Source organism: Procambarus clarkii, chromosome 11, assembly GCF_040958095.1.
Source record: "Procambarus clarkii isolate CNS0578487 chromosome 11, FALCON_Pclarkii_2.0, whole genome shotgun sequence".
NCBI classification, from domain to species: Eukaryota; Metazoa; Arthropoda; class Malacostraca; order Decapoda; family Cambaridae; genus Procambarus; species Procambarus clarkii.
The window spans coordinates 31,279,125-31,423,303 of record NC_091160.1 but is presented as its reverse complement, the minus strand read 5'-3'; the positions used below and the strand labels follow the sequence as shown (position 1 = coordinate 31,423,303).

General features: G+C 41.6%; 6 protein-coding genes and 1 non-coding gene across 13 annotated transcripts in view; 2 read left to right on the top strand and 5 right to left on the bottom strand.

Moving 5' to 3' along the window:
* The window catches only part of LOC123758375 (uncharacterized), a 30,786-nt gene extending 23,331 nt beyond the window's left edge, over positions 1 to 7,455 (bottom strand). Inside the window, exon 1 of the mRNA XM_045742700.2 lies at positions 7,302 to 7,455. Within this exon, the coding sequence (XP_045598656.2) occupies positions 7,302 to 7,312 (11 nt within the window). The 5' untranslated portion in view covers positions 7,313 to 7,455. The remainder of the gene's footprint in view (positions 1 to 7,301) is intronic.
* A 3,970-nt stretch (positions 7,456 to 11,425) lies between these two features.
* Positions 11,426 to 44,115, bottom strand: LOC123749504 (beta-1,4-glucuronyltransferase 1). The gene is made up of 6 exons (XM_069322484.1): positions 40,327 to 44,115; positions 34,586 to 34,741; positions 30,713 to 31,432; positions 14,422 to 14,619; positions 14,126 to 14,242; positions 11,426 to 13,818 (listed from the first exon to the last, which is right to left on the bottom strand). Exons 1-6 carry the CDS (start codon positions 40,372 to 40,374, stop codon positions 13,612 to 13,614), a joined length of 1,446 nt encoding a protein of 481 aa, XP_069178585.1. The 5' UTR covers positions 40,375 to 44,115; the 3' UTR covers positions 11,426 to 13,611.
* On the bottom strand, positions 18,650 to 23,453 carry LOC138363411 (uncharacterized). The gene is made up of 3 exons (XM_069322483.1): positions 19,353 to 23,453; positions 19,100 to 19,226; positions 18,650 to 18,720 (listed from the first exon to the last, which is right to left on the bottom strand). The coding sequence occupies exon 1, from the start codon at positions 22,814 to 22,816 to the stop codon at positions 19,403 to 19,405; it is 3,414 nt and encodes a 1,137-aa protein (XP_069178584.1). The 5' UTR covers positions 22,817 to 23,453; the 3' UTR covers positions 18,650 to 18,720; positions 19,100 to 19,226; positions 19,353 to 19,402.
* Positions 44,116 to 48,569: 4,454 nt separating the features above from the next.
* On the bottom strand, positions 48,570 to 74,664 carry LOC123758501 (serine-rich adhesin for platelets). Of its 5 annotated transcripts, none has more exons than XM_069322480.1 (7): positions 74,540 to 74,664; positions 71,435 to 72,084; positions 66,864 to 67,163; positions 61,747 to 62,139; positions 52,578 to 54,575; positions 51,662 to 51,746; positions 48,570 to 50,731 (listed from the first exon to the last, which is right to left on the bottom strand). In XM_069322480.1, the coding sequence occupies exons 2-7, from the start codon at positions 71,835 to 71,837 to the stop codon at positions 49,987 to 49,989; spliced, it is 3,924 nt and encodes a 1,307-aa protein (XP_069178581.1). In that variant the 5' UTR covers positions 71,838 to 72,084; positions 74,540 to 74,664; the 3' UTR covers positions 48,570 to 49,986. The 5 variants fall into 5 exon arrangements, 4 of the variants coding, with proteins under 4 accessions (XP_069178581.1, XP_069178582.1, XP_069178583.1 ...); XM_069322481.1 differs by lacking the exon at positions 74,540 to 74,664 and adding an exon at positions 74,373 to 74,425; XM_069322482.1 differs by lacking the exon at positions 74,540 to 74,664 and adding an exon at positions 74,290 to 74,372.
* Positions 74,665 to 75,031: 367 nt separating this feature from the next.
* On the top strand, positions 75,032 to 75,194 carry LOC123758563 (U1 spliceosomal RNA). Its single transcript, XR_006772905.2, has one exon. It is a non-coding gene; the product is annotated as a U1 spliceosomal RNA (small nuclear RNA).
* Positions 75,195 to 82,494: 7,300 nt separating this feature from the next.
* Positions 82,495 to 96,308, bottom strand: LOC138349489 (uncharacterized). 3 transcript variants are annotated; one of them, XM_069322457.1, is made up of 5 exons: positions 96,219 to 96,308; positions 95,805 to 95,937; positions 90,962 to 91,414; positions 87,446 to 87,634; positions 82,501 to 85,066 (listed from the first exon to the last, which is right to left on the bottom strand). In XM_069322457.1, exons 3-5 carry the CDS (start codon positions 91,307 to 91,309, stop codon positions 83,618 to 83,620), a joined length of 1,986 nt encoding a protein of 661 aa, XP_069178558.1. In that variant the 5' UTR covers positions 91,310 to 91,414; positions 95,805 to 95,937; positions 96,219 to 96,308; the 3' UTR covers positions 82,501 to 83,617. The 3 variants fall into 3 exon arrangements, with proteins under 3 accessions (XP_069178559.1, XP_069178560.1, XP_069178558.1); XM_069322458.1 differs by lacking the exon at positions 90,962 to 91,414 and having other exon boundaries at positions 82,495 to 85,066; XM_069322459.1 differs by lacking the exons at positions 95,805 to 95,937; positions 96,219 to 96,308 and having other exon boundaries at positions 82,500 to 85,066; positions 90,962 to 91,396.
* Positions 96,309 to 96,458: 150 nt separating this feature from the next.
* On the top strand, positions 96,459 to 143,816 carry sotv (exostosin glycosyltransferase sotv). The gene is made up of 14 exons (XM_069322456.1): positions 96,459 to 96,592; positions 98,874 to 98,972; positions 99,501 to 99,691; positions 103,623 to 103,838; positions 105,358 to 105,561; positions 107,815 to 108,010; positions 112,195 to 112,317; positions 112,771 to 112,884; positions 113,147 to 113,380; positions 116,590 to 116,671; positions 124,855 to 125,021; positions 129,009 to 129,113; positions 131,524 to 131,691; positions 135,658 to 143,816. Exons 1-14 carry the CDS (start codon positions 96,590 to 96,592, stop codon positions 135,874 to 135,876), a joined length of 2,121 nt encoding a protein of 706 aa, XP_069178557.1. The 5' UTR covers positions 96,459 to 96,589; the 3' UTR covers positions 135,877 to 143,816.
* Positions 143,817 to 144,179: the final 363 nt, after the last annotated feature.

Sequence of the window (144,179 nt, the reverse complement as noted above, 5' to 3'; positions counted from 1 at the left end):
ATCACCCTAAATTGAATATCAATTCACATTGGCATAGATGGTAATGAAAAGGCAGACTCACTAGCAAAAACTGCCACTGCTCTGTTGTACAGGTTCAAATACCTCCAAGTTTCTCACAGATAAAGGAGCAAATCAAGAAGAAACTATTCTCAACTATCAAAAGTCGCCACAGAGCCAAAGTAGCAGAAGGAAGATCCACTGCGATATGGTACGAAGAAGCCACTGGTTACTCCTCTTTCAAGCCTGGTAAAAAGTTATCCAGAGACATTGCAGTAGCCATACACAGACTCAGACTTGGTTACAAGTGCTGCTGGGAGGTAATGAACCCAATAGTTAAAGAGTGTCATATCTGTGAAACTGAAGCAGAGGCGCCACTATTGCACTACTCACTGGAATGTGAAGCTACTGAAGCCCTGCGCATCAAACTCAACATTAATCCAACGACAGCAGCTGCAGTAGATGCACATTCCACCGCGACTACAATGATTAGAAAAGCCGTTGAGGAATGGGACTCATTAGTAAGCATTCTGCATCTACATCCGCCACCAAGATAATGTTAATAAGACAAGATTAAAACTAGTGCACTAAAACAGAAGAGATAAATAAGCAGGGAAAAGGAGAAATCCCCTCCTCCACTTTAAACTTAGACCCAAATATCACAGGAAATAGGTTATGTATAACCAAACTCAATTACGGGCTCACCATAGCCCGTGCTACATGGACACTTCGTGCTGAGTAGCTAAATCTGAAAACAGATCACGTCTAGTACACGGATTGAGCGACTGGGCAAGCACGACAAACCGAGCTACTGGGTAGCTATCTAGCCACGGAGTACAAGCACAATGGGGGTCGAGTGATGGTGAGAGTGTTCTGCAGTCCTTAAATAACCCATTAATTTATGTCTGAAGTAGCTTGTAATATTAAATGGAATGTAATTTTTGCCAATGATAAATGTTGTATAAAATTTGTGTGGATCCCGTCCCATGTTGGAGTTGGTAAACATGACATTGATTGGCCAATGAGACTTGCAGGAAAAAAAGCCCGATTTTGGCTTTGGGACTGTCTAATGCAATTATTAGAAACATACAAATTAAAGAAATTACTTCAAATTTAGAAGAAAAATGCCCAGAGACCTGAAAGCTGCAGTATTAATAGCTATAACTTTTGTAACAGGTATTTGTATGGTCAGCACAATAACCGGACCACAGTGTGAGGTTGTGTTAGCTCGAGCTCCGATTGTAGTAACATTATTACAGCAATAATGGAAGGATTAGTGAAGGAACTGATGAATCTAGTTGGAGCTCTGAGGACAGAGTTGGATTCGCTATGGGAGGAGGTACGACAGCTGAAACATCAGGAAGAAATAAAGGAGGCGACCAGTATTAAAAAGACCGTCTTGGCAAGTTGTAAAGGGCAGGGGTCTTAAGAAGACTTTGGCAAAACCGACAACTAATAGCCTAAGGACTTCTAACGCATTTGATGTGTTAGAGGACGTGTGCTGTGGTGAACCTGTAGTTCAACGAGGAGGCAAAGGCAAAGCAACGAGGAGCATTGAAGCGCAGGTTCCACAAAGTGCTCAAAAGGAAAAGGGAGGAACGAAGCAAAGTTTGGTTGTGGGAGATTCCCAGGTGAGGTATTTAGACGGAACGTTTTGTGCCAGAGACAGGGGGAACAGGTTAAGGGTTTGCTATCCGGGAGCTGGAATTGGTGATATTGTTGGAAACATGAATATGACGGGAAATGGGAACAAACCCATTATTTGTATTAGTGCAGGGGGTAATGATATTGAGCGTGTTAGCAGTGAGGAACTAATTCAGAGATTCAAGACAGCCATAGAATTAGTTAGGAGCAAGGGAGGAATCCCGATCATATGTGGCATTCTTCCAAGAAAGGGACTGGGAAATGAATGGATGTCGAGGGCACTTGGGGTCAATTGCCGGCTGGAAAGAAATTGCAAGTCTAATGCAATATCTTTCATAGACAACTGGGAACACTTCTATGGAAGAAGTGAAATGTATGCTCGGGATGGGGTGCATCTATCGAGGGCTTGGGTGGTGGATGTTGCGAACTCGTTGGAACCAGTGGTTAGAGGCGTTTGTTTGGCTTTAAACTGTTAGTAGATAGTGGTATAGGAATTGATTTGGAGGAAGGAGGTAATAAAAGTATGCATTTGTGGGAGAAAGGAATTGGCAAAATGATCAGGGAAAGAAGGGCCTCAAAATAACAATTCACTTAGGGTGTATTACACTAACAATAGAAGTCTAAGAAATAAAATAAACCAATTAAATGCTCTTGTTTGCACAGAAAAATATAGATATTATTGTGCTTACCGAAACGTGGATGAATGTAGAAAAGAGAACTATTTGCAGAATATCAAAAATGGATTTAAACCATTTCACACATTAGACGAGGAGGGGGAGTAGCCATATACGTTAGGGACAATTAGAAATGTAGTCTCAAAGAGGGAATCAAATCTGAGCCCCACACAAACTATTTGGATAGAATTAAACGAAAAAGCAAATAATATAATAGGAGTTATATATAGGCCACCAAATTTAGACAATGGAAGCAAAGCATCTATGGGATGAAATATCTAGATCTAAAAGTTTTTGTCATGGGTGACTAATTTTAGTGGAATAAACTGGTTGAACAAAACGGGGAATAATGAAGCAGATTTTCTATAATTGACGATTGCTTTCTTTCGCAACACAATTAAGGAAACAACGCGGGAAAATAATATTTTAGATTTAGTGTTAACTAACAGGGGAACACAAATTAAGGACATCGAAATAGGGAGTGAGCTAGGGAACAGTGATCATAAAGAAATCAGATTTAGCATAGAATGGAATAGATCTGAAGGAGAAAATTTTGTTAAAGTACCCGATTTCGAAAAGCTAATTTCAATAGCCTAAGAAATTTTTTGAGTCAAATATATTGGAAAATCTTGGGTATGGAGTGTGGGCCGGTCTTGGAGCTAGACGTGAACCCAGCGATAGGTGACGTAAAAGGGGTTTTCGATGTGGGTTCAAAATATAACTCTGGTGTGTGTTACCGAGGAAGTCTTGGTTGTAGGGTTGATATAAAGCCATGGCTTGGTTATTTACTTTAATACTTAAACTGATACATGACTTGATACGCCAGGAATGGACCTCTTTAAGCACGGGGAGCCAGCTGACGCTTGGCTGCAGAGCCAGTACGATGGATCCATAAATGCACAGGAGAAAAAGAGGAATTCAGGTAAGATGTCAATCAAGTTGCTTTTAAAGTTTAGTGTGTGTGATGTTTGTCTATATATAATGGGCCCTATGCACCCTCTTCACAAAGTCGGTGGATGTATGTGTTGGAGACCCGTGGCGTGGGATTCGGCTTGCGTAGTAGTTCTGGGGTCCCTTGGTTTGCAGTTAAATCAGGATACAGGTGGATAATAGTCTAATTCACCCCCCTGTGTTACAAGAGATTGGGCAGAAACCTTGCAATTGAATGTAAAACCAGGTAAAAAATCATTAAGTGCACATGATAATGTACCGATTAAGGTCTAATGGCAAGGTGTCGGCAAAAGTAGGTTATAATGGAAAAGAAATTGCCCAAGATTTTTTTGAAGTGGATTCACAATTCTAGCCTATGTGGTAAGGATCATGGAAAAAGTGGGAATTTTCTTGGCAAGACCCTTCAGGTGGGGGCAACTAGTGATACCCATCCTAATAATGAAGGGGTAGCAGCACCAGCAAGAGACAGGGAGGCACAGCAAGGGGCAACAGAGTGTAATGGAGATACAGTTAACCCTATGGACTCTATAGGTAGTAATTCAGAAGAATGTTTCCCAGAATTAACAGGTAGGGACTCTAGAAAATCAGGAAGAGTCATACGACCGCCCGATAAACTCTACCCCTACAGGTTAAGTCTAATTAAAAGGGGGAGGAATTTTGGGATTGAGTACTACAGATGTTGGAGGTAGCATGTTTGGAGCAGCTGCTCGTTTATGATCTTGTAAATAGTAATTCATGTACCTGATAGTTTTTTTGTTGTTGGTCGAGGAAAAAAACCATGTGGACAAAGATTGTTTCTCTTCAGCCTTCAACCATAAGTTCTTACATTCATGTACAGACACTAGCACGCATTGCATTTCGGGCAAGTCCTTAATTCTATGTTCCACGGAATACGACTGCCAAATCTTTCAACAAACAGGTACCCATTTTACTGTTGGGTAAACAGAGGCTACAGGCAAGGTTTGACACTTAGTAAATCTTCCCCGGCCAGAATACTGTATCAAAGCAGTACCAAATATTGTAGAAAATTCTCCGGCCTTCAATATCCGAGGCCATGCTCACCAGATACTACTACACCAATGGCCAGCACCCCATCTATAGACCCCGTCAAGCCTAGAGAAACGACTCCAATACCGGCAAGCACCTGCTCCCCTCCCCCCCCCCCCACCGATCGTGAGACCTGCAGGTCAACCAGCGCCAGGACGTGACCCAGGAAGGTCAACACCGGCCCCAGACCATTCTGGAACAATGGAAACTACAGATAATGAAACCACAACCTTGGAAGACAACTTCGTTACCGCCTACCTAGTCAACAAACCCTAGAATGAAGATCTCGCGTACCCTATGGATCACATTTGCCTGTCAGGGGGAGTGGACAGCGCTTCAGGTTAGTCCTGAGGTTCCGGGTTCGATCCCCAGTGGAGGCGGAGACAAATGGGCAAAAAGCTTTTCACCCTGAAGCCCCTGTTACCTAGCAGTAAATAGGTACCCGAGAGAGAGCTGCTATTGGCTGCTTCCTTGGCGTGTGTAACAAAAAAAGAGGCCTGGCCGAGGACTAGGCCGCGGGGCCGCTAAGCCCAGAAATCATGATAACCTCAAGATATACCCACGAAGGATAAGACATCTCATCCGACATCCAGAAGGAAGTATTACCATAAACGTCGACGCAGAATCATTTAAACAAGGGGTACATGCGTGAACTGCAGACCTCAGATTCTTACTCCACAACCCAAGTCACCCAGCCTTGCCAATGACATGTGATAGCCTATGTCATGTTCATAGCAAATGGCACCATCCGTTTGTAGGCGCTGCGTTTCATACGCCACTTGGGTAAACAGAGCGTACAGGACACCCGCCAAGCTTGGACTCTGCTTGTCATGTATCATTATAAATATTGAAGTCTGTGATTGATGAAGATTAAGCCACCCAAAAGATGGCACGGACATGAATAGCCCGTAAGTGGTGGCCCTTTTGAGCCATTACCAGTATCAATAGCCGATACTGGAGATCTGTGGAGGCGAGACTGCACCCTCCGGAGAGGTCGTGACCTCTGGGTTTGAAGTCGGTAACGAAGCAATGGATTTATATGAAACCTACAACCAAGACTTCCCAAACAACAAAACCACAGCCCACACTATAACCGAGAAACACGGAGACGGCAGCAAGACTAACCAGCGTCGACTACATCGACCTACAAGTTGTGGCGGCCTGCTAGCAACTACCTACTCAGTCCACCAAGCAACCCAAGCAAAAAGTCCAAGTTGTATCAAGACCTACTCCAGCAGTCTGCCAAAACCAGAACCAACTGAAGGCAGCCGCCTTCACCGTCCCCTCTTTATAGGGATGGTGACCTAATTTTGCCACTTTGTAATTATATATATATACAGCTAGTGAAACTGAATTGACAGACACTGAATATGCCCTTAAAGAAGCACAGAAGGAACTGGATAATCCATTTGAGGAATATAGCTCTGGTACTGATGAAGAGTTTTGTATTCTTGATGGACCTGGCACAGGAATAAAGTCTCCATCTGGTGAACCTCAGGTGCGTATCTTGACTCAGGATCCTGTTGTCATTTTTTGGGGGGGGGATATATACAAGAGTTGTTACATTCTTGTACAGCCACTAGTACGCGTAGCGTTTCGGGCAGGTCCCTGGAATACGATCCCCTGCCGCGAAGAATCTTTCATCCAAGTACACATTTTACTGTTGAGTTAAACAGAGGCTACAGTTAAGGAATTGCGCCCAGTAAATCCTCCCCGGCCAGGATACGAACCCATGACATAGCGCTCGCGGAACGCCAGGCGAGTGTCTTACCACTACACCACGGAGACTTTATTGACAACCACTTCACTGTTCCTCTTGGCAAAGTTGATCAACTGAGGGCTCCTAAACACTTTCCTGCTGCATCAATGAAGTATACTCTTCAAGAGTTAACAGTCGTGTGGCACATGCACTTGTGACACTTTTTTAATTAATTAAATAATTAAATAATTACACACACACAGTCCTAACATTATTTTAGTCACTAGCACGCATAGCGTTACGGGCAGGTCATTAATCCTAATATTCCCCGGATTACGACCCGCCAAATCTTTTAACAAGCAGGTAACCATTTTACGGTTTGGTAAACAGAAGCTACGGTTAAGGATTGGCAGCCAGTAAATCTTCGCCAGCCAGGATACGAACCCAGGCCAAAGCGCTCGCGAAACCCCAGGAGTGTTACCACTCGCCAATTGGTGAAAGCCATATCCGCCTTCGTAAAACCGACGTGGCTATTCTTCAGCTATACACACTTCCCCGTTCACCCAAAGGGTATCTATCTCTCATTCAGGTTCCCTCCGGACCTCACCCCCTAACAACGTACACACTACTAACTTACCGTTTACTTGAATAATGAAATTTCTCCACCTTAACTGCTTGGGTCTTTACCGCTTTACTGCATCTGACGTTATTGATAACTTGCTACCAAGTACCTTATACTTGCCGCTCTAGTACAGTTAACTCAATCGAATCTTTATCCAGGTGATCCGGACCCCTTCAGGAACAGTAAGTGGTTTATACTTTTTGAAGAAGCTTTTGTAATATGTTCCGAGACATAGTCCATGCTCACGACTTTTGAAGAAATCTAGGCAAAATATTCCCCCCCCCCCCTCTCCCTGGCAAAACCTCCCTGGGCCCCTTGACCAATAGAAATTTTATTTTACAAATTTCTCAAAAAAGTATACATTGTAAATCGTGAACCCAAGATGAATCGATATTTCATGAACTTCGTACATGTTAAACTTTTGTTTTTAATTATACTTTACGTTACTGCAGTTTGAAAGTTTCATCCTCACAACGACTGCACACGCTTATTAACCCTTTACTTAAGGCCCGCTCGATCCCAGAGAGTACGGCCAAAACCGTCAGTCTTGAACATTAAAGAACTTACTCTAGCAGCAAGTTCCACGAAGACGGGATCTAACATGGAGAGGAAACTCCAATAACCATTAGAGTATGATCATTCACACTGTTAAAACCACTAAACTAACCTGCTGCTCATCGTGTGTCGGGTATCACCTCCTCGCTTCCCTGACACACTCGTAACTGCGTCCGTCCCCTGTAGTGCGAGACTGAACACTTAGAGCCAGCCGCTTCCCTCCCTGACTGTATACACACTTGTCCACCAATCACCAGCCATCAAATTATTCCGCCAACCAATAGCAACTTGCCATATCTACCGCCAGCGAATCAGATTTCAGCTCATACCCAGTCCAAATTACAGACGTCGTCTTCCAGCAATAACAAATACTCAATAGCGTAGGACTGTTGTTTCAGCAGTTATCATTTTCCATTAAAAAAAAATACTTTTTACTCACGAAAGTATTTTAAAAATCTCATGTCACTATGCATGTATTTGCAATTGTAAATGAACATAATACATACACTATGTATGTATTTTAAAACTACAAATGAGCATCATACATTAGTAGGCTCAGCAACGAGTGTCGGTGTTGCTATAGTAACTTTGTTTTGTTTAGAATAATATACGAAAGTTTTGTTCTTCAATAATTATGTATACCCCAGACTCATCTCGTGGACTGTATTGTACCCCATACCCATCCTGTGCATATTATTGGACCCCTCTCCCATACCCACTCTGTGGATAGCATTGGACCCCATACCCACTCTGTGGATAGCATTGGACCCCATACCCACTCTGTAGACAGCATTGGACCCCATACCCACTCTGTAGACAGCATTGGACCCCATACCCACTCTTTGGATAGCATTAAACCCCATACCCACTCTGTAAACAGCACTGGACCCCATACCCACTCTGTGGATAGCATTGGACCCCATACCCACTCTGTGGATAGCATTGGACCCCATATCCACTCTGTGAATAGCATTGGACCCCATATCCATTCTGTGGATAGCATTGGACCCCATATCCACTCTGTGGATAGCATTGGACCCCATACCCACTCTGTGGATAGCATTGGACCCCATACCCATTCTGTGGATAGCATTGGACCCCATATCCACTCTGTGAATAGCACTGGACCCCATACCCACTCTGCGGATAGCATTGGACCCCATACCCACTCTGTGGACAGCATTGTACCCCATACCCACTCTGTGGATAGCATTGGACCCCATACCCACTCTGTAGACAGCATTGGACCCCCATACCCACTCTGTAGACAGCATTGGACCTCCATACCCACTCTGTAGACAGCATTGGACCCCATACCCACTCTGTGGACAGCATTGTACCCCCATACCCACTCTGTAGACAGCATTGGACCCCATACCCATTCTGTGGATAGCATTGGACCCCATATCCACTCTGTGGATAGCATTGGACCCCATATCCACTCTGTGAATAGCATTGGACCTCATACCCACTCTGTGGACAGCATTGTACCCCATACCCACTCTGTGGACAGCATTGGACCCCATACCCATTCTGTGGATAGCACTGGACCCCATATCCACTCTGTGAATAGCATTGGACCTCATACCCACTCTGTGGACAGCATTGTACCCCATACCCACTCTGTAGACAGCATTGGACCCCATACCCACTCTGTAGACAGCATTGAACCCCATACCCACTCTGTAGACAGCATTGAACCCCATACCCACTCTGTGGACAGCATTGTACCCCATACCCACTCTGTGGATAGCATTGGACCCCATACCCACTCTGTGGACAGCATTGTACCCCATACCCACTCTGTGGATAGCATTGGACCCCATACCCACTCTGTGGACAGCATTGTACCCCATACCCACTCTGTGGACAGAATTGGACCCCCATAGGCGGTAGTGGAACGGTTACTGCCACACTTACTATCTACAGTTAGCAAATTGTGAATATTGGGCAAAAATTCCAACTAGTGGATCATTGTGAATGAAATATTTGCACAGTTGCCGTAAATTTGTTTTAAATCTGTTTCTAAATTCACGTATTTTTTCGCATTCCATGACATAGTGACGGAGAGTGTGGGAATATTTTGCGTGATTTGATAAAATGCTATGCCCAAGATTACCCACCCTCCGAGTGCCGGCGGGGAAGTGGTTCAAATAGCTTCGGCTATCACTTCCTTATGTCCGGTCGTGATGGTCAAGCGGATTAAGGCGTCCTGTAGATACCAGTTGCGTTGTTCCTGGCAGTATGTGGCAGTATGAGTTCGAGTCACTTCTGGGGTGTGAGTTTTCAGTCATATATATATATATATATATATATATATATATATATATATATATATATATATATATATATATATATATATATATATGTCATACCTAGTAGCCAGAGCGCACTTGTCAGCCTATTATGCAAGGCCCGATTTGCCTAATAAGCCAAGTTTTCATGAATTAATATATTTTCTCTAATTTTTTTTCTTATGAAATGATAAAGCTACCCATTTCATTATGTATGAGGTCAATTTTTTTTTATTGGAGTTAAAATTAACGTAGATATATGACCGAACCTAACCAACCCTACCTAACCTAATCTAGCCTATCTTTATAGGTTAGGTTAGGTAGCCGAAAAAGTTAGGTTAGGTTAGGTTAGGTTAGGTAGGTTAGGTCGTCGAAAAACAATTAGTTCATGAAAACTTGGCTTATTAGGCAAATCGAGCCTTGCATAGTAGGCTGAGAAGTGCGTTCTGGCTACTAGGTACGACATATATATATATATATATATATATATATATATATATATATATATATATATATATATATATATATATATATATATATATATTAAAGACGACAACGTTCTTTAAACTAAACAATTGACATTTGTGGTGAGCTGCACAGTTGGTTTCGTTCTCGATTCACAATCGGGGATCCCGGATTCGATTCCCGGGCGGGACGGAAATGGTTGGGGACGTTTCCTTTTACCTAATGCCGCCGTTCACCTAGCACTAAATAACAGCTACTTCACGTTCTGATAGTTACTCCACGTTCTGATAGTTACTTCACGTTCTGATAGTTACTTCACGTTCTGATAGTTACTTCACGTTCTGATAGTTACTTCACGTTCTGATAGTTACTTCACGTTCTGATAGTTACTTCTCGTTCTGATAGTTACTTCACGTTCTGATAGTTACTTCACGTTCTGATAGTTACTTCACGTTCTGATAGTTACTTCACGTTCTGATAGTTACTTCTCGTTCTGATAGTTACTTCACGTTCTGATAGTTACTTCACGTTCTGATAGTTACTTCACGTTCTGATAGTTACTCCACGTTCTGATAGTTACTTCACGTTCTGATAGTTACTTCACGTTCTGATAGTTACTTCACGTTCTGATAGTTACTTCACGTTCTGATAGTTACTCCACGTTCTGATAGTTACTCCACGTTCTGATAGTTACTTCACGTTCTGATAGTTACTTCACGTTCTGATAGTAACTTCACGTTCTGATAGTTACTTCACGTTCTGATAGTTACTTCACGTTCTGATAGTTACTTCACGTTCTGATAGTTACTTCACGTTCTGATAGTTACTTCACGTTCTGATAGTTACTCCACGTTCTGATAGTTACTTCACGTTCTGATAGTTACTTCACGTTCTGATAGTTACTTCACGTTCTGATAGTAACTTCACGTTCTGATAGTTACTTCATGTTCTGATAGTAACTTCACGTTCTGATAGTTACTTCATGTTCTGATAGTAACTTCACGTTCTGATAGTTACTTCACGTTCAGATAGTAACTTCACGTTCTGATGTAATATACCTTTACCTTACCTTACTCTTTCTACTCTGTCGCTTCACTCAACACCCCAGCTTAACACTGTTACAGTTCAGTATGACCCATCACTGAACTGCCACGAATATAAGCTGAATATTATATGAGAACACAACAAGAATAGGGGTCATTAATTTATAACTACTAATTAAAATCATCAAACACTGCCACCACCTTCCCGAACCATAAATGATTGTGTCTAAATTATTGTTACCCCAGGAAGGGAGGGACTCAATAATCATGGAACTCAAGGGGCAAATAATCTTGTAAAAATGCTTGAGGAATCAAAAAAAAAAGGAAAACTTTACTGATTGAGGATCCAAAAAGCTTCCAATACCACTTGAGAATATTCCCTATTAAATGACTTACACAACATCAAACAAAGGGGAATAGATAACTAAACACAATTGCATTAAAACACTTTATTATTTTAAAACACGTAAATTGAAATCAAATTGAAATGTCCTACTTTACTAACACATCCAACTAGGCCAAATGGAAATTCGAGATGCATTTACTGTTGTACCAAAACTCAGACAGACATTACCTTAATCCTGCAACCTCGGCCACGATGTTGATTGGCTGCCTCCAGATCAGGAGACCTGTTCTCCAGTACACCCCCAACACACACTGACTCTAATATTTTCTAAAACTCTTACCAGTGGAACAGGCTCCACCCACTTAGTTCCTAGGCCCAATTAACTCCCGCTATCAAAGCTCAACCAATGACCACAGAGTGTCACTCTTAGGCCAGCCAAAACATCTGACTTAGCCCCGCCCCTAGGCTCCTTGGACATAGGCCTGTCCTGAAAGTTATGTTTTACTCCCATAGAATCATGAACCGATCCCACGCTACACAGGAAACCACAGTCGTATATGGCTTTCAGCTCCCTCACTCGAAACTTGAGAATTACGGTAATTCATCACTGATCTTAAAACTGTCAAATGGTTAGTGGCGAAGGCAGGAGGAGAGGGGGAACGGATTGGAAAAGGGGGTTGGAAAGGACTGGGAGACAAATGGTTTGGAGGGATTGGAGACATAGGGATTGGGGAACAAGTGACTTGACCACCTGCCTATAGGGTAATTTGACTCTGGTTATGATGGAAAACGGCCAACAGGGAGGGGGAGACTGACCAGAGGATCGGACTGATACATGGGAGGGATAAAAAAGGGAGGGGAGGCAAGCGAGGGAAGGGGGAAGGAGCTACGGTCTGCACATACCATTACACTGATAGTTACTTCACGTTCTGATAGTTACTTCACGTTCTATAATCTACCCCACGTTCTGATATCCCCGACCTGGATCGCTGACGCTGCCACAATCTGTGGTGGATGGCAGCGTCAGCGATCGAGGTCGGGGACCTCGCACCTCCCAGCATCACCCAGGATGGTGCTAGGAGATGCTTCCTCATGTCCCCCTTCTTCCCCTATCTCGCCAATTATCTTCCCATCTAATGGAATGAAATGATCATGTCTAGTACACAGAGATTGAACAACTGGGCAAGCACGACACAGACCGAGCTATTGGGCATTTAGTTATTTTGGTGGAGTTATTTTCTATAACTCTAAAAGTGCTCTGCAGTCCTTAAATAACCCATCACAATGTATGTCGGAAGTAGCTTGTAATATTAAATGGAATGTAATTTTTGCCAATGATAATAACTCTTGTATAAAACTTGTGTGGATCCCATCCCATGTTGGAGTTGGAAAACATGACTTTGTAGATCGATTGGCCAATGAGGCTTGCAGGAAAGAAAACATTGATTATGACTTTGGATTATCTAATGCAATTATTAGAAACATACAAATTAAAGAAATAATTCAGATTTAGAAGAACTAAGAAATGCCCAGAGACCTGAAACCTGCAGTATTAAAAGTTATGACAAGTTTTGTAATGATAAGTATTTGTATGGTCAGCACAGTAACCGGACCAGCCAATGTGATGTAGTCATTGCGTGAATTCGCCTTGGTTATAGGCACATCTGGCAGGTTAGTGAGGCTGAGCCACTACCAGAATACTCAGATTGTAAACTCTGTGATAAACCTAAACCACTCACTAGAACACTATATTGTTGAATGTAAAACCGTAAAAGACTTTAGACCTCCTGGCCTATTGTACCACCAACTGTGTAACTATTTCATTGACTCAGGTGTTCTGGACGACATCCTAACAATTTATCCAAAATTTGCTTGTCCATTTTAAAGAATGAAGAACAATTTTGATCTATAATACTTCCAAGCTGCATCACTTATGAACCCATCCCTGCCCTTGTGTGGCAGTGCACAATAGAAAGTTGTTTTCACATATCCATACATTAAAACATTGATTGTAATCATGATATATATGTGCTTCAGCCTACAGTTTAGACCTATTGTCTTGTGTATGACCCTCTGTCCTGCGTGACAGTGAATACCAGCATTATCCTCACTTTAATAAGACTTAATCGAAATCCTCAAATTAGGCAAAATTGTAATTGAATTTGTCAATAAAGATGTTAATAATAATAATACCCATCTAATGCTTCCCCTCTACTAACGCTTAAGCCTCCAAATTTACGCCTCTCTCAAGCTCCTCCCACCACTCCTGAGGTTTCAAGTCTTCACGTCCTTGGGCTGGGTGGGAGGGTGTTTCCTGGGAACGGCGACGATCCTGGGAGGTGGGAGGCGGAAGCGTGGTCTGCGGGCTATGAGGGCTGGGATCTGTTGTCGGAGGGGCGGACTCTTGAGGGCTGGAGGAGGGGCGAGGCCGAGACGCGCGTGGACCTCCCTCTTGAACATCTGGTAGCGCACTTTGTTGATCTGACAGGTCACGGGGAGAGAGGCATTAGGCCAGCCACAGGCATAATTATTGATCTCATTATCAGGGTCCACTCTATATACAGATATTTATTCACTATTATTACGATAATTCTAATAATTATTCTCAAACACCGACACTGACGTAAGGCACCGACACTAACATAAGATACTGACACTAACATAACTAAGACACTGACTCTAACATGACACACTAACGTAAGACACTGACATCAGACACTGTCACTGACACCAGACAGGGGGAGGGAGGAGCATGCGAGGAACCAACAAAGCAGCCACCGCAGCATACCTCAATCTGAGCGAAGCGTGTGGGGGTGTAGGAGGCGGTGGTCTGGAAGCCTCGGTGGGTGAGGAAGGCCTGGTCCAGCACCTGGAACTTGTAGCCCCGGCAGTGTAGCTCATACACCTGGAACACCCGGCACACAACATCACAGGTCAGCTACAAACAAATGCACCAAGGACCCCCCCTTATATCGCTTACATCTAGGATGTGTCAACCCAGGGTAGACACTACTGTGATCATACCCAATGCTCGCAGTTTATGTCCACAATAGCAAGTGTGCCAAGATGCTGACGAAGGATTACCTGACTGTTCCTGGTAAAGCCGTAGCCGATGAAGCGTTCGTCGAAGGGCGGCGCGGTGTAGGGAAGGACCAGGATGGGCTCCCAGAACTCCTCGTAGGTGGTGATGTTGTAGAGGACTGTGTAGTGGGGCGCTGTGCTCCTGGCAGGCTCCACCTCCCAGTTCTCCAGATGGGAGTTACCTTGGTTTCTGGCGTAGACCTGTAGGTCATCAAATACAATTGATATCGCTAAATTTCAAGGTTGTAGGTTCCGACCCTAGGGCTACTTGTCATTACAAGCATGAAAACTTCCCAATCAATTGTTGTTATTGTTATAAACAGCCTCCTGGTGCTTTGGAGCCCAATAACTATCTAATAAATGTAAACAAAGCCGCCAAAGATTGAGAAAGATGTATAGGTTCGTAAGGGCTTGCGTAACTGCTTCGTGAATCTGGCCCCAGGACCTTTGCGTGTGTCAACTAAACCAGGTCAATTAAAACGTCCGAAACATGTGAAACTTTTAATTGTGCAACTAAATATTATTATAAGCATCTTTATTAATTATTATGATTGATATAATGACCAATAACAAGGTAAAACACGTAGAGGGAAGGACGATGATGTTACTGACAGCAGTCGAGGAGCCTCAGGGGTCCCCATGCTACCACTCACAGCTCAGTGTAACACAAGTACGTAGTTAAATGACTCGCATTTTACCTGTCTACCTTTATTACTAGCGCAAAATAGATAAATTTAAAACCAAATAATAAAGCAATTTAAGTCACTGTGATTAGGAAACATGATTTGAAGTTTAGGTTACAGGTCGAGTACAAGACGCTGGCCTTACTATAAATGATACATTATATGTGTATTAGTGACTGTGATAATGTACTAACTTAATACTTTATCCATATTAATATAATTGTAGCTATCCACTGTACTAATATGTGCTACTGCCTTTAGTATTATCCTGTGTTTCTATTTTCTAACCAATCCATTATGTACAATAAAGTGTGAATAAAATCTACTGTTGAATTATTATAGTAAAACACTGGACAAAGAAGACCACAGACAAGGAAAGGAAACAAACAATTATAGTTGTAGGAGTACAGGAACCAGAGGGATCCAATCGGGAGGAGTGGAGAAGGAGGGACCGAGCAACCATGACAGAGATCTTGGAGGGACTGGATATGGAGGAGGCAAATGGCAACATAGAGAAGGTTTTCAGGCTGAGCGTCAACAAGAAGGAAAGGAAACGATTGATAAAGGTAGTGCTCACGAACGAGGCAACAAAGGAGAAAATATTATCCAGGAAGAGCAGACTTGTGAGGTTAGGGGGATACGAGGACGTCTTTCTGCAAAGGTACATGACAAGGGAGGAGAGAAGGAAGGCTGCAGAGGCAAGGAGGAGACGCAGAGAAAGGGATGGAGATATGGGAGCCACAGGACTCAGCTCAGTGCCTCCAGGAACCTCAGATGGGAGTGGCAATCCCCCCACCAGCAGGCCAGCATCCCCAGGGAGGATTGTAACAGAAGCTTCCCACCAACCAACCCCTCAGCCATCCCCCACCAATCACCTGCACCTCCCAAGACAGTAAAGTCCCCCTTCAGACCATGCCACGCATGTTCCCTGACCCCAGACCCTCCCCCCATGCCCTTTTTCTTCCCCAGCCCCTACCCCAGACCCCTCACTGTTCCTGCACCCCATGCCTTTCCCTGTTTCTCCAGCCTGTGCCCTTCCCAGTTTTCAAACCCCAAGCTCTACTCCCTACCCCACCCCCCTCCCACCTGGCCCCCCTCCCCTCCCCAACCCCTGACCTCCCTGTCAACCCACCCCCAGTCTACCCTGCATACCCCAACCCATGACCTCCCACCACATGCCCCTCCAGTTCCCCCATCCCATGCCCCCATTAACCCCCAACCCCGGACTCCCCTCAGCCGCATCTCGTCAGAGCCCCCCTGTTCCAGATCCTCCCAAATCTCTCACACCCCAGACCCCCCAGGTCCTCCTTCCTAGACTCGCCCATCCCAGACATCCCTTGTCTGGGAACTCCAGTGGAATCAACAGAAACTGAGAATGGACAGAAGAGTCAGCTTCAAGGTCATGTACACGAACATAGTGTACATGACCTTGTACATGACATGTACATGATTTCAAAAAAGGCCAGTGGACTTAGGGAAAGAACACAAGAAGTAAACCCAGATGTAATTGGACTCACAGAAACCAAACTCTCAGGAATCATAACGAATGCGGTGTTTCCCTAGGACTACACTGTAATAAGGAAAGAGAGGGAAGGAAGGGGAGGAGGCAGAGTGGCTCTACTAATGAAAAAGGAATGGAGTTTCGAGGAGATGGTTGTTCCGGGCTGCGAAGGGTTCAGAGATTTCGTAACAGGTACCATGACGATGGGAGGACCAAGAGTAGTAGTAGCAATGATATATAACCCATCACCAAATGAAAGAAGACCCAGGCAAGAGTATGACAGAAACAACATGGCAGTTAACATTTTCATTGAGAGCAGCCGCTGCTGCCTGTAGAAACCGATCCCATCTGCTCATCATGGGGGAATTTAATCATGGAAGGATAGACTGAGAAAACAGGGAACCACATGGAGGTGAGGAAACATGGAGAGCGAAACTGCTAGAGGTGACGACTAGAAACTTTTTAAGTCAGCATGTCAAGGGTCCCACGAGAATGAGAGGCAATGATGAACCAGCAAGACTCGACCTAGTATTCACTCCGAACGATTCAGATATAAGGGAAATCGGTCTTGAAGCCCCCGTGGGTATGAGTGATCACAGTGTACTGTTGTTTGAATATCTGGTCGAAGAAGGGTTAATGTACTCAAGGAAGGGACCAGAAAACAAGAGGGTGGCATTCCAGAAGGGAAACTATGAGGAGATGAGAAAATTCCTAACTGAAATAGCTTGGGAAACAGAGCTCAGAGGAAAGACGGTTCAAGACATGATGGACTACATCACGCAGAAGTGTAAGGAGACAGCAGACAAGCTCGTCCCAGTCCAAAATGAAAAAAAAATGAAATGGAGATGAGAAACCCATGGTTTAATCAGAGTTGCAAACTAGCAAAGCAGCTAAGTAAAAGGGCATGGAGAAACTATAGAACAACAGAACACTAGAGAGCAGAGAAAGATACAGAGCGCCAGGAATGAATACATCAGGGTGAGAAGAGAGGAAGAGAGGCAATATAAAAATGACATAGCGAGTAAGGCAAAGACTCAACCCAAACTGCTGCATAGCTACATCAGGAGGAAAACAACAGTGAAGGAACAGGTAATGAAACTGAGGATAGGGGCAGAAAGATTCACTACAAACAACAAGGAAGTGTGCGAGGAACTCAATAACAAATTCCAGGAAGTCTTCACCTCAGAGCAAGGAGAAGTCCCAGAGATATGGGAGGGAACATAAGAACATAAGAACAAAGGCAACTGCAGAAGGCCTATTGGCCCATACGAGGCAGCTCCTATTTATAACCACCCAATCCCACTCATATACTTGTCCAACCCGCGCTTGAAACAATCGAGGGACCCCACCTCCAGCACATTACGCGGTAATTGGTTCCACAAATCAACAACCCTGCTACTGAACCAGTATTTACCCAAGTCTTTCCTAAATCTAAACTTATCCAATTTATACCCATTGTTTCGTGTTCTGTGCACGAAACATCAACCCAGACTTTAGAGGAACACCAACCCAGACACCACTAGAGGAGTTTGTGATTACCAGTGGGGAGGTGAGGAAGCATCTGCTAGATTTGGACGTGACAAAGGCAATAGTCCCGGATGGAATCTCACCATGGATTCTAAAGGAAGGAGCAGAAGCTCTGTGCCTACTACTCTCCATGGTGTACAACAAGTTACTGGTAACAGGTGAACTGTCAAAAATTTGGAAGACGGCCAATGTACTCCCAATATACAAGAAGGGTGATAGGCAGGAGGCACTGAACTACAGGCCAGTGTCCCTTACTTGCATTCCATGCAAGATGATGGAAAAGATTGTGCGAAAAAAGCTAGTGGAACATCTGGAGCAAAAGAACTTTGTAACAACATCAACATGGGTTCAGAGATGGCAAATCATGCCTAACAGGATTAATTGAGTTCTATGACCAGGCAACAAAAATCAGGCAAGAGAGAGAGGGCTGGGCAGACTGCATATTTCTGGACTGCCAGAAAGCTTTTGACACAGTACCACCTAAGGGGCTATTTGACCAGGATATAAGAAAATTGTCGTAGGGTATTCAAAATTTATTATCCTGATACATGTGAAAGGTGCTGCAACTGGGCCAAGTTTCATCATCTCAGCCTAAATAAAGAAGGAGAAAAAAAAGAAAAGAAAATTTTAGACAATTTTCCAACAATGTTCAATTGCTTTCACAGCCCACAATTGTAAACCGAAATTATTTCTATGACACTCAGCTATGACCTTACTATATAATAAAGATTTGCACCAAGGATTTTTATCCCAGATGTATTTAGTGCAATAATACAGATTTTTAAAGTTTCCCAAAAACGTATGCAACAAAATGAAGTTTATCATTATTTATAAAATCAATAAATCTACGTAGATAAGAAAAACTACATGTGTTTTTAGAGGCATAAACTCTACATATAATGTGCAAGTTTCATGTAAATTGAATAATAAATAAAGGCTGTGAAGTCAGATATAATTGTAAAACACTTACCTGCAGAAACAAAGGTCAAAGTTGAGCCACCTGTGGGTGAGGTTGATGTTGACCAATATCATTCAAAATTTGCACCCTTGTAGAAAGGCATGGGTTCAATATGGTGTGCAAGTTCCATGAAGATCGCCTGATTAATAAAAGAAAAAAAAATATTATTAAAAAAAAAAAAAAAAAAAATTAATATTTGTCACCAGTTTTATATGTACAAATATTTATGAAGTAATATCACAATATAACACTAAAACATACTAACCAATATAATTGGTCAGAAATATGGGTCCTGCAGGTGGCACTGCATTGGCACTAGTAAGCCCCTGCCCCATAACCTGGGTCAGCTCCCTCAGGGGCCTTTCGTGGCTTGGTGGTGCGTTTCGTTGGTATCTGCATCTCCTTGTTCTTCCTATGAAAGTAACAGTCTCGTATGTCACTCTGTGGTAGACCAATGAGGCTGGTCAGAGATCCCGTCACATATCCTACGTTGTAGTTGACAGCTGTCATTGCCATGGCGAAGTCGACCATTACACGACCGACAAACTTGTCTTTGGGGGCGAGTTTCCAAACTCGGTGGTGTAGAGACTCGTTTGGATTCTGAGTCTTCCCCTTCAGACACTTCGTCATGTTGTCCTCTGATACAAGATTGTAGTATATCTTCAGGACTTCAGTCATGTGGATACTGGGAAGCTGGAAATGTACCCTCATCGTCTTGTGTGATCTTGGGGTCGTTTCATTTGCAATGTCTTGCTGGTAAAAACACCAAGACTCTTTTCCTTTAGGGCAGTGCATGTGCATTGGCTTCTCATCAGTCGACGTAGCATGAAACAGTCCGGACAGACAGGCATCCCTCATTCGTTTCCAGTCTGTGTTGACGTTATCCCGGATAGCTTTGGTGAAGTAACTTGCCAACTTTTGAATGGTGACATCAGTTAATTCACCTTTTCCTTCCACCAGTAACATTCGTCTGGTCTTTTTCACATTCCCTTTTGTCTCTTTCAATTCCACAACTGTTTTCTGAAAGTTCCGGAGATGTGTTGCAAGTCTCTTGCTGAAGTGATTTATACACTCAGCCTTTTCCACGGTTACATTTCGATATGGACCATCACCATTATTCATTGCACAAATTTTATTGAAGGCTGAAGAATCCCCATCACTGACCAAGGTCGTATACCTAAATTTGAGGTCTTCAGATCGACCCCACATCAATACTGCGGCATCAGCCTCCATATTTTTGGCAGTGCCGTTATAGTTCCTATCACAATCAGGCACATGTTCACGCATCTTATTGTCAAACTCCGTCTGTGTTACTTTTCCTTGTTGTTTTCTATTCAGTAACATCTGGCACTTTTTGCAGTTTTTGCAGAAACAATTGTAGTCCACAACGAGCCCTGTGAATATCTCCACAACAAAGGCACACCCAATTTGTGAATGATGGCCCCTTGTGTGCCACGATCCATCAAACGATACATCAATGTCCAGGATCCCACCAACGGGGTGCCTATCAAATTGTTCTCTGTAATGATTGAAGATGATATGACGAGTGTTTTCTTGCAAGTGCACCCATTTCTCAATGGCAGCATTTTTTATCATTTTCTGGACCCTATTATATGTCTTATAGGATACACATTTCATGTTTGCTATGGAACACATACCCCTGTAATATGTATATCCGTGTCCATTTAGCATGTTGGTGTACACTAAGGATATCAGATTTTCATTATTTCCAGACAATGCTTCATCGTCTGTAAAATGACAACGATTACAGGTTCTTTTCACTGTTACATCATGTTGCAAAATCGTAATTGTGTGACAAACTTTACCCTTTGAACAGGATTGGCATATGCAATGTTTATCAAGGTATTGTTTCAGTTTCTTATCCGTGACCATTAGCGCAGACTCGCTTGGATTTTTCCTATGTGTCACTTCACTGTCGGTTTCCTTGTCACTTCCAATTGTTTCTTCTCTAGATAAACCGATTCGTTTCTTGGCACTGCTCTGGATACGTTTACGCTTTCTGGAAATGTTTGGAGTTGCCAGATCAGCACGTGAGGTGCTGGGACGTGCAACAGCACCTGAGGTGCTGGGCCCTGCAACATCAAGAGCGAGAACGTCTGGAGTAGCAGGTCCAACATCACGAGTAGCAGGTCCAACATCACGAGTAGCAGGTCCAACATCTGGAGTAGCAGGTCCAACATCACGAGTAGCAGGTCCAACATCACGAGTAGCAGGTCCAACATCACGAGTAGCAGGTCCAACATCAGGAGTAGCAGGTCCAACATCAGGAGTAGCAGGTCCAACATCACGAGTAGCAGGTCCAACATCACGAGTAGCAGGTCCAACATCACGAGTAGCAGGTCCAACATCACGAGTAGCAGGTCCAACATCAGGAGTAGCAGGTCCAACATCAGGAGTAGCAGGTCCAACATCAGGAGTAGCAGGTCCAACATCAGGAGTAGCAGGTCCAACATCACGAGTAGCAGGTCCAACATCTGGAGTAGCAGGTCCAACATCTGGAGTAGCAGGTCCAACATCACTAGTAGCAGGTCCAACATCTGGAGTAGCAGGTCCAACATCACGAGTAGCAGGTCCAACATCTGGAGTAGCAGGTCCAACATCACGAGTAGCAGGTCCAACATCACGAGTAGCAGGTCCAACATCACGAGTAGCAGGTCCAACATCAGGAGTAGCAGGTCCAACATCACGAGTAGCAGGTCCAACATCTGGAGTAGCAGGTCCAACATCACGAGTAGCAGGTCCAACATCACGAGTAGCAGGTCCAACATCACGAGTAGCAGGTCCAACATCACGAGTAGCAGGTCCAACATCACGAGTAGCAGGTCCAACATCACGAGTAGCAGGTCCAACATCTGGAGTAGCAGGTCCAACATCTGGAGTAGCAGGTCCAACATCACGAGTAGCAGGTCCAACATCACGAGTAGCAGGTCCAACATCTGGAGTAGCAGGTCCAACATCACAAGTAGCAGGTCCAACATCAGGAGTAGCAGGTCCAACATCAGGAGTAGCAGGTCCAACATCACGAGTAGCAGGTCCAACATCACGAGTAGCAGGTCCAACATCACGAGTAGCAGGTCCAACATCACGAGTAGCAGGTCCAACATCACGAGTAGCAGGTCCAACATCACGAGTAGCAGGTCCAACATCACGAGTAGCAGGTCCAACATCACGAGTAGCAGGTCCAACATCACGAGTAGCAGGTCCAACATCACGAGTAGCAGGTCCAACATCACGAGTAGCAGGTCCAACATCTGGAGTAGCAGGTCCATCATCACGAGTAGCAGGTCCAACATCACGAGTAGCAGGTCCAACATCACGAGTAGCAGGTCCAACATCACGAGTAGCAGGTCCAACATCACGAGTAGCAGGTCCAACATCACGAGTAGCAGGTCCAACATCATGAGTAGCAGGTCCAACATCACGAGTAGCAGGTCCAACATCTGGAGTAGCAGGTCCAACATCACGAGTAGCAGGTCCAACATCACGAGTAGCAGGTCCAACATCACGAGTAGCAGGTCCAACATCACGAGTAGCAGGTCCAAGGGTTGCGGGCTGCGACAGGCCCCTCACACTCGCGGCTGAGAGGCCACCACGATCCTCACTCGTCAAAATGCGTGATCTACGCATTGCAGCCAGCTCTAACCTTCTACGGGCAGCTCGCATGCATTTAGCTTTCAATGTCTTCTTCTTGTTCGTTAGGTAAGTCATATTGCAGTCCAAATAGCACAAATAGCGAGCGTTCTGAGAGATATTGTGAGAGCGCGTCAACGATAGATCCACTAGCTGAGGGACACACAGAGTGACTGACTGCTAAGCTACAGCCCACCCTCTGCCTCACACGAGACTGTTGCCATTGAGTGAGTTTATATTCGTTTTATGCATAACATGTTATTTTCAACGCTATTACGAAATATTAGACTTCTACAACGTAAAACACAATACTCCGCGGCGCACCCAGGCCGCGAGGACCGGATTTGGCAAAGTTGCCGCGGGAAATTTGACTCTAATTACGTTATTTTCAAGATAACATGCACCCCAGTATTGCCAGAACGTTGTAGTATTTTTCGTAATTTTTCGTAAATATTCCATTTTACTTCGGATTTTCGGATCCCATGGCCCCTAAGAGACTAGTGCACAAACTGGAGATACAGGCAGGAGTGAAAGGGAAGGTACTCCACTGGATAAGGGAGTACTTAAGCAACAGGACACAGCGAGTCACAGTCATCAAACCAATCAGCATCGTTGCAAGAGTAGCATCGTCTCGCTCGCAGTGTGACTTAGGCGGCCCTCTGCTTGAGCGCTACGCACCCCACTCTACCAACGTCTGATTCCTTAGAGTGCGTGTGAGTGGATGGATCGATCAGCTCGCCAGCCATAAAGCAAGCCAGCATCGTCTCGCTGTCACCACAGCAGCTGTTATCTCCAGCCTCGACGAGCACTTCGGTGCAGCCAAAAACCAGTTCCAGCCAGCAGTATTGGAGCAGAACCAGGCGCTTCCCAGCCAGCATCTAGTCCTAAGCAGTGACATCTTCCTCGTGGCATCTTCTGTGTGTTGTCCAATGTGCTTGTGTCCAGGTCGGACTGCATTTAGGTGAACAGCCCCACTTCGAGCCAGAACAGGCCCAGGTGACAAGACGGAAGTTCACCTTTTGCAGTTGCGTCATGGCATAGGTGCATTCTTTTTCTCCTCTCCTAAAATTCTTCCGTTTCTGACACTGCCGAGCCAGTTGTGGAATCTCGTGATCGTGCGAGCCCACCATAACTGGGGGTTGCAACCTTCCGGAACACGGTGTTTGTTCGTGGTGAGACCCTTAGGCCAGGTCTTAGACCTGGCCTACACACTGACCCCCACTGAGCTTATGGAATCACAGTGATTGGCACAAGACACGGGACTGTCAGTAGATAGTGAGTCACAATGGCTCACTGTCTACGGATGACCTACACTGGGAATACACCCATAGACACTATTGACTGCATCACTACCTTCTACAATGCCACTGGCACACCAGCTACTAACCATATCAAACACGCCAACACAAACACCATCAAATTTCTCATTGCCTCAGAAGACGACCTTTTTGCCTGTTTCAAGGAACCTACTTTCAGTAAACTCACACAAGCTTCACTGACTCCTGTTCTCACTATTGAACAAAAAACTAAATGCTCTGTCCTTGTAAGAAATGTCGACAGCTCTGTCCTTTCAGCACCTAATACTATCAATCTCTTTCAAGACATCTCACACAGGAATGCTATTACTGTAATGGAGATATACCCAGTGCCCAATACAAAACACCTCAAGATCCAATGTTCCTCCCCTACAGAAGCTCAAAAACTCTTGCACCATGGAATTAAAATCCTCAACACCAGCACTCCTCCCTATCTCATTAGTCCAGTTGACTATCTTCCTTTACTACAATGTTTCAAGTGTTATAAGTATAATCACGAAACAAGAAAATGTAAAAGCCCACAAATTTGCTCCAAATGCTCTGCTGAAGGTCATTTCTATACTCAGTGCTCTGCCCCTATCCTAAAATGCACCAATTGCCAAGGTGCTCACTCAGCAGTTGACAAATCTTGCCCTTTGAGAAAGCAAACCCTAAAATCTCTTCGCAATAACCAACCTCGCACTCAAGCACACCCTCATTCCTCTTCTTCAACCTCCCATAACCTATCTCATCACCAAACAGCATCAGCCACCTCAATGTCCTATGCCAGTGTCCTTAATGCTTCACCTCACCAGCAACATCATCATAATACTGCACAACACACTCAGTCCTCTCCACCTCTCTTCCCTCACCCACCACCTCCACCTTATTCTCCTCTTCAGAACCTTTCATATGAACGAGTCACTGCCTGTGTACAAGCTGCTTACTTGAAGGCCAAGGACGATGGCCGTGACTTTGCTGACTATCTTCCTATTTTTCTCACTCATAACGGCCTTCCCAGTATCTCTGTTCCTCCTACTCAGCTATTGCGCTCTGCTCCATTCTCGCCTAAAGTCCTCACTCCACAAAACACCAAGACTTCAGCTGAGGAAAATACTACAGTTTCCCCACAATGTTCTCCCAACCCACTCCTGACTGCTACAGAAAACGGTGCCACTGACCAAACAGCACATCCTGGACTATCCCAAACTGAACCATCCATGTCAAAAGCACCTTCACCCTCTTCTCCCAACATTGTCCCCTCCACTTCTAATCTGACTTCAAACACTACAACCTCTGATACCTCTCACCCGGTTCCTGCCAACAAGCCTTCTGCCTTCCTCCATCCCCCAACAACTCCAGCGATTTCTTCTGTAACTCATCTCATCTCGTCCCGAGCCCGCTCAGCAACCCGTTGTCTTACTCCCACCTCCCGCTGTCAATTTCCCACAATTCCTACCACCCTCCTCCAAGATGCACCCTCCTCAGTAACTGCCCAAGTCATTGAATCACGCAAACCTCATGCTCCTGTACATGCACAAAACCCCACCAGCACCCCATCAAAACCTAAAAATTCATAAAGATCATCCAATGTAATGTGCGGGCATATTTCTCCATTAGACACATGGTGTCAGATTTTATTGAGATCGAGAGACCTGATGTGCTATTATTAAATAGCACATACATTACGAACTCATATAAAATCAAACATTATCGCTACTCCTCTTACCAGTCACCAGATGAAGCACATGAAGGAGTTGCAATACTCATCCGTTCTTCATACAAACACGAACTCCTACACACTCATTGGCTTCACAAACATTTCCTAGCCATTAAAGTTCATACACAAGTGGGGTCTCTCATCATCTGCACAACCTACACCCGTCCTAACACCGACATTCCCATGCAAGATTTCATAACTCTCTTCAACAACTCTCACTTGCCTGTTTTTCTGCTTGCAGACCTCAATGCACAACACCCTACATTCCACCACAATACCACAAATCAGTATGGCAGACAGCTTCACCAAATATACACCCAAAAACATCTATTCTTTCTTGGCCCTGATTTCCCCACTTGTTTCACACATACAGGTTCTGGCCGGCCTGATCTCATATTCACCAACAGACACGGCAGCAACTTGCAACACTTCATTTCACCAGGGCCCATTACGGGCTCTGATCATATTCCCTTAATTCTCACAGTCTCCACAAATCCTATTCTCATCCCCAGCACTCCTCAATTCTCATACCATAGGGCAAACTGGGACATGTTCAAACAACACATTGATGACACTGATCTCACTTATGAATACAATGACAAACATCACACTGACATCGACACACAAGCACGCAACATACAAGACACCATCATTCATGCAGCAAACATCTCCATTCCTAAAACAGCACACAAACCACATTTCACTTTAACCCCCTCCATTCGCTCCAAACGCCTCTTAGCTTGCTATCACACTAGATTCTTACAAAACATACATCGTCATGGACAAATACTATGGGACCTAACAGCATTAAAAAACCATATCCTTAACAGCCTAGATGAAGATCACACAAAACATTGGAAACACCTTATAGAACAAGCAGAACAATACAGAAAACTGACACCTCAAGAATTCTGGAAACGAATCAAACGATTACAAGGATCAACTCACACACCGTTTAAATACCTTCTACATAATAACAACAAAATCACTGATCCTGAAGCAGTTCTCAACATTTTTAAACACCACTGGGAACAAATCTTTCACCCTCATCCTCCTGAACCATTTGCACGCCCCAACATTGAAATAGTCGAAGACTGGATACACCAAAATAGACAAGCAACTACACCAGACGACCTCATCCACCTTGAAAATCTCAATTCAAACACTGAACTACAGACTCCCCTAACTCTAGCTGATGTCAAGACAGCTCTCATGGGCACTCGTCGTAGAGCCCCTGGTGCGTCTGGCATTGGACATATCCTTCTTAGACAACTCCCTGCTTCTATCATTACTGCTATCACTAACCTATTCAACGCCTCCCTTGCCTCTGGATACTTTCCACTCAACTTTAAGTCTGCCACAGCCGTTCTTATTCCAAAACCTGGGAAACCCCACACTGACCCAAAGAACTATAGACCCATCAGCCTTCTAGAGACACTTGGCAAAGTCTTTGAAAGGCTGATCAACCAGAGACTTAGAACCCACCTTGAACACAATGACTTACTCACTAACAAACAGTTTGGATTTCGGCCTCACCGGTCCACTCACGACGCCTTAAACATCATGACTAACTACCTCAGTATCAATCAGCACCAAAGACTTAAGACTGCACTCATCACTAAGGACGTTGAGAAGGCCTTTGACACTGTTTGGCATGACGGCTTAAAATTCAAACTATGCAACAACTTTAATCTTCCTCTTATCACCACCAAACTTCTTTCGAACTACTTAGACAATAGGACAATGAGAATTAAGTTCCTCCAACAACACTCTGACTACTTCAACTTACACGCCGGTGTTCCCCAAGGTTCTGTTCTTGCCCCAACACTCTACATCCTATACATAAACGACATTCCTGACCCTGTTCATCACACTTCATTAACCATATGTTATGCTGATGATGTCTCTCACCTTGTCACCAGCAACACCATTGATACACTAACAAACAGAGCACAAACAGAACTTGATGTTGTCACTGAGTGGGAGTACAAATGGCGTATAAAAACCAACTCCAGCAAATCTAAAATCACCTACTTTTTCTGTAAAAGAACTATTCGCCCAATTCCTCTCAAACTCTATTCATACACTCAAAATCCTACTTATATCTCTGTATCTCCCTCCTCCACAGTCCTGGGACTCACATTTGATCGACAACTACTCTTTCACACACACATAACACAGAAACATGCAATAGCTCTTCAAGCCATGAAGAAACTATACAGACTTAGATTTGCAAAACCTGACACAAAAATGCACCTTTACAAAGCACTTATTAGACCTCTCCTAACATACGCTCCACTAGCTCTTTCTCTATCTACACGTACTAACAAAATAAAACTTCAAAGAATACAGAATAGAGCACTAAGATGGGTACTCAACACCCGATGGCAAGAGTTAAATACCAGTCAAAGTCTCCATGAAAGTACTAACATTCCTGCCCTAAATACCTACTGGAAAACTCTATCAGACAAACAAATTGATAGACTACTCACTCATCATGAACAACACATTGATTTTCTCCTACACACTCTCAGACTACCACGAAACAATCATGACCTCTTCTCTACCATCCATGATCCTCTTCCTAACTCTGTATTTTGTTAAACTTTAGCTCTCAACACCCAGCATCCACTATCATTACATATTCAGCTCTCAACAACCAGCACAAACCATCCGTAAAAAAGTTCAGCCCTGACGCTCTTGAGCCAATCACTGTGATGTTGTGAGTTTGTGATGTCCCGATGTTGTCACTGAAAACACCCGACTGAGTCCCTGCCTCGAAAGCCGCAACCTAACGACACGCAGCTGGGTTTAGCCCTGGCACTTTTTCTCTTACAAATCTTCTTCCTCTCACCCCCCCTTATCTTCTTCTGTCCCCACTTCCAAGCTCGCCCCTATGGGCATCTTCTCCTGTATTATTCTGATTATTCGAGTCACAGTGAGGGGTGAGGTCTCGGAGTGGCGGGGAGTCACCAGTGGAGTCCCACAGGGATCAGTCCTTGGACCTATACTGTTTCTGATATACGTAAATGATCTCCCAGAAGGAATTGACTCGTTCCTCTCGATGTTTGCTGATGACGCAAAAATTATGAGGAGGATCAGGACAGAGGAGGATAGTATGAGGCTACAAGATGACCTAGACAAACTGAAGGAATGGTCCGACAAATGGCTACTAAAATTCAACCCAAGTAAATGTAAGGTAATGAAACTAGGAGGAGAAACTAGAAGACCAGTCACTGGATACCGAATGGGAGATGAAGTCCTTCACGAAATGGACAGAGAGAAAGATCTGGGAGTTGATATCACGCCAAACCTGTTTACTGAAGCCCACATCAAAAGAATAACATCAGCGGCCTATGCGAGGCTGGCTAACATCAGAACTGCTTTCAGAAACCTGTGTAAGGACTCCTTCAGAACCTTGCATACCACATATGTAAGGCCAATTCTGGAGTATGCAGCCCCAGCATGGAGCCCGTATCTAGTCAAGCACAAGACGAAGCTGGAAAAAGTTCAGAGGTATGCCACTAGGCTAGTCCCAGAACTAAGAGGCATGAGTTATGAGAACAGACTACGTGAACTGCACCTCACGTCGCTGGAAGGCAGAAGAGCTAGGGGAGACATGATCACCACATGAAAAATTCTCAGGAGAATTGACAAGGTGGACAAAGATGGATTATTTAACACGGGTGGCACACGCACAAGGGGACACAGGTGGAAGATGAGTACCCAAATGAGCCACAGAAACATCAGAAGGAACTTTTTCAGTGTCAGAGTAGTTAGTAAATGTAATGCATTAGGCAGTGATGTGGTGGAGGCTGACTCCATACACAGTTTCAAATGTAGATATGACAGAGCCCAGTAGGCTCAGGAATCTATGCATCAGTTGATTGACGGCTGAGAGGCGGGACCAAAGAGCCAGAGCTCAACCCCCGCAAGCACAATTAGGTGAGTACAAGTTCACAGGTGGGAGGGGGACCCCAGGCCACTCCTTCCTCCCGTCCACACCCACAGTGGTCTAACCCCCCCCCCTACGTCTTATACTAGATATAATAGTCCCTGTGGCATAGTGGGAAGACACTCGCCTAGCGTTTCGAGAGCACTTTGTCCTGGGTTCGAATCCTGGCCGGGGAGGATTTACTGGGTGTCAGTTGCCCGAAACGCTATGCGTACTAGTGGCTTTAGGTATTGTATGTACTACCTTTATCTATCAATCAATCAGAATGTTTGTAACTCTGCATCTATGTATGTACTTTTCCTAAATAAATTATTATTATTATTATTATTATTATTATTATTATTATTATTAATCCTTAATTGTAGCCTCTTTTTACCGAACAGTGAAATATGTACCTGGTTGTTTTTTTGGCGGGTACCGGTACGTCGGTCGTATTCCGGGGAACATAGGATTAGAACATAGGACTTGCCCGAAGCGCTACGCGTGCTAGTGGCTGTACAAGAATGTAAGAACTCTTCTATATATAAATAAATAAAATAAATTGATACGGTACCCGGCTGTGCCTGAGTCTCTCTCCCAATCTCCCCCTTTCACCTCCCCCCCACCCCCGCCTCTACACCTTCCCCCTCTCTCTTCCCTCATTAGCCCTTCTCCACTACCTTGATCCCTCCTCCTCTCATTCAACACCTCTCTTCATCCCTCTCTCTCTCTCTCTCTCTCTGTCTCTCTCTGTCTCTCTCTGTCTCTCTCTGTCTCTCTCTGTCTCTCTCTCTGTCTCTCTCTGTCTCTCTCTCTCTCTCTCTCTCTCTCTCTCTCTCTCTCTCTCTCTCTCTCTCTCTCTCTCTCTCTCTCTCTCTCTCTCAAAAGGTAATATTACTATCAGGTGAAAATTAAGCTGCTGAAAGAACAAATAACTCCATTGAATCCCAAATCCCAAATTCCAGACCTAGTGACACTCATACCACCCAAGAACCGTCTAGGAAAGTTGGAGGAGGGTAGCCCACCTTGATATGGAAGCGTTGAGCCAAGCCCTTCAGCAGGAGTCTGAGGAGCTCAGTCTTATCGTCTGGAGGGTAAGTGACGGAGGTGTCCAGCTCGTACACAGGGACCACGTAGGCGCACTTCCAGCACGGTGCTCCGTCCATCCCGCCGGGGAGGAAGCCGGTGAGGTTCTCTGACATGAAGGGCGGCGTCAACATGTCAACGTCGATGGTGAGGGAATACTCGCAGGAACACGTCCTTCTGGCAAGGTTCCTCATTAGGTTCTGCGGGTAGCGGCGTTCCTTCTGCTCTCCCTCGTCCCTCAGACGCATCAGTAGGATGTTCGACTCCTGAGGATAGTCGCAGCTAAGATGAATCAACTCAGGATTAGGGGATGGACGGGGCGGCCGCGTCCTCGGATGCACTAAGTGGAAGGACACCTTTTCTTGTACGTTGGGAAAACAGCGTCTCAGGTAGGACACCATGGCGGCCGCCACGGCATACTCAGAACCCGGGACGAAGATAGACACGGACATGGGTCCCGACCAGGCCTCGGCTTGCCACGCCACCCAGAAGAGCCGCTCCACGGAGGTTTGAGTGGCGAGACAGACGCGAGACTCTGCAGTGACCGTGTCCCACTCCTGCGCCGGCCAGACAAAGGCGTGGGTGGTGTAGTTCCCTGTGGCGTCCAGCACTCCGAACCCCGCAGGCAGCACCCCGCCGGCACCCAGCGGCGACGTCGACTGTGCCACAGAGAAACTGTTGTAAACATGGCTGCCAGCGTAAAATATACCACTTATTCTTTCTCTTACTATCACACTTTACAATAATAGCAAGATATTCTGTCATTGGCTATTATTATAATTAAATATAAAATCTAGAATATCGAATATCTATTGAAGTATGATTAAGACCTCATATGTTTTTTCTGTAATCCTTTTGCGCTTCTGCTGCCGCTAGCTATAACAATCAAATGAATCATTACAGCTGAGGATCTTATATTACACTCTTCCCTGCATTGTACCTTGTACGGAAGGTGTGTAGAGGGAATGTGATTAGTGATGAAAAAAAAATCCTCGCGGGCACAACCATCCAACTTCCTCGAACGCCAAACACCACCAGCCATCTTGACGACGACAAGTTACCACAACACAAGCAACGTTATTACAGTCACCTCGTCTGTGTGGGTCTCGAACCCCTTATGTTTGTTGTTGTGATCTTCAGCCACTTCCTTCACAGACAAGCAACACCTCACTCCACACAGACAAGCAACATCTCACTCCCCACAGACAAGCAACACCTCACTCCCCACAGACAAGCAACACCTCACTCCCCACAGGCAAGCAACACCTCACTTCCCACAGACAAGCAACACCTCACTCCACACAGACAAGCAACATCTCACTCCCCACAGACAAGCAACACCTCACTCCCCACAGACAAGCAACACCTCACTCCCCACAGACAAGCAACACCTCACTCCCCACAGGCAAGCAACACCTCACTTCCCACAGACAAGCAACACCTCACTCCCCACAGACAAGCAACACCTCACTCCCCACAGACAAGCAACACCTCACTCCCCACAGACAAGCAACACCTCACTCCCCACAGACAAGCAACACCTCACTCCCCACAGACAAGCAACACCTCACTTCCCACAGACAAGCAACACCTCACTTCCCACAGACAAGCAACACCTCACTCCCCACAGACAAGCAACACCTCACTTCCCACAGACAAGCAACACCTCACTTCCCACAGACAAGCAACACCTCACTTCCCACAGACAAGCAACACCTCACTCCCCACAGACAAGCAACACCTCACTCCCCACAGACAAGCAACACCTCACTTCCCACAGACAAGCAACACCTCACTTCCCACAGACAAGCAACACCTCACTCCCCACAGACAAGCAACACCTCACTCCCCACAGGCAAGCATCGTCAACAGAAGGAGGAAGAAAGCATTAATATCCCATCGTTTCGCTTGCCCTTAACGCTACACGTATTAGTGGCTTAAGCTCCTAATGTCACCTCTAGTAAGCAGTTTCCAACCCTCGATGGGCTAAGGCAAACAAGCAAAGATTCAGAAGAAATTGACTGGTTAAAACATAAAATTATGGAATTGGAAGCTAAAATGCAAACATTAGTGATGAATCTGCCCGGTGATAGTGAAGTGAATCATGCTAGCGATAGTGATCAAGTAAATTCTCCCAGCACCAGTAGTGATGCGAGTGGTAATGTTGCAGCTGCTGAGGCTACTTCACCTGTCTCTACGGAACGTGAGTGTCAAATCCCCATGGGGAATGGTGTTAGAGTAGTCATTGATCCCTCACTGGCACCCCAACTAGATCGTCAAGACACCCTTGATTTGCTTAAAGATAAAGACTTTAGGAAAACACCAACTCCTACTCAGGTTAAACGCCTCCTAAACAAAAGTACTCAGGACACACGGAACAAAATTACTTATGTTCTCCAAGTGTTTTACGAACTTAAATGTTACCTTAATTCCCTTGACACTTCCCATCAGTGTAAAACAAATGTATAACACTGACATTTTGAGATGTATAACATTAGAAGCTATTGACAGTCATCTTCAAATTCTCAAACCGACTGAATCCTATGCCTTTACTGATGGCTCTGTGCAGTTAGGCACTGGTAGAACAGGTTGTGCATGTGCAGTGTATAAAGGGAATGAAATGATCATGACTAGTACACAGAGATTGAACAACTGGGCAAGCACGACACAGACCGAGCTATTGGGTATTTATCTAGCCACTGAATACCTTAAGCTCAATGGTGGTGGAGTTATTTTCTGTGACTCTAAAAGTGCTCTGCAGTCCTTAAATAACCCATCACAATGTATGTCGGAAGTAGCTTGTAATATTAAATGGAATGTAATTTTTGCCAATGATAATAATTCTTGTATAAAATTTGTGTGGATCCCATCCCATGTTGGAGTTGAAAAACATGACTTTGTAGATCAATTGGCCAATGAGGCTTGCAGGAAAGAAAACATTGATTATGACTTTGGACTATCTAATGCAGTTATTAGAAACATACAAATTAAAGAAATTAATTCAGATTTAGAAGAACTAAGAAATGCACAGAGACCTGAAAGCTGCAGTATTAAAAGTTATGACAAGTTCTGTAATAATAGGTATTTGTATGGTCAGCACAGTAATCGGACCAGGCAATGTGATGTAGTAATTGCGCGAATTCGCCTTGGCTATAGACACATCTGGCAGGTTAGTGAGGCTGAGCCACTACCAGAATATTCAGATTGTAAACTCTGTGATAAACCTTTAATGCATTCACTAGAACACTATATTGATGAATGTGAAACCGTAAAAGACTTTAGACCTCCTGGCCTATTGTACCACCAACTGTGTAACTATTTTATTGACTCAGGTGTTCTGGACGACATCCTAACAATTTACCCAAAATTTGCTTGTCCATTTTAAAGAATGAAGAACAATTTTTATTTATATTCTAAGCTGTATCACTTATGAACCCATCCCTGCCCTTGTGTGGCAGTGCACAATAGAAAGTTGTTTTCACATATCCATACATTAAAACATTGATTGTAACCATGATATATATGTGCTTCAGCCTACAGTTTAGACTTATTGTCTTGTGTATGACCCTCTGTCCTGCGTGACAGTGAATACTAGCATTAACCTCAATTTAATAAGACTATCAAAATCCTCAGATTAGGCAAAATTGTAATTAATTTTGTCAATAAAGATGTTAATAATAAATAATAAGTGGCTTTAGGCATTATACATACTAGCTCTATCTATAAATCCAACAGTATATTTGTAACTCTGCATCTATGTATGTGTTTCTCCTGAATAAAATATTATTATTATTATTATTATTATTACATACCAGAGAGACGTTGGTGTGGTCAGTAGAGAGAGTGAGCCAGTAATGGTTCCTGAGGGAGCCTCTGGTGAAGACTGCCAGGTTCATCAGGATCCCCAAGCCAACATTCACCACCACGATCAACAGGTTGACAGCCAGAAACACCCGTCGGCCACCCATCTGCCAACACAAACAACCCACTTGAACAGCAACGTTTAATTAAATTAATAGATCTACGCATATATACAGAGTCCCGTAACATAATACATTACAGTATTAATAATAACAAATATATATATATATATATATATATATATATATATATATATATATATATATATATATATATATATATATATATATATATATATAGAGAGAGAGAGAGAGAGAGAGAGAGAGAGAGAGAGAGAGAGAGAGAGAGAGAGAGACAGAGAGAGACAGAGACAGAGAGAGAGAGAGAGACAGAGAGAGAGAGAGACAGAGAGAGAGAGACAGAGAGAGAGAGAGACAGAGAGAGAGAGAGAGAGAGAGAGAGAGAGAGAGAGAGAGAGAGAGAGAGAGAGAGAGAGAGAGAGAGAGAGAGAGAGAGAGAGAGAGAGAGACAGAGAGAGAGAGAGAGAGAGAGAGAGAGAGAGAGAGAGAGAGAGAGAGAGAGAGAGAGACAGACAGAGAGAGAGAGAGACAGAGAGAGAGAGAGAGAGAGAGAGAGAGAGAGAGAGAGAGAGAGAGAGAGAGAGAGAGAGAGAGAGAGAGAGAGAGAGAGAGAGAGAGACAGAGAGAGAGAGAGAGAGAGAGAGAGAGAGAGAGAGAGAGAGAGAGAGACAGAGAGAGAGAGAGAGAGAGAGAGAGAGACAGAGAGAGAGAGAGAGAGAGACAGAGAGAGAGAGAGAGAGAGAGAGAGAGAGAGAGAGAGAGAGAGAGAGAGAGAGAGAGAGAGAGAGAGAGAGAGAGAGAGAGAGAGAGAGAGAGAGAGAGACAGAGAGAGAGAGAGACAGAGAGAGAGACAGAGACAGAGACAGAGACAGAGACAGAGAGAGAGAGAGACAGAGAGAGACAGAGAGAGAGAGAGAGAGACAGAGAGAGAGAGAGAGACAGAGACAGAGACAGAGAGAGAGAGACAGAGACAGAGACAGAGAGAGAGAGAGACAGAGAGAGAGAGAGACAGAGAGAGAGAGAGAGAGAGAGAGAGAGAGAGAGAGAGAGAGAGAGAGAGAGAGAGAGAGAGAGAGAGAGAGAGAGAGAGAGAGAGAGAGAGAGAGACAGAGAGAGAGACAGAGAATATGCATGTCTCATTGAATATGACAGCATATTCGGTATTTACTATTTTCTGATTTAGGGCTTCTATCCCTCTTACTAATGCTCTTGCATCAGGGTTCAGCTGGAAGAGGAAGTCACCAAAAGTCATGTCAAATTCAAATTCAAATGTTTATTCAGGTAAAGTACATACATACAAGGTGTGATACAAACATTGATGGATTTATAGATAGAGCTAGTACATACAATGCCTAAAGCCACTATTACGCAAAGCGTTTCGGGCATGAGAAACACTAAGACTAAAACTTAATACTAATTGAGATTAAAGTATATATTGTGTAGCGATAACATAAAATTAAAAAAGGGGGGAACATGGCAGAAAAATGGCAAATATACAATTTGGTCGACAAACAGCATTGTTTAAAATAGCAGACATGGGTTGACATTTAGGGGAAGGTAGGTTACAGGGAGTTAATTAGGTAGTACTTAGTTTTCATCTTAAACTGGTTGAGAGAGGTACAGTCTTTAACATGATTGGGAAGGTCATTCCACATTCTGGGTCCCTTGATTTGTAGAGCATTTCTAGTTTGATTAAGTCGTACTCTTGGAATATCAAATAGGTATTTGTTTCTGGTGTGGTGCTCATGGGATCTGTTACAACCTTCTAGGAAACTTTTAAGGTCAGGATTGACATTACAGTTCAGCGTTTTATATATATAAACTACACATGAGAGGACGTGCAGTGACTTAATATCTAACATATTCAGAGATTTGAGTAAGGGTACCGAGTGATGTCTGGGTCCAGAGTTGGATATTGTCCTAATAGCAGCTTTGTGTTGAGTAATTAGAGGACGTAAATGATTATGGGTAGTAGAACCCCAAGCACAAATACCATAGTTGAGATAAGGATAAATGAGAGAGTAATAGAGCGTCACCAGACCAGGGCGGGGTACATAATATATGATCTTAGAAAGAATGCCAACAGTTTTTGAATTTTTTTTTTATATATTTAGAATGTGTCCCTGGAAATTCAGCTTGTGGTCAACGAGAACGCCAAGGAATTTGCCATCTACTTTGTTGCAAATTTGGGTATTGTTTATCCTGAGATTTATTTGATTTGAGGATTTATTGCCAAACAGAATATAAAAAGTTTTGTCAATATTGAGGGTGAGTTTGTTGGCAGTTAGCCAGTGGTGGACCAATGAAGGTCGTGTCGTCAGCAAATAGAATTGGTTTGAGATGTTGGGAGGCATCTGGAAGGTCATTAATGGAGATGAGAAAGAGGAGAGGGCCAAGTATGCTGCCCTGAGGAACACCAATGTGATGGGTAGGGTGGGAGAAATTGAATTATTCACAGAAACATACTGGAGCCTGTCAGTAAGGTAAGGCTTAAGGTATTGCAGAGAGTGACCTCTGACTCCATAATGCTGTAATTTAAGAAGAAGGATTTGGTGGTTGACAGTGTCAAAAGCCTTATGCAGGTCCACAAACAACCCAATAGGGAACTCATTTTTATCAAGAGCTGCATGTATTAAGTTAATCATACTAATAAGTGCATCGTTAATGCTTTTTGGGGGTCTGAAGCCATATTGACAAGAGCTAAGTATATTGAGTTTGGCTAGATAAGAATAAAGATGCTTGTAGATTAGTTTTTCAAATATTTTTGACAAGTTTGACAGAATTGATATAGGTCTGAAGTTGTTGACATCAATGGGATACCACATTTGTGGACAGGGGTTACTCTCGCTTTTTTTTTTTTAGAATATCTGGAAAGGTTTAGAGTTCAAGTGACTTGTTAAAGAACAATGCAATGGCAGGAGCTAAAAATCTGGAGGCATTTTTGTAAATAAGAGTTGGTATCTCCTCAAGGGCACTAGACTTGGTTTTAAGGGAAAGGATTATGTCAGGAACATCAGTGGAATTAGTAGGCATTAGGTACAGAGACCTAATACAGCGTATAACCTATCTTACAGACCTATCTTACAGAGTATAGTTACCTGTAAGATAGTCCTGAATATTAGTACTGGAAGATGGAATATCATTTGCAAGGGATGACCCAATGGAAGAGAAGAACCTATTGAACTCAAGAGCAGAATCAGAGGCTGTAAGCTGACCATTGTTATTTGACAGGCGTATTGGTTTGTTATTTAAAATCTTCTTTGATCCCAATATTTGTGAAATTTTGCTCCATGTTTTCTTAATGTTGCCCTTTGTGTAGGTAAATTTATCTTCGTAGTATTTAATTTTGGCTCTCCTAATTATTTTAGATAGCAATGATGAGTAATTCTTTGAAAATTCTTTGGAGACGATTCCTAACCTATACTTCTTCTCAAGGTCATGTTTTTTATTAATGGATTTAAGTATCCCCTTAAAGAGAGAGAGAGAGAGAGAGAGAGAGAGAGAGAGAGAGAGAGAGAGAGAGAGAGAGAGAGAGAGAGAGAGAGAGAGAGAGAGAGAGAGAGAGAGAGAGAGGGAGGGAGGGCGAGAGAGAGGGAGGGAGGGCGAGAGAGAGAGGGAAGGTGGGGTGGGGGAGGAGGGAGATTTTAGGTCACTCAATCTATGGAAGCTAGTTGACGTGTTGTCAGAAGCTGACGTGTTCACACGTGTTCACAGGTTCACTAGGTGCAGACGTATTCACAGGTGTTGTGATGCATCTGTGCTGGCTAGGGTTCGAATCCCCTTGTGGGGGGTTGTTGTCTAAAGGTGGTTTAACTTCAAACTTGTGTGTTTAAGTAAGTTAGTGCATATATATATATATATATAGAGAGAGAGAGAGAGAGAGAGAGAGAGAGAGAGAGAGAGAGAGAGAGAGAGAGAGAGAGAGAGAGAGAGAGAGAGAGAGAGAGAGAGAGAGAGAGAGAGAGAGAGAGAGAGAGAGAGAGAGAGAGAGAGAGAGAGAGAGAGAGAGAGAGAGAGAGAGAGAAAAAAAAAAGAGAGAATATAAGTGAAATAAAGTTACAACCTATCGAACAATACTTGAATAATATTTTAATAATTAAAAAGAAAGTTGAGTATCACAAATACCAGATAATGAAGCCAGAGTAGAATTGTTAACATTTGTTAAGTTGTATTTAGAACAAGTCGAGGAAGGCCCAAACCCGTGAACGAGACAAGACTGGCGGTACAAGTATTTACCCAGCCATAGTGGACCTGTGGCAGCATTCCTCCGGCATGCTGCACCTGTTGCCTGCTTCTCAAGTCCTTTGTTTTAAAGCCTTTAGATGTCGTTCAATGGACTCTAATTCAGTCTCATTTTGTTTTGTTATTAACATACCATTCTTTTTTTTTATTAACAAGCCTAGGTATACACGTAACAATGTGCTGCTATCCAGGGGCCTGATTCACGAAGCAGTTACCCAAGCACTTACGAACCTGTACATCTTTTCTCAATCTTTGACGGCTTTGTTTACAATTATTAAACGGTTAATGAGCTTCGAAGCACAAGGAGGTTGTTTATAACAATAACAACAGTTGATTGGCAAGTTTTCATGCTTGAAAACTGTTCAATAAATGTAACCAAAGCCGTCAAAGATTGAGGAAAGATGTACACGTTCGTAAGTACTTGCGTAACTGCTTCGTGAATCCGGGAATTGGTCTATATGAAAGATTATACATAGTGTAGATCAAAAACTAGTAGATAAATTCATCTAATATTCCCATCTCACAGGATGGTTAGTCATACATGGAAACAGGAGAGAACATGTAATGCTAGGCTGCTGTATTATCCTCCACCAGCGCACTAGGCTGCTGTATTATCCTCCACCAGCGCACTCTGGCTACAGCGCTACACTCAATATTCCAGAGTGTATGAAGTCATTACAGAGCTCAAAATACCTCATACCATTTGGTCTGAAATCATTGATAAGAGGGCAATCACAGATATAGTGTTGGATAGTATGTCCCAGCTCTTGTTCACATAGTTTTCAATTGGAATGTTTACCACTGAGAGATTCATTACCTGCCATACATATATATATTCATTGTCCCTCTAGACTAACTTTATGACCAGGTAAATAAAGCCATTCTTACTGAGTAATTAATCTGGCAATCTGGTGGTTGAGTGCCTCACTCTGCAGCTGCCTCGTTCACCTCCATAGTACACTTCAGTATATGCAGTATAACAGGGAAATCAGAATAAACTGTATTAATGCTGGTTAGCTTTGTAAATGTCTATCTCCACATTCTGAAAATGTTAGCGAAGATGCTCTTAGTTTACACTTTCACTAGAAACCTCAGCACCACTCCTAATGAACCCTAGGTTTAGTTAAACAAAAAAATAGCTAGGATGCCACAAATACTGTTGCATGGATGAGAACGACGAGTGTGGCGACACTGTGTGTTGGTAACCCAGCAAGGTCTCGGGCTCCCAGCTCTACCTCAATGTTTATACACTAACCGGTTAACTTGAATAAAAGCCCGAACATTTTATTAATGCTGCTGGTAAAGAACGGAAGGAAAAACAACGTATGGAGGATTAGTGTCATTATCAAAGTTTGAGAACACTTGCTTACCTTGCTAGAGCAGAACCGGGAGGAGGTGATTGCAGACAACGTCCTCATTTGATCTTTCTTTAATATTTTCACTTTTACGGTTGGCTCTCTTGTCTATGTCCCCTCACTGGCGTATACCCAGGCCAACGACACCCACAACATGGTGTTCCAACACCCAGGTACACCCCTACACTGTGTAGCAGGTGCAGGAGTAGAGAGCGAGGGCTGGCCCACACACTGAGTCTCCGGGGTTATTGTGGCCACCGGGGGGTGCAGACCTGGCAGCGGTGTGTGTGCTGCTTGGCACCTCTGTCTGTCTGGGGGAGTGGCTCCTCTCTGTACCTTTATATACCTGTGTGGGGAGTGGCTCCTGCCCACACCACTAGTGTGGGGAGTGGCTCCTGCCCACACCACTAGTAAAGTAAAGTAAGTTTTATTCAGGAAAGTACATACATAATTGATTTACAAACATAATGTTGGATTTAAAGATAGAGGTAGTACATACAATACCTAAAGCCACTAGTACGCATAGCGTTTCGGGCATGGAGAGGTGGGGGAAAACACTTAGACTAAAACTTAATAGTAATTGAGTTTAAAATATACAATGCGTTGAAAAAAATTAAAAATAAAAGATAAAAAAGGGGGAACATGGTAGAAAATAGCCAATATTCAAGTTGGTCAACAAACAGCATTGTTTAAAAAAATAGTAAGACATGGGTTGATATTTAGGGGTAAGGTAGGTTACATGGAGTTAATTAGGTAGTACTTAGTTTTCATCTTAAACTGGTTGAGAGAGGTACAGTCTTTAACATGATTGGGAAGGTCATTCCACATTCTGGGTCCCTTGATTTGAAGAGCATTTCTAGTTTGATTAAGTCGTACTCTTGGGATATCAAATAGGTATTTGTTTCTGGTGTGGTGCCCATGTGTTCTGTTACAACCTTCTAAGAAGCTTTTAAGGTCAGGATTGACATTACAATTCAGAGTTTTAAATATATAGAGTACACATGAGAGAATGTGCAGTGACTTAATATCTAACATATTCAGAGATTTTAAAGGGTACCGAGTGCTGTCTGGGGGCCAGAGTTAGATATTGTTCTAATAGAAGCTTTGTGTTGAGTAATTAGAGGACGTAAATGATTTTGGGTAGTAGAACCCCAAGCACAAATACCATAGTTGAGATAAGGATAGATGAGAGAGTAATAGAGCGTCACCAGGGCAGGGCGAGGTACATAATATCTGATCTTAGAAAGAATGCCAACAGTTTTAGAAACTATTTTTGCTATATTTAGAATATGTCTCTGGAAATTCAGCTTGTTATCGATGAGGACACTAAGGAATTTACCATCAACTTTACCTCTGATTTGTATATTGTTTATTCTTAGATTCCGTTGAAGGCGAGGCGAATCATCACCTCGACAGCAAAGAATAAGATCGTCAACATAAAGAGCAGAGAAGATGCCAGAAGGAAGGGAGGAAAGAAGACCATTGAGGGCAAAAAAAAAAAAAAAAATGGAGTAGTGCACAGAACACTACCTTGGGGTACACCTTCGTATTGCCGAAAAGAGGCAGAGAGAATGGCACCAAGCCTGACTCTAAAGGAACGATGAAAGAGAAAGCTTTGAAAGAAGAGAGGGAGATTACCACGAAGGTCAAAATAACGAAGTTGGGACAAAATATGGTATCTCCAAGTTGTATCATAAGCCTTTTCCAGGTCAAAAAGGACGGCAACAACCGAGGTCTTCGCAGCAAAAGCAGTACGAATATAGACTTCCAAGTTCACCAGGACATCAGTCGTGCTGCGGCACTTGCAAAAACAAAATTGAGAAGGAGAGAGGTGGTGATGGTGTTCCAAGAACGACATCAGACGAACATTTATCATACGCTCGAAGAGTTTGCAGACAACTCGTGAGGGCAATAGGGCGCAAGTCCTTAAGGGATGTCCCGAGAAACCCTGGTTTCCGAATAGGGAGTACAACGGCATCGAGCAAGTCCTCAAGGACTGACGACGACTCCCAGACCTGGTTATACAGACTCAGTAAATACTGAGAGGTGCAAGGAGGGAGATGGCGAAGCATCTCATAATGAATGTCATCCGAGCCCGCTGCCGGAGATCCGCAGAGGGCCAGAGCAGACTGAAGTTCAGAGAAAAGGGATCGTTATAGGGAAGGTGGAGATGAGTGTGGAAATCTAAGGGATGAGATTCAAGAATGGGCTTACAAAGAAGGAAGGATTGAGGAAGATGAGAACCAGAGCTAACAGCAGAAAAGTGGGAACCCAGTTCGGTCGCGACCTTCACTGGGTCCGCCACAAGAGTACCACAGAGGTGGAGAACCAGCGAGACATCTGGAACAAACTAACACGCAATCTGGCGGATCTTCCAGACCTACGGCAGAGGAGTATCGGATGTAATGGTGGAAACATAAGATTTCTAACTCTCACGTTTAACTGTACGGATGGTCCTATGGGCCACCGCACTTGCCTTCCGAAACAAAATAAAAGAGAATCAGGCTTCTGCTGGCATCTGTGTTTCTTCCAGACCGCGCGCTTACAGCAGACAGCCCGAGCACAGTCTGCATTCCACCAGGGAACGCACTTCTGCATGCCCCGGGAAGTAGAATGAAGAATAGAGCGGAGGGCAGTGTTGAAGACTGTGTCATGAAAAAGGAGGAAGGAGTGAGGAAGAGGTAGAGAGAGAGAGAGTAGCACGGAGGGTGAATAGGTTCCAGTCTGCCTTGGCAAACTGCCACCTAGGGAAGGAGAGGGGAGGGTGAAAAGAGAAAAAGAAACAAGGATTAGGAAATAGTCACTGTTGTGGAGGTAATCAAATACCTGGCACGTGAAATTTAAGTAAAGAGACGACGAGCAGATAGAAAGATCCAGACCGGAAAGGGTGCGAGTCCGAGAGTCCCCATGAGTGTTCCCACTAGAATTCAGAATAGACATGGATGAAGAGAGGATGAACAGTTTAAGAAGGCAGCCTCGGGTGTTTGTCAGAACATCACCCCAGAGGGTATGTCGATAGTTGAAATCACCCAACAGGAGCACCGGCTCTGGCAAAGAGTCCAGATGCTTAAGATTTGGAAGGGAAAGATGGAGGGAGAAATCGTCAGGTGTAGTGGGAAGGAGATCAAAGTATTTAGCCCACGAAGAAGGACCAAACAAGACGTTGTAAGTATTAGTACGGGAAGGGATCGTGAGAGTACGGCCATGGCGGGGACGGCATTGAGAACCCCCAGAGAGAGAGGGGGTTAAAAGGCACAGTAGTCACAATGAGAGACTGAGCCGTGCTAGGGGACGAGGTGGTCACCGCTGGGGGCTTGGGGCTCGGCCCAACCGCAGAAGAGGGAGGGGAGCCGAGAGAAGTAGTCAGGAGGGTCAGAGGAGCTAGGTCTGGCCCCAATGTAGCGGGGGCTACAGAGCCAGGTCTTCCAACACAGTTCTACTCGGGGGCTTGGTCGCCCACCCCACAAGCCCGATAAAAGCGTCCCCCTCGCTCACGACGTTGGGTACCACAGTTCTACGGGTGAGAGAGTATGCTTCCCCAAACACCTAGGCGTCAAAACAATAGTAGTCCGAAAGAATAATCAAGACTAGCAAAAGGACGGCGAGAAATGACAATTAGAAAGGAAAAGAGGGGGAGAGAAAAATGAAACACAAGGAAAAGGAAAAGATATCTGGCAAAATTAAAGACAGCAGCAGGGGCATAAGACTTCAAAAGGACTGAGGACTGACCCATGAAGCATCACACTCCGACAACTGCCCATCAAACGAAAACGGGCCCCCTCACGACGAAAACGGGCCAGAAACAGAGGGGGGTATACATTATCTAGTTCTCCATCTATCTGGAGTGGGATGGGCTTGGGCACCAGGACAATAGAAGGTAATGTAGGCACGTAGTTAGGACAACAAGGGAATTACTGCTAGAGCTGAATTGTCCTGGACGCGACGAAGAGTTGGAAATGCAAGCTGTAAGTCCTCTACTGCTGCCGCATGCTGTGAACCACGTCCACTTGTAGTGGAACTCTGCCTGCAACCTCGTCACAGCTATGATTTTCACCGCGATCATCTCTGCATTTTCATCTACTACAGCTTGCTGCACTGCGAGCATTACTTACTCATCTGACAGCTTCATCAGCAACTACATCATGTGGGATCTACAGCCTATCCTGCAGACTCTCCGTCGCTGCCAGGGCACTACTTGTTCTACAGGGACTCCCACGATAGCTGCTCTTTCGTCAGATTCACCTACACGTTCACTGCATTCTGATACTCTGCCGACTCAAGCACCTTGCGCAGGACTTGCAGCTTGCGTTTCCGATTCTTCGTCGCCTCCAGGACAATTCAACTCTAGCAGTGATTCCCTCGTTGTCCTAACTACGTGCCTACATTACCTTCTATTGTCCTGGTGCCCGAGCCCATCCGCTCCGGATCTAAATGCTCCAGCAGTAACATCAGGACGCAACAATCATGCACATTCTTCTCTCCTGCTACACAGAGCTTGTCCACACACTGCCTGCATCTTTTGGTACCGGACTACATGTTCCACACCGACCCAGGGAACAGTAGCTGTTACATATCCTTAGTTATGGAATATTCCCAATATTTAATAATAAATTATTGTATTTAATTTCTTCATATATATGTGTGTGTATGCTTTTTTGTAAGTGTAGTAGAACATGGCAGCACAGTTTGGAGCAAGGAGCGGGCTTCTTGTTGTTATAGATTCAGCTACTCGGAACAAGTTCCAAGTAGCACGGGCTATGGTGAGCCCGTAACTTACCTGGCACAAGGAGCGGGGCAAGTAGCACGGGCTATGGTGAGCCCGTTCGGCTTTTGGTAGCAATTTTAACCAGAATAGGGGTTTGTTTTGAGGCGCTTACCTTTCTGGGTGCCTGATCCGGTCGATGGCAGACATAGAATGCTTCCAACCACATGGGGGTTTCTATAGGCCATTGCTCTCCTTGCCTCTCTGAGGGGGCCCTGTTCTGGCCGTGGTCCCCGGTAGGCCTAAGAACTCCATACACATGACTGATGCCAAAGTCTGACATTAGCATATCAGCCTGGGAAGCTCCGGGAGCCGACGGGGCTCCCCCAGAAAAAGAATAGTTACCCCCTTACTCTAGCAGAGTTCAAGTTCAAGTATGTTTATTGATACAAGAAAAAAATACATCTCAAAGGGATAGAGTAGCTTAGGCTAGTTCTACCCCCTAAACTCTAGTAGACATTACTTGAGAAACCTTTGAAGTTGTTGAAGAACCGTGTGTCTTATGCGGGTACGGGCCAATTACTGACAGCAGGAAATTTCTGTTAATTTTACCAAGATCAGTGAATAACGGTGCATATTACAATAAGAATTTTGGTTTGAAAAGTTTGTTTTGAAAATATTTAGGTGTGTAGCCGGTGGTATACTGTTCTTAATAGCAAAATAACCCCCCAAGACGATCCCAGGCATGAAATAATACAATAGTAGTATCCATCGGAGAGTTCTGTAATTCAAGAGAATCGCAGACATGAAATAATACAATAGTATTCACTGGAGAGTTCTGTAATCCAAGAGGATCCCAGATATGAAATAATACAATAGTAGTAGAGAACAGCTCCCCTTGTATCTGGTATAATCTACGACAGAACAACTGACCACTATCCTACCTTTCTCATAGCGAACATGGACATAACACCACCAAAAAGCAAGAAACTTTCATTTAGGCTACACAGTGAATCAGCTTTAGACAATCTTACAGAGGCACTTCACAATATTAACTGGGATTCTGAATTCAATAATACCCATGATATAAATTCATTAGCTAACCTCTTCCTCTCCAAAACTCTAAGCCTCTACAACCTTCATTGTCCCCTTCTTACAAAGCAAGTAACTGACAAAAGATTAAACAATCCATGGCTCACAAGTGGCATTCTCAACTCAATCAACAAGAAACATGAATATGAAAAGAAAGTTAGGATTGGCCTAGTTTCAAAGGAAGTAGCTAAAAGGTACTCATCAATGCTTACCAGTATCATAAGAAAGGCAAAATTTGCATATTATGTGAATAGATTCAATGAAGCAAAAGGCAACATGAAAAACACTTGGAAAACTATCTCTAGTATCCTAGGAACTAAACAACACTCACATAACCAAATAAAACTCTACAAGGATGGGGATATACCGTCAACTGATTTAGAAATGGCAAATGAATTTAATAGTTTCTTTTCATCGGTTGGTGCTAATCTTGCCAGTAAAATCCCACAGACTCAGACACATATTAACACATATCTCTCAGGCAGCTATCCAAACTCTCTTCTCCTTTCACCAATCAGCCCGGCAGATGTTGTGTCCATCATACACTCTCTAAAAACCAAGGCAGGGAACACCAGTGAAATTCCGTCCATTGTGTACAAGAGAGCCTCCCATGCCCTTGCCCCACCCATAGCACTACTGTTCAACAAATCTATAGAGTGTCACACCTTCCCTGATATCCTCAAAAAAGCAAGAGTAACGCCAGTCCATAAAGGAGGCAATCCGGCGGACATAAACAATTATAGACCAATATCAAATCTACCCATTCTATCAAAAATATTTGAAAAAATTATTTACAAACAGCTCTATTCCTACCTCGTAAAATTCGACATACTCAGCCCCTGCCAGTTTGGCTTCCGGTCCCAAAAGAGTACCAATGATGCAATCATTAGTCTCCTTGACATTATCTACTCAGCCCTTGACAAAAATGAGTTTCCGATTGGACTCTTCATTGACCTAAGAAAAGCCTTTGATACTGTTAATCACAACTACCTCTTACTTAAACTCCAGCATTATGGAATCCGAAGCCTTGCCCTTGACTACATCCGATCCTATCTTAGTGACAGACACCAATATGTAACCATCAATGATACAACTTCTTCCACTCTACCAATTACCGTTGGAGTGCCACAGGGCAGCATCTTAGGACCTCTTCTATTTCTTATATATATAAACGATCTGCCTAATGTCTCTAATATTCTCAAACCTATATTGTTTGCTGACGATACTACCCTTATCTACTCAAACCTCAACCCACATACACTAAATAATGTTGTGAATAATGAATTAAAAAAAGTCCACTTATGGATGTCAACGAACAAACTAACATTAAACATCGAAAAGACTTACTACATCTTATTTGGAAGCAAATCATCAAATGCAATTCAGCTACAGATAGACAACATTAACATCAGTAATAAAAATGATGGCAAGTTTCTTGGCCTATTCCTAGACAAGAGACTCAACTTCAGCACCCACATTCAACACATAACTAAGAAAGTCTCTAAGACAGTTGGTATACTCTCCAAAATCAGATATTATGTTCCTAACTCTGCTCTCCTCTCACTATATTATGCACTAATCTACCCCTATCTTAATTATGGTATCTGTGCATGGGGGTCTACCACTGCAAACCACCTTAAGCCCATCATCACACAGCAAAAATCTGCTATCAGAATAATAACTAACTCTGCTTTCAGACAACACTCAGCTCCCTTGTTTAAATCTCTAAACTTGCTAAATATTAACTCCCTCCACACATTCTCTTGTGTCAACTACATTTACAAAACCCTGTTCTTAAATGCAAACCATGCTCTGAAACTCTCCCTGGACAGATGTAATAGGACCCATTATCACCACACCAGAAATAAATATCTCTTTGATATCCCCAGGGTCAAACTTAATCTGTGTAAACACTCTATGCAAATTAAGGGACCTAGTCTATGGAACTCACTCCCTAGTGAATTGAAAAACTGTAAAACTTTTGCCTTATTTAAAAGCAAAACCAAAAAGTACCTAACTTCATCTATTTAGTTTCCTACACTGAGCTTTAAATTTGCTCTGTACCTAGTGGTACCCAATCTCCTAATTTTTATGTAATATCAAACCTTATCATTGTGTTCATTGCTGTCTTCTTTTATGTGCTAGCCATATGCTGTATTGTGACTACCAATTTTTGTCAACTACCATTCAAGCTGTCATTGCAATCAATCTTATATTGTTTCTGCTGTATTGTGCCTACCAATTTGTTGTCAACTACCATTTTAAGCTGTCATTGCAATCAATCATAGCTACCTATGTGCTTTAATATACTGTACCTATAATTTTCTCTCATCTTTTTTTTTTTTTTCATTCCATGTAATCTGTTATCATTTTTTTGTCTATAAATTTTGCAAGTATTTACCTCCTTAAAATTTTCTTAGATTAAGGACCTGCCCGAAACGCTGCGCGTGCTAGTGGCTTTACAAGACTGTAATTACCATAATTGTATCCTCACATTCCTTATGTACATTCTTGTATATGCATAAATAAATAAATAAATAAATAAATAGTATCCACTGGAGAGTTCTGTAATCCAAGAGGATCCCAGACATGAAATAATACAATAGTAGTATCCACTAGAGAGTTCTGTAATCCAAGAGGATCCCAGACATGAAATAATACAAAAGTAGCAACTACTGGACAGGTGTGTAACCCAAGAGGATCCCAGGCATGAAATAATAAACACGTAGTAGCAACTACTGGACAGTTGTGTAACCTAAGAGGCCTGATATAATAGAGAAGTGGTATCCACTGGACAGGTGAGTAACCCAACAGGATCCCAGGCATGAAATAACACACCGTACCAAATGGATATGTTAAATAAAAGTACAAACAAAATGAGAAATTCTGGAAAACTCATCTAATAAAGGTTAATTCCTTTGCATGAAATGAGACTAGTACACCTTCCATGAAGACTCGATTCTCGGAGGAGAATTTAGTGAATCAGGCATACAAGAACACTGATAATATGCCTGGTGGAGAGAAAATGGCAAAGGCATCCTATATGAAGGCACACCACAGATGTCACATGAGGGCCACATGACTATTCGAAAAGGGAAATTCAGAGGGGTTCAATATGAAGGGAAGAATGTCTTTTTTAAATATCTAGTAGTTAGCTAAGAGTACAGTACATACAAGGACCAGGATTAGGTTTTTCTCATGACCACTGCCTAGTAACCAACACAGCAATCTCATGAGATGTCTGACAATAAGTCTGCATTTGCCTTGTGCACTAAGATGACCTTAATTACATGAACCAATTTACTACGAAATGTGAAGATAACCAAGATGGTTTACATATCAAGAAGAATGTTTAACATGGGGCCTGATTATGAAAATGTATAGGAAAACACCATTCAAAGATGAGAAGCATGTCTGGTAAGAATGCAGAGTAATATGTAACTAACATTCAAGATGGAAAACATAGTGCAAATGTAAGAATGTAGAAAATGCATAGTTAAAGAATGAGAAACATTGCATAAAGTAAGAACGTAGAGAAAACATAATTCATGAATGAGATACATTGTATGAAATAATGATTGTAGAGAAAAACAAACATTCATGAATGAGACACATTCTAAAGGTATGGCCCACCTTTGAATCATGCTTTTGTCCACATGCTTATCAACAAGTCATGTTCTGTCACTGATGACAAGAATATTTTAAAACTGTTTTGAGTAGAAACTAATACCTGTACAAGAAAAAATGTGCCAACTTTTCGAAGACCACAAAACCTGTGTTTGATGAGCAAGATGTAAGAAAGATTTTATAAGAAGAGTGACGAGTGTGTTTGATGAGTAAAGTGTGGAAAAGTTGTCACAGCAAGAACCTGACGAGTGTGCCTACGGAGAAACTTCTGGTAAATTAATTTCATGTGGACAATAGGCTTTAATTATTAGATATATCAGAGAAGGAGGAAGAGTTTTGCAAGCTTCCCAAGAACTGTCGTAGTGGTACAATTCATTCGCTAATGGTTCCACACTCTCCATAGCCTCTACCATCTTCTCTAAAACATATGTAGAAGCAAACATTTTTTTCTTCAAGTTAACCAGGTCAGCAATTCTCCTCGGTGCACTTTCTTTATTACAGAATGTGTTCACAGCCTCAGCAAGTTCCAGAATTTCCTCCCAGTTATTTGCACTGTGTCCAACAGTTCTTTTTCTTATACAAGGCACTAACAAGTTCTGGTATATGGTCAGCTTGCAAGCAATAGTTTTTATATAGAGATATTTTTCATTAAATTTCATTTTGTCTTCCAGGTCGAGAAATTTCCTAAAGGACAAATAAATAGACTTAAGCTTCAATAAGGTTTTCACCTCATCAGTTTCCCAGTCAGAATGTTTTACTAAATCAGCTGCAAGGAAAATCATGTCATTAAATGCTTTTTCTATCTCTTTCAGGTGTGTTTGCAAATACATATGAAGGTCATATTGAGCATCATCAACTGCCTGTCTTTGAAGAACTTCACTGTTAGCAGCTCCATTGATGGCACACAGGTGCTGGTCTACAGTGAAGGCATCAGGCAACGTAACCTCTTCCCTGATAAGGCACTCGAAAAGTTCATTTTGGTAGAAGTTGTACAAGGATCTGAAATGGCAAATGCAGAGGTTTAGGAGAGCTAGGGGGGGGGGGATGAAATAGAGGAGGGAGGACAAGAGTATGTGAATGAGGGAGTGTAGGTGGTTGGGGGGGGGGGGTCAGTGAGGGGAATGGTAGGTGTGGGGGGGGGGGGGATGGAGTATGGGGAGGGAAGGTGGTTGTGGAGGGAGGAGGAACTATCAGGAGAAAGTGCCAAGCCATTACGACTACAGTATATAGCACTCGGAAGGGATCATCCCTTTCTTCTGAAATTATTTACTTCATCAGTCAGTGATCTAGTGACATACAAACTATGTTATGAAACTTGGTATTCTCACGCCACTTGGCATTGCATTATGCCACTTGGCATAATGCATTGTGCCAAGTGGCAAAATGCCACATCATTGGCATTATTTCCCATCATTAAGCATTAAGCCAAGCCATTTTATATTGCCTAATGCTATTGTGTTGCTTTACACAATAGCATTAGGCTATTGTGTCTGTTTTGTAAAACTGTCTGTTTTGTGCAGGTTTCGTACGTCCTCATAACACTGCAAATAAATGGGCATAAAATTCAGATATATATACATGCTTACTGCTAATTTACCTCTCCTTGGACACAGTCCTTGTGATGTGGTCACAGATGTGTGCTAGTAACCCTCCAGACACAGTCCTTGTGATGTGGTTGAAGATGTGCTCTGTTAAGATGAGCTTACACTGCCCCATAACGTGCAAATAATCGTATACAGTACTAGAAAATCAACCTTCTTATTCCACTCTGCCAGACAAAATATTTTCCTCATAAGCAAAGGCCTAACATTCATCAGACTAATCATACACTCAACAGCTTGAAGCAAGAATGATCCTATCATGAGTAGCTAGTAACTGTGTAAGCAAGCTTAAATGAATAAATTTAAGAAAGAACACATCACAACTTACTCTTGCTCCTCTTCTGTTTGTGTCAGAACTTCCGTCTCCTGAGAGTAGACGTGCTTTTTATCGGCATCTCTTGGTTCTGGCAACTCTAGTGTGAAAGAAAATTACTGAATAACATTAGTTCTGCTGTTATAGAAAAGTAATAGATAATATAAACTCTGGAGTGTATGGGTAATACTTGAAAATATTAGCTCTGGATTTAAATTAAAACACTGAATAATACAAGTTCTGGAATGCAGCGAAAACACTGGATAATAAAATGCCTATAAAGTTGTCCTTAGCTAATGCCCATATAAATCCGGTGGTTCACCTGGGGGACCCATTTATATTTTCTCCCTCTGCATTAATGCGTAACAGCTTCGCCCTTTTATATTTCACTCAAGGGTGTAGTGCGGCTTCTTTCAGGTTAGCTGATACTCGCCCTTGTTTTATTGGAGTATGTTTAGTGTACACTGTGTTGAGTTCATGTTCTAGGGTTCTTATACAGTACTGAATATACTATGTAAGAACAATAGTATATGGTAGAATATGCTGTAGTGATAGTGATTATATGAGGCAGAATATACTGTAATAATAGTGGTGGTAGTTGTATTAAGAAGAATATACTAGAGTAATATTGGTGGTGGTTGTATGAGTTAGAATATACCATAGTACTTAACTGTAATGTTTATTTGTACCTCATATATGTTCCATGAGTTGAATGGTACGTCTTGAGAGACTAGGAGAGGTGTTGTTGATTCATACTTGATATTTACATTGATATAATATATAATACTGTACATGACTAATAAATCATACACACATACAAAACATACATTTTCAAGTCATAAAAATTCCTGCAATCCTGCAAGAAATTAACATAAAAATATACTGTACTTACTAAGTACAGTACTTAGTAAGTCAGGAAATAGATACTTACTGCAGGTGTCGAGTGCTTCAGGGACCTCGAAATGGTGGTGGTCATCAAACTTGAGCTGCTTTGGCATACTAGATTTGGCACTTTTGTTAGACTTGATGGCATCTATTGCAGAAGGGTGGGCCTCCCTGACACACGTTTTGACATATTGTGGTCCAACAAAGCGGAATATCTTTGAATTCCTTTCTTTAACAAAGATAACCTTTTCAAAATCTTCTGGTGTTGAAGAGAGGAACATCTTCAGGTTATTTAGTTGACGTCTGTGGGTGTACTTTACATATTTCCCAATAAAATTGTCCTTATCTGAATTCCTTTGTCTAATAAAGATCGCCCTTTGAAATTTAGTTGAGGCAGAGCTTGACTTCGTAAGCTTCGGTTTAGTTTTGTGGGAATTATCGACAACTTGAGCCCTACTGGCATTGTTGGATGTTGTATGGCAGGCCTTATTGCCAATTGGTAATTTATCAATGTGTGCTTTACTGACAATATCAGAACTTTCTATATGGGCTTTATAAGCAAAGCGAACTTTTTTGGTAAAGTATATCTTATTGGCATTCTTTGATGTGGTATGATGGGCTTTATTGGTATTCTTTGATGCGGTATGGCGGGCCTGATTGGTATTCTTTGATGCGGTATGGTGGGCCTGATTGGTATTCTTTGATGCGGTATGGTGGGCCTTATTTTTATTCTTTGATGCGGTATGGTGGGCCTGATTGGTATTCTTTGATGCGGTATGGTGGGCCTGATTGGTATTCTTTGATGCGGTATGGTGGGCCTGATTGGTATTCTTTGATGCGGTATGGTGGGCCTCATTGGTATTCTTTGATGCAGTATGGTGGGCCTCATTGGTATTCTTTGATGCGGTATGGTGGGCCTCATTGGTATTCTTTGATGCAGTATGGTGGGCCTTATTGGTATTCTCTGATGCAGTATGGTGGGCCTCATTGGCATTCCTTGATGTGGTATGGTGGGCCTTATTGGCATTCCTTGATGTGGTACGGTGGGCTTTATTGGTATTCTTTGATATGGTGTGGTGGGATTTTTTGGTATTCCTTGATGTGGTATAATGGGGCTCATTGGCATTCCTTGATGTGGCATAATGGGCATCATTGGCATTCTTTGTAGTATAATGGGCCTCATTGGCATTCTCTGATGTGGTGTGGTGGGCCTTATTGGCATGCCTTGGTGTGGTGTGGTGGGCCTTATTGGCATGCCTTGGTGTGGTGTGGTGGGCCTTATTGGCATGCCTTGGTGTGGTGTGGTGGGCCTTATTGGCATGCCTTGGTGTGGTGTGGTGGGCCTTATTGGCATGCCTTGGTGTGGTGTGGTGGGCCTTATTGGCATGCCTTGGTGTGGTGTGGTGGGCCTTATTGGCATGCCTTGGTGTGGTGTGGTGGGCCTTATTGGCATGCCTTGGTGTGGAATGGTAGGTTTTCTTGGTAATCTTTGAATTATCGATTTTGGCATAACTAACCAACTTAATGTTATTGGTATTCACTGATGTAGTTTGAGCATTATCAAACATTTTTGACTTATCACTGATGGTTTTACTGACAACAAATTTATCTATGGGGGCATTATTGGCATTATTTGATGAAGTAAGGTCAACAATGCTGACAATATTTGATAAATTTATTTGACTCTCTTTGACAAGGTGGATTTTATTTACTTTCTTTGACATGGTATGGCGGCCTTTATTGGCATTCTTTGATTTGTAAATGAGGGTCTTGTTGACTGTCTTATTGAAAATGTTTTTTGTTGTGAGGTGGTCTCTACTGGCAAATTTTGATGAAGCAGGATGGGCACCATTGACATTATTATATGTAGTTAAGTGGGCCTTCTTGACATTCTTTGGTACAGCTAATCCAGTCATCGTGGAATTATTTAGCACAATGCTGTTAACCTTCTTCCTCTTATAAACACCAGAGAAGTGACTTTTCTTCACAGCAACTCCAGGTTTACGAGGACCTTGTAATTGGGGGCCATGCTCGTGGTACCTTCCTGTTTTTTAAAGATAAATGCAATAATTTAAAATGATAACATGTCATAAAAATGTACTGAGTGCAATTAAATGTCCTCTTTTTTTTGTGGGGGAGGGGGCTTGATCTCAGTAGCACTAGTAGCTTATGCACTAGACATTACTGATCAGACTTAGACAGCAGCAGGTATCCTAAAAAACCAGCATTGAATGTAAGTAAGTAATTATCAAAAGGAGGCACCAAACCGGGAAGGCTAAGTAGCACCATCAAATGTGCAGAATAATCAGAGGGCGCTAAATATCACCAAGGATGCCAAAACGGGAACAGAAACGCATAAGGCGAACGATATCAAAAGTATCCAATTCACCAAGAATTCTATCGAGGGACAAGTGATCGCGAGGGATGGTTGGAAAGCAAGACACACGCTCGTCCTGGAAGTCAGGACATTCAATAAGAATATGCATGACCGTAAGAGGGACAATACAATTTGGAAAATAAGGAACAGGGCGGCGCTTCATTAAGTGACTGTAAGTTAAGCGCGTATGGTCAATATGCAACCTTGCCAGAGCCGTTTCCCACCTGCGGTTACGATGGTAGGAGGAAGGCCAGGAGGACACGCGACTCTTAAGAGAACGCAGTTTGTTACCAGTAACAGAAAACCAACAATCCTGCCAACGGATAAGGATGGAGGAATGAATAACTGGGTAAAAGTCGGAATAAGGAATACCTTTACAGGAAATGGGACAAGAGCGTACAGCTTCCCTGGTGGCAGCGTCCGCACGCTCATTTAAAGACACACCAATATGGCTGGGAACCCAGCAAAAGTCAACTGACTTAAATTTACTGGAAATAAGAAACAGCCAATGCTGAATCTCGACGACCACTGGATGGCCCGGATTAAATGACCTGAGAGCCATGAGGGCACTACGAAAGTCAACGACAACCACGAAGGAAGATTGACAATGAGAAAGCAGGAGACGAAGGGTATAGAGAATAGCATAAAGTTCAGCTGTGAAGATGCTAGTCTCTGAAGGTAGGCGACACATATAAGTGTGCTCAGGAAAAATAACAGAGTAGCCTACACTGTCCGCAGACTTAGACCCATTGGTGAAGATGGAAATGGAGCGGGAGTGCGAAGAAAAGTGCTCAAGGAAAAGGCGTTTCAGAATCGTAGGAGGGGTAAAAGCTTTAGTGATGCGAATTAAGGATATACAAAACTTCAGAAGAGGGGGGGACTCTCCACAGGGGGAAGGAAGGAACAACATGAGGAGTAACATTATAAATACAAACTGAAAGAGAAACGCGTAAACGAGATAACTGGACAAAAAGGGATGTGGTGAAGAGGAACAGGAACCACAAGAAGGGTAAAAGTTAAAGCATGACAGGCGAGAGGAAGGATGTTGCAAGGACGGCGCATGATAAAGACAATAGCGATCACGGCGATCCTGGAGAGTTAGGAAGCCAGTGTCAACATACAAGCTAAGGGCAGGAGTCGAACGTCGGAGTTGAAAAAGGCACCAGAGTTGAGGCGCAACCCAGTATGGTGCAAAGCATCAAGACGGCAAAGAGTAGAAGGAGAAGCAGATGAGTAAACAGGGCAACCATAATCGAGTTTAAACAAGATGAGAGAGGAATGTAAAGCGAGGAGAGTGCACCTATCCGCTCCCCAAGAAGTATGGGACAAAACTTTAAGGAGGGTAAGGGTATTAGAGCATTCAACTCGGAGGTAAGAGATATGGGGTGACCAAGACAAATGAGTGTCAAAGATTAACCCCAAAAGCTTAGTGGAATCCCTGTACTCAAGGGGATGGCCATAAAGCGGCAAGAGGGACGAAGACCGACATGCTTCCGAGTAAAAGTCATAGCACATGTCTTAGACGTAGAGAACCTGAAGCCATGATCGGTGGCCCAAGATGACACGGCATCAATCACAAGTTGAAGCTATCGTTGAAGGAAAGGCGAATCATCACCCCTGACAGCAAAGGGTAAGAGTGTCGACATAGCGAGCGGAGAAGACGCCAGAAGGAGGAGAGGAAAGAAGACCATTGAGGGCAACCAGAAAAAGAGTAGTGCTCAGAACACTACCTTGAGGCACACCTTCATATTGCTGAAAAGAGGCAGAGATAGTGGCACCAAGCCTGACTCGAAAGGAACGATGAGAGAAGCTTTGGAGAAAGAGAGGGAGACAACCACGAAGGCCAAAAAGAATGAAGTTGGGACAGAAAATTATATCGCCAGATGGTGTCGTAAGCCTTTTCCAGGTCAAAAAGGACGGCAACAACGGAGGCCCTCGCAGTAAAAGCAGTACGAATATAGACCTCCAAATTCACCAGTACATCAGTTGTGCTGCGGCACTTGCGAAAACCAAATTGAGAAGGGTAGAGGTGGTGATGGTGTTCTAAGAACCACATGAGACGAACGTTAACCATATGTTCAAAAAGTTTGCAGACACAACTCATGATGGCAATAGGGCAGAAGTCCTTAGGGGATTTCCCAAGAGACCCTGGTTTCCGGACAGGGAGGACAACGGCATCTAGCAAGTTCTCAGGGACTGACGACGACTCCCAGACCCGATTATACGGACTCAGTAAATACCGCGACGTGCACGGAGGGAGATGACAAAGCATCTCATAATGAATGCCATCGGGGCCTGCCGCCATGCAACCGCAGAGGGCCAAGGCAGACTGAAGTTCAGAGAGAAGGGATCATCATAGGGAAGTCGGAGATGGGTGTAAAAATTCAAGGGACGAGATTCAAGAACAGGTTTACGAAGAAGGAAAGATTGAGGAAGATGAGAACCAGAGCTAACAGATGAAAAGTGGGAACCCAGTTCGGTTACGACCTGCAACGGGTCCGTCACAAGAGTATGATGGAGGTGAAGGACCAGCGAGACATCGGGAACGAACTTACCCGCTATCTAGCGGGTACACTTCCAGATCTGCAGCAGAGGAGTTTCCTCTGGGGAAAAAAGTAAGGGGATAAAGGGAACATCAGAGTGAATCAAGAGAGCAGAAGAGTTAGGAGCCCCAGCAACAGCGGAGGGGAGGGGGGGCTGGTGAGAAAGGAATAGCCATGAAAACAACCAGGACGAGCACCAAGCATCGGCTCCTGGAGACAGACACAGGAGCAAAAACAGTGAAATCAGAAGTTGGAGTGCAAGGAAATTGGAGTAATAAACACGAATGTTCCACTGAAGAATAGACATCGACAAGAAGAGAAAGGGCAGCAACAGAGAATAACAAAGAAACAAAGGTGAAAAGGGAACACAGCACGATAAAGAAGTGCAGGATTAGGATCAGGGTCAGCGAAGTCAGGATTAGGGGTCATGGGTAAACCGAGTCAAGATGGAGGGAAGGGAGCGGGAGGACAGACGGAGGGTCCGGAGAAGGAGGAAGAGGAGGAGGAGGAGGGGGGGGGGGAAACCGAGGGTCAAGGACATCAGCAGGAGGGACAGAAACCAGGGAGTGCACCTCAGCAAGGGCAGCAACCGAGAATGAAGTGGGGGCCAAAGAAACCTCCATAGCAGGAACAGGGGGCGCAACCACCGAAACGGGAGGGGATAGAGTGAAAGAGTCAGAGGTAGGGGGTGAGGAAGAAAGCAAAGCCTTCTTACCCGCCAGGGAGGAGGAAGGAGAGGAGCCAGGCTTTCGCTTCTGACTCAAAGAGACAGGCGTCCCAGCAACAATGTACTGGGCAACAGATTCAAGTGTCTCAACAGGAGAAGCAGAACAAGAGCAATTATGATGGCCACTGGGAAAGCGATGGACATCAGCCCGCACTGACAGGCGACGTGGAGAGTTAAGAGACAGAGGAAAAGGATGGGAAGGAGGATCGGAGGGAGACGAGGAAGAAGACACAGGAGACATGACAGACTGGGTAGAAAGAAGGGGAACCCCAGACAGAGAGGCATGAGGGGGACCCTTTGGGACAGAACTCAAAGGAACAGAAGAGGAGGCTGTGGGCGTGTCTGGGTCTAAAGCCTGGAAACGGTTGTGAGACTGAGGAAGGCGGGAAGGACGAGGAGAGGAAGAGTGCAACACGTGAGCATAAGAGACGTTAGCGTAAGGTGGGAGACATCGAACTTGGTGCCTCGCCTCAGGAAAAGACAAACGTTCCCGGTACTTCAAGTTTAGGACGGCTGCCTCAAGCTTGTAATGTATACACGCGTGGGAGAAGGTAGGGTGGGTCTTACCACAATTGAGGCAGCGAGCCTGGGAAGAAGTGAACTCCGACTTAGAGTGACCTTCGTCCCCACACACAGGACAGAGAGAGACAGTACCGGAGCAGCAGAGGGCTCCATGCCCAAACCTCCAGCACTTATTACAGAGCCAAGGAGAGGGAATGTACTCCTGGACGGAGCACCTGGCACCTGCAAGAATGACAGATGGCGGAAGGGTCCTACCATCAAAGGTAATCTTCACAACCCGAAGGGGATTGACAGCGACGACCACGAGGGGAAAGAGTAAACGTGTCTACCTGGAGAACAGAATGGCCCTGGCCTTCGATGATATGCCGAATATCTTCGTGGCAGTCCTGTAGATTCCGAACACCGGTTGCAACATTGGGTGGGAGGAGAATTGTGCCAACACTGGTATTCAACCTAGTGTTCTTGGAGAACCGAACAGGGATCTTGCTAAGGCAAGATAAGGCGGCCAAGCGGGAGACTGCATCCTGAGAAGGAGCAGCAACGACACATATACCGAGATGGGTAGGGTTGAAGGTAACAGAGGCATCTACTGAATCAACAAGGTGCCTATGGAGGGAGAAATCATCAGGAGGCATAGAATCAAGAAGGAGGAGATGAAAGTATTTGGCCCACAAAGCAGGACCAGACATGGCTTGATACGCATCAGTACGGGAAGGAATCGAGCGAGTGCGGCTGTGGCGTGGACGCTGTTGAGAACCCCCCAGAGAGAGAAGGGTTAAAAGGCGCAGCAGTTACAACTAGAGACTGAGCCATGCTAGGGGGCAAGGTGGTCACCACTGGGGGCTTGGGGCTCGACCCAACCACAGAGGAGGGAGGGGAGCCGAGGGGAGTAGTCAGGAAGGTCAAAGGAGGAGCAAGGTTGGGGCCCAATACAGCGGGGTCTACAGAGCCCAGTCTTCCAACACAGGCCGACTCGGGGGCTTGGTCGCCCACCCCATGAGCCTGAGAAAGTATAAGAGGAACATTAATTGACATGCAAACGAGGAAAGACTCATTCACGAATGTGCCCCCACACCCACCACGGAACCACAATTAGAGGCAGGACACCCAACAAGACATATATTGCCGATCTAGCCAGGGGCCCCCTAGGGGTGCGTCGTGAGTATACGCCCCACAGACGCCACCTTAAGAACCGTCAGTTCGTTGAGATTGGGTTCAGTGACGAAAGGAGGATTGACAATACTGTACAAGGGTCCCCTCGCTCGAGACGTTGGGTACTATAGTTCTATGGGTGCAAGAGTATGCCTCCTCAAACACCCGGGTGTCAAAACAAAAGAAGGCCAAAAGAATGATCAACACAGGCACAAGGTCAACAGGAAATGATGATTAGAAAGAAGCAGAGGAGGGGGGGGGGGTTCTTCTTGAGGTTATCTTAAGATGATTTCAGGGCTTTAGTGTCCTCGCGGCCCGGTCCTCGACCAGGCCTCCACCCCCAGGAAGCAGCCCGTGACAGCTGACTAACACCCAGGTACCTATTTTACTGCTAGGTAACAGGGGCATAGGATGAAAGAAACTCTGCCCATTGTTTCTCGCCGGCGCCTGGGATCGAACCCAGGACCACAGGATCACAAGTCCAGCGTGCTGTCCGCTCGGCCGACCGACTCCTATCCTCCTATTTTTCTCCTCCCCCCCCCAGGGGAAGGGGGGGGGGAGAAAAATGAAACAAAAGGAGAAGTTGTCCAGCGAAATTAGTGAGGGCAGCAGCAGGAGTATAAAGCCACAAAAGGACAGAGGACTGTCCCATGGAGAAATCACACTCCGGCAGTCGCCCACCAAGCCCCCTCACGGCAACAACGAGCCGGAGAGGGAGCATTCAATGTAATGAAATGCCATTTTCTGGGTGAGACCTGGAGGTTCCCTGGAGCTATCCAGGCTGATATGTATATTATTAGACTTTGGCATCAGTCAGTGTAGATGGAGTTCTAGGCCTACCGGAGACCATGAGCTAGAACCTGGCCGTGCAGGTTTTGCTGTGCAGCTAGTTTTACTAGCTGCACAGTACCCTGCACTCCAACCAGTGCAAAAACTACCACTTACCCCAAGGTAAACAAGGAAGGAAACTCCCCCAACACACACGGGGCAGTTAATCACCAAGCAGCAAAAGACCAACAGAGGTAGACCCCAAGGTGACTTGTGGAAGATAACCCCAAGGCCCAAGGGCAGTACTTACAGGCCACTCAGGAAAGAGAACCCTAAACACATGCAGCCTGAGTACCTGTGAATATTACTCCCAGCTAACACGCCACCGTAAGAGCAGTACTGGACACAAGGCAGCACAACACAAGAGAGGATCTGGAGCCACACGACCAAGCCACAATCAAATCAGCCAAGAACTGGTGGGTGGATCGCTGGCACGGTAGGTCTGGGGCTCCCCCTGCCCCCTCCCAGGGAGGGGGGGGAGCTGCACGGACATGCAGCACGGTACGTGTGACATCATGCTTGTTTTCAATTGGGAGTTCTGTCCAGTCGTTAGTCTGTTTTAGTCATTTTAACCAGAATAGGGGTTTGTTTTGAGGCGCTTACCTTTCTGGGTGCCTGGCCCGGTCGATGGCAGACATAGAATGCTCCAAATCCCATGTGCAATTCTATAGGCCATTGCTCCTCGTGCCTCTCTGAGGGGGCCAGGTTCTGGCTCGTGATCCCTGGTCCCTAGAACTCCGTCCACACTGACTGATGCCAAAGTCTAATAATATACATATCAGCCTGGATAGCTCCAGGAAGCTGAAAGGGCTCCCCTCAGAAAAACCATTCATGCCAATTTTTTCTTTTACAAAGTTCGTTTGCAAACAGAGTGGTAGACACAAATGAAATGTGAGGGTGTTGGGTGCCATCCTCATAGGAAGCTTTAAACATACATATGACATTATATGGAAGATATAGCTTAAGCTTATATAGCCACAAGCCACAAGCTTAGCTCTTACCCTGTAACTACACCTATCTAACTACTCATATCAGTACCCAAAATTTTCAATCAAGAGTAACTTACTGGGAGCTTTAGGATTCTTTAAGTTGCAGACACAATAATCTAATTGTTTTCCTGAAATGGCATCAACTATCTTGGTAGGGACAAAGTTGTCATAGCGATGCTCTATAATTTCTTCTGTAGAACTAGAACTATCTTTGTTTACAGGAAGGTAAACTACATTGGGCAACATGCAATTGCAAATGGAATGCTGACGATGCTTAACATTGCAATCCGAGGAACTGTTTGAGGAACTAGAACTCATACAGTTACTCTCTGTTGAGGAATATACTTGGTTAATCATCCTGGTGCTCCATGATGGATGACTCTCTGATGGATGAACCTCAGCCTTATCATCTTTAGTACGAGTGTGATGCTTCGTAGGCTTGTTAGTCTTTTTAGCATTGTGTGAAGAATCTGAAAATCAGATTATATTTAATATACCATAGAAGTCATTCATGTGTATCTCCCTCATAAAGGAGGGGACCCAACTCATGAGCTTTGATGCACAACACACTAAGTCCAATTAGCAGTCTAGTCATTGCTCTAGTCTGGGGTCTTCAACTGGAGAATTAATTCGTACTAGAAAATATATATAGGTTGACAGGATCTGACAGTATTTTTATAATAATTATTCCACAATTATACACAAAAATTTAATTTTATAATTATGGAATATTAACATTAATAGTAGAAGTATTAATTACTATTAATAGTAGAAGCAGGAAGGGAAGTATTGGGTCACGTGAATAGAAATGTCCAAATCTAGGCTGTGCCTTTGAAACTTTCCTTGCTGTCTTGTCACCCTTGACAGATCACGATGCTTGAGGAGAGCAAAGATTAATCATACAACTAAAGCGAACTGCCCACTACAACACACACACACACAGGAAACATCTACAAACACAAGATTCCTCCTGGGCTACTACACATTCCAAAATTAGAAAAATACACTACCGCCACACAACTACCTCCAGCCATTGACAGGGGGGATGGCCCTGACAACCAGATTCAGGGGAAGGAGAAAACAAGGTTAAGCCTGTCTCACTCTTAAGACTCTGGAAAGACAGGGGCCAACAAGCAGATATTGGGAGCTTCTGAGGTACCATCCAGGAACGAGCATTTCATTACATTCATTGCTGTATTTCTGGCAGCTACTTTGGTTTCTCCCCCTAGCTTCCTCCCCTCAGTGCAATAAAGAGTTATGGTATAAAACTTCAATATAAAACAATAACCTAAATAGGATCTTACCAAAAAAAGTAGAAGCAGACAATTCAGGGTGTAGTAGGCAAAGACATTAGACCCAAGTGAAATGTCCAAATGTGACAGTGCCACCAAGTGTGAATCAGGTCTGGTTTTATTTATTTTCATTTATTTATGTACAGTACTGTATATATACAAGAGTTCTTACATTCTTGTACAGCCACTAGTACGCATAGCATTTCGGGCAAGTCCTTAATCCTATGTTTCTGGAATATGACCCCGCGAAAAATCGCTTAACAACTAAGTACCCATTTTACTGTTGAGTTAAACAGAGGCTACAGTTAAGGATTTGCACCCAGTAAATCCTCCCCAGCCAGGATACGAACCCTGGACAAAGCAGGTATGTAAGTGCTGGCAAAATCCTGTTAGATCTCTAAAAAACCCAGGTCCTAACACTGGCAATGAGACTCAAAATTAACCAAGAATACTTCCATACATGCTTCCATAGGTCAAGGATGTGTGTAAACAAGCTCAAGGCTGACCGAGCTTAACCACTAGTTAATATTCTAAGAGAGTTGAGCTGCAGTGGAAGGAGGCATAATGCTGCTTTGAGAGAGAGAGATGAAGGCACACCCATAATGTCCTGGAGGTAACAATATTGTGAGGGATGGGAGAATGGTGGGGGGTTAGGAAGTGTGAAGAAGGGAGGGTGGCAGAGGGTTTGGTGAAGAGAAGGTGGTGAGGTCTTGATGGTAAAAGGGAGGCAATTCTTGGTGGTGTGAGGGAGAGTGATATAGGCCCAGTAGTTTAACCCTTAGACCGTGCATATTACTACAAATTTAGGGAGCATAACATCGAAAAATATTCAAATTATGTAAAAATAACTTAAAAACGTTAAACAAATCTCCAAAGCTTCAGAGTCTTGAAACTCTCATAAATATATTTTCAGAAATTGATTTTAGACGAATTTTTGAAAAATAAGAACAGCGCATAATAACTGTAACTGAAGGATTATGCAGTAATAAAGAGATGCAAGCACCTGTCCTATGCTCAAAGAAGAAGAATAGTAGTAAGAAGTGTCTACAAAGTGGATATTTAGTTGGTGCCTTTATATCATTGCCAAGTAATACATATTAACACAAAACATAATACTGTATATAACTATGTTAATATGATCTATTTTGTTATATATCATATAAATACATTGTCCAATGTTAATATATATTAATTTCATCAATGTCCCAAAAATATATTTGGCAGGGGGGGGGGGGATTTTTTTTTTTTAAGATTTTACTTATTTTTTCTCCTTCGTTTATTATCTGATTTTATTTTAACCTTTACATCCTGGAGAATGCACATGTTTTCATAACTATGTGAAGATAGAATGAAATTGGTCAACAAATAAGTCAGTCACATCTAGAAAAACTTGGGACTTTTTTAATTTTTTTTGCTGATTTTTTTCTCTGATTTCAAACTCTATTTTTTTTGTCTCTTTAGGTTGTTTTGATGATTAAGGACCATATTAGGGCTTTTTCACTTATATGAAGGATACCATAAATATATCCCCTAAATCATTATATTTATTATAATTATCCCTATATTTTGTGTTTTTTGGGCATTATTTTTCCTAGACTTCATTTCAACACATATTGACCTACAACTTCCACATATTCGAGTACGAATGCCAAACAATATTTATTAAAATATACAATTAAATTAACAAATTAAAACTACCTTTATTCATTGTTGATAACTTCAACTTCAATTATCTCTGAAACTTCTACTCAATTCTACTCAAATCTCTGAATATCTCTGAATATGTTAGACATTAAGTCACTGCACATTCTCTCATGTGTATTATACATATATAAAACGCTAAACTATAATGCCAATCCTGATCTCAAAAGTTTCATAGAAGGTTGTAACAGAACACATGAGCACCACACCAGAAATAAATACAGTTTTGATATTCCTAGAGTACGACTTAATCAAACCAGAAATGCTCTACAAATCAAGGGGCCCAGAATGTGGAATGACCTTCCCAACCATGTTAAAGACAGTACCTCTCTCAACCAGTTTAAGTTAAAAACGAAGCTATACCTAATAAATTCCCTGTAACCTACCTTACCCCTCTATTGTCAACCCATGTATGTTTTTTTTTTTTTTTTTTTTTTTTTTTTCAAATCAACGCTGTTTGAATGTAATTTTCTGTAATAATTTGTAATTGTATTTGTGCTGCTTTTTCAACAATGTTCCCCCCTCTTTTACCTCTATTTTTATTTGTACTCAACGCATTTTTTTCTTTTTACCCATTAGTTTTAAGCTTTAGTCATTAGTGTTTTTTCCTGCCCGAAACGCTTTGCGTAATAGTGGCTTTAGGCATTGTATGTACTAGCTTTATCTATAAAGCCAACAAACTTTGTAAAATCTCTTTATGTATGTACCTTTACCTAAATAAAAATTATTATTATTATTATTATTATTACTTGAGTTTCAACTTTGAGTGGCTTCTAAAATTCCAGTTATTAACCGATTCTCACTATTTTGACATATTGTGTGCTCTGCTGTCTGTTCTACAATCCCATCAGAATGGATTTTTCATAAACTTTATACATTTGAGTTATAATTTTTTTGTCTAAATTTGCCACATATTTCATGTCCTATTGACGATTTTTTTACAGTAAACAATACTAAAAACCTATATTCTAATTTACTGAAAATGAAGATCATATGCTATTCTGAGAGAATAACAACAGTAAAATTCTGAGAGAATAATAACATTAATGATAGTTATAATAAATAATAATAATAATAATAATTTATTTAGGAAAAGTACATACATAGTTGCAGAGTCACAGTACAAACATTCAATTTGATTTAAAGAAAGAGGTAGTACATACAATACCTAAAGCCACTAGTACGCATAGCGTTTCAGGCAATGCTTGAGTTTCGGGCAGTTCACATTTTTTATTCTGAATTGAAAATCTGAAGATTTCAATATTCAATTTTAAAATTAATTTTGATTCTCTAGTTTTTCAAGTTACACTGTGATCATTTAGACAAAGTTGGAGCATTTGTCTAGTTGATTATGCAAAAAAAATTGGAAAGTGTTTGTGCAAGTTTTAAAAACTTATCTTAAATTATTTTTTGTCAAATCATATATGTATGTATTGTGCAGTCTATGGGTTAAGGGCGAGTGGGTGGTAGGGTTTAGTGGTATGAGGGTGAAAGGGTGGCAGGAGCTCTGTAATGTTAGGGTTAGGAGGTGGCGGCAGCTTGGTGGTGTTGGTGGTGTGACGGAGAGTACCTTCCACCACCATGCAATCATTGGCTTCAGTTTTGAAATCCATAAGAACGTGACAAAGAAGCAGTATGGCAGTTAAATTAATGATATAAATAGTCAGGCAAGCAGTAGATCATACAAGTGGTCTGACAAGCCAGTCACCAATATTCTGTCAAGTCACTCATAAATAGCCTATGAGGTCAGCCATCAGTAGGAAAGTCAAGCAAGCAAGGAGTCACATCCAGTCAACAGACGCAGTCAATGAAACAGACACAGTCAAGGTTAGGGTTGTTTGCCCATAGCAATGATCATCTGATTTGTTAACCTCAGGATTTATTTACCTCGAAGCAGCAGACTGTTTTGTTCTGCCTAACCTTTCTGGCGGGTTTTCTCGGTATCTCTGATCCTAAAAGCCTCAGGTCGGCTATACCAACATGAAAGCTACAGGGAGCTACTGAGGAAGTCTCTCAGAAAAATACATGAAAGTAACTACGGTAATAATAATAAATATTTTTAGATGAAATACTGTACTACAGAAGAATCAAATCAAATGTATATGCAAGTTAAAAATTTACAACAACAACAACAAAACACTAGTCTTGAAAAATGACTATACAAAATCAAACAAAATGCAGTAATGACAAGCATGAAAAACCTGTAGTGTAAGAGTTAGTGCTCATGGTGGTGTCCTTGGTGTCCTTAGAGGGGTGGCTCTTAGAAACAGCAGTAGTACTGTGTGAAGTATTACTCTTATCCTTGGCTGCTCTATCTGATGTGCCCTGGGAGCACTTTGTGGACTCATCCCGTACAGAAGAATCATCCTCACTGATAATCATTTCATATAAAAGCTTTGTCCATTTAATGAAATAATCCTCATCGATGTCGACGTTCTGTGTACCAGGACTCCCCTGTTCGTGATGCCTTGGTACTTTGCTGCTGTACTGGGAACACTTGTCTGTAATGGCAGCATACATTAGTGCTCATTGTAATGACTGGTATGTAATGCCAAACTTTTGTTTTATTAAGATCAATGCCTTGTTTTACTTTTTAAATGTCAGTTTTATTTTATATATGACCAAAATCATGTGTTTTTTGGTTAATTGGCTGAATTCCTGGAGACAATAAAAAGATGTGTGGAGTCCACTGGGATTCATTCTTTTACTGAAGTGTTATAGATACATTATTGCATATGTGTTAATGTAAAATAATTCAAAGAAATACAATAAATATAAAGGCATTTGATTACATCCCCCTTACATCATAAGCCTAACAAAAATAAATTAACAAGGCGAGTATGAGATGTCAACAAGCTGACTGATTGATTGTCATTATGATTTATTACTCTACATACTGCACCTTCAAAAATTCAGACTACTAAGTAGATAGTGGCCTTCAGGTAAACAACAGGTCTCTTTATGTAAAGGAATCAAATCCACTTACAGAAGTTCCACTCTGAAATTCAGATTTCTAAAAACAACCCAGGTTCCAGAAAGGTTCCATACAACTTCTTCCACTCTACCAATTACCGTTGGAGTGCCACAGGGCAGCATCTTAGGACCTCTTCTATTTCTTATATATATAAACGATCTGCCTAATGTCTCTAATATTCTCAAACCTATATTGTTTGCTGACGATACTACCCTTATCTACTCAAACCTCAACCCACATACACTAAATAATGTTGTGAATAATGAATTAAAAAAAGTCCACTTATGGATGTCAACGAACAAACTAACATTAAACATCGAAAAGACTTACTACATCTTATTTGGAAACAAATCATCAAATGCAATTCAGCTACAGATAGACAACATTAACATCAGTAATAAAAATGATGGCAAGTTTCTTGGCCTATTCCTAGACAAGAGACTCAACTTCAGCACCCACATTCAACACATAACTAAGAAAGTCTCTAAGACAGTTGGTATACTCTCCAAAATCAGATATTATGTTCCTAACTCTGCTCTCCTCTCACTATATTATGCACTAATCTACCCCTATCTTAATTATGGTATCTGTGCATGGGGGTCTACCACTGCAAACCACCTTAAGCCCATCATCACACAGCAAAAATCTGCTATCAGAATAATAACTAACTCTGCTTTCAGACAACACTCAGCTCCCTTGTTTAAATCTCTAAACTTGCTAAATATTAACTCCCTCCACACATTCTCTTGTGTCAACTACATTTACAAAACCCTGTTCTTAAATGCAAACCATGCTCTGAAACTCTCCCTGGACAGATGTAATAGGACCCATTATCACCACACCAGAAATAAATATCTCTTTGATATCCCCAGGGTCAAACTTAATCTGTGTAAACACTCTATGCAAATTAAGGGACCTAGTCTATGGAACTCACTCCCTAGTGAATTGAAAAACTGTAAAACTTTTGCCTTATTTAAAAGCAAAACCAAAAAGTACCTAACTTCATCTATTTAGTTTCCTACACTGAGCTTTAATTTGCTCTGTACCTAGTGGTACCCAATCTCCTAATTTTTATGTAATATCAAACAACCTTATCATTGTGTTCATTGCTGTCTTCTTTTATGTGCTAGCCATATGCTGTATTGTGACTACCAATTTTTGTCAACTACCATTCAAGCTGTCATTGCAATCAATCTTATATTGTTTCTGCTGTATTGTGCCTACCAATTTGTTGTCAACTACCATTTTAAGCTGTCATTGCAATCAATCATAGCTACCTATGTGCTTTAATATACTGTACCTATAATTTTCTCTCATCTTTTTTTTTTTTTTCATTCCATGTAATCTGTTATCATTTTTTTGTCTATAAATTTTGCAAGTATTTACCTCCTTAAAATTTTCTTAGATTAAGGACCTGCCCGAAACGCTGCGCGTGCTAGTGGCTTTACAAGACTGTAATTACCATAATTGTATCCTCACATTCCTTATGTACATTCTTGTATATGCATAAATAAATAAATAAATAAATAAATAAATAAATCAGTTCACACTGTTAAGTAATTTCTATCAAATCCTAATATTTCTTTATTTTGCCACTTTGATTTTTTATTTGTAAATACTATTCAAAATAATTCAATTACATTTTCAGAAATGTTTGATTAAATTTGCGCTGTACTATAAATTGTACAAATGAGTTTGATCATGTTAATTCTTTTGAGGCATTTAGACCTACTATGTGCAGCGACTGTGTCTTTTCTTACAAGAGTGGTCTGACCTCTCGTTACTCTAGCATTTCCACTAGCTTCTCTTCTGTTATATTGTTATTTGTGAGCTAAAGCAAATGGATACATCAGACAAGGGTAAGAGGAACTTTCTTATGGATAATAATGCTGTGTTATTAAAAGTATGGGTTCGTGGTTGGAAAAGAAAGCAGCTGGCAGAGCAGTATGGCACTGGTACTATAGTGTTGTTTCTGACATTAAAACACAGAGGAAGCCAATCATTTAGTTTGTGAATAAAACGAAGAGCAATGGTGGAAAGAGAAGCAACATAAATTCAATGAAACCTAAGCATGAGGATATGGATCATGAGGTTGATCTAAGATTAAAAAGCATTGTTGGTGGTGCACTGCCAGTAGCTAGCTAAAAGACCGGTGTTAACCATGGGCAATGAAGACTTTAACCACTGCACTGCGCAAAGCGCCTTTAGGCGCTCAGAGAGTTGTGCTTTTTGTTTTTTAATTTGGCTATATTTTAATGTTTTTTAATGTTTTCATTACTATTTGTGTTTTGAAATGGAAATAGTTGACTTTGGAAACATTTTGACATTAAATTTACCTGAACATTTGTAAAAATAACAAAAATATGTCCTTGACAATTGCACCAAGACGTTTTTGCCGAAAATAGGTGAGCAGTGCAAGGGTTAAGGCCAGTTTATGGTGACCACAGAAATTTTTAAACATGTCATGACATAGTAAAGTAATATAACTGCATTTTGCTGCATTTGTGCTGCTTCTGGGTTATCATGGCCAGCCATAATAATAATATTATTACTGCTCTACAAAAAGGTAAATGAAGATAAAGTATTAACATTTCATATTTTTACATGCATAATTATTATTTATTTTTATTTATATATGCAAGATTTATTACATTCTTGTACAGCCACTAGTACGCGTAGCATTTTGGGCAAGTCCTTAATCCTATGTTCCCTGGAATACAACTCCCGCGAAGAATCGTTTTTACAACCAAGTACCCATTTTACTGTTGAGTTAAACAGAGGCTATGGTTAATGAATTGCACCCAGTAAATCCTGCCCAGCCAGGATACGAATCCAGGACAAAGCGCTCGCGGAACGCCAGGTGAGCGTCTTGCCACTATGCCACGGAGACTGCTAAATCATGCATGCTGAATATATATGCATGCTAAATCATTATTTATATACTGTATTAGCTTTGTCTGAATATGCTATAAATTATTATACCATTTTCTATAAGAAAACTAGAAAATCCAGTTGGAGTGAAGAATATAATCTGGATTTTATGAGACAAGCATATACTAGCTTGTGAAATGGGAATATGTACTCCTAAGGCAAAGTCCAAGAATAAAACGCTATTCCTGTAGCTATAAATAAATATCACACAAAGTTAGAAGAAAAGAGGTGATATGATCACTACATATAAAATAGTAACGGGAATCGACAAAATTGAGAGGGAAGAATTCCCGAGACCTGGAACTTCAACAGTAAGAGATTATAGATTTAACCTAACTTAAAAAAGCTGCTGAAGAAATATATGAAAATTCATTTTCGCAAACAGAGTGGTAGACGGTTGGAGCAAGTTAAGTGAGAAGGTGCCTGATGGCTGAGGGAACAGTGCTCGGTGTTCGTAGTCCTAAGGGTCCGGGTTCAATACCCTACGGAGGCGGAAACAAATGGGCAGAGTTTCTTTCACCCTAATGCTCCTGTTCACCTAGTAGAAAACAGGTACCCGGGAGTTAGACAGCTGCTACAGGCTGCTTCCTGGGGATGTGTGTGTGTGTGAAAATTAGGATTATGGACTTGCCCAAAATGCTATGAATGCTAGTACAGTAGCTGTACAAGAATGCAAGAACTCTTGTATATATAAATAAATAAAATAAATAAAAAATAAATAAAAATAAAAAGGTCAGTAGTTTCAAAGTGTTATATGACAAGAGTACTGGAAAGACAGGACACCACAGGCATAACTCTCATCCTCAAAGTACACTTAGGTAATTACACACATCATAAAAACTAAAGGAACAACAGAAGATAACTTACCAGTTATATTGCAAGTTTCAGCACTTTGCACACTATGATAATGAGGTACTGAATGCTTCCTTTTCCTTGAACACCTGGCCTTAATATTATTTTGTAGTGCACACAACAGATCATTTGCAATTTTTTGTACATTCTTTGAGTTGTTTAATGAATCACAGTGATCAGATATAGATTGTGTTCTCTTTGAAGGCAAGCCGACTCTCTTGATGATCTTCTTTGGGCGGTGAAATATATGGTAATATTCTGAGCTATGTCTTTTGTTCTTTGAACCCGGGCAAGTTTTCTTGGTCGTCTTTGTGTTGTGTAATGCATGATAATCATTAGAGCTAGAATTGGTTCTTTTTGAAGGCAGGTGGAGTTTTTTGACAGACATTTTCATGTCTGAACTAGAACACCTGCTCATTGAAGAGTGTTATTAAGACCTTCTTGGTATTGTATGAAGAATGTTCACAATACAGTTCAGATATAGCAAATATGATCTTCTCTAGATACTGTGGCACAGTAAAACTGACCTTTTTAAGTCTCCCTAATGTAAGAAACCATTCTTTGGAATATTAAATCAATGGAGAGTGTGAATTAAAACTAGCAACAATGTAAGGTATCCAGGGGGCCCTTCGGTAGTCTTCCTATGATCGTTATGCTGTCTCTATCTGTGGGTGGTTAATTTTATTATTAACTTTTTTTAAGTTTAATAATTGCAGTAATGTATACAGTAATTAAACAGTCATGACAATAATAAAGAGGAACATTAGTCAAATGCTAAGGAAAGCAATAGAGGTTTTCCTTATCTTGCTTTCCCAGTTGCATATCTACCCACACCAGTAATTTTTTTTTTTTTTTTTTTTTTTTTTTGAGATATATACAAGAGTTGTTACATTCTTGTACAGCCACTAGTACGCGTAGCGTTTCGGGCAAGTCCTTAATCCTATGGTCCCTGGAATACGATCCCCTACCGCGAAGAATCGTTTTTTCATCCAAGTACACATTTTACTGTTGCGTTAAACAGAGGCTACAGTTAAGGAATTGCGCCCAGTAAATCCTCCCTGGCCAGGATACGAACCCATGACATAGCGCTCGCGGAACGCCAGGCGAGTGTCTTACCACTACACCACGGAGACTTTCATGAACTGTGCTTAAATGCACTATAACTATACAGTACAGTATATGGATATAAATGCACCATAAATATAACTGGATATAAATGCACCATAAATATATCTATACCTATAGGAGGTACTGTATATATATATATATTTATGTGTTGTGTTATAAACACACAAAAATGTTTGTCTGTCTGTCCAGAGTTGGAGGGCCAGACACATGGAGTTAGCCACACCCAGATTTGTAGGGAGAATGGTCTGGGGTATGGTATGGACATAGGCTGCTCAGGGTAGGCCTATGTTAAATACTTTACAAAATATAGCCTGCAACCAAATGCCCGTGATTTTCATGAATTCGGAAATGAAATCATGGATGTGTTGTCTGTAGTGTGCTGAAGTTACTCCTACTGTTCACTTATGCATTTTCATGATTTACTTTATATATAAACAGAAATATCTATTTGTTTGAGGTTGGATGGGCAATTGGGGAAGTATAGGGAGATGGTGGTGAGTTGGAAGGTTGTTGTTGTTGGAAGTCGGAAAGTTGGAAGAGCCAGAGCTCAACCCTCACAAGCACAACTAGGTGAGTACCCACTAGCAGGTACCAGAGTACTAGTCTAACACCGTCACCTTCCATACTAACTACCTTCGGGGTCAGGTTATGGTGCCCTCCTCACAGAGAAGGTAATCAGGGCGGTCCGTCTAATTACCACAAGCTACCAAAAGCTACACAAAGCTTCCTGGCAATACGTTGGTAATGAATAAATATGATATGTTGTTCCAACCATGTTAAAGACTGTACCTCTCTCAACCAGTTTAAGTTTAAGTTAAAAGCGAAGCTATACCTAATAAATTCCCTGTAACCTACCTTACCCTTCTATTGTCAACCAATGTCTGTTTTTTTCTTTAAAGAGCGCTGTTTGTCGACATAATTGTATTTGTGCTGCTTTTTCATCTATGTTTTCATTTCTTGTTTTCATTCTACTCATTATGCTCAATTAGTATTAAGCTTGTCATTTAAGTTTATCATGCCCGAAACGCTTTGCGTAATAGTGGCTTTAGGCATTGTATGTACTAGCTATACCTATAAGTTAAACAATCCTTGTAAATATTTATTGTATGTATGTACCTTACCTAAATAAAATTGTATTGTATTGTATTGTATTGTATTGTATATATTTACTCATTATAATGTTGGTGCTGAATGTACAACACAAAAAAACATAATTTTAATCTGAAAAAGTATCTTTTTATAAGAAATTAGATGAAAATAAAGAGCTGTTGGCGCCAAATCAAGTCGACGATCCAAGCGTCGGTTAGGTTAGGTTAGGTTAGGTTAGGTTAGGTTAGGTTAGGTTAGATTAGGTTTGGTTTGGTTTGGTTAGGTTAGGTTAGGTCAACCTAACCTAACCTAACATATCATATTTATTCATTACTAACGTATTGCCAGGAAGCTTTGTGAAGCTTGTGTAGCTTGTGGTTGCTTGCGGTAATTAGACGGACCCAATCAGGGTACCCAGGGGCAGCCCCACACCTCATAAAGACAGGCTATTTAACACAAGGGGCACACGCACTAGGGGACACAGGCGGAAACTGAATGCCCAAATGAGCCACAGAGATTTTAGAAAGAACTTTTTTAGTGTCAGAGTGGTTGACAAATGGAATGCATTAGGAAGTAATGTGGTGGAGGCTGACTCCATACACAGTTTCAAGTGTAGATATGATAGAGCCCAATAGGCTCAGGAACCTGTACACCTGTTGATTGACAGTTCAGAGGCGGGACCAAAGAGCCAGAGCTCAACCCCCCGCAAGCACAATTAGGTGAGTACTGTACCCACAAGGTACAGCTGCACCTGCTCCTCGCCCGCCCTCTAGCCACTCTTATGTGAGTTATGAACCCTCCACTCTTCAGGTATTTTTTTATGTATGTGAACGTGTCTACAAAATTATTATTATTATTTTAGTACGTTTGTTATTCATTATTATTACTGCTGTTACTACTTACACGGTCAAGGGATATTTACATAATATACCCTAGTTAGGCATGCAGGTCCCTGGTGCTGGGAATGTATCCGTTTTCTATTGACGTGTTCCCTGGGAGCACCGCACTGTTCCCTGCACGAGTCCCAAGTGAGAATTGGCAAAATATTAAGAAAGTTTCATTTAATTATGAAAATTGATCCGCGGATATATAAATCATGATCAAATCTGCTTGTATAATTCAATATGAAAATTTTCGAACCTTTTTATCACCTTCATTTTGGATCCAAATTAAATGATTAAAATTTGCAAATTTATTTAAATAGATATTACCTAAATTTAGCTTTGATTTCTTAATTTTTTCTCAAAACAAAATTATAATTTTAAACAACATGTAAATCAAAACAATAAATTATGAATTTGATAATTAATTTGCCAAATTTCACATAAAATAATTGTGATTAAATTTGGGTTATCAGTGATTCGTGGTGGGGAGGCGCATGATGGTGGCTACAGCATACTTACCTGGCACAGGAGACACCGTGATCACGAAGGCGGTTTTCCCAAGGCGAGGCTCACCATTGCACTCCGGTGGCGCTGACCCTTGCGATTAACCCAAATGTGGTTAACTCGAGTGCGAAATTTTTGTTAGCAGGGGACTGCGTTCGCGCTATCCCCTTAATAATCTCTTAAATTGTCAAGATTGTCGTTAAAGGGCAAGCTGACCTCTCTTACCTTCCTCTCTTATCTTAGGTAGTAGTACCTGTTTGTTGTTAGGTGAACAGGTGCATCAGGTGATAGGAAACTCACCCAACTATTCCTGGGGACCATCAACCAGTAAACCACGTTTGGTCCTATTCATTTCATAGATGACCAGACATATGTACTATTATAGGCCTAGAACTGCTGGAAGCAGTTAGGTCTTATATTTATGTTGCGGTTAAAAAGACTTATTGGTTTGTCCAAATTCAATAATATAGAAGTATAATGGAGGTAATCTCAGCCCCCTCTGTCCTGGTGGAGTGCAGGCATATGCTCCTCTCATGAAATACATGTTTAATCAATATTTATCATGTTATATATACATCACGTTATTGTGATTTCTGTATGTATTTATAGTCATAGTGGCTTCAATCCCCGACCATCCAAGTGGTTCGACACCATTCCTAACACCCCCGCCCCATCCCAAACCCCCCCCCCCTTCCTTATGCTATATAGTCGAAATGGCTTGGCACTTTCACCTCCCAGTTTCCCTTCCCTTCACACTTTTCCTTAATAATTTCTTCTTCTTTCCACATAGAAGTGACCTCCGAGTCAGTCGCATATAGTCCTGGGGACCATTCAGGCTTGTTCGCATTTGTGTTCCTCATGTGTGCCCCAAAGATTGAGGTGATTTGATAAAATGCTATGCCCAAGATTACCATCCGAGTGCCGGCGGGGAAGTAGTTCAAATAGCTTCGGCTATCACTTCCTTTTGTCCGGTCGTGATGGTCAAGCGGATTAAGGCGTCCTGTAGATACCAGTTGCGTTGCTCCTGGTGGGTTCGAGTCACTTCTGGGGTGAGAGCTTTCAGTCATATATATATATATATATATATATATATATATATATATATATATATATATATATATATATATATATATATATATATATATATATATATATATATATATATATATGTTTCATTGAATATGACCGCATATTCTGTATTTATTATTTTCTGGTTTAGGGCTTCTATCCCTCTAACTATTTTCTTAGCATCAGGGCTTAATTGAAATAGGAGTTCTCCAAAACTCATTTTCGTACTTTTAAGGTGAAGAAAAGATGTGATTTACTATAGAGTGTATTACACTTATTTGTATAATTTGCACGACGTTTCGAACCTCCATGGTTCATTCTCAAGTGAACAGATCATACAATACTAGTTGATTTTATACCCGCATTAGGTCAGGTGATAATACAATGAAGGTGAAAACATGGGGGGGATACATAAGGGATAAACATAGGGGCTGCAGAAGGCTTATTGGCCCATACGAGGCATCTCCTATCTAAACACAAAGATTAATCCAGTGTAATTGGCCTGTTATGTTGGACATTGTCTTCTGTGTTGGCATCGATATGTTCTTGTCTTGTCCTTACTCTCATGGTGGGTAGAGTAAATAGTTCCGTGATTTGAGTGTTCATGGTAGGTCGCTCTATTCTTATGGAATAGAGCGACCTACCATGAACACTCAAATCACGGAACTATTTACTCTACCCACCATGAGAGTAAGGACAAGACAAGAACATATCGATGCCAACACAGAAGACAATGTCCAACATAACAGGCCAATTACACTGGATTAATCTTTGTGTTTAGATAGGAGATGCCTCGTATGGGCCAATAAGCCTTCTGCAGCCCCTATGTTTATCCCTTATGTATCCCCCCATGTTTTCACCTTCATTGTATTATCACCTGACCTAATGCGGGTATAAAATCAACTAGTATTGTATGATCTGTTCACTTGAGAATGAACCATGGAGGTTCGAAACGTCGTGCAAATTATACAAATAAGTGTAATACACTCTATAGTAAATCACTTCTTTTCTTCACCTTAAAAGTACGAAAATGAGTTTTGGAGAACTCCTATTTCAATTAAGCCCTGATGCTAAGAAAATAGTTAGAGGGATAGAAGCCCTAAACCAGAAAATAATAAATACAGAATATGCGGTCATATTCAATGAAACATGTTTGAAAGAAAACCTGCTGCCAGTATACACCAATATATATATATGTCGTACCTAGTAGCCAGAACGCACTTCTCAGCCTACTATGCAAGGCCCGATTTGCCTAATAAGCCAAGTTTTCATGAATTAATTGTTTTTCGACTACCTAACCTACCTAACCTAACCTAACTTTTTCGGCTACCTAACCTAACCTAACCTATAGAGATAGGTTAGGTTAGGTAGGGTTGGTTAGGTTTGGTCATATATCTACGTTAATTTTAACTCCAATAAAAAAAATTGACCTCATACATAATGAAATGGGTAGCTTTATCATTTCATAAGAAAAAAAATTAGAGAAAATATATTAATTCAGGAAAACTTGGCTTATTAGGCAAATCGGGCCTTGCATAGTAGGCCGAGAAGTGCATTCTGGCTACTAGGTACGACATATATATATATATATATATATATATATATATATATATATATATATATATATATATATATATATGTCGTACCTAATAGCCAGAACGCACTTCTCAGCCTACTATTCAAGGCCCGATTTGCCTAATAAGCCAAGTTTTCATGAATTAATGTTTTTTCGTCTACCTAACCTACCTAACCTAACCTAACCTAGCTTTTTTTGGCTACCTAACCTAACCTTACCTATAAATATAGGTTAGGTTAGGTTAGGTAGGGTTGGTTAGGTTCGGTCATATATCTACGTTAATTTTAACTCCAATAAAAAAAAATTGACCTCATACATAGAGAAAAGGGTTGCTTTATCATTTCATAAGAAAAAAATTATAGTAAATATATTAATTCAGGAAAACTTGGCTTATTAGGCAAATCGGGCCTTGAATAGTAGGCTGAGAAGTGAGTTCTGGCTACTAGGTACGACATATATATATATATATATATATATATATATATATATATATATATATATATATATATATATATATATATATATATATATATATATATATATATATATATATATATATATATATATATATATATATATATATATATATATATATATATATATATATATATATATATATATATATATATATATATATATATATATATATATATATATATATATATATATATATATATATATATATATATATATATATATATATATATATATATATATATATATATATATATATATATATATATATATATATATATATATATATATATATATATATATATATATATATATATATATATATATATATATATATATATATATATATATATATATATATATATATATATATATATATATATATATATATATATATATATATATGTCGTACCTAATAGCCAGAACGCACTTCTCAGCCTACTATTCAAGGCCCAATTTGCCTTATAAGCCAAGTTTTCATGAATTAATGTTTTTTCGTCTACCTAACCTACCTAACCTAGCTTTTTTTGGCTACCTAACCTAACCTTACCTATAAATATAGGTTAGGTTAGGTTAGGTAGGGTTGGTTAGGTTCGGTTATATATCTACGTTAATTTTAACTCCAATAAAAAAAAATTGACCTCATACATAGAGAAAAGGGTTGCTTTATCATTTCATAAGAAAAAAATTATAGTAAATATATTAATTCAGGAAAACTTGGCTTATTAGGCAAATCGGGCCTTGAATAGTAGGCTGAGAAGTGAGTTCTGGCTACTAGGTACGACATATATATATATATATATATATATATATATATATATATATATATATATATACTGTATATATATACTGTATATACAGTATGACATATAGATATAAATGTGCTACAAGGGGTTGGGGTGGGTCTTGTCCAACCCCTTCTCGTCGAGGGTTAACAACACACAGGCCTAACGGGCTGACAGCATAGCACAGGGCAATTTGCCAGGTGTTCAGAGGAGAGGGCCGAGTAAGGGAGAATGAAGGGTAATGACTCGAGGGCACTTTATACAATGATCTGGGGAGTAGGGTGTGGAAGCCAGCACCCACACTAGGATGTTGGTATCATTCCCTGCTTGTCTCAGAAATTGATGCATCTTGGATGCACATTTATTTCTGAGGTCAAGCAAAACACATGGAGAATTTTTTTCCTTAATAAATGAAAGTAGTAAACATATCTTGCATTTATCATCAAGAAAGTAGCACTTATAAACAAATAAGCATGACATAATTGAACATGAAATAACTAAGTAATACCTGTGGAGTAAAATTAAATAGCATAATGCACAAATAAACAAATTATACAGGATGGTTTGACCATAATGAACAGAGAGTACAGAGGCTATGAAGAAGCCTCTAATTTAAATTGGTGTGCAAAATTAAAGGTGTAAACTTGTGTATAAAACAGACTAATCAAACAGTATTGCTTGTAGATAATAGGCTATGCAGGACTCTGTAATTAAAAATAGGTGTACATTTGTGTCTGCACAATGGGAGAGGTCCAAGAAAATACTGAGGTCATGTGAGGGGGATCAAACTCACATCCTTGGAGTTTAATTGTGAATATGTTACATGCAAGATTATGGTGCACTGTACTATATGGACACAGGCTTATGGGGTGCTGCACTACTTGCACACAAAATGATACATTATTATTTCCTTACTTGTAAAAAGCCAGTTATACTAGTCTAATATACACTGTTTCCATTAAACAGTCCCCACACAGTCCTGTATCCAAATATTACAGCACCTCATAGGCCTGCATTTAACATCTTCACATTGCACTGTCCAAAATGCTTTTGTGTTAATGACTTTGCAAGAATGTAATGCTCAAACTCTCACAACCCAATGTACCTTCTTGTATATAAATAAATAATTTCAAATTTAAGTTACTCCTCAAAAAACTTCAGCATATCTAATATACTGCAATCTGAATTTTAAGATTACACAGAACATGAGAAAAATCAGTTGGAGCCATAAGAAGGATTCGAACCCGCTCACTGGGTACTTCCAAGCACGCACCCTAGACCACTACAAGTACAGTAATTACCTAAGTGTAGTTACAGGATGAGAGCTACGCTTGTGGTGTCCCGTCTTCCCAACACTCTTTGTCATATAACACTTTGAAATTACAGTACTGACGGTTTTGGCCTCCACCACCTTCTCACCTAACTTGTTCCAACCGTCTACCAATCTGTTTACAGAGTGGTTCTTTATGTGCGGGTTCTAGATACTCCTGAGCATGCGCCCTATACCACAACAAGTGTGAGGGTTCTGGGTACTCCCGAGCACACGCCCTAGACCACTACAAGTGTGCGGGTTCTGGGTACTCCCGAGCACACGCCCTAGACCACTATAAGTGTGCGGGTTCTGGGCACTCTCGAGCACATGCCGTAGACCACTACAAGCGTGCGTCTTATGGGTATTTCTGAGCACGTGCCCTAGATCAGTACAAGTGTGCGGGTTCTGGGCACTCCCGAGCACACGCCCTAGACCAGTACAAGTATTCACCTAGTTGTGCTTGCGGGGGTTGAGTTTTGCTCTTTCGGCGCGCCTCTCAACTATCAATCAAGTGTTACTAACTATTTTTTTGTTTTTCACACACACACACCCCCCCACCAAGGAAGCAGCCCGTAACAGCTGTCTAACTCCCAGGTACCTATTTACTGCTAGGTAACAGGGATATCAGGGTGAAAGAAACTCTGCCCATTGTTTCTCGCCGGCACCGGGAATCAAATCCGGGCCACAGGATACATGTCCAGCGTGCTATCCACACAGCTACCGGCACCCCAGAATCCACAAGTGTGGGGGTTCTGGGTACTACCGAGCATGCACTCTAGACCAGTACAAGTGTGTGGGTTCTGGGTACTCCTGAGCATGCGTCCTAGACCACTACAAACATGTGGGTTCTGGGTACTCCCGAGCACGCGCCCTAAACACTACAATTGTGCAGGTTCTGGGTACTGCCGAGCACGCGCCCTAGACCACTACAAGTGTGCGGGTTCTGGGTACTCCCGAACCTTCTTCTGTGCAAAATGGCAAAAAATAACATTTATAATACTGTAATTGGTTTTTATTTATGATATACAATTTAATAGAATGCATGAACCATTAAATATGACAGGGGGATTAATATTTTATATCCTGCCTTTCAAGAATTATATCTAGCACTGTAAACCCTCTTCTTGCTTAGCAGCACCATATACAGTATTTTTTTCAGTACTAAATGCAGAGGCAGTCCAGTGCCCAGGTGCCACAGTATATCCAAAATGCCCCCATTTTTAACCCTTTCACTGAAAAAAACATCTTCCAACACTATATTATTCAACTTTTCTCCAAGTGCACCCTCCCCCCCCCCCTAAAAAGAATAACAAATACTGTAACAGTGCTCAGTGATCAAAGCCTAAGGACTTCAACTCCTCATATTGGGCACCCAGAGCCCAATATGTGCTGCCATCTGTTGACAACACTCAAACATGAATCCCTTTCTCTCTCTCTAGGATAATATTGTCTTCTTATTCATGACTAAGTCACCCTTATAAAACTAAACAGCTTCCATATACTGTGTATATGGAAATATATATATATATATATATATGTGTGTATATCACGAAAATAAACACGTGATTAAGAATGTGACAATGTCAGACCACGGAGGAAAAATGAAACAGGAAATTTCCTTAAGTACTTTCGTATATTAAATACATCTTCAGAAGGTCCAAAAGGGTATTATTATATTATAAAAGGGTATTATTAGTATTATTAAATATTAAATACATCTTCAGAAGGTCCAGGACCTTCTGAAGATGTATTTAATTCTTAATGTATTAATATATTTATATATTAATAATATATTAATAATATATTAATATATTAATAATATATTAATAATATATATAATTATATAATATATATTATATAATATAATTATATAATATAATTATATAATATATAATTATATAATTATATAATATAATTATAAATATAATTATATAATTATAATTAATAATTAATATTATAATTAATTATATTATATATTATTATAAATATTATAATAATTAATTATAATTAATAATATAATTAATAATATTAATTAATATATTAATAATATATTAATAATATATTAATATATTAATAATATATTAATAATATATTAATAATGTATTTAACTTCATTCCTTCTGAAGATGTATTTAATATACGAAAGTACTTAAGGAAATTCCTGTTTCATTTTCCTCCGTGGTCTGACATTGTCATATATATATATATATATATATATATATATATATATATATATATATATATATATATATATATATATATATATATATATATATATATATATATATATATATATATGCATGTATGTATAACTGAAAACTCCACACCCCCAGAAGTGACTCGAACTCATACTGCCAGAAACACTATGCAACTGGTGTACAGGAGACCTTAACCGCTCGACCATCACGACTGGACAAAAGATGATGGTAGCCGAGGCTATTTCCCCATCATCCCGCCGGCACTCTGATGGTAATCTTGGGTATGGTATTTTATCAAATCACCTCATTTTTGGAGGCCACATGAGCAACACAAATGCGAACAAGCCTGAATGGTCCCCAGGCGTATATGCAACTGAAAACTCCACACCCCAGAAGTGACTCAAACCCATACTGCCAAGAGCACTACACAACAGGAGTACAGGAGACCTTAACCGCTCGACCATCACAACCGGACAAAAGATGATGGTAGCTTTCAGCTGCATATATGCCTGGAGACCATTCAGGCTTGTTCGCATTTGTGTTGCTCACATGGCCTGAAAAAATTAGGTGATTTGATAAAATACCATCAGAGCGCCAGCAGGATGATGGGGAAATAGTCTCGGCTATCATCATCTTTTGTCTGGTCGTGATGGTCGAGCGGTTAAGGTCTCCTGTACACCAGTTGCATAGTGCTCCTGGCTGTATGGGTTCGAGTCACTTATGGGGGTGGAGTTTTCCGTTGCATATACGCCTGGGGACCATTCGGGCTTGTTCGCATTAATTAATTTGTTATAAATAAAAAGTGGACAAACACAATATTTTAGCAATTATGCTTATTTGTTTTATTTATGATATTCTATTCTTTAAGATCACTTAATAATTTTGTATAAAGTTACCAGGATCATTTTTTTCATTAGAGAATAGACTCAAAAACAAATTGTTTAAATACTGTACAAAAAAAATGCAAGAACTAAATTTAAGAATTTAAGAATGGTATCAATGGAAAAGTAATTCATGTTCTTACTTGAAAAATGCAACCAGTAGCGAAACAAAAATATGCGGTGACTGGGTTAAAACTGTTTCCAAGACAAAATCCCAGACGCCATCTGAATGTACAGTACAGTATCACATTGCTTGACTTAATTGAAAAGTTTCAATAACATTCATATTAAAGCATATACTCAACAGCACCTAGAAGATAGACTTCTGAATGCCAAGTACGATGAAGTCCTAGAAATAATTCTCAAGTTTGAGAACTGATATCGTGCTCTTAATATATGGACAACACAGAAGCAAACATTGCTCAGCATTAAGCATGAAAGATGAGGCAATAAATTAATCAAAGGAAGGAAGAAGTTGCTTATTATCAATGTATCAAACTTATAACTTGGTAAATTGATGTGAAAGATTTCTAGTGATTCAAGAGCCCCTCTTGAGGCAATCTCCATCAACCATTCTGTTACTTTTCGTCCACCAAGTTCAAGCTCTAAAGTAATTAGATTTGTGGCAGAGAATATAAGTCTTTGCGACAGTAAATATAGAGCATCTGTAACATTATAGGGACTAGAGATGCTCAAGCATTTCAACCGAGATAATTCATTAATATGAATTTCATCTGTGTCCTCGCCTTCAACTTCACATCTTTCGCAAGATGTTACAAGTGACAGCTCCTCTATAAACTGGCACATGTTGATCAGCTGACATAAAACCTTAACATTCACCTCATTAGTAAGGTGAAACTGTAATATTCTCAGAGATGATCCAGTTGCTTGCAGTGATGGTATGTATAAACTTAGTAAGTCATCATTACTCATGTATACATCAACACAGATAGTTAAGTACTTGCAATTAATTGTACAAAGAAGCTCTTTAGCAGTTTCACTGGTTGATTTAATCTTCCATGGACCTTTCAGTAAATGCAAACCAACATGCTCCAACTTTCTATATTTAGTAAAAATATCACGTAATTTTGATGCCAGGCAAAATGATGAAAAGCTCATCTCTCTTAGGTTATAATTGGGTGTTTTTTTTCGTAAAGACTTGGGACCCCTACCTAAAGTTGATGGAGTTACAGGTGGAAAATCAAAAGAATATTTGCTCAAGACCCAATTTTCTGAATTACATGTGATACATCTTATATCTGGGTATGCATATAGAAGGTGATGCAAGAACTCCCGCACATCTCGGTGGCTTCCAACATCAACATATTTTAGTTTCGGGAAAGAGATTCTCATATCCTCATCATTCTGGATTTTATGATTCACAGAATTTTTGTCTAGACCATCAAAAAAGCCTGTGTATAAATTATCCTCAAGACCCTCCCCACCAACAATGACAATTTCAACAGTAGATGATATTTCCTCATATATTTCATATTCTCTGACAACAACAATAACTGTCTCAATGCCAGGAGCAGTGTGACCTATTTCTCTCAAAATTTCCCCCTTGGCAAATTCTATTCTCAGATGAATCCATTTAATCAAGGGAGAATTTTTACAAATAGTAACAACAACAGATGGGCAGTCAAACTGTAAATTAGCAGTGTATAGCTTCTCTATTCCGAAAGGTTGAAGCTTCAAAAGAAAGTTTTTCAAGGTAGCACTGCAGGGATATGGGACAGTCCTCACACTCTGAAAAAACATAATAAAATGTTAAGATATAGAGTACAAATGATTATGTGTGTGTAAACATGAGCACATATGTATTATGAAAGGAAACACCAATGCTGGCACTTTCAGCATTTCTGCTTGAAAGGACATTTTTTGGTGCCTGATAATGAAGTGAGAATGTTGGAGACCAGGATGAGAAAAGGGATGATGATCAACTACATGTTAATTGAAGTAACCAATCAACAAGTAATCCAAAGTCACATCATCATTGAGAGCCACTCTTTAATCTATGAGTCCTGATTATGCCTCAGGGTCTTGTGGTGAATGGGTGCCCACGGCCGATGTTCCCGAATTTCGCATAATTCATCAGTTGCAGGTCAGGTCAAGTCAAGGCCTTGTTGAGCACTGCAGGCTACAGGACATTGCAAGGAGCAGCCTATCTAACCTCAGAATGTTACTCAACGATCTCTCAAGAAAGTTGCAAAGTTCAGTGCATCGTGGAAGCAAGGTCAAGGACTTAGTGTGTAAAGCATCCGTCCTGCTGAGCATAAACTGAATGGAAGGTCATTGTTTGGCTCCTCCTCAAATGAATTGAAGGAGGTTGCATGTTTCCTAAAGACAGTCCCAACCAAGGACTGGTATGTACTGAGTCAAGCAGTGCAGTGAGTCAACATATGCAAAAGCAACCTGCTACTGTGATTACCCAGTGACAGTGTAAGAATAGTAGTACAGTGTACTACTATTGTCTACCAGCCTACTATGCTGGTAGACATTTTGTGTGAGCAGTGAGGTCCTAACAATTATTTTCCAGTGATTATTTGCAATTTTATAATGGTCAGTACAGTGGTCTGAGTGTGAGCAGAGACAGTTCCAGTAAAGTATCTCTGCATTTATTTTGATTGACTACTGACTGTATGTATAATAGTGCATTATTATTCATTTGTAGTTAATTACAAGTTGGATTTTACAGTTCTTGTACAGTAAGAATTCTCGTTTGTGAAAGTGTACAAAAGTGGGAACATTTGGAGTTAGCTAGAGCAGTAAAAACTGTTAATCTGAAAAGCATGTGTGGTGTTAGGAGAATATATAGAGCAAGGAATTAAACTGTCATGAACAGATATGAAATGTAAAACTCAATAAATCAAAAGACTGAACACATTAAAACAGTTTAGTAATATTCAATGAATGTATAATGGTTGATTGTTAAATAATAATTAATTTATTCAATTAGGGACAGGAAGCCTATGTATATATACTTTAGACTTGTTTTGTGGTCTTCCCAAGGTCAAACTACCGGCCTTCCTAGGTTGAAATCCCACAACAGTTGCCTAACCCCTGGGGACCTATTTACTGCTAGGTGAACAGAGGCATTAGGTTAAAAGAAACATGCCCAACCATTTCTGTCCTGCCTGGGAATTGAATCTGGGATCCTCGATTTTGAGATAAGAATGAAGCCAACTGAGAATAACGTGGGCAAACACGGAGTGTATGAGGAAGCAAGGACTGAGTGTGAACAATTGCAAGGGACAAGGCTGCGTGGAAGTGGTTTGTAAAAAAAATGAATACAAAAATTCACAAGCAGCACTATAAACCTTCAGGTTGATTGCTTCTGCTCCTATACATTACAATATATATTTTTTTTTTGGGGGGGGGGATTTGTATTAAATAAAACTCTAAAGGAAAATTGTTCTGTCTTCCTTGTTGTATCATACAGAAGGACAAACACATTGCAACACACCATTCAGTTCCCCAATAGATAAGCTGTATAATTCTGATTTTGTCCGAATCAAGAGATGGTCAAACTCGGTCACAACTTTGATCACATTACCTGGAGATTCAAGTAATCAAGGTTTAAATCAGTGAGTGGTCAGCGGCCCTATGATACTATCATGGAGGATATTACTTTACCAAACATTTATTCTATAGTATACTGGATTACAGTCACAAACTAAGTAAAGGGACCGGAAATAGGGAGCCGGTCGGCCGAGCGGAGAGCACGCCGGACTTGTGATCCTGTGGTCCTGGGTTCGATCCCAGGCGCCAGCGAGAAACATTGGGCAAAAGTTTCTTTCACCCTATGCCCCTGTTACCTAGCAGTAAAATAGGTACCTGGGTGTTAGTCAGCTGTCACGGGCTGCTTCCTAGGGGGTGGAGGCTTGGTCGAGGACCAGGCCACGGGGACACTAAAAAGCCCCGAAATCATCTCAAGATAAGGCATAAATGAAGAGGGTTTTGGGAGTTCTTCTACTCCCGGAGCACGGCCTGAGACCAGGCTTGACATACTGTACTTAAATATACTTATGAACCATTTGAATATTTAGGTGAATAATATTAGGTCAAGCCAGCTATTGTGTTCCTGGAGGTGATTCAATCCAAAGGAATGTAGATCCCTGAGCTCACCTTGCCAAATCCAGCCTTTGTGGAGAACATCAATTCAAGAGTCATCAAAAGGACAGGGCACTGGCACTTAAAGCCGAGAGATTCTAGCAGCTCTGAGCACGCTTCTCGCAGCTGCTTGCGGAGTTTGGAGTCTTGTTTACCAAACCATCCTTCATCATCCCACCACTGCTTAACTTTCACCATATGTTGCTGTGAAAAAAATATAAAGTACCGTAATATTTTATTCCAGCTGATCAGGTAAAGTAATCCCATCCTCTATACCACATATATCTTACTATACAAGTAGTATTATGAATATTTAATACAAAAACTCCAATTTTTCTCACAACCAAAGGAATTAAAAGCTAATACAGTGCTTATATCAGCTGAAAAATTTAAATGTTTATAATGCAAATAAAATACACAGCACTATAAAACTACAGAACATAGTTGAAAAAAACACACTTTTCTTAGCCAATCTCTCACTTGCTCCCCCAAGGCAGTGCCTGAGGCCAATTAAAGTACTGTATTGTACTAGTTGCACACCCGGCTCCAGTCAATATTTACCCCACTGTTGCAAGTAGCTTGGTAAATGCTCTCACCATAGAGTGGAGGAGACCACTTGCTCTAAGATAAAAGAACAGAAACAATCCACACACTGTAATCCATATAAGCCAGAATATCTGCTATGGACATAAAGGAAAAGGCAGCCCACAAACCTGTGGACAACATGAGCTCACAGAGAAACAACAGGCTCATGAAACTGAACCACCCAAAGAGTCACCTCAGAGACAACCAAGCCCAGGAACAAGGAACAACAGACAGGATTAATGAACAAAGTGGCTATCTGAGCCCTTTGAGTGGCATGCAGGTAGTGCCACACCACTGCCACAGAACAAAAGCATGAAGAAACCTGAGAACTCTCTAAATGGCAAAGACAAGACATCCACTTTGAAAGCCAACAGGACCCTCCATCACGGCTACAGGAAAAGAGAGACAAAAATATTCAGTATCAGTTTATGTCCAATAATCAACTAAGGAAAAAATCACACCTGAAGTCAAAAATACAGAAAGGAAAATTAAAAAAAAAGCATGCCAAACCACCTGGTACAGCCAAAAACATGACAATTGAAAACTCGGTAAGTGTACACCATACAGTTGGAAGCATACTCGACATAAGTCTATACGCAAAGTTTGACATAACTTCGAACCAATGAGGAACCTTTCTTGACTGAATTGCTGAAAATAGATGGAGCCTCGGAAATATATGCACAGGTTCAAAGCCCGAGTCCAAAGGCTCACAAACCAAGCCAGAGTCAGCCGCCAATGAGTCTGAAGGATCACCCTACTGATGTAAGTCTGAAAATAATATGGAAAATTTGAACTAGAGGGAAACATACTGGAAATCCCAATGTCTCCAGGATAACAAAAAAGCATGTACAGCAAATCCCTTGCAATCTGAGAACTGGTCATCACCAGAAGCTTTCAGTTCCACACATAAGGCAGCCATGGGACAGTGTATGTCTTTTTGGGGGGTTCCCAAGGCTGCTCTGGGGGTGTGTTTAACTGAGGCTAACTTTTCATCACATTATGGCTCTGTGTAATCAAACTGCATCAGTCATAGGTGTATTCTTGGGTTCACAGCCTTCAGCAGTTTGCTTCTGGATATTCTTCTCGATGATGGCCTGTTCTGACATCCTTGGTTTATGCTCTTTTTAGGTTCAATTGCACCTTTGATGTCTATATTCTTCAAAATAATTCCCACCAATACTACCAGTAACTTCAACACTACTAATACTGCAACAGCTCTCCTTCAGGTAAACTTATTCCCTGGTGACAAAGCTCTATGGAGAGGAGGGGGGTGGGGTCCTGTCTACTTCCTGTTCTGTGGCATCAGGAACACCACTCTGCACAATAGAACAGATTTCTTTTCTAGTTTTCATAATTTTAACACTTTCGCTCGGTAATGACGCAGGATGGTGTAAAAAATTTAGTAGACAAATGTTCGGTAACGACGCAGTATGGTGTCAAAAATGTAAAAATTTGGTCTGCTTTCAGCTTTACTGTGGAAGGGGCACGACATGGTTTTGGACATTATATGCATATACTCCTGTAGGAAATTTCATTGTGAATACATTGATACCAAAATGAAAGACCTAGGACCAGAATTGAGGTAACAAAGTTGAAAATTGTATACACATTTTATTGCTCTTTATTAGCGCTCACGGGGGTAACGCTCCGTCCCTTTCTCTGTTTGCTGTTGGTGGTACGCCGGGCTTTTGGACTTTATATTTGGATATACTCCTGTAGAGAATTCTATTGCGAAGACAATGATACCAAAATATAAGACCTAGAATGAGAACTGAGGTGACCAAAGTGAAAAGAGTGTACACTTTATTGCTCTTGCATGCTCCAAGATAACACGTCTCACTTTCTCTGTTTGTTGCGGATGGTATGCTGGGCTTTTGGGCTTTATATGCATTTAGTCCTGTAGAGAATTCTATTGCAAACACATTGATACCAAATTGAAAAACCTAGGACGATAATTGAGATGACAAAGTTGAAAAAGAGTATTCACTTTTCAGTATTACCACGCTCTCTAATGGAGTGCCAGGCACGCCTTGGGGTGGCGCAGTGTTCTCTTGCGGGTAACCTTGGCCCACTTTCATCTTGGCGGCGGGTGAAGCGCCCCGCAGTTTTTGACATTATTTGCCTATACTCCTGTAAGGAATTCTATTGTGAACACATTGATACCAAAATGAAAGACCTAGGACGAGAAATGAAGTGACCAAAGTGAAAAGTGTACACATTTTATTGCTCTTGCTCGCTTCCGGGTAACTCGCTCTCACTTTCTCTGTTTGCTGTGGGTGGTAAGCCATGCTTTTGGAGTTCATATGCATTTAGTCCTGTAGAGAATTCTATTGTGAACACATTGATACCAAATTGAAAAACCTAGGATGAGAATTGAGGTGACAAATTTGAAAAGAATTTACACTTTTCAGTATTACCGCGCGCTCCCGTGGAATGCCCGGACCCACTTGGGGTAGCGCGGCACTCACTCGCCCAGAACAATAAAGTATTAAGTTGCTTCCAAACAACTCTTGCCTTAGGCTAGGAAAGACCTGACTACAATAGCTCAGAAATCAAGATTTGAATAAACACAAATAGTCATTTTCTAAACACAATTTAGATCCTCCTGTGCATGTTTTTTTTTTCTTTTCAGTCAATGTGACAGGGCTCCTGGCTGGAAACTTGGTGTTGGTGAGGGTGCTGCCATTTGGCAGTGATCAGGGAAAGTAGCCAGTTGTGAAATTAGTGACTTAAAAAAAAAAGACCTGTGTGAGTTTATGAACATATTTTCTATAGTTGCTCCAATCAGGATGTTTGAAAAGATCTTGGTTATCTAGTTAAACAACACTGCTGTTAGGAGTATGTAACTGTCAACCTCAAATATTAACTTTCCTATTCATTCATAAGCCTGACAATTTTTTCTAGTTTATAATGTTTACAAATACATACACTATAAAGCAGACCTACCACTAACAGTTCTTTTGAATCTAACAGATGTTCATTACATTCTCCTGTCTGTGCTAAGATAACATCATCTATGGTATCGTCACATATATCGGTTGCAGCAGTTGCATCTCCAGACTCTACAGAGCGTGGCTCTTCATTGTGGTGGCAACTCGCTTCACTCTCACCCAGGTTCAGATGGGAATCTTTGGGAGCCAAATGCAGGCGATCAAACATATTCAGGAAAGGCAAGTATTTCTTTAATCCCATAGGGACAGCATTTTGGAGAAGCAGGTGAGCCAGCCGGATGATTACGATGGCATGGAGTGTCTTTGGAGTGTTGCTGGGACATGTCAGACAGGACTCCCTCATGGTGGGGATACCACCACTTCCTGGTCGTGGTGCCAGGCACAGGAATGACTGTCCCTCAGTCAAGTCAGTCTTGCTGTCATTAACACTTCATGATGCAACTCAGAACTGTAAATACATAATAAGATAAATATAAAATAATGTGAATGAGAGCTTATATGTACAATATATTCAGTCAACCAAAATTATTAACAGTGTGTCAACTTATTAACTGTGTTCAATTAGGTATAAATGTTTTTGATACAATGATAAAACATATTACACTTAAAGATTATGTAATAACATTTAAGTTCTTGCTTTATCTGTTTCCACACGAGTAAAAGAATACTGATAAATATTAGAATCATGAGCAATCTGTAAGTCAGAATGTGTACATCTACAAGCTCTCAAGCTATAAGACCTATTGAGGCCAGACAACCTTGGCACCATATTGCATAGCAGCTCTATGTTTGATAGAGGACTATATAAGGCATTTAATTTGAGGGAATGAGGATTTAGGCATATCTGATATAAGATTTAATTGGATTGCTCTTGAGCCATGTCATGGCTAGTAATGATTACTATGGAATGTCACATGTCTTGCAACCTGATGACTATACTGTAATTAAGGTCTGTGGGAGGGAAGGTATTATTCCAGCTACTGTAACACTAGCTCTTCTACTAGGGTTATAATCTGCCAACGTTCGGAGACCAGCAAAGTCCAAATATAGACAGCTTTTCCCCTATTTCTTTCTGGTTTGTGTGTTTCTTAGGTGATTTGGAGTTAATTTTTGTCACTGAGACCGACAATATACCACTGTCGGTGCCAACCTCCGGATACATCATATTACCAAACACCTAGAATTATCCTTCCTAGATATCTATCGATCTATCAGCTTAAATTTGGAGGAGCTTACAACTGTTTGAAAGGAATAAAAACCAAAATTAATAATTTTAAATTTTTTATTTTGACACCATATTATTTTCCTTGTAATTCTTGTAAGGCCTATGGACCTGGATGACAAAATACTGGCCTCAAATATTTTCCCAAAATATTCATTTGTAGGTATCTACCATATTATATCTTTGGCAGTCTAGTCTCTCTGAGCATTCCCAACTGTAAGCATTCTCTGCTCCCTGGGCCTCTCACAGGCTGCTCAGCAATGGGAAAAATTCTTAAAATCATTTTACTTTTTCTAAGTTATTTGTTGGATTATAACCATAAATTTAGTGTCAAAATGTTTACAAATTAATTTTCTAGCAAATAGAGGAAAAAAAAACACATCTGTATTTATGCATGCAAAAGACTATGCATGACTAATGAAAATACAAATGTTCATGAATAGCAATCGAACAAACTGTTCTAGTGCCATTGTAATGTTTACTATCGGAGTATGGATGATACATTTTAGTGACATTGGAATGCAAAGGTTTTAATTGATGTACTTGTGGTATATGTATGCAGATGTTCTAACAATGGAGGTTTTTAAACTGTTTTTAAACAGTGCCTACAAGTTTAACACAGTGGTATTATTTAAGTTATAGAAAATCTAATTTTCTGTTGAGTGAAAGAAAAATAATAGAAGCTAGGCAGCTGTTCACACTCCACTAAACCATACTAAATATAATCCAAACAAATTAAATCTCACCTAATCAATCCTAGCCTAACAGTGTATTATATAATAATAATAATAATAATAATAATAATAATAATAATAATAATAATCTTTACTTAGGAAAAAGTACATACATACAAAATGAGTTACAAGCAGAATGTTGGATATATACTATTATGCCTAAAGCCACTAATACGCGCAGCATTTCGGTAAAGATGTGGGGAAAAAACTTAAAACTAATTGAGATCAAAAGCATGAAGTGAAATGACGAAGAAAAAAAAAGAATGACAATAATGACATGTTGAATGGAACAGCAGTTGCAACAGAACAGCAGATAGCAATTTTAACTAAATAAACAGATGGACTACAATTTTCTTTAAGTTTATACATGGCAAATATCAGCAGTTTTACAAGTTAGTGATTTAATCATTGATGTTTGATAATAGCAAAGACATAGGTTGACATTAGAAGGTAAGGTAGGTTATGGCCAAATATAAATACAAAAACCATTTGTTCTGTATGATATGTACAGTACTGTATATGCAAATTTGGCACTTTCAAGTTCTACCTTAGCATCTACTACATCTCTATATCTACCTCCTAAAGCTCTTTTTTTTTTTTTTACCTGAATTTACAAGAGGTAGGTTACAAACCATGAACAGTTGGACCTGAGGTCGCTCCACTAGCAGGGTGAAACATCTGGACATGTTTTTTAATGCTGTATGCCTTTGTTCATCTAGCAGTAAATTAGGTCACTCAGTTATCTGGGGGGGGAAACCTTGGCTACCAAGGCTTCCAGTCCCCAATGATGGGAACCACTGCTTGTGCTCTCAACATGGACAAAAAAGAACTGAAATACAGTATTAAGTTTAGCTTTACCAACTCCTCTCATTTCTGGTAATCTCATTATCATTTATTATGGTTTCCCAAGATGCACCGATGATGATACTTTTCAAGACGCTAGTGCTCTCTAGAGTGGAATACTGCTGCACAATGACAGCCCCTTTCAAAGCTAGAGAAATTGCTGACCTGGAGAGCGTGTAGAGATCCTTTACTGCTAGAATCCACTCAGTAAAACATCTAAACTACTGGGACTGACTAAAGAGCCTAAATCTATATTCCCTTGAGCGCAGATGGGAGAGATACATAATAATCTATACGTGGAAAATAATAGAGGGGCTGGTCCCAAACATGCACACAGAAATAACATAACATGAGACCAGAAGGCATGGCAGGATGTGCAGAATACCTCCGTTGAAGAGCAGAGGTGCAACAAGTACTCTGAGAGAGAACTCCATCAACATCAGAAACCCGAGACTGTTCAACACACTTCCACTACACATAAGGGGCATAACTAGCCGACCCCTCACAGTGTTCAAGAGAGAACTTGACAAACACCTCCAAAGAATACCTTATCAACCAGGCTGTGACTGATACGTCAGGCTGCGAGCAGCTGCGTCCAACAGCCTGGTTGATCAGTCCGGCAACCAGGAGACCTGGTCGACGACCGGGCCGCAGGGACGCTAAGCCCCGGAAGCACCTCAAGGTAACCTCAAGGTAGTTAAGCACCACTGGGTCTGACAAGCAAATGTCTGGGTGACTGCATATTAACTTGGGGACTTCAATGAGGCTTTCTGTCCCTCACAATGGTGTACCATCTTACATACGATGTACCATGCCATTTCATACTATATCACAGGGGTAGATCAGGCAATGTATTCCATAAATTTATGAGATATTAATTTGAGCTTGATTTGATTTGAATTTTGGGGAAACTTCAGGGTTATCTGAATTTGTAAGATAGTGGCAGACAAGAACATGAAATTTTGCGTTGATGTTATTGTAGGGTTATTTTATGAAAAATTTAGACCACAACAAGAGCTTAATGACCAACTAGTATGCATTTCTGTCCAGTACATACATATTTTATATTATATTATATTATATTATATTATATATATATATATATATATATATATATATATATATATATATATATATATATATATATATATATAATATATATATAAACAATCTCTATCTGGAACCCGTAGGTGTGGGGCTCAAAATTCCACCTCCGACCGGCTCCTCGGCCGAGCGGGAGCCAGTCGGCTGAGCGGACAGCATGCTGGACTTGTGATCCTGTGGTCCCGGGTTCGATCCCGGGCGCCGGCGAGAAACAATGGGCAGAGTTTCTTTCACCCTATGCCCCTGTTACCTAGCAGTAAAATAGGTACCTGGGTGTTAGTTAGCTGTCACATGCTGCTTCCTGGGGGTGGAGGGCTGGTCGAGGACCGGGCCGCGGGGACACTAAAGCCCCAAAATCATCTCAAGATAACCTCAAGACAAGATCCTGGGGGCTCGTGCAGCCCAAGCTCTCCTTCAGGAGCCTGGGATCGTTCTTGGCCTTGTTAGGGTGGTTTTTCTCTGGCCCCAACCACGACGGTCTCCGGGTTTGGAGTCCTTGTGCCCTCTTTTCACCAACATCGAGGTAACCTCCAGAGATGGAACCCCCTAGGGCCGTTTGTTATTGCCTTCAACCTCGTTCTAACAGTTCCTGCGATGGCGCTGGAATCAATTGTATTGGCGTTTGCCTTTTCATTGGAGAGACTCAGCACCATGGAGAGGGGGGGACATGCTGCATGGGTGACAACCTCTTCCCATATCCACCTACCCTGGCTTTCTGCCCTGGAGAGGTCACTCCATACTGACAATCAGAGTGCAATTCCCTAGCCTCCTGAGACTGATGGATGCCTACTACAATATATATATTACACACAAGAAGGTACACTGGGTTTGTGAGAGTACATAACATTGGTGTTTTTACATTCTTGCAAAGCCAATAACTCACATAAGTGTTTCGGCCAATTACATGGAGCAACGAAGCAGAAAGACGTACTCACCCGTACTGGCGAATCAGACCTGCATTATATATGCAGTTAGAGGTGCAGAAGGCCCACCCTGCAGGGGTAGGGCCGTCTCTCCAGCTCCACTGCTCTGCTTTGACTCCTCGCCACCTTCCTTACAAGCACATACCTGCCAGTGATTAGATATATATATAACCGAGCCACATATACGTGATAGCTTAAATATGTTTGACCATTTTGTGAGTGATAAGATAAGCATTTCGGACTATTTGTGCAGGTAAACAAGAATTGGGCCATTATGAAGCTTCGATCTTGTTTGACATTATGACTCGAAACTGGTTTCATTCACTTTGGAACACATGTTTAAAGCATCAATATATAATAATATCAGTGAATGGTTGATAAAATATTCTCTCAACTGGTTACCAGCTGTATTAGACAAATACTGACACTAATATCTTCGACAGTCAGCAGTCGCACAATTAGTTGTCATATCTTGTGTTTACACAGTCAGCTGTTGGGGAACGGAATCCAAGTCAGTTAATATTACGGATGAAACATTAATCATTACTGTTGTTCTAAAATAAGAACGTTATAATGATCTAGATTAAATAGAAATTTATTTAAGATTTAAGTGTAGTGTTTTTGTTACGTTAAGGCTGTTCTGAATTACGGTTATGGTTGTTATTGTAGGTGTTGTCTTTATCCATATGAGTGGCTCACTTGTCCGTATATGTGTGTTTTTGGGTGTAGCGTCCCCGACCCTCAGTGAACTGTAGCATGGTATTGTGCCAGTATACTGTGTTTGTGAGGCCCTCACTATGGTAAGATGTGTCTTTCATCTATGTAACCTCTGTTACAACAAGTAGAAGTGGTACAAATGCTTTAAGTGGACAAATTTTTGTTTAACAAGTTGCAGTAATCTTGCTTTTCTTTTTTGGGTATCTGTAAATTGCCCAAATTATGAAGATTAAATTTAGATCAAGTTAAGGCACCTAATTCTTTCCCAATACTGAGATGTTATGTAGTTAATGCTAGAACATTTTCTTTGCAAGATTCGCCCTATACACATCACACTGGCATTCACATGTCCTGGGCAATATTGTGACGACCTCCTCCTTGCAGGGTCGGCGTTCGATCCCCAGTGGCTTAGCACTCTCTCAATAATTGTCTTAGAATTAGGCCAAGTCTCTTGTTCCATAGTAGGGTACTTTGTAGTGTAGGCCCTATGGCCTACACTTATTTTTGTATCTGGATAATAATTTTGTATTCTGTATGTTTCATACATTGTAGCCTTGTGCACTTGCATGATTATTATTCACTATTGTTTTGTAATCCTTCAGTGTGGCCACTTATGATAGTGTACCCAAATAGTGCAGTATCCAAATAACTTACATCCATGCCTTAGGTTAAGTAAATGGTACTCAGGTTCGGTCCGTCTAATTATCGCAAGCCTACACAAGCTTCCTGGCAATACGTTAGTAATAATAAATATGATATATTTACTCATTATAATGTTGATGCTGAATGTACAACACGAAAAAACATAATTTTAATCTGAAAAAGGTATCTTTTTATAAAGAAATTAGACGAAAATAAAGAGCTGGTGTCGCCAAATCAAGTCAACGATCCAAGCGTTGATTGGGTTAGGTTAGGTTAGGTCAGGTCAACCTAACCTAACATATCATATTTATTCATTACTAACGTATTGCCAGGAAGCTTTGTGAAGCTTGTGTAGCTTGTGGTAGCTTGCGGTAATTAGACGGACCCCTCAGGTTTGTTTAAACTGTTACTGGCATATGCTCTTAGGAGTATCAGGCCAACTCCACATTTTACAACTACAGTGGCTTACAATTTGAGAAGGTGGTGGAGGCCAAAACCGTCGGTAATTTCAAAGCTCATCTTAATGAATGCCTTTTTCGCTCCGGCTCTTCTGCGGGATATTGGGTCGGTGACAGAGTACTGGGAAGATGGGACGAGCGTAGCTCTCATCCTGTAACTACACTTAGGTAATTACAGCACTCATCCCAACTAGCCTCCCTTTTCTGGTATTTGGTCATTTTCTTTGGTTAGGTGAAAATATTTTGTTAGTGCAGGTACTGTGCATGGTTAGTTTTAGTCTGGAGCAAATTGGAGTAGAGATAATGACAAACTGTGGCTATGCTTGTGTTATGCTTGCAGGTGTCCAATTTTAGCAAGACCTGATCAAATGCCATTTTTAATTGTATGAGAGGTTATAAGGCTTGTATCCTCTCATTTGAATGTACAATTAAGTGCATCATCCTGTAGATACTTCACAAAACAAATTTAATACTGTAGTTGCAATGAGGAGAAAGTGCAAAACAGGTATGAATATATAGCACATGAAAGGGTTACAAGGATAGATTGGGAGTTGAGATAAGGGGGACAGAATGTTGGAACAATGCCCAACCTCTTGAACCATCAGGGATCAAATGCTGACCTGCAAGTAGCGAGGCCTTTGCTGCACCGACAAGTCCAAGTGGCTTTAGGAGTGATCGAGGTATCTATATGCAAATGTCAAACCTGTCTTTGAGAAAGGCATCAATGTTCAAGCAGAACATTGCAGACCAATTACCCAAACTTCACATATTGACAAGATCACAGAGAATCCTAAGAGAGAACACCATCACTCTTCTTGCATCACAACATGATTTTGTTATACTGTAAATAAATCCTGCTTAACTAACTTGCTCACATTTTTGGAAACAGTAACCAACTTCACAGACAAAAACATGCAGTAGATGTAGTGTACGTGGACTTTCTAAAACTTTTGATAACGTACCACATGTAAAAGACTGGCACAGAAACTGGAAGCACATGGAGTAAATGGAAAAAATACTAGAAAGGTTGAAACAAAGAAATCAAATGGTCACCTTAAAATAAAAATGACTGACTGGGAAAAGCTGCAAGTTTCCATCTAAACTTAGTACGTAGCTTAAAAAAAAAAAAAATACAGTACATTATCTGGATATCCAGATATACTCTGGATTATTTTATCATATTAACTTTGAAGCCGAGTTTCATTTAGCATATTTGAATTTATGATTAATATTTTGTATTGATTCTTCTGTGTGTCCTTTGCAGAATTCCTTCGATAATTTATTCTATCGGAAATACCGCAACTTCTTCATCTCGGTGTTGATTGTCCTTGTGTTTGCCATCATCCTTTTAGCCTGCATACAGGTGAGTCCTTTTAACATGCATACAAGAGATTCTCTTTAACCTGCATATAGGTGAGATCCTTTAGCCTGCATACAGGCAAGATCTTTAGCAGCCTTCATTCAGTCAAGCCCTTTTAGGCAAGGATGAGTCTCAAAAGCATGGTTCTTCTCCTTAAGGTGTGGCTAAATCGACACTTGGCTCATCTTGGAGACCTACTCAGGGCTTCACCAGTAAAGGGCATTTCACTATGTTCAATGCTTAAATTTTAATTATTATTGTTATTACACAGAGTAATCACACTAACGTGATGTTTCAATGAGAAAATCTGTAGGAGTGCTTGGGAACACCCACCGCATAGGTTCGAATTCTCATCACAACTCCTACGAATTTTCTCATTATTGTTATTGTTACAATACTGTATATAATGACCTAGGAAAATCTATTTAATGGTTTTAAATATACTGTACTTAAAATTTCTCCTTAGTTTATTTTGGCATAATATAGCTAAGCATGATGTATTATTAACAAGCTGCTTCTGCCCTGCTTTAGCTGCTAACTACGGGGCTTTCTCCGGGGAGCCAAGATGCCCGCCTGAGCCTAGAAGCCACCAACCACTGGGAGGAACTAGTAGTGGGTGAGGAAGGAGCCCCTACCCCAACAGACACCAGGGATGACTGCCATTATTTCAACTGCTTCAATGTGTATCGCTGTGGCCGCAGTGGGACCCAACGTATATCAGTGTAAGTCTTTTGGAGGGTGGTGAGATGACGTTTGCTTGAATCTTCATACAGTTTCTTAACATTAATTACATATTACATGTTTAGCAATTCCCGTGGTGAAGTGGTAAGACACTCGCAAGCGCTTTGGCCTGGGTTCGTATCCTGGCCAGGGAGGATTGACTGGGCACCAATCCTCAACTGTTGCTTCTATTCACCCAGCAGTGAATGGGTACCTGGTTGTTAAACGATTTGGTGGGTCATATTCTGTGGAAAATTAAGATTAAGGACTTGCCAGAAACACTGTGCGTGCTGGTGGCTGTACAAGAATGTAAGAACTCTTGTATATATAAATAAAAAAAATAAAAAATTAAATTATATGAGTACTGTATATTAAATATGAGCATTGGTTGAACAGTATTATATTACTGTAATAATTTTTGTAAATTTAGACCCGGTAGCAGGTCTAAATCTGATATTTAATTCTCTAAGCTGAGCCTCATACACAATGAACTGAGCCTCATACATAATGAACTGAGCCTTACACATTGTGAACTGAGCCTTACACATTGTGAACTGAGCCTTACACACTGTGAACTGAGCCTTACACATTGTGAACTGAGCCTTACACATTGTGAACTGAGCCTTACACATTGTGAACTGAGCCTTACACATTGTGAACTGAGCCTTACACATTGTGAACTGAGCCTTACACATTGTGAACTGAGCCTTACACATTGTGAACTGAGCCTTACACATTGTGAACTGAGCCTTACACACTGTGAACTGAGCCTTACACATTGTGAACTGAGCCTTACACACACTGTGAACTGATCCTTAGGGGCTCTCTTCAGCCTTTCCCCAAGTTTGGTTGAATCTTCCCTCGGTTTTCCTTCATCCCAATCAGCTGTTTTTTCAACAGCTGATCAGTGTTATTGGTATTTTGTTTACTTCAAGTGGCTAGTCCTTCTCCCTCCCCGATTTTTCTCTCCATCCGTCTTGACTCCAGGCATGGGGACATCTGTGGAATATTCCCTTGATATGCTGAGTTGTCTGTGGGGTTCTCTTTCCCCCCCACCCCCCGGAGATACAACTACGATGTTTTGTCTCTTCTTCTGGCCTTGGCGAAGTATTGCGATTCCTAGTGCTGTGTGTTTTCCTGGTTCCCCAAGTTGGGTGTCATTGCCTATTGGCCATGCCTCAAATCTTGTTGGGAATATGGAATGTAACATAAAAATTGTCTTTTTCATCTTATATGAACAATTCCATAATAAAGAAGAGTATTAAAACTGATAACAAAGTTTTAATACTCTTCTTTATTATGCAATTGTTCATATAAAAATTGCCTGTTTCAACTTGTATGAACAATTGCATAATAAAGAGGAGTATTAAAAATTTCTATTATTAGTATAACATGTACTTCAGTAAGGAAGCTCACAAATTAAGACAAATGCTGTTTAGGAAGGTTACTTTTCTTGGGGGGGGAGCCCTTATGGCTCCCCGGAACTATCCAGGCTGATAGGGATAGTCCTAACTTTTGGCATCAGTCGATGTGGGTGGAGTTCTAGGCCTACTGGGGGCAATTGCCAGAACCTGGCCCCCCAGAGAGGCATGAGAAGCAATGGCCTATAGAAATGCACATGTGATTTTGGAGCATTCCATATCAGCCATCGACTGGGACAGGCACCCAGAAAGGTGAGCGCTTCAAAACAAACCCCTATTCTGGTGAAACTAACGAAAATAACGAAACAAGTGGACAGAACTCCCCCAAGAGCAAACGAACAAACAAGCATGACGCCAAAGGGGGCGCACCGCATGTCTAGACAGCTTCCCCCTCCCTGGGAGGGGGAAGGGGGAGCCCCAGACCCTCGTGCTGGCGATCCACACCTTCAGTTCCTCAGTTGATGGGATTAGACTTAGTCAGTGTGGCTCCAGCTCCAGATTCTCTTTGTCCTGTGCCTGGGTTCAGTACTTCTCTTCAGGGGTGTGCGAACTAGGAGTAATATTCACAGGTACTTGGGCTGCATGCGCTTAGGGCGCTCCCTACCCTAAGTGCCCTGTAAGTACCACCCTAGGAACTTGGGGTTACCTTCCACAAATCACCTTGGGATTACCTCCGTTGGTCTTTCGCTGCTTGGCAATTGACCGCCCCGAGTGTTTTGGGGGATTCCTCCCTTGTTTGCCTTGGGGTAAGTGGTAGTTTTTGCACTGGTCGGGGCGCGGGGTACTGCATAGCTAGTTTTCACCTATAAAAGCAGCCGGGTCTGTTCCCTCTGGGTACGCCGTCCTCTTGCGAAGTCTTTCTTTTTTTTTTCTTTTTGCCTGGTGGACGGGGGGGTCTGCCTTGGTGTCCCCTCCCCCTTTATATTAGGATTGTTTGTGTTTGGTGGTACCCCCTGCTTCGCCCTCGTGAGTGGACACGTCCCGAGGGTTCAGCTTTAGCAGTGTTGGTTGGTAGCTTGGGCGCCGGTTAGCAGTACCCTGCCTGGATAAACCCTTAGCAGACCCAGTCTAGGGGCCCTAGGAAACCCCACGGTGCGCTTGGGTCCAATGGATGTGACCCCTGAGTCTCCTTTCACTTGTGCAAGTTTGAGGGTTGCTCTGTTCCCTTGTCTCAGGGCGACGCTCATTGTTTTTGCCTCTGTCATGCTGCCTGTTGGGTCGGTGACACATTCGACCCAGAGTCCTACGAGCTTTGTTGCTTGTATGTGACTCAGTTCACCCAATCTAATGATGATAATATTAGGGTGCAGGCAGCTCGCGCATTGCAGGATAGGTTTAGGTTGCTGAAGTGTGGTAGGTTAAATGCTTCCCCGGATGTCCCGAGGCTGCCTCGTTCTTTCCCTGCTGTGGTTCATTCGTTCCCCCCCCCCTCCCCCCACACTTCCATCCTAAGTGTCTGCGGGCTTCAGGGTCGGGGCAGGGTTTACAGGTTTCTGAGACTCGGCAGGGTTTAGAGGTTTCTGAGACTCGGCAGTTTCGGGGGTTGCTCTTCCGGGGTAGCTGTGAAGACATTTGAGTCAGTTTCTCCAGCTGTAGCTCCGGGGTCTGACCAGTGGGCCCATTCCCTTTCTGCTATTCCAGCTGCCCCGGCTTTTTCTTGTGAGGCTGGGGCTTTGGAGGACAACTCTGCCCTGGGGCCTGACGGGGAGGTTCCGGGGGTTGGGGAGGAGCTGGCCTGGGGGCTTTGGGCTCCATTGGACCCCGCCTGGGTTTTCCGACCCTCCAAGCAGGGGTAGAGTTGTTAGAGTTGCTCCAGGTCCTGGCTTGCTTGGAGAATTGCCAGGGGGCGAGTTGTCCTCTTAGCCCTGTGGTGGCCGGCCCAGCTTTGGTTTCAGGCATTGCTTGCCCAGTGTCCGAACCCGGGGGTTTTTCAGCAGCTCCACCTCTTCCAGAAGATCGGCCCGGTCTGTTACAAGACTGGTTCGCTCTTCTCCTCGAGTCCTTGTATTTGGTATTTTTGGCTCGAGTTTATCACCATTTGTATGGTGATCAGGTGGCTTCGTCGATGGTGTCCCACCTGTGGGCTCGTGTGACGTCATGCTTGTTTGCTCTTTTCCCTTGGGGAGTTCTGTCCACTTGTTTTGTTATTTTTATTGGTTTCACCAGAATAGGGGTTTGTTTTGAGGCGCTTACCTTTCTGGGCGCTTGTCCGGGTCGAAGGCAGATATAGAATGTTCCAAAATCTCATGTGCATTTCTATAGGCCATTGGTTCTTGTGCCTCTCTGAACGGGCCAGGTTCTGGCCGTGGTTCCCGGTAGGTCTAGAACTCCACCCACATCGACTGATGCCAAAAGTTAGGACTATCCCTATTAGCCTGGATAGCTCCGGGGAGGCTCTGGGACTCGCACAGAAAATGATGTTTCATTACATTCAGCACTGGTTTTTTCGGGTACTGTATCATTTTACTATAGTACAGGTACATAATTCTGTAATTGGTGTCCATATCAACAGGTACGTTTATCCCATGACTCGCTACGTGGATGAAGACCACATAGCCATCAAGCCAATGTCTCGCGAGTTCTTTGAAATCATCGACACCATACTCAACTCCGAGTATTATACTCCCAATCCTCACGATGCGTGCATCCTCGTTCCTCCAGTAGACACGTTGAATGAGAATAACCTGAGGAAGGATAAGATCGCTCAGACACTGGCCATGCTTCCTTAGTAAGTGAATTTTGCTTTTATCACTATTCAGTGCCAATATGTGTTTTCTTAGCACCATTAAAAAGACCATGTAACATGAACACTTCATTATCATACAAAATCTTATTTTGACACCATCTTCTGTTAATGAAATACAGTACTTGCCACCATTTTGGCTGTCATTTCTTTGAGAATGTATAAATATTGCTGCTGGTTGCCAATGGCTGTTTACAAAAATATACTCGACTATGGCAGTAAATGTTGGTGGAAAGCCTGAATATGGAGAACTAAGGAATTTACAACATTGCAGTAAGGAGAGGCATCAAGAGTTTATAAGGTTAATGGAGAGATGAAGGAAGTGGAGTGATGTGATGTTCCATTGAGTTTGGTTGGGTACAAATAGGCTTTGCTGTACATAGCCAATTGCCCTTCTGCATTGTTATGTTCTCTCGCGTGTGGATTGTCGAGGGGGTAGCCGTTTGGAGTGTCGGGTCAGCCGTGTGTCGTGGATCGTCTTGGTCAGATGCATAGTCGCTCAGTGCCAAGTATGTTAGCATATGTTAGCATTGACATTGGTGTGCCCATTAACAAAGATCCGGGGGGAAGCAAACAAGGCGTCTACTCGGGAGGAGCATTTCTTTCCAATTGATGCTCTATTTTTACTCTAGGAAAAAATCTTTGATTATTATTTGAGTGTGGAAACAATCAAAAATATATATTCATAATTTTTAGAAAGAAAAGTGATACCAAACTTCATGAAAGATAAAAACAAAAATTTAATTTGTTTAAAATTTGGATGGGGTTCAGAATGCTACTGAGCTGAATTTCAAGGTTATATACTGTACAGTATGTAGTAATTGGGTCTTGTACTGTACTTATTTTAACCCATGATTAAATTTTAGATTTTTTCCATTATTTTTTATATTTTTTATATTATGCAAGGTCTTTCATGTCTGGTAGACAGTTCTAGTTAAAGCGTATACAACCAAACTGCAGATGCCAATATATATAATGACAAATATTTTAAAACTGCAGTACAGTAGTGTAATTACAAAGATACACCCAACATTACAAAAGCTGCTTATCAAGTGTTAGCGAGAGAGGTAAACTAATGTGTTTTTGGCTAATGTAAACTTTTGAGCCAGTACAGTAATTGCTTGAGGCCAAAACAGAAATGGTTGGGCACATTTTCTTTCACCTAATGCCTCTGTTCCCCTAGTAGTAAATATACCCGAGAGTCGAGCAACTGTTGTGGGTTGCATCGAGGGGGAAGGTCAGTATATTTATATACATACACAGGCTTTCTGTCCCATACAACATGAATTATTATATACATTAAAGCCATGTACACCCTCCACTAGTTTAGACTGTAATTTGCTTAGCTAATTGAATTTTTGGGTTCAGTTCCTGAACCCATTATATGCCTTTATAATTTTGGGAATAGGTTTGGGATGCATAATAATAAATGAACTAAACTAGAGTGCAGTCATATTGATTTTTTTTTTATACTGTTGAATATAATTTTGGTTATATTCCACAGCTGGTCAGAGGGTGAAAACCATCTCCTCTTCACCATGTTGCCGGGAACACCTCCAATATTTGACACAACACTGAACTTGGCACGTGGCAAGGCACTCATGGCTGGCGGAGGATTTTCCTCATTTACATATCGTCGGGGATATGACGTCTCCCTACCCGTGTATAACCCAGCCCACCAAGACTCCCCTGTAGGAAGAAAGCCAGTGTAAGCCTGGCGATTTCCAAATCATTGGGTTTTCCCTTGTACCCAAATACAGAAGCGCCACTCTAAGGCTGAGTCGTGATAAACTTATGGAGCAGATGTGTAAATTTGTGGCTCTCAGATAGTGTACTTTTTTTTTTTTTCAAAGTTGAATATTACAGTAAGCTCTTGATTACATACCTGGTTTTGATTCATTATTAAAGTTGTGTCTTTTATGTGTTAAGTTTTGAAGAATATATATTATACTAGGAGGGGTCCCTGGGATAGTCTCTCCTCACACCCCTCCATTCCAACTTTCTTCTTTCCTCCTCTTCCCTCCCCTCATTACCCCTCTTACTCCCCTTTTCTTGCCCTTTCCCTTCTCCTCCTCTTCCCTTTTGTCTCCCCCTTCACCCTCATCTCCCTTCCATCTTGAAACAGATTGAAATTTTAATTTATATACTGTATATATAAAGTAAATCATTACAGTGCATGGGTAAGTGGCAGGAATAATGTTAGAGAGAATGGACCACAAATGTTAACCCTTGTGTTGCTCAGGGCTAATTAGCATTTGTCACCCACAGGCATATACCAAAAAAAAAAATGATTTTTTCTTCTAAGCCTGTTAATTTGTGTTCTCTGATCATGTGAAAAATAATAAAAAAGTCGTAAGTGGCATATATTGCCCGCTATAGGGCGGGGAAGTCTGGCAAAAAAACAGGCGCTGACTCAGCGTGCGTCCTAGATGGTCTGTTGCTCCCAGCTGTCAGGCAGGAGTGGCCACAAAGAGATAATTACCTAATTATTTCAATGTCTCTGATTTTTTGTTGTTTTTGCTGTAATATTACTCAATAGTGTGTAGTGTGATATATTTATATAATAAAATGAGTGAATCATCGATGTACTCAAAAATATGGTGTGCATATTGCTGATTCAATTATTTTGTTCATCAAACAGTGAACAAATACTTTGTCGGTTATTACACTATATACACAGGTTATATATAAGTATCTGCATGTTTTGTTCACCATAACGAACCACTAAGTTGGTATTATGAGTCAAATCAGGATACGAACTTTTCATTGGGATACGAGTTTGTTGATACGCGTACGGCCGACCTAGAGCATGGTGGCATGGCGATCGCGCCTCAGTTTACCAGTGCCTCACGCCCAGTGACTATCCCGCCTGAATTCTTCACAAGAATTTACAGTTTTTTGTCAGATTTTTGGCCATTTGAGCATAAAAGTTGTTATTGTATATCTCGCCATGGGGTCCCAAGAAAGCCAGTGGTAAGGTTCAACGCAAGAAATCACATGTGAGAATGAGCATAGAGGAAAAGCGAGATCATTCATAAGCATGAAAATGGTACTCGTGTTGTTGAATTAGCTACGCAGTACAACAAATCTTCAGGGAAGGAAGAGGAGGCAGTAGAGAATGTGAATGTCCCTTCCTCATTAATTAAGAAAATGTGTGCAGTATGGGAAGGACTGCAAAGTTTTGCTGAAAAGAATCACCCAGATAAAGCTGTAGTAGGCCATTGCATTGATCTTTTTAATGACAATGTGATGCCTCACTACAGACAAGTGTTGCAAAGAAGGGAAAAACAATCTTCAATGGAATGTTTCCTTGTGAGAAAAGTGAGAAAATCAAGCCACAACCAACCACAACCAGGACCTAGTGGAGCCACAACCAGGACCTAGTGGTATGCAGACAAAATGTGCCAGAGAGTGCACCCCAGAAAAATCTTCACTGCCTGATGTTATAATGGAAGGGGACTCCTCTTCCAAACAGTAACACCTCTCCTCCTCCCCCCTCCTCACCATCTTCCATACGTCAACAGGAGTCATCTGCAAGGGTAAGTAATAACTTGAACATACTTTTATAGTGAAGATTTGGGTGAATTAGGTATAAAATTTACTTTGAAATAAAGTTTTTGGGGAGTCAGGAATGGATTAATTCATTTCCCATTATTTCTTATGGGGAATTTTGCTTCGGTTTATGAATTTTCGGGTTATGAACCGTCTACAGGAACGGATTAAATTCTTAAACCGAGGTACCCCTGTATTGTATTTATAATAGACCTACAAAAGTGAGGCTCATTAGGAAGTGGTGTTTTAGGTATTACATCAGACGATTGTCTCGGTTTCTCTCTCAACAGCTCACACGAGAAAATGGCAAAATTATCATTAAGTATTGTATATGATTGTTCTGTATTTCATATTTGCTAATGCAAGCAAGAAGGGCATGAATTTTAAATTGTTTGTGTACACACAACAGGGCATCCCGTCGCTGGTTTGTGGTATCATCACAGATCAACCTCCATCGAGACTACCGTGAGGATCTGGAGGGCCAGCATAAGAACAAACAGATGCAGCATAATGATTTGCTCATCTTGGACAAGTGTCAGCCCTTCACTAACCTCACAGTCAGGTGTCGTGGGTCGAAGATATTTTCCTACCCAGAGGTGCTAAGGGTAAGAGCTTGAGGATGCACACACATTATTTCATGTTTGCATTCAGTAAAACATTTTTACTTATACTTATTAGTGGATAATTTTGGATTTTAGATAGCTGGTTACATCCCCTCGTCTAATACATTACATTTGTTAACGAATCAACAATCCCTTAAAAATGCGATATACAGTACTGTATTGGTGAAAGTCAAAGCACTGTAATATTGATGTTTTCTGTTCCTTGGCCATGATAAGTGTGCTTCAGGCTGGGCTCGGGGAGTAGAGCAACTCCCAGAGCCTTCACCAGGTATGCGCCAGATAGGATAGTTGGATTGCTTGGGTTCATTTGTTTCTGGTAAGGCCTTTTTTTTTTTTTTTTTTTTTTTTTAGCAAATCTAGAGAACATACTTGCTCTAGAATGTAAAACAGCTTTTGTATGTTACTTGTAAGAAGCCTGTTCGTGAAATTAAAGAATGGTGATACCTGCTTGATGGGGTTCTGGGAGTTCTACTACTCCCCAAGTCTGAGGCCATGTTTGACTTGTAAGAGTTTGGCTATTATATATTATATAAGGTTATTATATAATACAGTATATAAAAGATTAATGACAATGACACATGTCAGTTAATTTGTAAAAATAAGGATGAAGGAATAAAGAGCATAAGGAATGAGAGATTATAAATGCTGGAAAAGTGGTGATTCCCCCCTCCAGTATCTTTCTCAAGTTGTATTAAGCATTCAGTGAAGTAGATTTAGCTTTAATCTTCAAGACATGACAAAATATATAGATTTAATTATAAAAGAATAAAATATATTAAATGCATTTTGCTACAATTCTGGAGAATTTTAAAAGTGAGCATGAGCAAGGGGATGAAAAATAAACTTATATTTGTGTAAAAGGAAGATCATTGAAGAGACATGGAAATACATTGAATCATTGAGCAGTTATTGTAATTTTGTTCATTAAATTAACCATGTGTTTGCTACTAACAAATTTGCATAAGGTGGAAACTAAAAAAAAAAGCATTGAATGTAATGAAATGCTTCTTTCTGGAGGAGCCTCAGTGGTTCCCTGTAGCTATCTTGCTGATCGCAAGATAGCTAGAATGGAGCAATAGATTGCTCCATTCTAAAAGGTCCTGTTAGTTGAAGAAATTTTGTTTGGTCCACAGGGCCAGAACCTATTCCCCTTATAGAGGCACAGGGTGGAGTGAGAGTTCTCTACCTCATTGGAAAAAAAGCCTCTTGAAAGTTAGCGAAGCTTTAAAGACAGCCGGAAGGTTCACAGAAAATGAAGCCTTGAAACTGCCCAGTAACTCTGCAAATAATTCACACAGAACTAAAACCAGCTTTAAACTCGTTAGTACTGATTAACACCACCAGGTAGCCAAGCCTCGGCCAACAGCTGACTCCCCAGCTTGGTCCAGGAGCTAATGATCAACAACTCCATGATGAAGCAACAATCCTGGAGGGAGGGAGGAGGAAGAATGAGGGAGTCACCAGGGCTTCTCCAGAAAGAGGCATTTCATAATACTGGTATTACCTGGTTGATACCTGGTTGATGGAGTTCTGGGAGTTCTTCTACTCCCCAAGCCCGGCCCGAGGCCAGGCTTGACTTGTGAGAGTTTGGTCCACCAGGCTGTTGCTTGGAGCGGCCCGCAGGCCCACATACCCACCACAGTCCGGTTGGGCTGTGGTGGGTATGTGGGCCTATGGTGGGCCCATGGTGTGGGCCTATGGTATTCTATGGTGATTTTCTGGGGGGAGCTCCCCAGTGGCTCCCTGAAGCTAAGAAGAAAAATGGGTCTTCCCAGGGAGGAGGAGAGGCAGCAGACACCATGATGAACAGAATCCAGGCTAGGAAACACTGTCCAAGTAACATAACCAATTGAGATCAGGAACAGTGACTAAATACTGATCCATAAGAATCCTGTTAGAATGCCAAAACCAATGAGCCCAAATATCAACCCAGAACATGTGAGAAAAGACTGCAACCAAAGCCTCATTCTTGTGAATATCTTGGGCGATCAGAACATGATATTTGTGGAGGGTAGACCACAAACTGGCTAGACTTGATGACACTGTGGACAACCTGAGTGTGTGTGAAGTGTGACAACACTTCAAAAACTCCAGATGTGAAGAGCAGAGCAGTTCAAACTAGTGAAGTACCTGTACATCACTGGGCCAATCTGGTGATAAGAGACTGAGCCAAGGAAAAAAGCTCGGGTTTGGACACAGGACCAGAAGAGCCAGAAACGAAGGCTGGGCTGGCCACCAAAGAACCCAGAAGGATCACCTTTCCCAAGTATGACTCCAGACTGGACAGCACCCTGAGCAACAATTGAATGCGGAAAAGGTAAATGCACCTCGACCAGTCCATTCGCAAGGCATCCACCATGAGAGCCTCGTGATTGGAGATTGAGGCCACGTAAGGGAGAAGGTGCTGGTTCCATGCTGATGTGAAGAAGTTCACCTCTGGGCAACTGAACGTCTCACAGAGCCAACAGAAGATACAGCATCGATGGTCCATTCCATAGAAATGGGGCAAAAGCAAGATCACCAGTCCACAAGAACATTAGATACACCCCGCATGTGAACACACTGAGAACCAAGCCCAGGGAATCCAGAAGCCAAGTTACTTAAACATCCAGCTCCACAGGGCAATGAAATGAAGCATCTTCCAACAGTTCAAGCAATGAACCATTGGGGAGCAGTCAGAAAGAAGCCGGAGTACAGAGCCTGGAGGAAGCCGAATACTCCTCAGGGCATGCCACACAGCCACAAACTTGTGCCCCTGAAGTAATGGGCCCGACCGCTGATGTTGGGCAGCCTGGTGAGCATTGGTCACATAATGGGGGGGGGGGGATGGCACCTTGGAACTGAACCATGACAAACCCAAAGGGGAAACTAGAGAAGCAAGAGCTGATAAAGGGCAAGCAGGGCATGAACCCACTGGCTCCAGGAGCAGCAAAATGGCTGGAACCAGAGAAACTAATACAATACCTGGAGTCAAACCCTTCCCCAGATGAAAAAACTATGCAGGCAAAGTTTAGGCTTTCAAACAACCACTCGACCAACTTGCAAGTCATCTGGGACAATCTGACACCTGATGGTGTTGAAGCTGCAGGTGGAACAAGGCTACTGGAGGCAAGGTCTGGCTCTGCCTACGGTGCAGTTGGGCCCTGAGCTTTGGCCAAGGGTGCACCTGGATAAGTTAGCTGATTTTTTTTGTTTTCTTTTCTTTGCTGCACAAGTCTTCTCTCGTCGAATGGTTCAGGTTGGGGCTCAGTGTTTGCTCATCTTAGATGCTTTTCCTACACCTGGCCTACCTAGTTATCTATGGATAACCCAGGAGACCAATATTCCCTCACTGAACGGAGGGGAGGAGAGAGGATTTACATGCCTACCTTGTTTGCCTCCATGCCTGATGATGTGTGCAACTTTCCTGAGTGTTATTTGGGTGTTATTGAACCCCTACCTTTATCGCTGCTAGATGGGTTCAGAGGGCCTTAAATCTTCATTTGAATGCCACTTTTGGTATTTGACTAATAGCTTATCAGGTTATAGCTGAATTTTGTATATGCAGTTTGCAGGTCTGGGTTCTGCAGCCCCTACTAATCTGGGTGGCATGGCAGCCAATCTCCTATTCTTTTATGAGATGTTGAGCATATTATTTTGGACATCTGTGCCAAATGGTACACAATGCAGAACTTGCTAAATTTGTAAGTCTTAGCAAATTTCTAGCTTTCTCATCTGCACTTGCAGTGTGGCTATAGATTTGTCTAAGATATTTCATTTGTTCTTTAGATGCAATGGCAGACTGTCCTCTTTCCAATCATTGATTGTTGTCTTTAGGCTAAAGGAAAGCATGGCTGATCATTCTTAGCGACTGAAGAGTTAAGCTTGGCTGGCTCATGTGAAAGGCAGATGTTTTGTAATTTGTTGGTGGTTATGCTACCTGTTCCTGGTCGATCTATAGGTAGGCAGATTCTCCACACCTCAGGAAGGTTACATATGAAGGGATGAAGGTTCACATGCCCTTTCCAGGTAAGTTTTGGTGACAGGTTAGTGGAGAGCATTTACATGCATTTTGCAGTGCTTGGACTTTAGGTTTTTTTGGAGTGGCATTAAGGCATTAAGTCTTTCTGAGAATTCTAACTTTGAGATTTACTCAATGATAATTTTATAAAAACAATTCTTTTCAGGATGCCAAGTTTTGTTTGGTCATTCGTGGGGGCCGCCTTGGTCAGAGTGTACTATATGATGCCATGCGTGCAGGATGTGTACCTGTGATTGTAGCTGATGGATATGTTTTGCCATTTTCTGAGGTAATAAAGGTCCTATTTAGGATTGTTATTTATAAGCCTTCTAATTAGACTTGTATAAACTAAAAATTACTCTTGGTCTACCAGTATTGTGGCATAATTTACAGCTATTAGTTTAGACCAGCGTTTTTCAACCTTTGTACCCATGAAATTAATTCTTGGTCGTAATTTAGATCAACACACAACTGAAAGGAGATGATTTCTGTCTTTGCTTTTGATACTGGTTAAATGAGAAAAATGAAACACAGAAATGTCTCAAAAATACATTTGCATATGAATAGAATTTGCCTTTTATTGCAAAAAATAAATTTGCAAATTATTAGACTGAACTTATTTATCACTGTCTCTTGCACAACTCCTAGTTACCTTGAGGTTTTGCAGAACCCCATTTGAGAAATTTTGATTTAAACCGACATGTCCAGAGATATCGTAAAATAAGTTGTGCATTGGCTCCAGGTAATAGACTGGCGCAAGGCAGCTGTTCAAGTGTATGAAGAGGACCTGCCGACTGTGATTGAAATACTCAAGAGAGACGTGTCTCAGGAACGACTCGGCCATATGCAGAAACAGGTGTGTGGTATCAAATGGGCAAAAGTAGCAAGCCTTGGAAATTTCTGTTGCAGCAGAATTGATCCAGTACCCATCTATCCAATCTATCAGGGAAATCCAGTGTATAGTTTATTTACAGTGTTTATGTACAGTGCTGTATTGGTATTTAAATTTAGTTAAATGTACATACTACAGTACTGTATTTGATTACCATCATTGGTGTTTACTCACAAAAGTACTTCTGCAGTTACAGTATTTATTTACAGTACTGTAATTGTTTCAGGTATTGTGGTTATATGAAAAGTATTTTTCAACAATAAGAGACATCACCCTTACCACTCTGAAGATACTCAATGATCGAGTGTTCCCAGCCCACCAGCAATCTCTGCAGCAGTGGAATACTCGGCCTGTACCCTCAGCAGTTGAAAATCCTCTTTTCCTTCCTCTCACAGCCCCAGCAAATGAAGGCTTTACTGCAGTTATCCTTACCTATGACCGCTTGGAATCACTCTTTCAGGTAATTTAACTAAAATACTGTACTAGTGTCTTAAAACTGAAATGTAAATTAGGAAGCAAATGCTAGTTTTACTCTTGCCTATAGGCAAAAGCAGTACAGACCTTTGTTTAGCATAAGAGTCAAATGTTAGCCTGTGATGTTTCAATACCTAATACAGGAGAAGTAACACATTGGTTCATGTGTACCATATTGAATCGTATGCATGTAAAAGTAGGTTAATGAAAGTCAAATCTCAGTCAAGTCTGAGAAGTTTTGTATAATGAAATAAGTGGGCTATAATGTTAAGGTAAAATAGAGTAGCTACATACCATATGCTGCAAATACTGTAATTTGTACCCTAGGCTAAGTCTGAAAAAGTATCACCAGGATCTCCTGTCATACTTAACCACTGTGATGCGCCAAGTTTATAGTGAAATTCACCCCCCCACCCCCCACCCTGTATACATGAAATCAAGTGTTCCCTCCAAAAAAAAAAAAATTCTTATTAAAATTATGAATTCCCTTCCCTGAACATGTCTATGTAAATATAAATGTCAAATTCCACTTACCTTGGCCGTGAGGACGTGGACAAGGTGCGCTGTAACGTTATCAGGGGCTGGTTGCCCGGGCGTGATGCTCCCAGACACGGTCGCGCGGGCCATTCAAGCACCGTGTGTTGCCACAAATATATTTTTAATTATTTGTTCTATGTATTTCCAATGTGGTTATTTTTTTTTTATCGTATATGATGCATATTTGTGTCCTTTACAATATATATACAGTAGAACGTTCATAATGTTCCATGGCACTGTGATACATGTGTCAGTAATGTGTCCACAATAAATGTTTATTGTCGCAATATTACGTGTTAAAAATTCACTAAATTTAAAATATGTACAGTTTCACACAGTAACACACTGTATTACACACTCAGTACTTCGGAAGTGAGTAATAATCAACGAAGTAGTCCATGGTACACAGCACGACTTTGCTCTCATTGCACCAGGTACAGATAGATTTTCGCTTACTGTTTCTTCGTTCTGTGTGCTTGCGAGTAACGCACTCACCTACACCCTTGGCTTTAGTACTTGTAGGTGGTATGTTACCAAGCTTGTAAAGCATAAGATAGTATTGAAAAGATTATAGGAAAAGATCGCTTTGTAAGGTCCCACGAAGGAAGAGATTCAGCCACCCTCGAAGAGTGTCTGCCAATCTAAAAGAGATTCAGGCATTCTGGAGAGGTTCAGTTATTCTTGAAAATATCTATGGAAAACACCACCATGTTCATCTATGCTACTTGTATCACATACATCATCACTGAACGCAGAAAGCGATTCATCTATGTATCATCTATATAAATTGGAGATGGCATAGATTGGTGAGGGTGGCGCTCAGAGCTTCAACTGGATACGCTCGCTGCATCGTCCTCATAGGTGCTGTATCACTTGCATCTGACCTTTGTGTTAGGTCCTTATTACACCTAGCTTCACTAATATCATGACCCTTATGTTCTTCAAACAATAAGGTTTGAATTTCACCGACAGAGCGCAATTAGACAGGTGTTTGGGAGCCAGAGATGCGTGCGCCACCCATGGTTGCTCACTCAGTACTAACCCAGCCAGCAGCCCTAGGGCATTCTCGCAATTTTTTCCAAGATGGCTGCCTCTCACTGGAGGTCCTAAGAGACCATTTCGTACACAACCAAACACGCACACATTTTGAATGGGTACAAAAAAATCAGAGTTTTCTCGGTTGGCGCAGTCCAGTGGTTAACCCTAGCACTCTCATTTCCTGCCTCCCTTGCTTGTGTATGTATAAATACCTAAGTGTAGTTACAGGATGAGAGCTGCATTCGTGGTGTCCCATCATCCCAGTACTCTTTGTCATGTGACACTTTGAAACTCCTGACAGTTTTGGCCTCCACCACATTCTCACTTAACTTGTTTCAACTGTCTACCACTCTGTTTGCAAAAGTGAACTTTCTAATGTTTCCTTGGCAACTTTGTTTCCTCAAATCAAGTTTGAATCTATGACTGTTTGTTCTTAAAACTGCAGTTTTCAAGCATTCATCTTTTGTCAATTTTCATGATTTCTGATACTATTTTGTACATACTGATCATTTCAACTCTTTTTTTTTTTTTTTTTCTATTTTTCTAGCTTTGGCATATTTAACATAGCTCAAACTTATTTAACATAGAACTTGCTTTACATTTCCAAAAAGCCATTTAATAGCATGTATTTGCACCTTTAACAGTTTACTGATGTGCTTCTTGAGATATGGACACCATACTACCGCCTCATATTTCAGTTTTGGTCTCACGAAAATCAACAATTTCTTTAATATAAGAGCTACAGTATTCTGAAGTTGGGAAGCATAGCCTTTGCTCCTCACACAATGTTCTTTATGTGGTCCTCGGGTGATAGTCTACTATCTAGAACAACTACTACTATCTAGAACTACCCCTAGGTCTCATTCTTTGTTGGCGCTCTTTAATGTCTTTTGCACATACGTAATTTGTAAGTTATGTGTGGCCAAATTTTCTCCTATTCCACATCCCCCAACATGGCATTTATTCATATTGAATTCCATTTGCTTAGTGTTGTTCCATAAACTTATGTTCTGGTCATCTTGAAGTCATGACAATCATCTAAGTCTCTTATCTTCTCCAATAGCTTAGTATCATAGTTCTGTATGCCTTCTGGAAGATTTATATAGATGATGAACATTATTGGTGCAATAGCTGAACCGCCTTTTATATCTAGTCCCTCATCCTGAATTATTCTCACTTAGGTAAGATCCCATTGTGCCTTTAGACAATATGTCTAAAGGGACAACACACTACAGTTATAAGTATGATCCTCCTTTCTCAATTAATATCAGCATGTATAAATATACTGTACTTGTTTTATCAATTACTTTATATGTGAAGAAACATCTTGACCCTTGGTGAGTACCCACAATAAGTCATTTTTATTGCAAATTACCTAAACCATATTTTGTTGTGTGTTGATTTATAGTGCCTAGTGAAGCTGCAGCATATCATTATAAAGTTTTATAAATAAATTTATTACTGTATTTTTTTGAGGTTAGAAGGATTGACCAAATATCCAGTCATTTCTATGTTCTGATTGCTATTGGAACTGAGCTGATTGGGCTAAGGGGTGTTGTTTGTATATTTAATATATATATATATATATATGTTTGTTGCATGTTTTTCTTGTATCTCTAGGTAATCCAGACAATGGTACAGGTCCCATCACTATCCAAGGTGCTTGTTGTGTGGAATAATCAGAAGAAAGCTCCACCACAAGGTTAGTCGACAGTTACATTTTTGTATTTAATTAATTAAAAGGGTAATTATTTGAAATTAATATAAATTAAGCTTTGAATGTGATGAAACCTCACTTTCTGGGGGGCCCTCAGTAGCTCACTCACTGGTATAGCCAAGCCTTAAGATGTGCATCAGGCCTCTGAGACACGTGCTTGCCTATCAGGAGATAGGACCAGAAACTGGGGGGTCTTTACTAAGTGAGAGGAGCTTGGGGGATCAAAGTACTGCCCAAAAGTAAAGAAAATTCCACTAAAATGGTTAAGCAGAACACAATAAGTGCCTTGTTGAATAACAAATAAAATAAAGCTGAACAAGGATACTGACCATTCCCGGGAGCGTATGACTCTAATCCTGACGTTCCCGGTCACACCAGATAGCCTTCCAGGTCACCCTGAGCATTTTATAGTATTCAATGTCCTATTTGTTTTGTTCTTGTTCTTCAACAAAAATTTATAACTCCAAACGTTTAGAGTTTATGAAAAATCAATTCTATAGGGATTGTAGAACAGACAGCTGTGCAACCTATATGTAAAAATGGTGAGAATCGGTCAGAAACTATATTTTTCGATACTAAAGTAAGTTGAAATTCTTGTTATAGATATAATTGAAGTTGAAGTTTTCGACAATGAATAAGGCAGTTCTAATTCATGAATTTACTTGTATGTTGTAATAAACATTGTTTGGCATTCGTACTCAAATATGTGAAAGTTATAGGTCACTATGTGATAAAATGAAGTCAAGAAAAAATAATTCCCCAAATAAACAAAATATAGGGATAATTATAATGATTCAGGAGATATATTTAGGGTATACTTTATATAAGTAAAAAGCCCTAATCTGGTCCCTAATCATCAAAACAATCTACAGAAAAAAGAAAAATAGAGATTGAAATCTTTGAAAAAATCAGCCAAAAAAATTCTAAGTCCCAAGTTCTGAGAGTTGTGACTGATTTATTTGTTGACCAATTTAATACTGTCTTCACATAGGTAGGGGTATGCATTCTCCAGGATGTATAGGTTACAACAAATTCAAATAATAAACAAAGGAGGGGAAAAACCTAAAAACCTATAAAAAAAAAATCCCCCCAAAAAATATTTTCTAGGGGGAGCCCCGCCGGCTCCCCAGAACTATCAAGGCTGAATGGTTATGTATATCTTTCTGGCATCAGTCAATGCATGGAGTTCTTGCCTACCGGGGACAAAGAGCCAGAACCTGGCCCCCTCTAGAGAGGTACGAGGAGCATTGGCCTATAGAGACCCCCCTCCCTGTGGTTGGGATCATTCTATGTCTGCCATCGATCGGGACAGACACCCAGAAAGGTAGGTGCCCCAAAACAAACCCCAATCTGGTAAAAGTATTGCGACCGACAGCCAAACAGGTGGACAGAACTCCCCAAGTGAAAATTAGCAAACTAGCATGACGTCATCATGTCGCCACGCCGCGGTCTGCGCAACCCCCACCAACCCCCCCCCAGGGAGGGGGAAGGGGAGCTCCAGACCCATCCGCCGGCAACCCAACCTACAGTTCTTGGCTGATGGAAGTCTGGTGCGGTCATGCCTCTGGCTGCGACTTTTGTTTCAGTTCTGTGCCTTGTGGTGTGGGCTGTCTACAGGTGATGCGTGAGCCAGGAGACGTATTCCACGGTACTCGGGCTGCATGCACCTAGGGTTCCCTTCCCTAGGTGCCCTGTAAGTACAGTACTGCCCTTGGGGCTTGGGGCCTCCTTCCACAAGTCATCTCGGGATCTACCTCCGCTGTGCTGTTTACTGCTCGGTACTTGGCCGTCCTTGGGGTCAGCTTTTGTTTGTCTCTGGGTAGGAGTACAGTAGTTTTCGTCACTGGTAGGGGCGCAGGGTACTGCACAGCTAGTTTTCACCTGTGACAGTGGCCGGCTCTGTTCCGCCTGGGAACGTTGTCCTCTTGCGAGGTTTTTCTTTTGTTTTTGTTTTCTGCCTGGTGGGGGTCTGCCTTTGTGGTCCCCATCGCTTTTCTTGGGGTATATATATATTTATATATCTATATTATGTGTTTGGTGGTCCTCCCCGCTTGGCCCCCGTGAGTGGACACGGATGCGCCGAGACTGCTCCGTTTTGGTTAAGGGGTCCGGACTTGGGGGTGGGAGTCGCTTCGGCTCTGGTTCCATCTGCTCCTCCTCATCCTTTCCCTTCTGTTGTGCATACCTCCTTTCCCTTGCTTCCGACTCCGAACCATAGGCGGGTTACAGGGTTGGGGCAGGGTCTGGTAGGGTTGAGACTCAGGCGGTCTCGGGGGTTTTCCTCTTCCGGGGTGGCGGCGGAGGCATTCGAGCCTGTTCCTCCAGCCGTGCCGTATGGGTCTGACCAGTGGGCTCCCTTCCTTAACCCTTAAAGTGCGCATCACGTCATATGACGTGTTGGACGTTGTTCCAGTCAACTGCGCATCACGTCATATGATGTGTTGGAGTACTACGCAAGATTTAAACAGCCCGCGGATACACGGGGTTCACCACACCTTCATCAGAGCTCTTGTAAACAGACGCCATTAAAAAAAAAAAATTGTGGGCCAAACTCCCGGGTGTTATTGGCCTCAGTATTGAGTGAGCAACCAAGCCTGACGCACGCAGCATGAGCTAACAGCACTGCTGTTCAGCTTGTGACCACAGCATCGCCTAAAAATGCCAAAATATACTTGTTCATGCTATTATGTAGCGATTATATTATTACAGAAGACCCCTGACTGTGATAAAACTGACCAGGGTTCTGATAATAGCAGGATTGTGGTGATATTTAGTGCTGGGCGCCATGGACGGAGGAGTAATGCTGTGGGAGGGAGGGTGATGGCGATGTCTTCTGACTGTGTGTGGCCACCTTTTATTGACTGCACTCAGCATACCAGCTTAGTGGTTCGCTATGGTGAACACAAATGTAGATACTTATATATAACGTGTGTATAGAGGGTATAAACAGCAAGAGAAGGTTTGGAGCCGCCATTTTGGTGAGGGCGGTGGCGTCGTCTGCACGACACCACCGTGCAGACGACGGTGTTGTTTACTGGTTACCACGATGGTCCTTGGGTACCATACCAGTTTATTTGTACAAGTATGGTGAATAAAACAGGTAGATATTTATATATAATGTGTGTATATAGCGTAATAACACCACACAGTATTGTTGGAGGAGAAATATTAGTGCGTCTGGCCTTGAGGGCGGCAGCCATCAGCTGACTGTGTGAGGTCCTATGTCTTTGTGCCTTTACTCACCATACAAGCTTAGATGTACAGTTATGGTGAACAAAACATGTAAATACTTATATATATAACGTCTGTATATAAGATATATAGCGTAATAACACCACACAGTATTGTTGGAGGAAAAATATTAGTGCGTCTGGCCTTGAGGGTGGCAGCCATCAGCTGACTGTGTGAGGTCCTATGTCTTTGTGCCTTTACTCACCATACAAGCTTAGATGTACAGTTATGGTGAACAAAACATGTAGATACTTATATATAACGTCTGTATATAGTGAATTATAGCAAAAACAGTATTGAGGGAGGAGAATGTGGGTGAGTCAGATGACTGGAGGGAGGGCGGGAGTGGCTGGCTGGTACACGGCGGTCACTCCTCGTTACTTTTTGACTCATAATAGCTACTTAGTGGTTCGTTATAGTGAACAAAACATGCAGATACTTATATATAACCTGTGCTTATAGTGTAATAACCGACAAAGTATTTGTTCACTGATTGATGAACATAATTGAATCAACAATATGCACACCATATTTTTGAGTACAGCAATGATTCACTCATTTTATTATATAAATATATCAAACTACACACTATTGAATAATATTACAGCAAAAAAACTATGAAAAATCAATCAGAGACATTGAAATAATTAGGTAACTATCTCTTTGTGGCAACTCTGGCCTGACAGCTGGCAAACAACAGACCGCCTGGGACGCACTCTGAGTCAGCACCTATAATTTGCCAGACTTCCCCGCCCTATAGCGGGCAATATATGCCACTTACGATTTTTTTATTATTTTTCCCGTGATCAGTGAACACAAATTAACAGGTTAGGAAGAAAAAATATTTTTTTTGTTTCAAAATGACATGTGCCTGTGGGGATGACAGGATATTAAACTCCGAGCATGTTAAGGGTTAATGTTTTGTATGGCTGCCCCGGCTTTTACTTGCGGGGCTGGGGTTGGGGCTTTGGGGGAACGACTCAGCCCTGAGTCCTGCCATATGGGTTCCCGGGTTGGGGAGGCATTGCCTGGGAGGCCTAGGCCCCGTTTTACCCCACTTGGGGTTTTGTACCCTCAGAGCGGGGCTTGCAGTTCCTCAGAGTGGGGTTTTCCCTATCCCCTCTGCATTCGTGTTGGTCTCAGATCTACCCCCTCCCTGGGTTCGGGTTCGTTCAGTTCCGTCCTTCATGGGGGTGCTTTTCACCCAGTTTCTTCCCCTTTTTCGCGCTTATATCGCATTGCTATTCCCTTTGTTTCGGGATCCTTTCACGTCCCTTGGTCTGGGGTGTCTTTGGGCCCATTTGTGCCTTTGTGCTTTTGTGCTTGTTTGTCACAGTTTTCATTGGTTCGTGTACCTCTTCGGTACTTCCAATGTTCTGGGAACGTCTATTGACTTCCAGTGAGGTTTCCCTCCTGTCCTTCTTTTGTATTCACATCGTCTCTCCTTCCTGTTTCGATATTCCTCATATTCATTACCTTGCCTTGTACGTATGTACGTATACCTTGCTGGTGTATGAACGATATGTGTACATACGACTGGTGTACAAGCCGCGCTGCCCGGAAGACGGGTGGTGAGGTTCATACCTCGGGCGCTGGGGCCAGTGTAATCGTTTTGTTCTGGGCAGTGTACACGTGTGTTGGTGTTCCGCATTCTTTCTCGCGGATTCTACACTGTTTTTGCTCCTCTTCTTTCTGGTCATAACCCCTGGATACTTGGTGTTCTGAAGCAAGTGTGGGGTGGCCCTGAGTGGCCCCTCCTCCGCCTCTGTATTGCATGCATCTCACCCTCTTCTACTGGGCACGCACCTCTGAACGTTCTCCACTAGGGATGCTCCTGTTACATTGCATGGCTCAGCTGTGTCGTGACACGGTGGTGTGTCTTGTTTTGCAGGTGAGATTGTACTGTCTGGCGAATCTGTCGGCCGGGTGCTGGTTCTCGCTGTTTGGTGGGGTACTCTACTCGTTGTACTCACCTAGTTGTGTTTGTGTGGGTTCAGCTCTGGCTCTTTGGTCCTGCCTCTCAACTGTCAGGTGTACAGCTTCCTGAGCCTACTGGGTTCTATCTTCTCTACATTTGTGACTGGTATGGAGTCTGCCTCCACCACATCACTTCCTAGTGCATTCCACTTACTGACTACTGACACTGAAACAGTTCTGTGTGTCTGTGGCTCATTTGGGTACTCAACTTCTGCCTGTCCTCCCTTGTGCATGTACCACCCGTGTTAAATGGTCCTTTGTCTATCCTGTCACTTCCCCACTTGACAGGGTAGCGTCATTGGCTCCTAACAGGGGTGTTAAGTGTTGTGCGTTTTGCTTGGACACTTTGTGTGTGTCTTACAGTAACTACTTTGTCCGTGTATCTTGTTCTTGGTGTACTGGGGGCCGCTGCCCGCGTTTCGGTGCTTTTTGATTCGTTTTTCGCCGCTTGGGTCTTTTCTCGATCTGTGGACACTCACCTTGATATTCATGGTGTCCCTGTGTATGTGCGACCCCCCCCCCCACGCCACACATTGTGGTTGATCGTGTACATTGCGTTACCGGCTGCTACTTGGTCCGTATTCTGGTCTTTTCCTTGCCTATTTCTGTTTTTTCCCCTCCTCTATGCTACACATAGCTGTGTATCTTGGTTGGTGCTTATTGGCTATACTGTTGTTAGGTGCTGGGGTGGGCCTCTATGTTCAGTTCCCTGATTTTGGACTACCCCAGTGTTCAGTTTTGGTACTGGGTTCACTTTTTCCTTGTTCTCCCTGAAGGCTTTTGTGTTGCAATGTCTGCGGGAGGTTGTGGACTTCCAGTCGACCGCTCCTGCCCTCCTGGTTCCTTTTCTTGGGACAGGGGTAGCTTGGATTCCGGTCCTGGCTACGGCTTCTCTTTGTTCTTTTTCTGGAACGTGCGTTTTTGTTTTCTTGCTACTCCTGTATACCTTGGTGACACATGCCTCGTTTTTCCCTGTTGGAGCTGGTTGCACTGCTCCTTAATTTGGTCTCCTTAGGGTTGCAGGGTCACTGCTTTTCGCTTCGCGTCTCGTGCCTTAGTTTGTGTTGCTCGGTTTCCTCGTTGGCCTCTGCCTGGGCCCTGGCTCTTCGGTGTTTGGCCTTGTTGGTCTTTCCAGGGTCCAGCAAGGGAGGGGGGGTTTCCTCACAGACTGGGCATTTCTGCTCATCCGGGTTGGTTCCTTTTCGGCTCACCGGGATTGGGTTCCTGGTTCCCTGGCAGCTGTTCCTTCTTGTTTTTGCCATCCTTGTTTCTGGCTCTGCTCTGCTTTCCTTGGTTCCCATCCTGAGGAGCTTCCCGTGGCTCCGCCTCTTTTTGCGGATCAGTCCAGCCCTGTACAGGGCTGGTTCGTTCTTCCCCTTGAGTCTTCGCATCTGGGGTTTTTGTCTCGTGTTCTCGTCGCTTGTGGGGACGCTGGTGGCTTCGTTGTTGGTCTCCCACCTGTGTGCTTTGTCTTGGTGGCAGTGTGTGGTTTCCTGGCGGTCGTTCTGGTTTTCCTATCTCTGCAAAGGGTTCTTCAGTCTCTGATAGGGTTGTCTTGTCTTTCCCTTCAGGGTTGTTCCGGGACTGTCATCTGATGCCGTGTACTGTTGCCTTGTCCTGGGAGGCGCTGGCGGAGCCGCCCCAGCTTGCGTTTGGTGTTGATGTTATTTTTTTTTTTTTTTATTTATTTATTTATTTATTTTTTTTGAGATATACACAAGAGCTGTTACATTTTTGTACAGTCACTAGTATGCGTAGCGTTTCGGGCAGGTCCCTGGAATATGATCCCCGCCGCGAAGAATCGTTTTTACAACCAAGTACCCATTTTACTGTTGAGTTAAACAGAGGCTACAGTTAAGGATTTGCGCCCAGTAAATCCTCCCCGGCCAGGATACGAGCCCATGACAAAGCGCTCGCGGAACACCAGGCGAGTGTCTTACCACTACACCATGGAGACTAAACTTCTGCCCCGTTCCACAAGCTGTCTCAGGCGTTGTTTCACCTCCGGCCTGCTCATGCGCCTCCTTGAGCCATCCTGATCTTTGGACCGGGTGCTCTCGTTTCTCTCTTCTCGGTTTGTTGTGGCCCCTTCCATTCGGGATGCTTTTCTAAACTATCCTGAATAGGATTTTTTCTGTTTTCTCTAACATTGGGAAATGTTATATAACAATTATATATGATATATAACAAAATAGAGCATAATAACATACTCATTATTATTTGCGTTATTATGTATTACTCACCAATGCTATAAAGGCACCAGCTGTATATCCACTTTGTGGACACTTCTCACTACTATTCTTCTTTGTGCGTTGGAAAGGTGTTTGCATCTCTTTATTATTGCATTATCCATCAGTTCCAGTTAATAGGAGCCGTTCTCCTTATCGACAAAACGTTCTTTTTTTTTTTAATATTTCATCAATTTCAAATCAATTTCTGAAAATATTTTGATGAAAGTTTCATGACGCTGAAGCCAATAAGTTGGAGATTTGTTTAACATTTTAAAGTAATTTTGACATAATTAAAATATTTTTAGAATTATACCCCCTTATGCTGAGCAGTTTAAAGGTTAAAGACACTTCAATAATTACATTAATACTATCTTTCAAAGAATAATTTTCGTGTAAGATTGGATAGATTTTTTCCAATGTGGATTGGTTGATAAGTGTGATGATGTCTTGAGCAAGATAGGGTTAGATTCTGATATAAAATCGAGGTATGAAAGAAGTGCATTTACAATACGTATACAGTATGTTATCTGTAATGTTATACATCCTATATTTACATGTTATAAAAATGTAGCTAATGAAGCTTAATTGTTTAAGAGCATTACAGTGACTTGCCTGTTGTTCAGGTTCTTTCAAGTTACAGTGTGTCCTGAAAATCCTTTCCACACAATTTACTGTAATGTTAATTTGGTCTCTCAATTTAAGAAATCTGTAGAGCTTTTCCTTTTGCAGCGTCCATGTGGCCCAAAATCAGCGTTCCTCTTAAAGTTGTGCAAACACGAGAAAACAAACTCAGTAACCGCTTCTACCCATATGAAGAGATTGAGACAGAGTGCATTCTTGCTATAGATGATGACATCAACATGATGACAGCTGATGAGCTGGAGTTTGGATACCAGGTATGAATTAGTGTGCACTTTAAATACCATGTATGGATTAGTATGCACTTTGGATGCTAGGTCTGAAAGAGTCTTCAGTTGCATGAGAAAATAGTGAGGCCGTGCGATGGGATGGAATTCGGGTTTGAGCCCATCGTACAACCTCAATATTTTCTCATTGATACGTTACACTTGTGATTTCATTGTGCTGTCTTCAGTTATTGGTTTTCTAAAAAAAAATTGTTAATCTTTCTAACTGAAGCTCGCTTATTTGCATAGCACCCAGATTCATAATTAGCTAAATCCCACTCATTACTTATTTTCAGAAAGCTATCTATAGGTATCCATAGTAGGGCTATCATATAATTTGTCATTTAACTCATTCATTATCACCATGTTTCCCACTTTCATGATATAGGGACCTTGTAGTTTTCACTGAATTATTATTATTTGAATTTCTTAGAAAAATTGTAATATCAATGTGATATCTGGAAAACACCTTCCTATATCTACTGGAAACCTTCAAGATTTATGAGGACTGTATCTTGAGAAGCCAGAAGTGAGGGTATCGTGAGATTCCACTCTTACGGTTAGATGGAACGCACCAAACTCACTGTTAAAATGATGTACCACTGACACACTACCCAAATGAAGACTGTGGGGGGTACCTGGGAGGATATGATGCACTAAAGTGCCATCAGGGATGCAACAAACTTTTGCAATGTGATGTGTACCCACCCTAGAATGCACTGGAATAAGAAGTCCTTAGAACCATTTCTATCCACAAAGTTAAAACAAAAAACAGCAAAGAGTTCAAACATTAAGAAAGTTAAAATCAAACACAACAAGTACAACAAGGCAAGTAGGCAGGACAAAGTGCTATACCTCGCTTCTCTATTGTCACAGTTAGGTAAATATCACCACCCCAACATCAATAGGCTCAAATGAACTAATATCAGTGTAATCTACAAATATAGTGTAATCAATAGGATCATTCATCTACACTCAAGAACCTCCTCCAAATGATAATTGGTTTTAAAGAGAGGCAAGTATTGCTGTACTATTTGCTAAAGGATCAACGAGCTGCTACCCAACACCACCACCATCACCAGGTCTTGAGCACCTTGACTGTTATCTTGGCTCTCACTGTTTTAACAACCAATATGGGTAAGATATCATTATTGTGAGCAATATGTTGGTAGGTGTAGTGCTGTTTACAAGTACTGTAGGTGCACGTATCTTGTATATATATATATATATTGGCCGCAAAGCGTGTAGGAGTCTTGATCGTGCCTCATCCTTAAACGATTACTGGTTGGTCTGGCTGTTCTTGCCTTCTGAGTTCACCACTTTTAAACTGGTGGACCTTCCTTACTGGTTCAGGGGTAGACCTACATTGGTGCACACCTACATTGGGCAGAATTATCAATGCAAGTGGTGGAATCCTGAGGGGTGAGACTTGAGTGATTCTTACTTTGGGCCCCAGTTGTTAGTTATTCCTGTTGGCAAGGGATGTAGTGCAGCAGATGCTTGGCTGTTTTAGGTTACTGGTGAAAGTTCTGAACTCCCCACTCTTTCTAACGCAGCAACTTGAATGGTCGAGCTGGTTTGGGAAGTCAAGTATGTGTCCTCTACCTTCTGAAACCAGCTATACTTCCTATCTTCACCTGGTCATTGGAAAGCATCTTTTGTCCTTTAGGGAGCTTGAGTATTTGTTAAACCACCTGCACTTCATCTGCATGGTGCACCTTTTGAGCTGGGTTTGGCTGATGCCCTCTACTACTTACTACAGCTTTCTAGTGGTTTCAGGATTGCAGGTTGTGTACTCCATGTACCCTGAGATTTCTCCTACTTCAGCACCATCTTCAGGTTTTCCAGGTTTGGTTCCATGGCAGCCTCCCTCTCCCTCTTTCAAGCTCTTTACCAGCACATCTGGCATGGGTTGGAGAGTTGCCTCCAGCTATCTAAATGTTTAGCACAGGCAGTGATGGTGGACCGGTCTTTGTGGTGCACCTGCATTAGTTTTGGGGAGATGGCAGCAGTTTAGATGTCCTTTTGATTCATCTCTCACCCACAGGTCTCAGATGGGGATTTGTTTGCATTGGATGCACTGCATCTCAAATGGAACCAGATGCAAGATGATTTATATATTTCCACCAGTCAGGATGCTGCTCCTCGTGATGGCAAAAATGGAAGGCTTTGTGGACCACATCCTTGCTCTGGCTTCCATGTGACCAGTTCTCTCTCATCAGCCTCATCAGGTGCCATTCCTTGACCTTTGGCTCTACCAGACGATTGACACCCAGAATTATGTCGACTTCATATCTTTCCACTGATGTTGAGGAAAGTTGTACCTGCGGCTGTGGGAAAAGCAGGCTATTGTGCCTCACTTTTGCAGGCTTTCTCATCATCAGTATCAGGTTACCTGACATTTGTTTCAGTGCTTCTGGCTCTGCATTCTGCCTAACATGGTTTCCTCCTGTTGGTCAGGGCCTTTGATTCTGGGCTTAGGCCTTGATCTCTCATCTTCTTCAAGTTAGGCACTTTGGGATGAGGATTTCCATTCTTTGTAGCAATGTCCTGATACCTTGATGTTTGGATGTGGCAATTGCATCATCTGCTTGCACCCACCACCTACACTTATGTCTAAAAATAAGATATCTGAATTTTGTTGGAACTCTGTTGTTATACAGGTGTGGTTCTTGGCTCCTTGTTTCACCATATTATGTTTCTGATGGTTGCATTATATTATTATTTGTGGACTTCTTGTGCTTCACACTCTGATGCTCTTCTTTTTGAGCCCATGCAGTATATCTCCACATACTAAAGTTTGCTTCTGGCAGCTACTGCAGTGAGTTGTGAAGCCGAGTCGGCTTCACACCCACCAACATACTGTACATACAGTACATGTATCATCTCAGGAGATTCACAATCCTCACTGTTGTTATGCCAAGTGTTCTGCTCTGAAATCCAGACAGGATTTCTGAAGGTCAAACTGAACATTAGCTGGATGCTTCTCCCATTTTGCTGCAGTCTGTGCTGCTTTGTAGCCTTGGGCTGCCTTTCATCATGGTGACCCTGCTGCCGGTTCAGTGCCTGGGTCTTTGACTCTAGTTCACGTCATGCCCCGTGAACAACCTGTATGGTTCTGACTCTGATTCTGATATGTTCTCTTATTATTGTCTGTTTTGCCAATATACTATTTTCTTTATGTGGAGTTGGCTTTGGAAGCAGTCAAGGGGGCTTTGCTCAGAATAGGGCATCAAGTAATACGAAACATTCCTTTCTAAGCAGCCACTTCATAGCTCCTGTTCCCACTCTTGTCATTGTGACATCTGCAATTTATAGTTAGTGATACCATCCAGTGGTTGTAGTTCACTAAACACAACATAACAAAATGATAATTGGGTGTACTAGTGAACTATTTATAATTTTCTAGAGGGTGTTGAGTGGCTTGTTTCTGTTCTTTTGTCTTATAGCAAGCAGTTGCTCTGGTGGTGAATTGATATAACTCTTCACTGTCTCCCATCCTCAACTACTTGCCAAGGCCAGTTGATGAGTACTGCATGATGTAGGTGGGGCAAAAGTGAACATTAGTCTGGCATGTGAGCACTGTCCAGGGAGGTCCCTAGCTGCTACATCTGGAAGCAGCTCATTGCCCTATTTATTTTTTGTCCTTGCCATGCTGTATCTGGAGAATGTCTCTTGTGTATCAGGTTTAAGAAACTTTCAGCATTGAACCATAATGGTAAAAGGAAGGTTACTTTTGTAACTGTTCCATATAGCCTGTTGGTGGCAGATTTTATCACATTATGTGGGAATATTTTGGCAATTGTTTGGCATTGCAAATGTTTGTAATTAAATTTGCATCTTTTGAATGGAAAATATTGTCATTGTCTGATATAAAAGGTAGATGTGGAATTATAAGTAATGAATTGCCACTATGTTTGCATTATAAGTTGATGTATATGGCTGACCTCAGTATAAACTTACATTCTCCCTCCATAGGTTTGGCGAGAGTTTCCAGACCGTATTGTTGGATTTCCTCCTCGCAATGTTCTGTGGAACAACGATACTCACAGCTGGAAGTATGACTCGGAGTGGACAAATGAGGTATGTAAACCAGGAATGTTGTTTCTATATTGATGGATGTTTTTTCTGATGGATATGGTTTATTCATAGTTTTTGCAGGCGATGAGTCACAATAACGTGGCTAAAGTAAGTTGGCCAGACCACACACTAGAAGGTGAAGGGACGACGACATTTAGGTCCGTCCTGGACCATTCTCAAATCGAGTTGAGAATGGTCCAGGATGGACCTAAACGTCGTCGTCCCTTCACCTTCTAGTGTGTGGTCTGGTCAACTTCATAGTTTTTATTTGAAAGAATGTGTACACAAAGAACATAAGAGGAAGGGACAATTATAGGGGCAGGAGTTACACATACAAATTAAGCCACTAATATGCAGGAATCGTAGGAAGATGCTGAAATATCTGTTCATGGGGAAAAAAGATACATAGTGTGAAGTTGTCAGTGCCATCATTACTAGCTACCAGTTTTGACACTGCTGAAAGGTGGATTTTTGTCAGTGTTGTATACAGTTTTAATTCTTCAGTATTTAACTGAATCACATGTTCTTGAGTTTAACAAATTAAAACATTGTAGCTCATTTCTTGTCTATCATTCATAGAATTCTCCCCCTATCCATTGTTCTCCTTTGAGCAGACAGTTTGCGATAAGGATGAACCTCATTTTTAGCCAATGTGTATTACCTGATGCTACAAGCGGGTCAAAATAATTTTGCTTGCACATAAATCTAATTTAGTATTTCCTTGCCCACATACATACGCATCAGTATTCAGTGTCTGTATGTACAGAGAACCCAAGACTTCAAAATGTGCACACATTCCCATGATTTAATATATTACATGGGATGGTGTGTTGCGTTGGATTTTGTATGAGCATGATGTTAAAAGCTGACATGGGTATTGTTCTTAATAACTCAGGAATTGCAGCCCTTGGCTCAGGGCTTAAATTTCATCATCATAATAGCTCAAGAATTAAGGTCTTTAGTATTTAAGAGGAAATTGGCAGTTTCATTGTAGTGAATAATAATTGCTGTTTTATCAGTGGTGAAAATTTATATTAACATTTTCGTTGCCCCAGCGGGCGACCCGCCACACACCTCAAGGTCAGCCGAGCAGGTGCGCTAACTCACCACCACCCACAAATGTTTATTCTCCTTTTAGCTTTCTGACCTCAATTTTTGTGCTATGTTGTTCAATTTGGTATCAAATTGTTCGCAATAGAATTCTCTGAAGGAATATGTGCATATAAGGACAAAAGTGTCATGTTCCTATACTTTAGACCCGATGTGCACTGCAAGGTAGGCCGAGAGCTCATTACCACACAAATATTTTGTACCCTTTATAGCTGTCTGACCTTAATTTTTGTGCTACGTTGTTCAATTTGGCATCAAATTGTTCGCAATAGAATGATGTAAAGGGATATTTGCATATAAGAATATGTATATGTCTTGGTTTTCTTTACTTTCGACAAAAACTCAATAAATTTTCCCTCATACATGTTTCTTTCACTGCTTTTGTCATGGATTGGCTTTGTTCTTGATAAGTGTTCTTGATAAATAACCAGAATGGGGAACTTTTCGACTCGAGGGAAGGCCAAGGCCGCCACGAGCAAGGTCACGAGAACGGTGAGCCTCCAGCGTGGATGGGCGCCCACATGGCAGGGTCAGGATGCCACGTGGGGGTATAGAGAGAATGGGCAGAAGTTGGCGCACATTTTAAAACGAGTCCCATAGTATTCGGACAATAAATTGAACTTCTACAAATTTTTAAATTATTGATGCCTATTTGCATCATCCCGCATACTCCGTATTTTGGTTCTGTGACGGAATATGCGGCATCAGGCAGCGAAAGTGTTAAGGTCTCCAGTAAGATGCATTGATGTTACAGCTTAAGATGGGCTGGGAGCACTTGATAAATAATATTAGATTTAGATTTGTAAGTGTAATTGGTAGAGGAAAATTGGACTACTTACATGGAGTGGTAAATTAGTTGCTTTAGGCTTTCTAAGCCTAAAGAGTTTACCAGATGAATAACAAGAGATCACAAGCAGTAGAGATATATATCTGTATTCATAATAAGTTAAATGGCAACATGATTGTCACTTAGGGATCAATTGGCCAAGGTAATGTAACACGAGGCATTTTGACAGTGGTAATAATGATTGAGCGGCTCAACTTGTGTTAACAAGTGAACGTTCTCGCGTAAGGCATGGTGGACTTGTTCCACCTACCTCAGTCAGCAGTGTAGAATAGCCACTTGACGACTTGGACATGCACTTTCAGTTTATACACACACACACACGCAGATACACAAGAGGAGTGGCATCCCAATTGTATTTTATTATTTTGAGCAGTTGCTGTCTGTCATTCATGCTTTGTTATAACACTAGTTCTGCATGTATGTATATCTGTACTGACTGTAATGTACATGTTGCAGGTTTCCATGGTGCTAACAGGTGTAGCATTCTACCATAAGTACTGGTCATATGTGTACACCACTCAGCTCCCAGGTAACATCAAGGATTGGGTGGATACCAATATGAACTGTGAAGATATTGCCATGAATTTCCTAGTGGCAAATTTGACAGGAAAGGCCCCCATTAAGGTAAGCTTCTTGAGTTGTATAATACATGGACATAATATGCAAATAAACAGTTGCATGCACAATATATTCTATAAGCAAGCACTTATGCACACAATAATATAAACTAAGAAGATTTAGTAAGGGCAAAAGGAGACCAGAAGTGATAGTAAAGGTATAAAAGGTATAAGAAACCTGGGGTTAATATAACACCAAAAGCACATATTACCAGATTGTGCAAGATTGGCAAGCATAAGAATGACATTGTGAAGTTAAAATTTGGGCCAAAATTTCCCCCATGACAACCAAAAGCATGACCAATGATTCTTCTGACCTCCCACTGTCTGAAGTGCGTGTCACTATCATGACTTCCATGTACGCAACACTCCCCAACCAAGAACTAGATTCTCATTGTCTGTTTGTCACCTCTCTGTCGCTTCTATTAGCTACATCACACCTACATTGCCTCAGTAAGCTTACCAAATTCTCAGAGTATTTACAAGTCACTGCCATTGTGCATTGTGCGTTACCAATGTAACGTACGTTTATGTTATGTTGTTGGGTAGATTAGATACACAGTGTTTAGTGAGTTTCATATTTATTTAGTAGTCTTGGATACAGCAGTGTCGTAGACGTTGAGACGGAGCTTGGAGCAGAGCAGCATTCACAATGCATTGTGCATTCACACTTGTCCTTATTTACTGGGTCTCTACTGCCACCTCTTCTTATACCACAATACCCTGCAATATTATGGTAAAAAAATCAAACTCCTGTTAATACAAAATAAATGCACTTAAGCATTAGCTTATTGTGGATTATGTTCACACACATACTGCATTTTATGGAAGAACAATAAGACAGTATGACATCGGCTCCAAGATAGAAGGAAAAAAACAGACAATATGATCACTACATGGAAAAGAGTAACAGGAACTGACCTACTAGACAAGGATGAATTTTTGAAACCTGCAAGCTTCATGAACAAGCAGTCATAGATTAACACTTAGGCTGCTAAAGGGTCCTGAGGAGATTTACACTCCTGTGCGCAAGAAAAAAAAAATTCTAAAAAATTATTTCGTCTTTTAGAAATGTTAATTTGTGTTCCCTGAGCTCGGGAAAAATAAAAAAATAAATCGTAGGAGACATATTTTGGGCACAATAGGACGAGGAAGTCTGGCAAAATGTGGGCGTTGACAGCAGTCGTCAGAGGCGGTGAGCGTCACCCCAAGCTGACAGGCGAGAGTTGCCACAAAGATATTATTATCTAATTATTTCAATATCTCTGAATGATTTTTTCAGAGTTTTTTGCAGTAATATTATTCAGTAGTGTGTAGTGTGATATATTTATGTAATAAAAGAGGTTAATCATTGCTATACTCAAAAATATGGTGTGCATATTAGTGATTCAATTATTATGTTCATAAAACAATAAACAAATATTTTTGCTGTTATTACACTACACAGGTTATTCATAAGTATCTGCATGTTTTGTTCACCATAACGAACCACTAAGTTGGTATTGTGAGTCAAAAAGCAACAGAGTGGCCGCCACTCTCCAGTCAGCCACTCACTGCCACTCCTCCCTCAACAACACCTCACTAGCCCACATTTTCCTCCCACCATACTGTTTTTGCTTTTATTTACTCGATTAAAGCTCGATTCTGTAGGCACAAATGGTAAATACAGGTATAAATGCAAGCAAGCACAACTAGGTGAGTACAGGTATAGATACAAACAAGCACCCATGGACACAGGTATAAAGGCTGTAAGGAAGGGTTCCTTTTTGTAAGGCATATGTGAAATTGTTAACTGGCAGTGAACAGTTGAAACTTTGTTAGTTTGAAGGTAAAAAAATTGAAACTCCTGCCAGTGCAGTAGCTAATTCTGCACATGTGCAGTGCATAGTCACAGTGTAGGAGAATGCTCCCTTTTGCAAAATATAGATATAAATCAGTCTTTGCAGTCTATGTATACAAAAGGTCCCATAGTACAGTTGGCTTCATTCTCAACTCATGATTGGGGTTCCTGGAAATCGTTTGGTTTGAAAACAGAAATGGTTTGGCACATTTCCTTTCATCAAATGCCTCTGTTCACCTAACAATAAATGTGAGTACCTGGGAGTTAGGCATCGATTGTGGGGTTGCATCGTGGAAAATATCAGTAATTTAACCTTGGGAGGGGAGGTGATGGGGAATGGCTTCGATACAAGCCTACAGTATAAATATATGTAGATTTCTTTTCTGACAATGGTAATTATTATTACTGTACTGTATTATCTGCATTTTAATGTTCTAATATTTGTGATTTTGTCGTGGTGACCACAAGGAAAAAATTAATACAATTACGTATGTTTTGCCAAGGCATAACTGAAGGTAAAGAGAATGATGCATGCCCCTACTGACAAATGGTAATAAAATGGCCTGTTTGTGCAGTAGTACAAGTACCAATGTCCATGGAACCAAGTACTGTACCTGTACTGAGTTAGACTTGGGAGAAGAATATATGCAGTTACAAATCCAGGAAGCAAACCAAATTAGAGAAGTTAACTTTGATAGTGCAGTAAGTCAAGAGATATAGTAGTAGTAGTAGGCATCCTACAGTCTCGGAAGACTATGGAGTTGCAAAGCCTGGGTAGGTAGATATGGAGGAGAAGCTTTTACCCATGCAGCAGGTCCCTCCTCTCCACGTTGTTGAAATTATCCAATAGAAAGGCAAATGCCAATACACATGGTTCCAACAACGTCGCAGGAGCTGCCAGAACAAGGTTGACGTCAACAACGAACTGCCTTAGGTGCTCCAACTCCGGATTTTTCCTCGAGGTTGACTCCTGAAACCTTTCCCAAAAAAGGGGTATGGCCGCAAGGCAGAAGAGGTTTAAAATCAGGGTTTTCCTTCCCCTAGATGGGCTGCCTTCCCAGGCTATCGAGTCCCATCTACCCGGAGCAGCTGGTTTTAAGGCGCCAGAGGCACGCCCTCGCCCCTTCTCCTGTCGGTAAAAGCAGTTCCGCTGGACTTAAAGACTAAGCCACCTGTGCAGGCCAGGAGTTGGACTTGGTTGTCAGAGGCTATTGGAGACGCGTGCCGTATAGGAGCATTTTATAGGTCATGGGAGCTCGTCCCCCATTACCACCCCCTGGCTATGACAACCCCTTGGAACCTAAAGGGTTCCAAGGGGTTATCATAGAGATATACCTCTTAGTTGTCATAGAGATATATCTCTTGGTCAAGAGATATATCCTGCCTGGGTCAAGAGTGACCCAGGCATTTACTAATATCATCTACACAATGGAATACCGGTCTCTAAGAATAAACATTATGGTGTTTTGCCTTCCCAACAATGCTGGCAAGGGAATTTGTCAGGTTGTGAGGTGGTTTGTCAGGGAACCCTGGGTTTATATGTGCTTCTGACCAGTGGTTGATCAGGAGTAACAGACGTGACATGCATTTGCAAGAACACTAATGTGTGGTTTCTGAATTCCCAATTAGCATTTGAAGGCACTTCAGTTATTTGAAATTTGCTTTCTGGTAGTCATATAGTGACCCAGCAGGTACAATTTCAAAAGATACATGTTGTGGTAGTGCATATTGTCAGCCTCTCTTCACTAAGCATACCAGGACCCAGATTCGCCAAGCAGTTATGCAACTACAGTACTTGTGAACCTGTATGTCTTTTCCCAGTCTTTGGCATCTTTGTTCGCATATTTTAAACAGTTTATGAGCTCCGAAGCACCAGGAGGCTGATTATAACAATAATAACAGTTGACTGGGAAGTTTTGATCATTGTCCTGTTTAATTAATGTAAACATAGCTGCCAAAGATTGAGGAAAGATGTAGTGGTTCGTAAGTACTGTACTTGTGTAACTGCTTGATGAATCCCGACCCTGGTCTGGGACCTGGCGGTTCTTGCCTTGGGGAAACACCAAATGACATTATTGTTCAACTTTACATCATTTCTTTCATTTGTTTAATTTGACTTTTATTATTCCATAGGTTACACCAAGAAAGAAGTTTAAGTGTGGTGAGTGTACCAGTGGAGACCTGTCTGCAAATGAGGCTCACATGGTGGAGCGTTCTCAGTGTGTCAGTCATTTCACACAAGTGTTTGGCACTATGCCCCTCAAGACTGTCGAGTTCAGAGCCGATCCTGTCCTCTTCATGGACAACTTCCCTGAAAAGCTGAAGCTGTATGACAACATGGGAAGTTTGTAAATTATCAGTTTTGTAAGGTATCACTGAAGGTAAAGGATTCACTGGATCTCATTTGTCGTTTTTATTTAATGTACAGTTATGAATGTATACAAAAAAGCATATATGAAAACAGCATTATTTAAAACTGTCTCAAGCAAATTGTAATGAATTTACCACAATGGAATTGCCTCATGAATGGCACAAAAATTGAACCAGCATATTGAGTGAACTGGTTATTGTCTCTAACTCAGGCCCTCAATTACTCGTAGAATTATTTTTATTGTTATGAGAGAGACTTTGGCTCACCAAAAGAAATAATTGTTGACTTGTGGTATCTTTCTTATTCCATTCATCATTGGATATTCAACACTGCCATTCACCATTTAACAATGCAGATCCATAGCTTTTGGATCGGCATTTTTAATGAAGTACAAATGCAGAAACTTTGCCTGATGCTGCATTTGTACTTTATTGTTCTGTAGCATGCTAAATCCAATAAATGTCTCGACCATTTGTGTGTGTTGTGCACACAAGGTGCAGAGAGTAGGGAGGATAGCGTAGGTTAATATTAGTTTATAATATTTAAAACAAGAAACTGTGTTACAGTCCATGATAAAGAATATGTTAGTGCTTTGATGAGAGTACTGGTAATGATGAATGATAAACAAATTATGCTACTATACATCATCGTGTACTCCTTGGAATCTAGAAAGAAGTGAGATCAAAGTACCAGAAATAATAATGTATAATGTATCTGCATTCATCTGATGTCCACCTTGTGGTCTCAACATGGATAGAAAGCCATTGGCATATTTAAGGTCCCCAATTATTCCTGAGGAATTTTTCCAGGGCCAATGGTGGAACCTCCTCACAAACCACTAGCTTCCTGTTCCTGTGAAAGCCACTTGAGGTGGTGGACTTGGCAACAGAAATGCAGAATCTCCAAGATGTTGCAGCCATGCAAGTATTTGAATGCCAACTATAAAGAATGGATGCACAACTCTCAAGTTCCCAAGAGGAAGACCAAAGGAAGTACAGTTAGAGGATCAAATCGGGAAGATAATGACTCGACATACAATGTGTGGTGTGAAGGGTACTCTTGAGGCGATTAGCTTTTCTTCTGAATTCATCAATCTTCTAGTTATAGGGAAGCTTTCTTTGATTCAAGAGTGGTACTCATGGTAAGGATGAATGAAATTTCTGCAGATCATGAGACAAGTAACTTTAACTGAAATCTGGTTCACACCTGCCAAACTGACATGGAACTCGGTTAAGGAGAACCTTGTTGTGAGTTTGGGGGTTGCCAATCAGTGGTGGTAGCCTGGATGTTTTAAAGGGTCCCTGATGCTCCAATGCCATAGTGATGATCTGCCTGACCATTCATAACCCATATTTATGGATTTGGTGTATCTTATCTTAGTGGACAACAAAGTGGTATAACTTGGATTTTTTTCTTCTCCAAGTACAGTGAGCACCAAACAGAACCATACCTCTTGTGTAAGTATGTGTGTTAATGAGTGACTAAACAAGAGAATGCTTTTAAGCATGATGCAAGAAATGCTGTTAGAATGCCAACATAAAGGAACACAGTTAAATTGTAAGGCATTATTGTATGCAAATTATTCTGGAACATGTTTAATTAGATGAAAATGCTGTTCCAACTCATTAAGAATGAAAAGAGTGAGATTTAAAGTAAGAAAAAGCAGAACAATAGCCACTCTAGATAAACTCAGTGATTATGAAAATATTAGCAGACAGCACTGAAGTTTGGAAAGGCAAGTCACATCAAACTAATATGAGGGGAGATACAAATACCACTATTTGAATAAAAAGGAGTAAATAAGTTACACTGTACTGGAAAATAAGCAAAGGCTCAATGAAGCTCTTGAGTTTCTGCAAGAAGACTAAATGCACAATGATGTTCATGGCAAGTAGTGTTCCACAGAGAAGTTGAAAGAGAAGATTGTGTATGTTGGAAAAGTCTGTTGTGGAAGTAAAAATGTTGGTGAGAAAATCGGTAGGAGCCACGAGGAAGATTTGAACCTGCACACTGTATACTCCCAAGCACACACTTTAAACCACTGGACTACAATATGCAACAAAGGTAAAGTAACCTGGAATTCAACGGAATCCTCCAGGGTTCCCGAGGTATCCAGCCAACATCAAATCAGAGTTTCACACACTACCCACATACACACTGGTGTGGTATATGAGTTCTACCCTCAATGCAGGTAGGAGGGGTAGCTCCTGTTCCCTACTCCTGCCTGCTGTGGCAGTGTACAAGCAACATCTGTTCCCATATGTTAGCTGTGTATGGAGTCCTGTTCATGCCCTTGTGTTCCTTCACGTGGGAGTTAAGCCTACCCATTAGTTGTGACCCCTGGAGAGAGAGGGGTGGCAACACACTGCTTTAGCGAGAGGATGGGTAAAATGGCCGGTGCTACATACTCTCCCTGGCTTGGTGCCTTTTTTTGACAAATATAGTACAGTTCTGTCGGGTAAAACAGAAGGTTCAATGTGGCTGACATGAACCAATCGGCTAGTCTGGTTAGCCCTGCCTAGACATAGGGTCAAGTGGGCATTATAGGGATTGTACCCCTATTTGTCCCTCGGATGCAGTTTGGTCCCGTAATGGTGACCTACTTACATGGTTCTGGTTACAGTTGTGCCTCCCATGTGGGCTCCGTGGTGGGTGGGGTGCTGGACAGTGATGTCTTTATCTGTTACTTATTGTGTTAATTTCCGACCTTATTTCTCCTTAGACTCATGGGGCAGGTAACCAGGACCCCCAGAGTCAGACCATGATGCAAGGACGGGTTTCGTAGTCCCGGCTACATTGAGCCCAGACCAGGCTTCATCTCTAACTACCCCGACTAACTTTCTCCATTATCCTTCCACTTCTGTGGCTGAGTTGAGCTCCAAGCTCCACAGCAGTGACTACCGTGTTCCCTGGTGTGGCACCATCTTCCATTGTGATAATTGTGCTGTTTATCTCCCTCCTTCACGGGGGTTTCCAGTGCTGTCACCACACTCACATGCATTTGCTTTGTGATACCTTCTGCAGCATTCCAGTATTTGTTTAGCCTTGCTACATGGCCTAAGTATTTTAATCTGTCATGATGAACATTCTCACACTGATGATGTGCACATTCATAAGCACTTAGTTGACTCTGTGGATTTAATGGTGGACCAGAATCTTTTCACCCTCTACACTCCTCTTTCCAACATATCTGATCTGTACAAGCAGAAATCACACTAGCATGATATATCAAATGAACAAATCCACAAGAGCAGTTTTGGCCATGTGGTGGTACAGTTGACTATGGCGCGTCTGGGAACATCCCGTGCATAGGTTCGATCCCTCATCATTGCCCTTGTGGATTTGTTTATCTGATCTGCCTCTTTCTTGAGCTCCCCTTACATTTTTTATGACACTTTATTGGATGCTGCCCTCCTCTTTCTTCCTCACTATGCCTCCTGCAGTGTGCTTTAACACTTTCGCTCATTAATGACCCAGTATGGCATAAAAAATTTAATAGACGAACATTCAGTAGTGACGCAGTATGGCGTCAAAAATTAAAAAATTTGGCCAGCTTTCAACTTGGCTTTGGGAAGGGCATGCCGCAGTTTTGGACTTTATATGCATATACTCATGTAAGAAATTTTATTGCGAACACATTGATACCATAATGAAAGACTTAGAACAAGAATTGAGGTAACAAAGTTGAAAAGAGTATACCGTACACATTTCATTGCACTTGAGCGCTCACAGCTAACAAGCTGTCACTTTCTCCATTTACTGTGGGTGGTATGCCGCAATTTATATGCTTTATATGCATATACTCCTGTAGGGAATTCGATTGCCAACACATTGATACCAAAATGAAAGACCTAAGATGAGAACTGAGGTAACAAAGTTGAAAAGAGTATACATATTTTATTGCTCTTGAGCGCTCATGGCTAACGCGATGTCACTTTCTCTGTTTGCTGCGGGTGGTACACCACACGTTTGGACTTTATATGCATATACTCCTGTAGGGAATTTTATTGCGAACACATGGGGACACTTGGGCGCCTGACAGCTGGGTGGATAGCGCTTCGAATTCGTAGTCCTGAGGTTCCGGGTTCGATCCCCAGTGGAGGCAGAGACAAATGGGCAATAAGTTTCTTTCACCCTGATGCCCCTGTTTACCTAGCAGTAAATAGGTACCTGGGAGTTAGACAGCTGCTACAGGCTGCTTCCTAGGGGGCGTGTAACAAAGAGGAGGCCTGGTCGAGGACCGGGCCGCGGGAACACTAAGCCCCGAAATCATCTCAAGATAACATTGATACCAAAATGAAAGACCTAGAATGAGAATTGATGTGACAAAATTGAAAAGAGTGAAAACCAAGATTAAAAAAACCGCGCACTCCTGTGGAATGCCCGGCGCACCTTGGGGTGGTCTGGCGCTCGCTTGTGCCATGAGTGAAAGTGTTAAGTGCATTCCCTGGTGAAATTTGGGCTGTGCTCAGGCTGCAAATGTGAAACCTGAAAACAATACTGACACTGACAAACTCCTGATTCTTTTATTTTGTTTTGGAAGGCAAGTGGAAGACCAAGGAGGCCTGGTCTTGAACCAGGCCACGGGGACACTAAGCCCCGAAATCATCGCAAGGTAATCGCAAGATAGGAGTGCATTGGCCCATAGGGCCATCCATACAGCTAAACAGGGAAATTGGAGATAATATGTCTCCACCCTTATGGTTGACATCCCTTCTCCCTCATTTAGAAGAAGCTCCATAAGATGCTGTTAAATTTGTTTTCACACACATCACCTGTCCTCCATCTTCATGGTTCTGACATGGCAGATCTGGTGTTGGTAGGAAATGAAATGGTTCACACGTTTCAGCCATTAGCCGAAATATTTCAGCTTCATTTCATTTCGACTCTGAAGTAGTCAAAATCCAATTCAATATTGGCCATTTCTTATCTTTAGCAGATTTAAGACAGTTTCGGTTTTGTTAGGTTCTCCAGCCATATTGGTATTACCTTAAATGAGGGCAGATGCTGCCACTAAGGAGACTATCCCAACTTGTCCTATTTCCAAGAAAGGTCTTCCTTATTCAGATTTCTAACCAGTTATTCATTTATCGATACAATACCATTGGCAGGGTCATTGGTATTTTGCTATAGGTAACAAACTGTATGCTCTTAATGGTAGCCTCTTCCCCTTGGCCTTCCTCCTACCTCCATAATTGGCTATGGGAAATGGCTCTGACTAAGTTACATATTGGCCACATACGCTGGTTACATATTGGCTAGGTGCGCTTTACTCATGGGCACTTCATGGACTGTCACCCTGCTCTTTATTTTCTGAACAGCTGTGTCTCTCTTAATCATGCACCTCCTTGTAGAATGTTCTGATGTTTGGGATGTTCTTGTCTTGCTTCCAAAATATTGCTTGTGGTCATATGGCCCTCGATAGAATCTTTGTGAATCCGATACTTTCAATATCACTTGTCTTAGAGCTTTTGTTCCCGAATTGGCATCCTCAGTGATATTTAGCGCCTTTTGAATATCTTGCGACAATGTTGGTGTTACATAGCCTTCCCGGCTTGGTACCTTCTTCTGATAATTACTTGTAGAGTTTAGAAGCTTTGAGCATACAAGATCCCCTCTAATATATATAGACCTACTCCTCCATGTGACCTATTTACTGTCTTGCATCTATATAAACTATATTCTGGTATCCAAATCTCACTGTTCATATATTTCCTCAAATGGGTTTCTGTGGAAGCTCCAAATACTGCATTTGCCTCTGTGAGTAGGCCCTTTATTGATGGTATTTTGGATTTTGCCTTAGTTTTTAGTCTTTGTATGTTGGCAAAGACAAATGAAGTTACACTGATGTATTTTGATTGGGAGGTTTATCAGGGAGTTCAGTTATGTGGCCGCATATTAAATTTGTCCTCACCTGTACTGGTTGTTGACTGTCATAGTTGTAACTGTGTAACTGTTGAGGACTGTAGTGGTAGCTGTGACACTGGTTTCCATATGGTTTGATATGCCAGTTCCAGTACCATACATTTCTTGCATATATGGTATTAAAAAGGGTGATAATCATATAGAAAAGGGGGAGCAGCCCATCAAGTGAGTGTAACATAGGAACCATCTGTGGCAGAAGTGAGTTCATGCACAGTATTTGGCCCGCCACAACAGGGTTGCCACAGCTGACTAAGGCTAAGGCCTTTCTACATATTCCAACATTAGAGGATGTAATCAAATAGACAGTGCAAGAGAAAGAAATTTGTACATGGGTCTTTGTGTAGTTATAAATTGAATGATCAGTACAGTATATGGATTTTTTTTTGTCATGTTTTATTTTAAGTCAGAAATTAGGATCATTTTGCAGGTTCTCCTAAGGAAGGCTTGCGACAGCACAGAGTGTAGACATGGTGGATATTCATATTTCACTAGTGGATTGGTGGTGATTTTGGCTTTTAGTCTAAGGAGGCCTGGTCGAGGACCGGGCCGCGGGGACGTTGAGCCCCAAAATCATTGCAAGGTAACCACAAGGTTAGTTAAAGTATTGCGATTAATTTCAAGATTTAAAATTAATTAAAACCAATTTTACACAAGAATCTGTTGACATAACTCTTAGAATGTTATGGTAAACATTTTCTGAATAGAGTTGTATATATATAGTGTTACGTGAATGTTGTTCGACTAAAAGTCATAGCTGTGACATCATGTAAATCCAGATAGTGATGTGCCATAAATTTTATTTAATGTTAAAAATAAATAAGCTATTTTTATATCTACTGTATATGATAAGTTTGATATTACATATATCAGTACTATAACACCGAGTGTTTCAGGAGAAATGGTCTTTTATGTATATTTCCCTGCAATATTCTTTTCATATGGAGTCTCTCGTATGAACTCGATATATTTATTTTGTGTGAAGCATCTTTGCTCTTCACATCAGTAGATTTACGAACAGTAGAACTTGTAACCTAATCTTTAATAATAATTCTGTGAAGAGAAAAAGTGTTGTATAGTACTGCACCTTAAGGGGTGATCTGTAGATATAACTTGCATATGAGAAGGACCAACATTGTAGTGATCAATCAGCCTATGCTGCTGATGACAGTTGTCACTGAGGAATGTCTTGCGAAGTGTGCAGTACGATAACTTTAACACTTGGTTGGGTTTGCTGGCTTTGAAAAAAAAAATCAACAAATCCAATTAAATGTTGAGTAAAGGTAAGTGAGCCATATGTGAATATTTTTATTGAAATTAGTATCTTAATTCAGGGTTTATAATTTATACTCTTCTCTAAAAAAAAATTAGCATGTGTTTGTAGCACTATAAACATGCCACTATGTACATTGGAAAAAAATCACAAATGCCAGCAATGACTAGAAATCTATTTGTAAACTTGAGAGAGAAGCCCTTGACCCATAGTAGGAATATGGATCACAAACCATAATCAATCAATCAATCAATATCTATCTATCTCTCTATCTGTCTCTCTGTCTCTCTCTCTCTCTCTCTCTCTCACACTCACACTAATATGTTGTTATGCCAGTTATTATGTTTAACTATGCTAGTTATAATTATGATAGTTATTCCCTAACAACCCTGTGGTGGTCAGGAAAATTGTTGACAAACAAGCTTCATATGCCTTCCTTAACTTTTACTTGCCAATATTCTGACGATATTTTACTATTCATTTCCTGATCTTCAAATCATGGATTTGCCTAGAAGGTATACCAAAAGGTTAGTTTTAGGGCCAAAATAAAAATTTTGAATGACATAATTTACTGCAAGTTTACAGATTTTAAAGTTGAATCTACATAAATGTGATGCAGTCTTTTGCTAACTACCATTTTTAAAATGTCAGAAGCTACACAAATACAAAAAATACTCGGCTGTAATGTTTTTACATGTATTAATTAAAATAAAGCTTTATACTACATGTTATTCTTTGAACCCCTTCATACACTGTATGGTCATGGTGTAGGATACAGTGATATCTTCAAATACTGTATGGACATTTATAAAGAAATCACTAGGATACAGTGGCATAGGATGCACTACTGTATCCTATACCATGACCATACAGTGATGCCTTCCTATCTCCAAGGTGTGGTCCATCGATGCCACCTTTTTCTGATGACTTTGCGAGACTTTTAGGTTCCCTGACGTGGATCTTTTTGTATTGGCTTGGAATTGGTGCCTTCCTGTTTACATGGCTCCATTGTCCAATTGTGAGGCCCTCGTGGAGGATTCCTTCTAGCTAGACCATGGTCGTGGTTTCTTTACCTCTTTTTTCTTTTTC

Bases quoted from the DNA above. Each gene is read 5' to 3' on its own strand.
- sotv (XM_069322456.1), top strand. The intron at 108,011-112,194 runs GTAAGAGCTTGA...AATTCTTTTCAG, and splicing joins CCTACCCAGAGGTGCTAAGG to GATGCCAAGTTTTGTTTGGT. The intron at 131,692-135,657 runs GTAAGCTTCTTG...ATTATTCCATAG, and splicing joins CAGGAAAGGCCCCCATTAAG to GTTACACCAAGAAAGAAGTT.
- LOC123758501 (XM_069322480.1), bottom strand. From the start codon at position 71,837: ATGAGCAGGTGTTCTAGTTCAGACATGAAAATGTCTGTCAAAAAACTC. The intron at 67,164-71,434 runs GTAAGTTATCTT...CTGCCATTACAG, and splicing joins TGAAACTTGCAATATAACTG to ACAAGTGTTCCCAGTACAGC. The intron at 54,576-61,746 runs GTAAGTTACTCT...TTTAAAAAACAG, and splicing joins AAAGAATCCTAAAGCTCCCA to GAAGGTACCACGAGCATGGC.
- LOC138363411 (XM_069322483.1), bottom strand. From the start codon at position 22,816: ATGACTTACCTAACGAACAAGAAGAAGACATTGAAAGCTAAATGCATG.
- LOC123749504 (XM_069322484.1), bottom strand. From the start codon at position 40,374: ATGAGGACGTTGTCTGCAATCACCTCCTCCCGGTTCTGCTCTAGCAAG. The intron at 14,243-14,421 runs GTAATCCTTCGT...CGGGTGTTCCAG, and splicing joins GCTTTACCAGGAACAGTCAG to GTGTATGAGCTACACTGCCG. The intron at 13,819-14,125 runs GTATGCTGCGGT...GTGACCTGTCAG, and splicing joins CACGCTTCGCTCAGATTGAG to ATCAACAAAGTGCGCTACCA.
- LOC138349489 (XM_069322457.1), bottom strand. From the start codon at position 91,309: ATGAGGGAGTCCTGTCTGACATGTCCCAGCAACACTCCAAAGACACTC. The intron at 87,635-90,961 runs GTAGGTCTGCTT...TTTTTTTCACAG, and splicing joins ATTCAAAAGAACTGTTAGTG to CAACATATGGTGAAAGTTAA. The intron at 85,067-87,445 runs GTGAGCTCAGGG...ATGTTTTTTCAG, and splicing joins CAAAGGCTGGATTTGGCAAG to AGTGTGAGGACTGTCCCATA.